General features: G+C 42.6%; 2 protein-coding genes across 7 annotated transcripts; one reads left to right on the forward strand and one right to left on the reverse strand.

The window, feature by feature from the left end:
- The first annotated feature begins 62,541 nt into the window (after nt 1-62,541).
- SMAD5 (SMAD family member 5) lies at nt 62,542-101,047 on the forward strand. 6 transcript variants are annotated; one of them, XM_045027911.1, is made up of 8 exons: nt 62,562-62,637; nt 81,118-81,183; nt 89,316-89,866; nt 91,140-91,391; nt 92,072-92,191; nt 92,988-93,209; nt 95,885-96,141; nt 98,618-101,047. In XM_045027911.1, exons 3-8 carry the CDS (start codon nt 89,464-89,466, stop codon nt 98,759-98,761), a joined length of 1,398 nt encoding a protein of 465 aa, XP_044883846.1. In that variant the 5' UTR covers nt 62,562-62,637; nt 81,118-81,183; nt 89,316-89,463; the 3' UTR covers nt 98,762-101,047. The 6 variants fall into 6 exon arrangements, with proteins under 6 accessions (XP_044883848.1, XP_044883846.1, XP_044883842.1 ...); XM_045027907.1 differs by lacking the exon at nt 62,562-62,637 and adding an exon at nt 75,307-75,447; XM_045027908.1 differs by lacking the exon at nt 62,562-62,637 and adding an exon at nt 76,066-76,302.
- Nucleotides 101,048-119,897: 18,850 nt separating this feature from the next.
- On the reverse strand, nt 119,898-121,168 carry SMIM32 (small integral membrane protein 32). Its single transcript, XM_045028119.1, has one exon. The coding sequence runs from the start codon at nt 120,322-120,324 to the stop codon at nt 120,004-120,006; it is 321 nt and encodes a 106-aa protein (XP_044884054.1). The 5' UTR covers nt 120,325-121,168; the 3' UTR covers nt 119,898-120,003.
- Nucleotides 121,169-121,896: the final 728 nt, after the last annotated feature.

Genomic DNA, 121,896 nt, shown 5'->3' on the forward strand with positions numbered 1-121,896 from the left:
CCACCCCCCAAGGAAAAACTACAAACCAGAGTCCCTACACACTGGGGATCTGGGAATAGATATGGTTAAGCTACGAGGGTGACTTGGGGTTAGTGGAGGGTCAGCACTGGTTCTGGGGGGCTCTGGCAGCTGGGCTGTGAGGTCCCACTTCCATTAAGGGGTAATGGACAGAAAGTCTGTGCCTGGGAAGTGTGCCAGAGAGGCTGGAGCCCATTCACACCAAGGGAAGTTTAAAACGGTTCAGGACTGGGATACTAACCTAGCAGCCAGTGAGTATCCAGCAGGGGGAGCTTGACCAGGGCTGTGACAGGCCCAGTGTCTTGAAATGCAGGGTGTTGTGTTTTGTTTTGTTTTTTTTAAAGCGTATCACTAGGTGCTCCACAAGGCAGTCACATGTCATTGGACAGTCCAAAGGAACAGAATCCTGATCGGGAGCTCCTGGGCTAAATCAAAGTTGCGAACCTAATTAGCCTTATCCTTGCCATGTTGCAGGTGAAAGCTGTTGCGGCCAGTGAGAACAATGTCCCTTGCAGGGTATTGTAAACAGGGCCGGCTCCAGACCCCAGCGCGGCAAGCACGCGCGTGGGGCGGCCCTTTCCCGGGGGGGCGGCAGGCTGGGCCGGCGGACCTGCCGCAGTCATGCCTGCGGGAGGTCCACCGGAGCCCCGGGATGACCGGACCTGCCGCAGGCATGACTGCGGAGGGGGCGCTCGTCCCGCGGCTCGGCTGGACCTCCCGCAGGCATGCCTGCGGCAGCTCAAGCAGAGCCGCCGGACCTGCGAACCGTCCGCAGCTGCGGGAGGTCCAGCCGAGCCGCGCGACCAGCGGACCCTCCGCAGTCATGCCCGCGGGAGGTCCGCTGCTCCCGCGGCTCCGGGGCGCCTCCTGCGCATGACTGCTTGGGGCGGCCAAAAAGGTAGAGCCACCCCTGATTGTAAATGTGCCAGTCAATGGTCTCACAGCAAAAGGAGTGGGCTTCCATCCCTGATCTTACAAAAGGGATCTGCCCACCTGGAGTCCTGTTTATCTGTGGGTTTTAGGTGGAGCATCAATGTGTCATTCTGTCGTCTCCTCCTCTCCTGTTTTCTGCGTTTTTATTTTTAAAAGGGGGGAAATAAATAAGCAACTTGTAATTTGATGGTAGTGGGGCCACATACCTTCTCAAGATCACTCAAATAACAGGACTCTCCCCTTGTATGCAGTGTCGTTTGTAGCCATGTTGATCTCAGGATATTAGAGAGACAAGGCAGGTGAGCTAATATCTTTTATTGGACCAACTTCGGTTGGTGAGAGGGACTAGCTTTCGAGCCACACTCTTTCCCTGTAACTTGCATACGCACAAGAGCCAGTTCTGCTCTTCTATTACTGGAGTGTTATTTTTGGAGGTAGCATTGTAGTCAATGGGAGTTTTACTGCTGATGTCAGCAGAATTGACTCCTTGTGCTATTTTAACTGAGAGGCGAGTGGCTCATATATAAAGGTAAAAATGACTTAGCTGATGCTGTCAGCATCCAAATTTCTGTCCATTAAAGGAAGCTGCCTTTAAAAAAAAAACAACTCTGCAAATACTGCACACAAGCAATAACCAACGGTCCTATAAACATCTAACAGTTCTAGCCCTATGCAATCTGTAAATGCATGTCTAATTTAATGTAAATTTTAAAACCACCATGTAAGCGTAATTCCGTGAATGACTGTTTGGGCTAAAACGTGCTTCCTGTTATAACATGCATGTGGGATGCAAATTCTGCCAAGTTTTGATCACTTTTATCCCCATACATCTAAAGCCTATTGTTCTAGTTTACCATTTGTTTTTGTTTTTGTCTCCACTTCATCGTACAGCCTTCACGTAATGTTGTATTACGTTTTTATGAGTCCTCAGAGGATATACACCACCACTGGCGCACATTAATTATGTCCTTTCTTTGCAATAAACTCAATCCACATTGTTCTGTTCCTAACCATCTGTTGTTGGAGCCCAGGGCTTCACTATTCTACCAGTCCAGTACATCATGGCTGTAGAACTTCATGCCGTAAGTTGTGATTGCATCATTTAATTACACTAGAAAGCTGAACTGTTGTTACTTAAAAACAAGCCTGCATCTCTGCTAGCGTAGGACAAATATAATTAGAACAGCCTGCATAATGTTAAACCCAAGGGGCCTTTTTTTTGGCCTTAGCTGGTTTTGGTAAGCACTTTTATACAACTGCTTATCTGGACTAATCATAAAGGGTCTTTTCCATTGTCTTTGTATTAATCATTCCCAGCATGCTACATGGAAGCCAGGAGGGAATGTCAGAAGTAAACATGAGGTTTTGATAAGTTTAGGGGATACTTAGGTATCTTCCTCCTCCTTCTGTATACATGAAATATTAGGCAAAAAGAGGTAAAGAATGCTTAAATATGAAGTGTATTAAAAAAGGAAAATGATACGTTGCACTGAAAACTAGGGCACCCAGCAGCTATGTAAAGAGTACACGTACCTTTTGTTAAAAGTCCTGGAGGGGACCATTCTGCCTGCCCTAACATCATACAGGCCCAGCTCCCTTCCACTGTGTTAGTTTCTCTCCTGTTTGTGTAGCAGATGGATGCTGGAAAAAGTCCAAGCCACCTCTGACTTTTTGCGCTTTCCGTTTTGACATCTCTTAACCACAGAACCTTTCCTGTGGAGCAATCCTACAGTGGATGAACCCCAGTTATCCTAAGGTCTGTGGGATACCTGGAACTTTTGGGTAACTGGGGGAGTCAGGCCAGCAGGGTCCCCTGGCCACAGACGTCAAAGCCTGCTGGCGGCATCTCAGATTATAGAGTCATCTGGCTTCCGCAGCAGAATTCCAGGGAAAGAATTAGAACTGAGATCCAGCACTGAAGCCGAGGCCCTTCTGAGTCATGCCAAGTCTGCTATGCCAGTAATCAAAGCTTCACACACATGAAAACACCTTATAATGAAAATAGGCTCCCGTCCCTAACTGTACTAGGAGCATGGCCCTGTTTTGGATAAGAGTTTCATGTATGGTCAGTGAGGTTAGGCTAACTGAGATTGCCCTGTACCAACTTAATTAACTCTACAACTAACAAACTTTTCCTCTCCCTTTGATTAACTTCCCCATCCTCTTTCCTTCTCCTTTGTCCCTGGCTTTCTCTTTAGATCAGAGGTGGGCAAACTACGACCTGCGGGCCACATCCGGCCCACGGGACCATCCTGCCTGGGCCCTTGAGCTCCTGGCCCCTCCCCTGCTGTCCCCCTTCCCCTGCAGCCACGCCGCCGCGCGGGCAGCACTCTGGGTGGCGGGGTTGCGTGCTCCTGCTGAGCAGAGCGACCGCGTGTCTAGTTCCGGCCAGGCGGCGCAGCTGCCAGACATGCTGCTCTGAGCAGCATGGTAAGGGGGCTGGGGGGTTGGTTAAGGGGCAGGGGGTTCTGTGGGGGCAGTCAGGGGACAGGGAGCGGTTGGATGGGGCAGATGTTCTGGGGGGCGGTCAGGGGATGGGGAACATTGGATGAGCATTGGAGTCTCAGGGGGTGGGGGGTGGATAGGGGTCAGGGGATGGGGAACAGGGGGGGTTGGATAGGCATGGGGTCCTGGGGGGCCTGTCAGGGAGTAGGGGTGTGGATAGGGGTTGGGGAAGTTGGGGGATTGAGAGCAGGGAAGCTGGATAGGAGTGGTGTCTCAGGGGGTGGTTGGGGGGGTCCCGGGAGAGGGCAGTCAGGGGACAAGGAGCAGGGGGGGTTGGATGGGTCAGGGGTTCTGGGGGGCGCAGTCAGGGGGCAGGAAGTGGGAGGGGTCGGATAGGAGGTGGGGGCCAGGCTGTTTGGGGAGTCACAGCCTTCCCTACCCGGCCCTCCATACAGTTTTTCAACCCCAATGTGGCCCTTGGGCCAAAAAGTTTGCCCACCTCTGCTTTAGATGATCTTGCTTCACTGGTTAATTCTATAATAACTATTATTAATGCCTTGAATTCTACTCCTTCACTTCGCTATGCCCATCCCTTTCACAGCCTCTTTCTACTGCTTCATTGCCTACCTTTTTCCTTCCTTTTCCACCGGACACCAATAGATTTCCTACTTCTTCATTCCTTAAACATAAGAACGGCCATACCGGGTCAGACCAAAGGTCCATCTAGCCCAGTATCCTCTCTACCGACCAGTGATTTCCCTACACCCCCCCTGAATTTTCCCAACACCCCCCCAAGTTTTGTGAGCGAGTTACATACCAATTTAGTGTCTGTTTGGAAATCTGAATTTAAACTGAAACATTAATACACACTTTAAAAGCTTATACAGTGTATGGTAAAATATGTCAAGTATCAGAGGGGTAGCCGTGTTAATCTGGATCTGTAAAAGCAGCAAAGAATCCTGTGGCACCTTATAGACTAACAGACGTTTTGCAGCATGAGCTTTCGTGGGTGAATACCCACTTCTTCGGATGAAAGTAGTGGAAATTTCCAGGGGCAGGTATATATATGCAAGCAAGAAGCAAGCTAGAGATAACGAGGTTAGTTCAATCAGGGAGGATGAGGCCCTGTTCTACCAGTAGAGGTGTGAAAACCAAGGGAGGAGAAACTGGTTCTGTAGTTGGCGAGCCATTCACAGCCTCATCCTCCCTGATTGAACTAACCTTGTTATCTCTAGCTTGCTTCTTGCTTGCATATATGTACCTGCCCCTGGAAATTTCCACTACTTGCATCCGAAGAAGTGGGTATTCACCCACGAAAGCTCATGCTGCAAAACGTCTGTTAGTCTGTAAGGTGCCACAGGATTCTTTGCTGATAAAATATGTGTATCTGAAAAAGTATAATATATTTGAAAAGTATGAACATAGACTAGCTTCCTTATACAGCTGTTTTTTATGATGTCAGTGCATTCATTTAGTTGATGTTGGCCATCCTAATAATTTCAAATGATGATTTGTAAGCAAAGTCTAAATGAGTTCTCCCTGACAGCTAGTGATGAGCTGGGGGCTAAGGCTTCAGGGCCAGATTATATTTACATTCACACCTAATCTACCTAGGTATCCAGCAAACAGAACTGTGTTGTCCAAGTGATAGATTTTGGCTGGGGTTGGGTTACAAACCACTTGAATGTCGGGGAAGGGGGGATGAAATGTTGTTCTTATTGTATGAGTAAAGGGCAGTAGAACTGTACTTAGCCTGTGATGATTTGAAGGCATCAAGAGAGAGGGTGGGGACCTGTCCCTCTCCACTGTTTAAAGACAGAGCTGATTAGGCTCTATAGATAGTCTTTTGTTCTGTTAAGTGACCACTGCAGCTGAAATCACTGACAATCTGCTTAGTCCTGTTGTGGGGACAGTGTTCCTGTGGGTACAGTGTTTTTGTGTAAGAGACAGCCCAGACTGCACTAGCAGCAAGGTTCCTGCACTGAGAGCTCAGCTGAAATCACTGAGGGTATGGCTACACTTACGGTTTGCAGCGCTGGTAGTTTGCAGCGCTGGTCATCCAGCTGTGCAGGGCCAGAGCTGGTGTTTGGCCACACTCACAGCTACCAGCGTTGGTGTGTGGCCACATTTGCAGTATTTGCAGCGCTGTTGGGAGTGATGCATTATGGGCAGCTATCCCAGCGTTCAAGTGGCCGCAACGTGCTTTTCAAAAGAGGGGGGTGGAGTGGGGTCTAGTGTGACAGGGAGCGGGGGGAAAGAGAGAGGGGATTTTTGGAGCCAATACTGTGTGTTTAGCTTCCTGCATTGAAAAATCAGAACATGTTTCCAACCCCTTAGTCTTAACTCTTAATTGCAAACAGCCTGCAGCCAACACGACTCCCCGCTGTTTCACTCCCTCCCTGCCTCTCATTGTTTACAAAGATTGTTTGATTGTTTACAGCCAGGTACAGATGATCACAGCAAACAGGAGCTCTGTTTGTTTTTTAGATAAGCAACGGAGCTCCGATCGGAGCTCGTTCACAACAAAACAAAGAGAGGCTGCATAACAAAACAAAGAGAGTAATTTATAAAAGCATTCTGGGATACAGTCGAACCCATTTATCTCGACCTCGGTTAACTTGCCAATCCTATTAAGTCGAGGTTTTACAAGTGGAACCGCCAAACTCCCTCTTTGTCTTATGGGTTTCTCATCCGTTATGTCGATTCGCCGAACCCTAATATCTCGAGCCCGGCTCCCCGCGTCCCCGACCCACCGTGACCCCAGCCGCCCGCTCCCTGGCTCTCCAGCCGCGCGGTTCCCCAGCCGCCCGCTCCCCGCGTCCCCAGCCGCCCGGCCGCCCCTGCATACCCGGTCCCTGCCCATCCCCGCCTGGCCCCGCATACCTGGTCCCCGCTTCGCCTGCCGCCCGCCCGCCCGGCTCCGCTTCGCCGGTCCCCGCTTCGCCGCCTGCCCGCCCGGCCCCGCATACCCGGTCCCTGCCCGGCCCCGCCCGCCCGACCCCGCATACCTGGTCCCCGCTTTGCCTGCCGCCTGCCCGCCCGGCTCCGCTTCGCCAGTCCCCGCTTCGTCGCCCGCCCGCCCGGCCCCGCATACCCGGACCCTGCCCGTCCCCGCCCGGCTCCGCTTCGCCGCCCACCCGGCCCCGCATACCCGGACCCTGCCCGTCCCCGCCCGCCCACCCACCGTCCCCGCAGACCGGCTCCCTGCCCGTCCCCGCCCGCCCGGCCCCGCATACCTGGTCCCCGCCCGGCTCCGCTTCGCCGCCCGGCCCCGCATACCCGGTCCCTGCCCGGCCCCGCCCGCCCGGCCCCGCATACCTGGTCCCCGCCCGGCTCCGCTTCGCCGCCCGGCCCCGCATACCCGGTCCCTGCCCGGCCCAGCCCGCCCGACCCCGCATACCTGGTCCCCGCTTGTCCAGCCGCCTGCCCGCCCGGCTCCACTTCGCCGGTCCCCGCTTCGTCGCCCGCCCGCCCGGCCCCGCATACCCGGACCCTGCCCGTCCCCGCCCGGCTCCGCTTCGCCGCCCGCCCGGCCCCGCATACCCGGACCCTGCCCGTCCCCGCCCGCCCACCCACCCGTCCCCGCATACCTGGTCCCTGCCCGTCCCCGCCCGCCCGGCCCCGCATTCCTGGTCCCCGCCCGGCTCCGCTTCGCCGCCCGGCCCCGCATACCCGGTCCCTGCCCGGCCCCGCCCGCCCGGCCCCGCATACCTGGTCCCCGCCCGGCTCCGCTTCGCCGCCCGGCCCCGCATACCCGGTCCCTGCCCGTCCCCGCCCGCCCGCCCGGCCCCGCATACCTGGTCCCCGCCCGGCTCCGCTTCGCCGCCCGGCCCCGCATACCAGGTCCCTGCCCGTCCCCGCCCGCCCGCCCGCCCGGCCCCGCATACCCGGACCCTGCCCGCCCCCGCCCGCCCGGCCCCGCATACCCGCACCCTGCCCGTCCCCGCCCGCCCGTCCCCGCATACCTGGTCCCCGCTTCGCCTGCCGCCCACCCGCCCGGCTCCGCTTCGCCGGTCCCCGCTTCGCCGCCCGCCCGTCTGCCCGGCCCCGCTTCGCCGCCCGCCCGCCCGGCCCCGCATACCCGGTCCCTGCCCGCCCCCGCATACCTGGTCCCCGCTTCGCCTGCCACCCGCCCGCCCGGCCCCGCTGACCCAGTCCCCGCTTCGCCTGCCGCCCGGCCGCCCGGCCCCGCTTACCCGGTCCCCGCTTCGCCGTCCGCCCGGCTCCGCTTCGCCGGTCCCCGCTTCGCCGCCCGCCTGGCCCGCATACCCGGTCCCTGCCCGTCCCCGCATACCTGGTCCCCGCTTCGCCTGCCGCCCGCCCGCCCGGCTCCGTTTACCCGTCCCCGCTTCACCTGCCGCCCGGCCCCGCTTACCGGGTCCCGCTTCTTTGGCTGCCCGGCTCCGGGTCCCCGTCCACGGCCGCCCGGCCTGCTTCCCCCTCCTGCTTCGCCGGATCCAGCCACGTGCAGGCAGCGCGGTAAGGGGGCAGGGAGGGGGTGGGGGGGTGGATAGGGGTTTATCTCGATCATTGGTTATCTCGACGCTGTTTGGCAAACCCCTAGGCCAGCGACATAACAGGGTTCAACTGTACATCCTTATACCCTGGAGGCCAATCACAGCGCTGGTGTGTGGCCACACTTGATGACCAGCACTGCAGCACCAGCGCTGGAATCCTTATTCCCCATGCTGAGTGAGGTGTACGGCCAGCGCTGCAGCCAGGGAGTTGCAGCGCTGGAAGTGCCCTGCAGGTGTGGCCACCTACTAATTGCAGCGCTGGTGGAGGCTTTCCAGCGCTGCAAATCGCCAGTGTAGCCATACCCTGAGAGCTGGTGGAACCTCAAGAGACCAACTCGCAGAGGTCACAGTGGTAGGTGACAGCAGAAGGTGACTGTGCAGGGCCATTGGCAACAGAGTGGTAAAGTGAACCATGGCACAACGAACAGCCGTGGCCAGAGCAAACTGTGCCTTTTTGTCCCCCACCTGGAAGGTGTACTCACGTGAAAGCACCTCTGAACTCTGAGTCTCCACTGACCAAGGACAACACCGGTGAGTGGAGTGCGGTGGAGGGAAAAGTGAGGGGCACGTTAAATAAACATTTTTTTGTTGGACTATATTTTAGTCACTTTGCTCCATTATGCTAGATTTGTGACTGGGAATGGAAACTTATATAAATATGTTTCCCAGTAGGCCAAGATTTTTAAAATGCAGTATTTGCCAAGGTTGTTATCTCACATTGTTGCTATCTTGAGAGGTCATTATGTTGGGGAGTTTCTGTACTAAACATTTTTATTATAATTAATTTTTACATAAGAATGGTCGTACTGGGTCAGACCCATGGTCCATATAGCCCAGTACCCTGTCTTACAACAGTGGTCAAGGCCAGGTGCTTCAGAGGGAATTAATAGAACAGGGAATCATCAAGTGATCCATCCCCTGTTGCCCATTCCCAGCTTCTGGAAAACAGGCTAGGGACACTCAGAGCATGGCGTTGCATCCTTCTCATCCTGGCTAATAGCCACAGATGGACCTGTTCTCCAGGAATTTATCTAGTTCTTTTTAAAATCCTGTTATAGTTTTGGTCTTCACAGCATCCCCTGGCAAAGAGTTCCCTGGGTTGACTTTATATTGTCTGAAGAAATACTTCCTTTTGTTTTTTTAAAATCTGCTGCCTATTAATTTCATTGGGTGACTGCTAGTTCTTGTGTTATGTGAAGGATTAAATAAAATTTCCTTATTCACTTTCTTCACACCAGTCAAGATTTTGTCGACCTCTATCATATCCCCATTAGTCATCTCTTTTCTAAGCTGAAAATTCCCAGTCACTTTAATCTCTCCTCCTGTTTCATACCCCTCATCATTTTAGTTGCCCATCTCTGTACCTTTTCCAATTCCAATATATATATTTTAGGATATGTGACCAGATCTACACACACTATTCAAGGTGTGCACGTACCATGGATTTATATAGAGGCAATATGATATTTTCTGTCTTATTATCTATCCCTTTCTTAATGATTCCCAACATTGTTTGCTTTTGTGACTGTTGCTGCACATGGAGTGGATGTTTTCAGAGATCTATCCACAATGACTCCAAGATCTCTTCCTTGAGAGTTAACAGCTAATTCAGATGCCATCATTTTGTATGTATAGTTGAGATTGCTTTCCAATGTGCATTACTTTGCATTTATCAACATTGACTTTAATTTGCCATTTTGTTGCCCAGTCACCCAGTTTTGTGAGACCCCTTTGTAGATCTTCGCAGTTTGCCTGGGACTTAACTATCTTGAATAATTTTGTATCATCTGCAAATTTTGCCACCTCACTGTTTACCCATTTTTCCAGATGAATATGTTGAATAGGACTGGTCCCAGTACTGACCCCTCAAGGATACCACTATTTATCTCTCTCCATTCTGAAAACTGATAATTTATTCCTACCCTTTGTTTCCCATCTTTTAACCAGTTACTGATCCATGAGAGGATCTTCCCTCTTACCCCATGATGGCTTACTTTTCAAAAGTCAATTTAAATTAAATACATTTTTTTTTAATTTTTTTTTTTTAGAAATCTAGATCTGTTATGTGTTTTGGTGTAACTTGCATTTTCCTTATGTTAAATTTGGATTATCCTAACAAAACATTTACTTTATTCACTTTCTTCACATCAGTCAAGATTTTATAGACCTTTAGCATATCCCCCCTTAGTTGTCTCTTTTCTAAGCTGAAAATTCCCAGTCATTTTAATTTCTTCTCCTGTTTCATACCCCTAATCATTTTAGTTGCCCATCTCTATACTTTTTGCATTTCCAGTATGTCTTTTTTGGGATAGGGTAACCAGATCTGCACACAGTATTCAAGGTGTACATGTGCCATGGATTTATATAGAGGCAATATGATATTTTCTGTCTTATTATCTATCCCTTTCTTAAAAAAGCAAAGGTTTCAGAGGAGCAGCCGTGTTAGTCTGTATTGCAAAAAGAACATAAGCTTTTGTGGGCTACATCCGTTGAAGTGGACTGTAGCCCACGAAAGCTTATGCTCAAATAAATTTGTTAGTCTCTAAGGTGCCACAAGTGCTCCTGTTCTTTTTAAAGAAGCAAACAGAATGTTGGGAATCACTGACTGCTGCTGCACACTGAGTGGATGTTTTCAGAGAACTATCCACAATGATTGCAAGATCTTTCTTGAGTGTTAACAGCTAATTCAGACTCCTTCATTTTGTATGTATAGTTGAGATTGTTTTCCAATGTACATTACTTTGCATTTATCAACATTAAATTTCATCTGCCATTTTTGTTGCCCAGTCACCCAGTTTTATGAGATCCCTTTGTAATTCTTCGCAGTCTGCCTGGGACTTACCTATCTTGAATAGTTTTGTATCATCTGCAAATTTTGCCACCTCACTGTTTACCCATTTTTCCAGATCATTTATGAATATGTTGAACAGCACTGGTCCCAGTACCGACCCCTCAGGGATACCACTATTTATCTCTCTCCATTCTGAAAACTGATAATTTATTCCTACCCTTTGTTTCCCATCTTTTAACCAGTTACTGATCCATGAGAGGATCTTCCCTCTTACCCTATGATGGCTTACTTTTCAAAAGTCAATTTAAATTAAATACTTTTTTTTTAAATGTATATATTTTTTAGAAATCTAGACGTGTTATGTGTTTTGGTGTAACTTGCATTATTCTTATGTTAAATTTGCATAATCCTAACAAAACATTTACTTTATTCATATCTCTTTTCATATCTCATTGGTCCTGACACCCCCCCTGTAAATTCGAACACCCCCTCCTAATTTCAATTCCTGGGGAAACCACTGCTACCGACAGTGGCCAATGCCAGGTGCCCCAGAGGGAGTGAACCTAACGGGCAATGATCAAGTGATCTCTCTCCTGCCATCCATCTCCACCCTCTGACAAACAGAGGCTAGGGACACCATTCCTTACCCATCCTGGCTAATAGCCATTTATGGACTTAACCACCATGAATTTATCCAGTTCTCTTTTAAACGCTGTTATAGTCCTAGCCTTCACAACCTCCTCAGGTAAGGAGTTCCACAAGTTGACTGTGCGTTGCGTGAAGAAGAACTTCCTTTTATTTGTTTTAAACCTGCTGCCTATTAATTTCATTTGGTGAACCCTAGTTCTTGTATTATGGGAATAAGTAAATAACTTTTCCTTATCCACTTTCTCCACATCACTCATGATTTTATATACCTCTATCATATCCCCCTTTAATCTCCTCTTTTCCAAGCTGAAGAGTCCTAGCCTCTTTAATCTTTCCTTATATGGGACCCTCTCCAAACCCCTAATAATTTTAGTTGCCCTTTTCTGAACCTTTTCTAGTGCCAGTATATCTTTTTTGAGATGAGGAGCCACATCTGTATGCAGTATTCGAGATGTGGGCGTACCATTGATTTATATAAGGGCATGTGCACCCCTTGTCCTCGTACTTGTTTCTTGCTTTAGACCCAGAGTTTCAAATGTTTAAAACGTGATCTCTATATGCACAACTTCTGCATGTGAAACACCTGAGTGTGCTGTTTTGGGGGACTGTCAGACTTGTGCACAAGATACAGAATTCACACATCTGTTTGAGCAAGTAGGTTTCACATATGGAGGCTGAGATTTTCAGAGGGGATTGGGCTCCCAATATCTGTTAAAATGAATGGGAATTGGGAAGCCAAATCACCTATGTAGTTTTGAAAAGCTCAGCTATAAATCCTGTTTTCACTGGAGGTGCAGGCAATAGCATTTAAGATTTGCAGAAGCAAAGCTGTCCATGTACAGAGGCTGAGGTAAGACTTTTTTTTAAAAAATTTTTGCTTCCATATGTCAGGTTTCAAGTAGCAATCTGGGGTTACATCCTTCTGTAGTCCAGTCTAAAATGGCATTTACTCTGGATGACCTTTGGCTATTAGCAAAACCACATTCCTTTCCAAATGCCAGTTTCCGCTAGCTAATGCTCTTTCCTGGCCCTAGATATTCCTAGGTCCTTTTTAAGATTTAAGTGGCTTTCCCCTCCCCTTACACTAATGTTCTTGAACATCGTCTTTATAATGGGTCTTTGACATGTTAATGGTTCCTTCCAGATAAATGTCTCCTGCTAATAGCAAGAAATTTTTTGGACAAAGGATATCCAGTCAAAATTCTTTTGAGAAGAGATTGGGTATATTTTGGAATAGGACAGGTTCATAGATTTATCACACCACTATAGATCAGACATCTAGATACACAAGGTAAAATTAATATTGAACAGGACGGCCACTTTCCATGATAAAGGCATGTCATGCTTCTGGACAGCATGGGCAACTCGGATCTAGCTTTGACTGTAATTTTCACCTTTGATATTAAAACTCAGGCTTTTCTTTCTCTTCTAGCCCCTATTCCTTCCATAATCTTTCTGTCTGCTATTTCACTAGGAGGCCAACTACTTTCTTAAATTAATCTAGACAAAACAGACTTTCTTTATATTTTCCTTCTTGTCTCTCTCCCACCACATCTTTCTCTGGCTTCCTGCCTGTCAATATCAAAACAGATTCCTTTAAACTGATTCCTGTAACTTCTGCCTGAAATCTTTGGCCTCTCACTATATTTACTACCAGTGCATCTCATCTTGTCAGTTTCAACTTCTTAATATTTGCAGAATTCACCCTCCTTCTTTCTCTCCAATAAGGACCTTGTCATCTCCCATCTCTGGCTGTCTCCTGTCTGGACTTGTATAATTCTCCTGGCTGTTCTCTTTGCTTCTTCTCTTAAATCATCCCAGCATGTTCAGAATAAGGATGGAGTACTTATTTATCAAACTGCTCATCTCTGCAAAGTGTTCCCTCCACCCCCACCCCACACACACTTCTAAATCAGCCTCACTGACTCCCAGGTGATGTTTGAATTGTTTAAGATCTTAGTTCTGTCCTCCACTTCACTGATCTGATATGGTTTCCTATCACAAATGTATTTATCTGTTTTCCTCTCATGCTCTCCATTCTTAAACTAGCGTTGCCTTTGGTATATTCCCATTCCCTGCTCTCTTTGTGTCTTTTCTACTCTTTTGCTCATCAATGGACCTGCGGCTTCTAAGCCACCTTCATGCAACTATCTTCCTTCAAATCTCTCCTAAAAACTCTTTAACAAATATTTTCTATCCATTTCTTATTTCTCATGAAGCTCTCCCCTGTGCAAATCCAGTGCTGAGCACTCTTATGAGATGCTTGGTTTCCCCAGCCCCCTAAAACTCCCACTGGAGTCACAATCCCTGAATCTCTTACTTTATAGTGTCTCTTCTTACCTATTCCCTTTCTTTTCCTATTCCCCCCTCTTTTTTTTTTAAACAAAGAACTATTTATTTTAACACTTTTTAATTGTAAAAGCACCCTAATGAAAGGCATTCTTGTTAAATAAAACAGCAATAAAATAAGATTCTGCTATGTAAAGTTTCTTGTCCATTATTTCAAGTGAGCTCGTTCCACAACTGTTTTAAGAGGTTCAGACTGGATTCAGACAGTCTAGGGATTTCAGAAATCATTTCCTTGCATTTACTGCCTTTCTAAGCTTCCAGTCTGTCTGTAGGTTTCTGCCCTGGGTTTTCCTTTGCGGCCTACTCTCATCTGCAGAGTTATTTAAATGTGGCTACTATGCCTTACCCCATTTCCTCAATAAAGAATGTTTTGTATTAAGTAGAAAAAGTGCCTTGACCAAGCCCTATAGAACCAGAACTGATTTTCACCGGGCCTTGATCCAAGAGCTTTCAATCCCAAGCCACCCTGCCCTTTAGAGAGCTCTGGCTGTCATTTAAAATATTTTCACCTTACATGAAGGAAGTAGCCAGACCAGCTCTTATGACCCGGCAAGTTTCTACAGGAGTCTTCTCAGATGCAACACGTACATGATGCGCCAGTGGCTGAAGGCTTGGTTTGCTTTACTATTAAAGGGACGTTAGGGTAGCTTGTGGACTGCTTGTCCTGACTCAGCCATGGTTTGTGTGGCTTTGGGCAAGTCCTTTAACTTCTCTGCACAATGGGGATCGTTGTAGTCCTACACAATACTTGCCTCTTGGGGGTGTGTTTTGAGGATTAATTAGCTAATGTTTGTACATGTCTTTGAAGAAATAATTATGCATGGCGCTGTACAGTAAGTGAGCCGGGCCAAACAAACTATTCCCTTTCCTCAAGCGTCTACGACCTAAGGCTCTGAACCTGCAAAGTCTGCATTCTTGCTCTTCCCTATCCTCTCATGGGGTCACCCAGCTCTGCTAGCCAGCACATAAGGGAGCTTGAAGCCATGACTCCACTTACTTTCCGTCTCCTCATCCTCTTTGGGATGCTACGTGCCCTGTGGGAATCAGCTTGGTAACATCCCTGTACTCCCCCGTAAGGAATTCCTTACTCCTTCCCCTGACCACTGAGAGGCCCGTGAGGACTGGCCAGAATCTCCCCTTAAGTGACTGAGAGCTCCATGTGAACGCAAGCTTGTGGGATTGGACCCTCTGAGCACAATACAGAAATCAGTCAAACCATGTTGTGTGGTCATTATCATTTCCTCCATCATACCTACAAACTACAGTAGAGTGCAGTGTTGGGAGGGCGGGGGGAGGAATTCTTGCATCGCTTTTGCAATGTTTATAACTTTATTTTCCAGTTTAATTGGGAAAAAAAATCTAAAACTTTATTTTGAGCCCAAAAGTGATTGTTGAATAATCAAGTCAGTAAAATCCCAACTGTTAAGGTCCTAAACTACAGATATTCCTTCCAGCTGATGAAGACCATGTGCTTATAACTCTTGGTGGTAGTCAAAATGTTTACATTCTTCAGAGAACTAGATCAGGTCTTAAATCTACCTGTCTCTGTTTTTACCTGCATAACTTTCTGTTTTTGTTGCCTGCTGGGTCTCTCTTTAGGAACTGCAGTGGCCCCAGGAAGTAAAATGCTGTTCCGTCTTAGTACCATAGACTCAATTCCAGCTTCAGATGTGCTGCAAAGAATGTTAATCCTGTATATAAGAAACATCCATGACTATGTGTGTATGCAGAGCCACATTAGTGTCTATTTCAACATTTCTAGAAATGCATGCCCTTGATTGTAAGGTTTGAATCGCATCTCGTATATGCTACAGCATACGCATCTTTGAACTTGCAGTCTTCATGCTTGAAATTCCTCTTCCCTATGGTCAGGATCTATGTCTTAGTTATGAACTTTTCTACAATGACTCCAAATAACCTTCTATCAGTTGTTAAACATCACTGTTAATACGCTTGTCCTTTACCATGTCATTAGTTTGATTTGTTTGTTTAATGCTGTCAGGAAGTAGTAGATATCCTGCTAACTAGCTGAAAAGTGGAAGAAAGTGGCCTTTCCCCCTCCCCCCCATTGTCAACAAATCTAAAAAACTTTTTAATTTTATTTCCTCTAGGAGAAGCCAATTCCATAGCACTTCACAAACACCAGGGGACAAACTGAGTTCTGGTATGAATGGATGCAGCTCCACTGACTTCCATGGAGTTGTTCCTATTTACACCAAGGCTGACTTGGACCCCTGGAGATTACCCCTGAGGTGGGTCTCTCAGGTTGTCCTGTACGTATGGCTGAGAAAATTGCTCCTGAGAAGTGTGTATTGGTAAAAATGAATGGGTGAATAAAAACTCACAGTTGTATTGCACACTGCAGAGAACATGCAGTAATCAAGATTGGAATGATAATAATTAGTTTCACACATCTGGCCTGACTCTGTACAGTAATTGTAAAGGTGAGATAAATGATTTTTGCTAGGTCAACGCAAACTACAGTGTGTTCTGCTCTGACACAGAACCTGTCCCACACACACACACACACACACACACACACACACACACACCACACGCATGAGACTCAATAGACTCGCTAGAGTTGACAACATTGCAGATGCTGCGCAAAAGTGTTGGAGTACACCAGCAAATCTGGACCGCTGTCACTAAGGCTGCTTTTCTGTTGCTCGGGTCTTTAATAGCCGCTTCATCAGCACGGCAGGCCTCCTTGCAGAACTGCTTTGCATAGTAAAGGCCTGCTTCTACTGAAACACGGGGAGGGTTTGGCATTGATTTCAGTCTGAATGAGACTGAAATCCTGGCCTATCTCTGCATGTTGGGCCTGATCCAAAGCTAACAGACGTCAGTGGAAAGATGCTCTTTGACTTAAGTGGACTTAGAGAGACTGGGTCTGGTTCAAACTTTCGGCAGTTTACTCCTATGCCTTGTTTTGTGGGATTGTAGCTTCTAAGTGCCTGGGAGACCAAGACACCCTCTCCCCAACCCTTTCTTTCCTAGTAACATGATTCCAGATTTTATAATGCGCTTGAATTGTCCAAATTCTTTCAGAACTTCTCTCTATGATGTGAAAAACACACTGACAGCAATGAAATCTGCTTAGTTTCTAGAGGAGTTATTACTTCAGCCGTGTGCCATAGTACATTCTGGCATGCTCTTGAGGTGAAAGTGTCTGGAGTTCGGTTTATAGAACAAAAATAACACTGACTATAAGTGACTGATAAGAAAGGCTCTGCTTTCTTCAGATCCAAACAAATGGAAGGGAAAAAAATCCTCTTAAATGAAAGGAAATTTCCCTAGTCACCTAGAATCTATTTTATAGCATTATAAAACCACCTGTTTGATTAGAAAGAAGCAATAAGAAGAGAGGATTAAAATATAACTCTAAATCAGGTATTTTAAAAAAAATCCACCGCTGTTGGCCAAGTAGATTATTTTTAGACAGAATGCTGCAGAAGTGTTTAGATTTTAATCTCTATTCCTACAAACTTCAGGGGCCAGAAATCTGCTTTCCCTCCCCCTGCTCCCTCCTTATATACCCTTATCAATAAACATTCCCTAGTGGGATTTTCAAAAGCACCTATCTGCAACTTTAGGCACCTAAATACCTTTACAAATCTGGTGCTCAGTTCTTATCAACTTCATAGAGTTGTATTGATGGTTTCATGCTGGGCACCTTTCTGGGCTCTGAGCTTTCTGGGTGCTAAGCGTCTTCCAGAATTAGGCCCTGAAGTTCTGACCCAAAGCCTCCTGAAGACAATATGAGTCTGTTTGTTTCAATGGGCTTTATCTCTGTTTAACACAATAGCGACCTGTTTCCCCCATTCCTGAATGTTCATTTTTCTTTCACACTTAATTTATCCTTGATTAAAACGCAACTCTCAGAGCAGTTTTTACAAATGCTGTGGTAAACACACCTCTTTCCAGCCGTAACAATCCAGCTTTAAAAGTTCATTGGTGAAGGTCTAAGGTTGCTATGGCAAGAGGAGGGGAGTTACCCTCTCAGTGATAAGACAAGTAGATAGCCAGTGAGGTCTCAGCTGCCAGGACCTGAACTACCGAGAGTGAGGTTTACTTCTCAGGCCAGCCCCGTATGGGACAGAATGCAGGTTACTTAAGTTCTTTGGGTAACAGTTCCATCTCGGGAACCAGTTGGGGTCTTGAACCCCTTGAGCCAGTGTAAAAAGTCTGTGAGGAATGAAGTGCAGTGGTCTGGGCTAGTAGGGTGGACTGATCTTCAACCAGAGGGTAGTTTAGTTAACCACATATCTCCAGGTACCTCTGCCATCCATGTAGCCACCTCAGGCCATGAGGATCTCATGCCCTCAAGGAAACCTCCCAGAAAGCTGAGGAAGTCTGTGGGGAAAACGTATTCCACAATCCAGGGATATCATTGGGAGCAGGCATCTCCTTACTGAGGGAGGCATGACCTTGTAGACTCAGCTGCTGTGAAGGCTATTTCTGAGAGAAGATCTCTTCCTGGGACAGAGCCACATGGCTTTGGGTCCATTACTGGAAGCGAGCTCCTGAAAGGTGGCGGGGAGGAGAGTTCAAAATGTTGGCACCAAAGATCCTTTGCTCTTTAAAGGCACAAAGGAATTGTCCACGTCTAGGTAAATAACATGGCATTATTCCCTAACGTACTGAAAAAATCAGCACAGGCTTTCAGCTTAGCAAGACTCCCTAAAAACAGGTACTCAGGAAAGATCTGAAAGAGCCTTGCTTCTAGCAGAACATCTCCATTTGTTTATATATAAAACCAGCTTAGTAAGGCACCAAGTGGTTGCTTGTGCCTAAGACCGCTCAGTACATTTATTTTAACTGGATAATTGTTGGCTTTGGAAATGTCTCCTTCCTCGCCCTAGTAATTACAGCTTTTCTCTCACACACGTTTTGAATTGTATTATGTCTAAAGTCAGAAATAGGGGTGGTTTCCTGCTACTCAAAGTCCTTTCTTCTATATCATCTTGCTACTTTTCTTCTAGATGTCCATGTTTCTAGCAATCCCCTTTAAAATAAATAAATAAAATACCCATAAATGCTGTGTAGAACTACTCCATACTGTCCATGTCTGTAAAATCGCTCTCTCAAATATAGGAGGTCATGTGACCAAATGAATAAGTGCCAGGACTGTACTTGAGAGACCTGGGCGGGCTGGCTTCCCAGCTTTCCCACTGTCGTGCTGGGTGACTTTGGGCAACTGGCTTTGCCTCTCTGCCTATGTTTCCCCATCTGTGAAATGGGGAATAACCATAAGTAGTAACTTCCTTTGTAAAGTACTTTGAGACCTATGGCTGCAAAGTACTACATGAGAGTCATTTGGTAACGATGACTCTTATGTCCAATTCTGTCTAAGGAGATGTGGTAGATTAACATCATTGTGTGGTACATGCTGATTTTTGTTTTAATGGCAGCTACAGTGTTATTACTCTTACAAGCATCTTTAATGTGCCATGAGATCTGCATTCCCTTTCCCATCTTCTCTGTCCTCTTTGTCATATGTCGGACATAAATCTAGCCATGAGTTTAGGGTGACCAATGGACAGGTTGGAGCTGGAGCAGGAAAAAGCAGCAGATATTTGGCAGGAAGCATATCAACATTTCCCTTCAGAAACGATGGTTATGATCTTAAAAAGGTGACTGTTGTAGTAGGAAACACGGTGATGCACAAGCTTCTCCATTGCAGATCATGAAGCACAAGTGCCACTCAAGGTCTTCAAACAGTAGCTGTCCTCTGCGGGGAATAGATTGATTTAGCCATAAGATCATAAGAATGAGACACTCTGAGTAAACGTGAGAAGTCTTGAGTTTCTCAGGTGAACTACAGTGCCGGTAACATGGACACACAAAGCAGTTGAGCAGAGCGGCATTCTGGATCACCAAACAGTTGAACAAGAAAAAGGCCACATGCTGTTCTTGCTTATGCTGCTCCAGTCCCATTGATGTCAATGAGAGTGGACCACTGTAATGACACACGCATACTGGTTATTTTGGGAATTAATTTGCTCACTGTGGAGGCCATTGCCTCTCCCCACGATGAACATGGGTACGTAACTGCTGTTCTGGCTAAAAGGTGTTGCATTGCGTGAATACATAGTGAGCATATACTAGTGAATATCAGACCTTTAAAGATGTAGCATACTTGGCCCTTATGGGTAATGTGATGGCAGATTATTTTCACAGATATCTTTTAACTCATCTACTGACAGGGATTTAACAATGTGCCTATGCAGATTGGTATAATTTAGGCACTGCTTCCTGTACTGAATTCTATTCATTTCTGTACATTGCGGAGTCACTCCCCAAATGTTCAGATGACTTTGTTGTTGGAAGCAATATTATGCACATGAGTGAGGAAGAGAGAGATGCAGATCCAATTAACTTAAGCATGGTGGGCATGATTCCAGGTGCTTAGATACCATAGTGGTGAGGCCATAGAGAGTTCTTTACATAAACATCAATGGCAAGATAAAAGACTTGCAGGAAAGAAGAAATTAAACCTGGCTATATGCGAAAATGACTCAGGCAGAAATTACGTTCATTCGTCATCGTCTGGATAGCATAGCCTTGTCTTCCTTGAAGGCCTGATATACTTCCCACTGCAGTCAATGGAAAGAGGTTCACTGATTTCAGTGGGAACTGGGTTTGGCACTAAGGGAATAATATTTTTCACTTCTATAATTTAGACTTCTATATATTCCTTTCATCCAAGGCCACTGAGCATTAATCAGTGACGGCTCATGGTGACCACCATTGTGAGGAAGACAAATATTATTGTTTATATCATCTTTGTCCTTAATAAGGATTGATGATTCATGAGAAAATCCTAGTTATGAGAAAATCATGTGTTTGGAAATGCGAATGGAGGGTTCTGAAGCAGATGTGAACAGCCTGCTGCGTCTAGGCCTCATTTCAATGTCCCATTGCTTAATAGCCAATTGACACAGCATCCGCGTGTTGCACGGCTATGTGAAAACTCTGGAGTCTGAGAGGAACCGGGAGACTTTAATCTGCCTGATCAGCAGTGAGGGGAAAGGGGTCAGGAAGAAAATAAGCAACAAGTGGCAGCTCAAGAAGGGAGAGGTCACAGAGGGACACATCTGACTTTGAGGGCTGTGAGGAAGTGGGGCGGGGGGGGGGGTCTCCTTTGCCAGAAAGTGGAAAAACGAAATAAACAGTTTAGCACCAGGGCTGCCAATTAGTGGGGAGGCAGGCTAGCTTTGTCTCCCTTCCAGAAGAACAGTGGAGTGACTCCTTCCAGGTTTGTGCTGGGCTATGTACTCAACGCTGTATGAGCAATGACCATTCTGGAACCAGGATGAACTGAATTCAGGAAAATCTTTGGGGGTGCTCATTGTTTTTCAGATTGTGCAGTGCGGAGAGGAGAAGGTGGCCTGTTTATTCCAGAGGTAAAAGTAAGCTGGTATGCCCCGGTATGGCGTACCGAGGTGGATCGGCTTCCCCTGGCGGCAATTTAAAGGGCCTGGGACTCCCAGCAGCGGGTGGAGACCCGAACACTTTAAACTGCCACCAGAGCCCTGCTGCCGGAGCCCTGGGGAAGTGGCGGCGGGGCTCAGACAGCGATTTAAAGGGCCTGGGGCTTGGCCACAGCTACTGCCCCAGCCCTTAAAATAGCCACCGCTACCCCAGGGCTCTGGCAGTGGGGCTCCGGGGATGATTTAAAAGTCCTGGGGCTCCCACTGCCACTACCCTCTGGGGCCCTTTAAATCACCACCCGAGCCCCACTGCTGGAGCCCTGGGGTAGCAGCCACGGGGCTCTGGCAGTGATTTAAAGGGCCAGGGGCTCCAGGCTGCCACTACTGCAGTGGAGCCATGGGCCCTGCCAGATGCCTGGGCCCCCTCCGATGGTGATTTAAAGGGCCCGGGGGTTCCACTGCAGTAGTGGCAGCTGGAGCCCCAGGCCCTTGAAATCACCCCCGGGGCTCCCAGCCGCCTCTGCAACTGGTAGCTCCAGGGGTGATTGAAAGGGCCCGGGGCTCCCAGCTGCTGCTACCACAGCCCCAGCCCCGGGCTCTTTAAATCCTGATTTAAAGTGCCCGGGGATTTAAAGGCCCCGCCTCTTCTGGTTGAGGCCCCACCCCTCCTAAGGACTCCGGAGTACCTGTAAATCCTTTAAGTTACTTTCACCCCTGGTTTATTCCCATAAATGACTCATGCTACTGATGTATTCCATTATTGAGTTATACGTGCCTGCCCACTTATAACTTGGAGACGGAATAAGTTTTTAGAACAAGAAGGCATATTAGGAACTGCACATGCAGCTGTCTGTAAACATGAACATATAAACAGTAAATGCAAGCACTGACTGCACACGGCCACAATGGCAAAGGGTAAGGCTCACTTCCAAGTTCAGCAGTTAAAGGAAATGATCATATCGCCAAAGGAAAACTCCCAGCATCAATATAAAAATTCATCTGCACATAATTTAGAACATTCATGATTCTTAACTCTGACATTGTTTCCTGTTAATGCAAAAGCTACTTGCTTTATGTTTGGTCTGATTACACAACGGCATTAATACCAGCTACAACGCACATAGGATGGTTTTAATCTCTGGATTCTATGACACAATTACTGAGGATTTTTAATTGCCATCACAGCCAGTTAGAAAAAAAAATTGTATTGACTCACCTAAGGGGGTGACTCTGATTTTTGGATTTTAAATTGAACGTGAAGCACCCAGATGTCACAGCAATGGGCTCCATATGGTCACTGACTAAAATACCAGTGCTCCATGTTCAACCACAGGAGTGCTTTACCAAACTAGTACATAGCATATTCAGGGCACAAAGCGAAGCCCATATCTCAGGGAAGGTGTCCCCCGAAATAATGGAGTAGGCGCCACAAGTAGCTGTCCTCTGGAAAATGAACAAGGGAAAGGTTGAGGAGTTTGGTCCTACTTTGAACAGCACTCACTGAGTCCTGTACAAGGGGTGAACTTTGCCCCTATGCAAAAGGCCAGCATGTGGCCTATGCATTACTTCAGTCCCCCTTAAGCACTAGGTGGGACGTAGGTCTGGTGTTGGCCCTCTACAATGAGGTAGTTTTCACCTACAGTGCACAGAGCCAGACCCTGCAAAGTGCTGAGCACCCCACTGAAGTCAATGGGTGTTGAGGGCACTCAGCACTTTGCAGAATCAGCCCCCTAGATATTCTAGTAATGGGTGCTTTGGAAAAACCGGTTAGACTGATAGTGGTGGAAATTAGGTCTTCATCGTACGAGGCTGCAGGCTCAACACAAACCTGTTTCAGCTACAGGTTTGGTTTGGTTTCCTGCTGCAGTTTGTCATTTGGTGCCATTAGCAGACAGATGGGAAGGAATAATTTCCCCAAGCACAACAGTGTCATCTGATTAAAGATTTCTAAAGCTACCATTATGGATGTGTTATTAATAGAGAGGGAACAGGTGCAGAAATGTACTGGATAATGAATAAAGCGTGTGTGAGAGAGAGAGTGTATGCAAAATAGTACAGCATATTGTCAGGGCTGTAGTCCTGAGGAGAATCAGAGTCCGAATTCCAGTGTTCGTGTCTTGTCATGTTCACTTGTGTTCGTGGTGAGAACTCAGAATTGCAAAGTCAAGAGAAAATGAAAAGTCCTTTCTGAAATGGAGGCAGGGAACAGCCAAAGTACGTCAAACCTCAAACCAAAGTTCACTTTGAGTCTCTGGCAAAGGTCCTAGAGTGTGAGGTAGAGTTTACAGAGCCAGTTCACCCCTCTCGCATTGTTTGGTGTTGTAACACAGTGCTGGCCCCGAGCGGTCTGGTGCTCCCCTCGCAGTGCAGCTCCAGCATCATGGGTATGTGTTCTATCATGGGCATGTGAAACTTACCTGCTTCAGGTACTCTGTGCAATGGAGATCTCACTTTGTTTCCTATAGAGCTGGCCGAAAAATGGGAGGAACTTTTCATTAAAAAGTGTCTCTTCTTTTTCCTGCCCCCACCCACTCTTGAATTTCTACATATTTTCAACCAGCTAATTATCTCCCCACAAAGCAAACTGTGCTGCAGGAAAGCTGCGAAAGAAGGCCCGAAAGGGTTGGGGAAGACCAACGCAGAAAGACAGCCTTCACAGAACAGGTAGTGGAATGGAAAGAATCGAGACAGAAGCGGAGGCGGAAAAGGAGGAGAAAGCACAGGAGAGAGTGATAATTTGGAGGCATTTGCAGTCGTGCTGTTCCGTTTCTTTCTCAATAGCTTCAATGGTCCTCTGCTTCTCACGTCATCAGCAGGATAGAAGAAGCAGCTGAGAAACCAATGGGGAGGAAAAATAAAACAAAGATATACAGGTGGAATTTTAACTCCTGATAACAACATCGAGGGCAAATTCCAGCTCAGGTTTCTGCCGGTGCCACAACGAGCAATAAAATACCTGGTTCCAAACATCGGCAAAAGAACCCACAATATTTTGAAGTGCCCTAAAGCGATGGGACAAGGATCTCTGCAACGTGAAGAGATTTTTCTCACAATTACAAGATTGGCATTGCCGTAAAAGTATCAGAAAGTACTCAAGAAATCAGTCCTGCTGTTATCAACTCCGCCTCTAAGGGAAAAGTGCTTGCCTCTGGCTGGTTTTTTCCTCATCCTTTTTTATGGTATATTCTTGTTGGTGAAATAAACGAAGACCCCAAAAAAACTTGAAAACAAATCCTTAGGACTACACTGCCCCTTTAAGTAGTAATATTGTCAAACTACAAATCGGTATCAGACCTAGAATGCCATCTATTTTGTGCCAAATAAGCTGACTTTTAACCAAGCCAGTTATTCCCCAATGGAAGAAATGCCTCAAGAAACACCAGAGAATGGGCTTCCTGGCATAAATTAAAAGTTACTAACGCTCTAAGGTTTTCCTATGTAACGCCCTTTGCAGACTGGAGTTGGCTCCCATGCTGCTCAGTGGAATCCAGAGATGGGCCATTAAATAAGTAGCGAGTCGTCTTTTGGGGTTAACGCTATGCTGCACCTCCTGAGAGACATGGCTCAGGCGGCACAGCCAGGGGGTGGCTTTACACCATACTTGCACCCCCTGAATTCTGGGCGGTTACATTTGGGTTGTTTTGGCTCTTGTAAGACCACGTCTCCCCAGAGTGTTCTGCAGGTATATCTACATTGGTGTGCTAGACCAGCAACGCGCTCTTGGTGTGGACACAGCTTATGCTGTGCTTTTACTGGTATAGCTTATTCCATCACCCCCAAACAAGACAAGCTATGTTGGTAAAAGCACAGTTTTGCCAGTATAATTGCATCTACAGCTTCTGCCAGCACAGCTGTGTCGAACAGGGTTCACACCTCTGCATACTCCTGGTGGCGCAGGTATGTTGGTCAGAAGTCTGTAGTGGAGACGCTGCCTAACTTAGAGCAGTCCTGGAGATGCTACAACATTTGATTATCTCTCTACACCTTGTCTTACAAGGAGGGGCAGCCTGGAGTTCCGCTCTGCTCTTGTGCCAGGGGAATTTTCCTCTGACCTACAGTAGAATATAGGGTCTGGAATGAGGGTCCGACTAGGGCCCATTTGTTAGCACCCACAAACAAACAATTCTGCACAGAAAAGTATGTATCCCCCAAGGCAAAAATCTGAGGGAGAATATCAAATGGACAGAAAATACGGTATCACTTTTGTTTGAGATGAACCAAAGAAATGTTACAAAAGTTTGCAGTTAAAACATTGTTAGCACTGCCACCTGCAGGTGAAGTGTGTGTGAGAGAGAGATTGAATTTGATGTTACAAAGAGGAGACAATAACGAATACTTTCTGTTCTGCTGATCTCTATAAATACTATTTCTAGCTGAAATTCAGTCCACTTTTCAAATCATTCTTTATATTTGCCATTATGTAAGAGAGATTTTATTGTATTCTTATTGGTAAGGGGATTGTAAAGATGACTTGGCAGCAGTTCTCATTGTGGATTGGAGTTCAGATGTAGACTGAAGGTGATGCCTGGCCCTGAGAACCAACGCTGAAAGCTGAGGAGACATTTCAGCTTCAATTTTAGTGAGCTCCATCAAAAGACCCAGCATGAGAGAGTTAGAGTTGGAGTCTCAAAATCACAAGATCCCATGCCTTTCGGGCCAGGAAATAAATCATTTATTGCTACCCTAATGATTGCAAAATATGGGCCTGAATCCAGCAGCGAGACTACTCAGGTGAGTAACCCTCAGAGGGGCTTCTGGGAGGCTTGGGGGCACGTGCTACAGAACAGCTCCTCCCTCCCATCCCCTGGCCTCGGTCTTCTAGCATTTGGTCCCCTCTGGCACGTGCTGGGGCAGGCCTCAGGCTGATCATCAAAGGGAGGAGGTTGGTTTTGAACATTTGCTGATTTGTACGCAGCCCTCTCTGTGGCCCTGATCCTGCAGGCCCTTCCACACGTGAGTGGCCCTTGTTTCTGCCATCAGCCCATTGGAATTCAGGGGGTCGGTTGATCAGAGTGAGGGGTTGTGAGCCCTGTTGCGACAACTAGGCCTCTAACGTTTTACCTGCTTGGGAATTAACTGTGAAAAGTAGGTCAAGTTATTTTTAATAAATAAATGTTATAAACAGGTACAAGAAAACCCAACAAAACAACTGAATTAGCCTGAACAAAAAGGCCTATTAATATAACTCAATGACTGTTAAAATCATGCTTGGAGAACAAGAAATGTTGTTAACATGAAAACCTTACTTAATACATTTCAAATGCTTTAATGGTTTCCCCTTCTTTCTTGTATCTTTACAAACCATTCTGAACTTTTATTAATGGTGTGTTTGCCCTGGTGCTCAGCAGGCAGAGGTCTCTATATACCCAGCCCAGACCGTGTCCAACTCTGTTCAATGTTGGACAGGACAGTGACTGGGTTATGTTAACACCTTTTGACCCATTTATTTAATCTAAATGAATACAAGAGCCTGTCTGAGTTACTCAGTGAAATCCACTTAATCAACTTCCTGGAATGCCTCTGCCATCGAACTGGAATGAATGCCCGGCAGAGGCTGAGTGAGCTGCATTGCAGTAGCTCTAAAGAATGAGCGAATGGTGCGCCAGGCTGTGATGCGAGACATGATTAATGTTGTTTACAAGTCTTTCAGAGTGGCTTGCAGGTGTGTGCTGGCACAAATTGCCCACCGGGCAATTCTCTATCCCCTTCCTACTGCTTCACTGCTCTAGTTGTTCGAATGGTTTGTACGATTCTTATTTATACAGCAGCGCACGGGATAGAAATGATTGTCTCCCTGCACGTACTCCACAAATCAGAATAACGACTCCCTTGGCAGGTTTCCTCTTCCTCCGGGGTCTGTGCCAGTTAAGATTCTATTAGACGTGTGACTAGGAAATTGCTCAGACCTAGATAACAAACTGCTGCGATAAAGCCCCCTCGCTCTGTACAGCCTAGTCCTGCTGCTGCAGGACCTGCTGGTGGTCAGCCTCTGTACAGGCCAGCCCCAAGTTCATTCCTGAGCACACAGGGCTGCTGGCCCTGCACTAGCCAGCCCAAAGAGGTTGGAAGGGACATGGCCCAACCCAGTCCCCAGTGGCTGATGACACAGAGGAGCATGTGTTATTTCCCCTCAGAAGGGAGAGTAATGCATCTGCCCCACCTAGCTCCCCTGGGAACTCCAAGGAGGGCCAGTGCCTTAAGGCACAAGGATTCAGTGACTTATCTCAGATAATGAACTGCAAGCAGCCCAACCAGAAAACAGGTGAAATTCATGGAGCAAGTGACTTGGTACCAGTTCTTTGCTCAGTTACAGTTTCCAGCCACCCAATACATTTAGCCACTTTGCAAGCAAGCAGTGACAACGCCTCAGTTGCACACGTGGTGTAAATTGGGAAGCTGGGATGAGCTGAGAGAGAAAGGTACGTCCCCAAACGTGTGCCTGTATTGAATGCATGCATGTCATAGCCGCCTGATTTTTCACAGCTCTAAACAAGAGGTCCATCTAGTGGTGAATCGTTTTAGAGCATTCATGTAATGGTAAACTTCATTGGATTCAGAGTGGTAGCCGTGTTAGTCTGTATCAGCAAAAACAACGAGGAGTCCCTGTGGCACCTTAGAGACTAACAAATTTATTTGGGCATAAGCTTTCATGGGTTAGAACCCACTTCATCTGATGCATGAAGTGAAAAATAGAGGAGCAGGTATAAATACATGAAAGGATGGGGGTTGCTTTACCAAGTGTTAGGTCAGTCTAACGATTTAAATCAATTAACAGCAGGATACCAAGGGAGGAAAAATAACTTTTGAAGTGGTAAGAGAGTGGCCCATTACAGACAGTTGACAAGAAGGTGTGAGTAACAGTAGGGGGAAATTAGTATTGGGGAAATTAAGTTTAGGTTTTGTAATGACCCAACCCACTCCCAGTCTTTATTCAGGCCTAATCTGATGGTATCTAGTTTGCAAATGAATTCCAGTTCTGCAGCTTCACGTTGGAGTTTTTTTGTTAGTCTCTAAGGTGCCACAAGGACTTCTTGTGGTTTTTTTTCCATTGGCTTGCTATTCATTTGCATGCACCTCCTACCCTGCTATTCATTTGTATGCACCTCCCTCCCTCTGGGCTCTATGTTAAGGTTCTTTCTTCAAAGCATCCTCCAATACTGCCTACAAAACCCTGCTCCCGGGGATGGGGGAGTGGGAAAGGCTGGGCACACCAGTGCTTTATTTCTGCTACTGTTGCACAGTTGTTTCTCAGCTCTGTACCTCTGACCTACTGCTTTGGGAACCCTATTCTTGATGTTGGATGACCCTGTATTCCTTGGAGGTTTAAGTTCGTGGTTCACCCATTTCATGGAGCGTAAGCCTTTGGAAAGGAATTTGCAGAACAGGCAGTCCTTCGTAGTTAGCTCTATACTGCATTGCTACCGCCACCAAACCCTGCCTTTCTAAGCATGACATCCCCTAGGCTTGGCAGTTCCTAGCCCCGACACCTCTGGGCGTGCTGCATCCACCATGAATGTAAAAAAATTGCTTGAGCCCCGGCATCTCTTTCGTTACAAACTGAGCACTGATGACAACAGTAAAGCCAAACATTAGGCAGCAGCCTTCACTTTATCACACGATTGCACACTGCATTTGCAAACACGATGGGAACCCAACAAAGAAGCTTTCAAGGAGGTAACCAAGCAGTTCTCCCTGATGGAGCCAGCGATCAGTGGAGAGATAAGAAAGCACGCAACCGAATACGGGCAGGGTTTTCAAAAGCAAGCTGCACTGGACTGACTTGGCTCCCACTGAACCCCGGGGTAATACTCTCAATAAGGCAGATCCTCAGCTGGTATAAGTTGTCATGGCTCTGTTGACTGTGGAAGTGATGGCAATTTGCACCGGCAGAGGAATACTGCCCAGGGACTTCGAAAGGAGCAGAATTAGGCCACTACTGGAATGCTCCCACCCAATGTGTCTTTCAGTCCACTTGCTGAAAATATAACATGTAATGCCTGCTACAGGGGAAGGGACAAAACCAGCAGGGAAAGGTCATTTGCTTTCCTGCTTCTTAGAAGCAATTACAGACCCCAGGAAAAATAGGTAGGCAAAAGAGTAATTTACAGTAATAGAGGATGGTGACGTTTTCTTTACACTTTGTGCTGGGGAGAAAACCCATCTCTGCTTGTCTTAGAAACACAGCATCACACGAGCCCTGGACTGTCTTAAATTCACTGACTTTATTTATATTTTCCTGTGCTGTCCCCACCCTTGATTCAGTGGCTTGGCAGCACTGGCAAGGGAAGGCAGCCCTGGGCGTTTGGGTGGGAATACTCAAGGACAATGAAAACACAGGGGTATCCAAATGTTCGTAGGAGTCCAAGGTCAGCTATTGTTTCAAGTGTATATAAATAGCCACACGCTCGTAGTAAAGAAAATGAAGACTTACTTTTTAATTAGAGCTCCTTTTCCTTTTTAGGTCTGAGGTCAGGCAAGCGAATTAAACTGTAATATGGTACAAAAGTAGGAATGATACCAAAACCTTGGCTCCAGGCAAACCTGGATTTATCTATTTAACAAAAAAAAAAAAGTTCTGTACTTTGTGTCTTGTGCCCAATAGGCAGAACCCAAATTGCTAGACCTGACCTGAGAGATCTGTCAAATGTACAAAATGTAAATGTTGCATATCTTGAATGATCCATGTGCTTTTTTAAGCATACACATGAGATGGAGAATTATTCTCCAAAGTGTAACGACTTTGTAAATTCAGTTTTAAAAAATCCAGTGAGAGATCCAAGTAACTGAATTTAGAAGAGTTTCAAGGTACAGTAGAATCTCAGAGTTATGAACACCGCGGGAATGGAGGTTGTTCTGAACTCTGAAATGTTTGTAACTCTGAACAAAATGTTATGGTGGTTCTTTCAAAAGTTTACCACTGAATATTGACTTAATACAGCTTTGGAACTTTACTATGCAGAAGAAAAAAGCTGCTTTCCCTTTAGTTTTTTAGTCGTTTATGTTTAACACAGCACTGTATTGTATTTGTGTTATATGTTTTTGTCTTTGCTGCTGCCTGATTATGTACTTCTGGTTCCAAATGAGGTGTGTGATTGACTGGTCACTTTGTAACTCTCGTAACTCTGAGGCTCTGCCATCTAATAATAGGTGGTGACTGTCTCAATGATGTATTCAAAATCGTAAAGGGCAGTCAACAGTGTATTCGTACCTTTTAGTTCGTTTTTTAAATGTTCCTGTTATGTCTGTTCCAAGACACCTGTAATGAGGGCTGGATGACTCAGGGTTTTAGTAATATAATATAGAGCTACTGCCTTCTAGGATACAAGTTGGAATCCAGCTCAGGTTGTTAATAATAACTGGTTTTGCTACTATCTGGTGGCTTTTTGGTGATGCCTTACTGCACATTCATTACTGCAAATGACTTGTGGTTGCAACCCAGTTCCCGCTGACCAAACCACTACTTTCACTGGCTGGGTATCTTTCTTGACCGCCTAGGCCCAGATAGCATCAACCAGGGTTAATCCTTCGCTTCCTCGCCTTGTGAAACACTACAGTAATAATCGCTCCTACCATTGCATACAGCAAGCTTACTATTGAGCCAGATGTGGTGGCGCAGGGCCATTACTCTCACACCTCTTTTATGAAGACAGACTGTGCCTGCCAGACACACAGTGAGGGCAGTTCCACTACCTATGCCAGGCCTCTTCTGCGGCAGCTGAGGAGAACTCCATGAAAGATTGTGAGGGGCTCACATACTGTAATAACGGGGACCAAATAAGTACCTAAGAGACTTCAAAGGGAACAGGATTTTGCCCATTTAAATTCACATGAGGCATCCACACATTAAGGCTATGGGCAGTATGGCCCACATCCTCAAAGATATTTAGATCCCTAAATACCTTTGGGGCTCTGGGCCCGGGTATTAATCGGTACCTATTTAGGTCAATTAAATAAATCGGGCACCTTGCATCAGCATTCATTTGGCTAAGAAAAAACATATTTCAGCAAAACTGCCTCCGAATGCTGGGTAAAACTAATATCCCAGCTGTAATGTTGTTATGCAAAGAGATTACTCCTCACTAGCACATCTTCTCCAACTCCTACATTCAGAACCTTTATCCACAACCAGGGCAAATTTTATTTCTTTCCTACGAAAATATTTGTTTCCAGTAATTGATTTGTGGAACCAGGTTTGCATCCTAATTTCTTTTTTGTTTTAATGAACTAGAAACCGAGCTGAATATTTAATTACCCTTGTCTATGTGAAATGATTGTGGGGACTGTTACATGCCATTTGATGACTACACTGCTGTGATCAGGTGTTACAAAATATAACTGTGTGTATTTAGCTTTCAGACTTCAAATTACAGTGAAAATGCCTTAAAAACATGGATGGCATTCATTAGATATTATCTGCCATTATATCTTCGGTGTACACTTTAGTTTAAGTCTTGCCTTTCACAATCCTATAAACTCAAAAGAGATATACTTACCGCACATCTTTCCTTTTTTAAGCTTCCCGACGAGATCGTTTCTGCACGAAATCAATGCCTGCCAGTGTGGCCTGTGAAATTTCCTGAGGAAGTAGTAAAAATGAGACAGATTTAGCAAGTAAGCGAAGTCCAACATTGTTTTCAGAGATGCCTGACATCAAAAGAAATGGAGGGTTGGGAAGTTCATGCAAATAGGCTTCTCCTCCTCTCACCCCCACCCCCGCCCCTTTAGCAGATCTGGGCCCCAGCATCTCAACTCAGAGTCATTGGAGAGGCTCTGGCAGCACTGCTGTGCAGCAACCCACAAGGAGAACACCACAGGGTGGAGACAGAGAGACCCCTGGGTGTCAAGTGCAAAGCTAGAGTCTCTCTCTTCTAACACTGACCAAGGAATTCTGTTGGGGTAAAGGGACCAGTGCTATCCCCTAACGCCGCTCTGCTTCTGTGTCATTGTAGCGCCTCTACTTTGAACCCCAGTCGGCCACCAGTCCTGCCTGGCCACCTGCTACATGCTCTGTGACGGAAGCCACTGGAGGCAGTGAATCCTGACCCTCGCTAGGTGACCGAGAGATTCCTGGCACGCCTGTGTGTTGCCCGTCTCCTCCCCTTCTGGGATGCATCTAGGACAGGCTCCATGGAGGTTAGGGGTCTTAGTGTCTGCATGGAGCTCCTGTCAGAGGACAGTACGTACTGGGATGATTTGCAGAACTCAGGGCTGCTGCGACTGCCCCACAGCAGCAGGGTGAGGGATATTGTCTTTGGATGTGCCTCTCTTTCCAGGGCAATGTGGGAGTGCTGCACCCGCCTCCTGTGGTTCCCAGCGGGCTTCTCTTCCACACAGAGGGAGTCGGCTAGCTTCACTTGCTCCCCATTTGTGCCAGATTGAATTTTCAGGGAGAAAGATACCGCGGAGGCAGCACTCCTTCCCTTCCACCTGGTGAGAGAGTGTCCCATCCATGGAAGGCATGTTTGAGCCTAGGGAGCCAAATCCTGCAGTCCTGATTTAGACCAAGCTCCCATTTAATATCAATGAGACTTGGCCATTTGCAATGTGTGCGATGCTACAGAGGCAGGAGTAGAAATAAGGGGCTGAATAGGTCACACTTCCTCTCCAGTTATACCAGCTAAGGATCTGTCTCCCCATCTTGTACGTGGAGTGTTAAACTGCTCCTTTCACTGTCCTTTCATTTCCACAGAAAAATGCTGTAAATGTTCATCTGAAACATTCCCTTTCATAACCCTCTTTTCAGTTTCCTACGTAGCTCTGCTACAGGAGGCCACGTTATGGACTAATCAGTTACTGAAAGTAGATTTTAACTGGATTCTGGCAACTCTATCATTTATGAATATTTACTGAAAATGCAGGACATAAATAAGCATCTATATTTAGGAAGTGGTGCATGAGAGGAAGTATTCTGTATTGAATGGGACATTTGAATTGCAGTGAAGTATGAAGCAATTGGAGAATAAACGTTGGCGTAAGGGGTGGAAAAGAATCAGAACACTGGAACTTACTGAGTGACAGCTACAGTGGAAAAGGCTGTTGTGTCTTTGCCTGCAGAAAACTCTAGGAGAGAAGAAAAGGTATTTTTCTCCTCAAACTGTTTCAATCCAGTTCTAGAAAGGAACAGGCTGACTGATTGCATGCAATCTTATGGTAGTCTCTTGTGCATTTCTCTTAACGCACATGCCGATTCCTCAGAATAATATACATTAAATAAGGTGCTTAAAAACTTGCATTTCATTGTCGTGAATTTCTGGGAGCTCAGTAATTCTGTTTTGGCAGATTAATTTGGCAGTGCCACATAATGATTTCTCGAGAGGATCATTAGAGACTATTCATTACCTTTTTTTACTTAAGAAGTAGAAGCCTAAAGAAAATAAAATGATTTCTCAGAATAAAAAAATTAAGATTTAATAAAAGCGCTTTTATTAAATGGTGAGATGCCTGCTTCAGGAATAATCTGTGGAAATTTGTCAATTTCTCTCCCCGCACCACAATACAGTCTTTGCAAAGGCTCGATGAGTGACTGAGGCAAGGAATTTGGTATTTAATTGTCTCCTGCTTCCTCTGTTAATTAAACTATTCCCAGAAACTCCATTCTTCAAGGCTTTTTTTTTTAAATCCATTGGAAGTAAGTTCATATTATTAATATTTGATTTTAATTTGCTTAACATTGAAAACTTAATGTCATGGGCCAAACCCTGCCCAGCTCACAAGGAGTGGCTCATTGAAGTCATTGGCACTTTCAAAGGTGAGCTGGATTTGGGTCCTTATTTCTTGGCCTATGAGTTGTATACTATTTAACATATGACACTATGGGGGGCAAGGGGAAGCAGCAGAGATGGGGCCCATACCAAAACCCAGATACAATTTTAAGCTTTTGACCTCAGACCCATCTCTGCAATAGAGAGGCTGATTTTCAACGAATTTTATTATGAGCTTTTCAAAACAATACTAAGCCAATCACTTGAGTGCTAGCCCACTGCCATTATAACCTAGCCTCCTGATATTTACAATACTATCAATTCTGCTGGGTAAATATCTCTTAATAAGAGATTTGTTGGCCAACCTCTTCCACTACTTACTGAATAACTCAACAGGCACTTTTGTTTCTAGCACTAGGGAATGCTTAGCGAGGGCCAGGTTTTGAATCACATCTTTGGTGAAGGTCCGCACACGGATGGCCCCACTTGAGTCAATGGGATTACATGTGTAAGTAACTTTGGAGTAAGGGCTCCATGATCTGGCCTGGAATGACTTGGAAGCTTTTTTAGTTGTGAAGTATTTACTGGTGGTAAAGGTCTCTTCTGGTTCATGAACTGCAGATACCTGTAGGTAGGTGAAGATGAAATAAATACTGGCAAAGGCGCTACAGAGAGAGAGAGAGAGAGTTGCAGTATGTGGGGGAAAGTGCAAGATAGTCATGGTTTGTTGCGTGTATGATAATTGGTTAATTTTTCTAATGGCTATGTAGCTATTTTTAAAAAGAGACCAATAGATCTGAGAGCAGAGTCTTCTCCAGAGAAATCATTCCAAACACACAGATTTGAAAATGGAAAAAATCTTTTGTTCAAAAGTGGCCGCCTTGCATCTCTACTAACCCTGCCGAGTTTGTGCCTGAGGCCAGGCTCTGTATTTAATGTCTTCCCTGAGCGATGCTTTGTCACTGTGCTGGCACCATCTTGGTGAGGAGTAGAGTGGCTTTCTCTGTGCATGTTGAAGTAGTTCCACTTGGCTTAACAATTTGTTAAGAAAAAGTCATTTCCACTGCAAAGACCATAGCCCCATTTTTTTGTCATTTATGATCCAAATCAAGGGCGGTCCAAATGCAGGCCAGAAACCAAATGCAGCCCATTGAGGCTTGGTTGTGTCTGACCAGCTTCCCTGAGCTTTATTACAAGGGGGAGGTTACAGCAGACTACATGTCCCAGTATGCATTTGCCTCACCATGATCCAAGAAGGTTGCACCTCTGTGTAAAAATGCATCATTTGCAGTCTGCTCCTTTTCTGCATCTTACATGCAACCTTTGAACTCCTCACAAGCTACCAGTGCTACCTTTGGCTGGGCAGTTTCCACCCTTTAGCAATATTACCCTCGTTCGGTGGCCTTTCTTTTCTAATAGATGACTGTCCCTTAAGCACAGCTATTGTCACTTCTGCTTCATGATGGTAAACTACAGACCTGACCCTGTTCAAACACTGGGGCTGTGCATAGAAGTAATTTGGACTACTGGCGCAATTGGCAACTAGAGTCCACCAGAGGGAGCAAGGCAAATGATTTGTTACACCTGTGGTGCAATTGCTTACCTATGTGTAATCTACTGGTGTCTGGTGACGATGGAGCATGGAGGGTTCAAACAGTTTAATTTTCAGTGTGTTAAGGCATGATTTACAAACACCCTGGAATTGTGGGTCTGATATACCCTGAGAAGCACTACCTGGTGTCTTCACTGCACAATTCGCCTGGGTGATTGACACCTGGGTGTGAGTGTCGCCACTAAAGCCCTATTCACATTACTGTGTCCTCACTAGTTCTGCTCTTGGCTGTGCCCATCTTGGGGCATATCCCATGCTGCTTTGTGCTGAGACAGTCAATTGTGTCAATTATAGTAGAACTTGTCCCTTCTTCGGTGGGCGGAGAGTGGATTGTGGGAAAGGCATTGGAGGACTAGCTGCACTTGAGTGACAATTTTTTTTGTTTGTTTGTTGTCTCTGTCCCAATAGTAAAGTGGGTGGGTTCCAGCCCAAATTAAATCAGTGCCTGGCTTAAACCTGTACACCCAAACCAACTATGTGAAATATATTGGTTGTAATTCTGAGGAAGTGAAGGAAGCACTAACAATTAGTTTTTACACTGGGTCTCATGGACACCGTATGCATTGTGTGAGCTTCTCTAAGATTTCAAGGAATGAAGGCAACAATTGAGGCATATAGTCCTTGCTATAAATAATGGTGATTGTTAAGAACAGCATTATAGCATTTCCTCGTGTGTTTTCAGTAGACCGTGATCTTGAGAAAGATCCAAGTTTTGTAGCTGGCGTTTGCCTCTGTGAATAGTTGAATCAAAGCACCAGATCCAAGGTGAAGAGTGTGAACTTACTGATCCTGTTCTGAACTTTGCATCTTGAGCCCATCTCTCATTTATATTCACTTGTGTTGCCACAAATGAGCTTGAAATAAGGCTGGCTTGAGCTTTTCCCAACTCATGCCAAACACTACGATTTCCTGCATGTTAAACTTCTCTGGCATATTTATTCTTTTGGGGAGGATTTTTTTTTCCCCAGCCTTGGTCATGATGCAGCCTTGGTATTGTTTTAAAGGAATTGAAAGGCCATGTGTGTTTGTCTTTTCTGTGGATCCTGTCATTTCTGTTAAGAACCACAGCCTGTTTGTTTTGATCATTTTTCCATGTGTCTGGGGTCATCCTCGCTGCAAGCTGCGGAACACGTACAGTGCAGTAAAAATTTATTTTCCTGATTTTATAGGGAACATGTAGCCTATAACAGTGTTTCTAAATAATAACTTCCGGGAGGGGGGGCGGGAGGGGCAGGAAGTGTTTTAATAGACAAACTTCTAGCACAAATTAACAATTTGTAACACAACTTCATTATTATGGACGTGCATGAGCCCTCATCCTTCACCATTAAAACCAGTGGAACCTCTGCAATTGGTTTCAGATGGCATGGAACCAGGCCCTTGGTGGACAGTGGACTTCCAAAATGTGTTGCAGTTAGAGGGGCAAATTCTTGCTCACCCTCCACATCCCACTGAAGTCATTGGGACTCCTGCGGTGGATCGGTGAGCAGGATTTGGTCCCTAACACTCTATTCACATTCCTGAAGATTCACCCTGGTGGGTAATAATTGTGCAGTAATGGTTGCAATCTCCCACTGGTTGCTCCCGAGTTTACTAGCTTTTTTCCTCTGGTGTGACTTCACCTCCCAATACATGCGAGGAACTAGTGAATGGCAAAGGAGCTCTATCTGACAGAGCTCACCGGGTCTTGATCAAGGCAGAACTGAGCCCCATAAAAACAGCTCCCCTTCTCCCTCATCTCACTTTCTCTGGTTAGATTCTATGAGGGTCTGAGTGGATATCTGTGAAACATTATGGCTGGGATCCCAAAGAAATCATGACAGGTGTAGAATGGAAATATTCGTGTATTCCACAGAGGAACCAGGCTTCTGACCCAAGCACTCTGAACTTTGGAGAAGTTTGGATTCATTTATTATCTCAAACCGATCATAGTGCAGTGGTCTCTCAAACCCAGGCAGCAGTTATATACTCCTAACTTCACATGCTAAAGAATGTTTTAGAACTGTTGAAGACTGCCTGTGTGGATTTGATCTGTACTCAACTCTTGTGTGTCTTTAATACATGTACGGCTTGCAAATAATTCATCAGCTCCAGTGCTGGTTTTTTTTTTCCTTCCTGATTTGTTACTGGCCATTACTTTCCATCCATTTCTGGCTCATAAATGTTAAGCACCACAGAAACAGTCACACGTGACAAAAACTTTATGGTTCAGCACTTTGGTGGGAAGACAGGAATGTTTGGTTTGCTTACACCGACGCTGTACCTCTCTTGAGGATACACAGGAAGAGGGCTTTCTCTCTCCAGGGCTGTCAGTCTAGAAACTTTCATCAGCTCTATGTTCACTGAAAATAATTGGTGGGATTTTTTTCACAAGCCCTCAGTATTGGCCTTATTCTGCTGCCATTGAAGTGAATGGTAAAATTCCCACTGAATTCGAAGGGAGCAGAGCTAAGCCAACACGGAGCGCGTGCTGAAATCCCACTCCATAGCAGTAATAATTGAGAGAGTCAGGGCTGTCCCTAGCAGGGTGCGGGGCCTGGGACAAACTATCCCCCACCAGCTTGAGGACTCTGGGCATGGGGCTGGCAGCCGGGAGCCCAGAGGTGCTGCAGCACCCCCCGGACCTCTAGTTCCTGCACCCACGTCTTCTGGGACTGACCATGCCAGCCAATCACACTGGCCCACAGGGACCCCCAAAGCGCGGGCCCAGAGTGGTCACCCCAATTCGCCGTACCTAAGGGGCGGCTCTGGAGAGAGTCACTGGGTAACATTTTCAGTAGCATCTGGGCTGCTAAGTCTTACTTTGATTTAAGTCCCATTAAAGTGAATGGGGCTTAGTAGCGAATGGCCCTGATTTGTAAAGGTATGTAGGCGTTGCTTTGCTCAGTGGCACAATGCCTAACTGCTTTAGGACTGAAAATCTCATTTTCAAAAGTGATTTAGGCACTTAATAGCCAAAATCCATTTGAGAGTCGATGAAATTTACTCTTAGGTTCCTAAACCCCTTTTGAAAATGATATATAGGCTCCTAAATCGGTTAGGCCTTGCAACGCTGAATGCAGCAATGCCTAAATACCATTAAAAATCTGAGTCTAGGCACCTATGTCACTTGAAAATGGGCTCCTGTCTCTCTCAGGCACTTTTTGAAAATTTTACCCATTATCTATCTGTGTGTGTGTGTAAGTCAGATCTTTGTTTTTGCATTCCTTCATTCACTGACGTTTCTATGGACTCCTCTCCCAAGTATCTGCTTGGAGTTGCAGTGACTTTCCTTTGCTATACAAACTTTCAAAGATTTGGGTTTTTGGCGAGTGCCCCTCAGCACTGAGACCACATGTGACAGCTTAAGGAAAGAACTCCTGGTGACCATCTGTTTAGGGTCAGATCTTTAGCTGGTGTCATTTGGCATAGCTCAATATTGTTGTGCCAAGTTACACCAGCTGAGGCTCTGTCCTTTAATTTGGAAAATGTATGAACTTTCCATCTGACTAATAGCATCTTCATCAGGGAGTTTCCTGAGGAAACTGCTTGTGGTGACTTCCTTTGAATGCTGAACAAAACATGTGGGGAGGGGATCCCGTGGCTTGGATTTTCAAAAGCACCTAAGTGAGCTGGGCCAAGATTTTTAGAGATATTTAGGCACTTGCAGATGCAGATAGGCACTTCTGAAAACCCCACTAGGCTCTTAAGTGCCTTTAAAATCTGGTCCTTGGAGCCAGCTCCCACTGACATTCAAACTCCCTTGGAGGCCTTAGAAAATCTACCCCAGTGTCTTCCATTAAAACACTCCAGCTGAGCACTCCTCAGTAAAGGTTTATGTCAGTGGAACTGGAAAGAATTTCAGGTATTGCTGAACAGACAACACTACAGTGTAGCCGCAGTTCTGACAACTCCCACCTTATACACTGCACATGGCTATGGTTTAATACCAAGAATGGCATGTTAGTAACTCAAAGCACTAGCTTAGTCACCTCTATATTGTTCTCTCTTGAACGGTAATCCAGCAAGATATCTTGAAGAATTTCACTAGATATGATGTTCTCCTCCAAACAAGGCACTGAAAGAGTAGCTAAAGCAACTGGGTATTCAATGCATACCTTAATTTAAGCATGTACTAAGCATCCTAGCATTGTTACCATGACAACCATCTCCATATTTCAAGAACAATCCCTTTAGCTATTAAACTATCAAGTATGTACTCATCATAAGAACATAAGAACGGCCTTACTGGGTCAGACCAAAGGTCCACCTAGCCCAGTATACTGTCTTCCAACAGTGGCCAATGCCAGGTGCCCCAGAGAGAATGAACAGAATAGGTAATCATCAAGTGATCCATCCCTGTTGCCCATTCCCAGCTTCTGGCAAACAGCCAGGCTAATAGCCATCTATCTAGTTCTTATCTAGTTCTTTTTTAAACCCTGTGATAGTCTTGGCCTTCACAACATCCTCTGGCAAGGAGTTCCACAGGTTGACTGTGCATTATGTGAAAAATACTTCCTTTTGTTTGTTTTAAACCTGATGCCTATTCATTTCATTTGGTGACCCCTAGTTCTTGTGTTATGAGAAGGAGTAAATAACACTTCCTTATTTACTTTCTCCACACCACTCATGATTTTATAGACCTCTATCATATTGTCTCTTTTCCAACCTGAAAAGTCCAAGTCTTTTTAATCTTTCCTCATATGGCAGCAATTCCATACCCCTAATCATTTTTGTTGCCCTTTTCTGAACCTTTTCCACGTCCAATATATCTTTTTTGAGATGGGGTGACCACATCTGCACACAGTATTCAATACGTGGACATACCATGGCTTTATATACAGGCAATATGATATTTTCTGTCTTATTATCTATCCCTTTCTTAATGATTCCCATCATTCTGTTTGCTTTTTTGACTGCCTCTGCACATTGAGTGGATGTTTTCAGAGAACTATCCACAATGACTCCAACATCTCTTCCTTGAGTGGTAACAGCTAATTTAGACCCCATCATTTTATATGTATAGTTGGGATTATGTTTTCCAATGTGCAGTACTTTGCATTTGTCAACATTTAATTTAATCTCTCATTTTGTTGCCCAGTCACTCAATTTTGTGAGATCCTTTTATAGCTCTTCGCAGTCTTCTTAGGACTTAACTATCTTGAGTAGTTTTGTATCATCTGCAAATTTTGCCACCTCATTGTTTACCCCTTTTTCCAGATCATTTATGAATATGTTGAATAGGACTTGTCCCAGCAGAAGACCCCTGGGAGACACCACTATTTACCTCTCTCCATTCTGAAAACTGACCAGTTACCAATCCATGAGAGAACCTTCCCTCTTATCCCATGACAGCTTACTTTGCTTAAGAGCCTTTGATGAGGGACCTTGTCAAAGGCATTCTGAAAATCTAAGTACACCAGGGGTCCTCAAACTGGGGGTTGGGACCCCTCAGGGGGTCACAAGGTTATTACATGGGGGGTCGTGAGCTGTCAGCTGTCAGCCCCAAACCCCACTTTGCCTCCAGCATTTATAATGGTGTTAAATATATTTAAAAGGGTATTTAATTTATTGGGGGGGGGAATGCACAGAGAGGCTTGCTGTATGAAAAGAATCACCAGTACAAAAGTTTAAGAACCACTGTAGTACACTATATCCACTGGATCCTCCTTGTCCACATACTTGTTGACCCCCTCAATGAATGCTAGTAGATTGGCGAGGCATGGTTTCCCTTTTCAAAAAACATGTTGACTCTTCCCCAACAAATTATGTTCACCTATTTGTCTGATAATTTTGTTAATTACTATAGTTTCAACCAGTTTGCCTGCTACTGATGTCAGGCTGACTCGCCTGTAACTGCCAGGATCACCTCTAGAGCCCTTTTTAAAAATTGGCATCATATTAGCTATCCTCCAGTCATTTGATACAGAAGTTGATTTAATTGATAGGTTACAAACTACAGTTAGTCGTCCTGCAATTTCACATTTGAGTTCCTTCAGAACTCTTGAGGGACTATCATCTCGTCCTGGTGACTTATTACTATTTAGTTTATCAATTTGTTCCAAAACGTCCTCTAATGACACCTCAATCTGGGACAGTTCCTCAGATTTGTCATGTAAAAAGAATGGCTCAGGTTTGGGACTCTCCATCACATCCTCATTTAGTTTCTCCACAATGGCCTTATCGTCCTTGAGTGCTCCTTTAGCATCTCGATCATCCAGTGGTCCCACTGGTTGTTCAGCAGGCTTTTTGCTTCTGATGTACATAACATTTTTTTTGCTATTACTTTTTAAGTCTTTGGCTAGCTGTTCTTCACATTCTTTTTTGGCCTTCCTAATTATATTTTTACACTTCATTTGTCAGAGTTTCTCCTCCTTTCTATTTTCCTCACTAGGATTTAACTTTCACTTTTTAAAGGATGCTTTTTTGCCTCTCACTGCTTCTTTTACTTTGTTTAGCCACGGTGCCACTTTTTTGGTTCTCTTACTATGTTTTTTTTAATTTGGGGTATACATTTAAGTTGAGCCTTTATTATGGTGTCTTAAAAAAGTTTTCATGCAGCTTGCAGGGATTTTACTTTTGGCGCTGTACCTTTTAATTTCTGTTTAGCTAACTTCCTCATTTTTGTGTAGTTCCCCTTTCTGAAATTAAATGCAACGGTGTTGGGCCGCTGTGGTGTTTTCCACACCACAGGGATATTAATTTTAATTATATTATGGTCACTATTACCAAGCAGTCCTCTTGGACCTGATCCTGTGCTCCATTTAGGACTAAATCAAGAATTGCCTCTCTTCTTGTGGGTTCCAGATCTAACTGCTCCAAGAAGCAGTTATTTAAGATGTCAAGAAACTTTATCTCTGCATCCCGTCCTGACGTGACATATGCCCAGTCAATATGGGGATAGTTGAAATCCCTCATTATTATTGAGATTTTTATTGTTATAGCCTCTCTAATTTCCCTGAGCATTTCATAGTCACTATCACCATCCAGGGTAGGTGGTTAGTAATAAATCCCTACTGCTATATTCCTATTACAGCATGGCATTACTATCCATAGAGATTCTATGCTTCATTTAAGATTTTTACTTCATTTGATTCTATGCTTTCTTTCACATATAGAGCCCCTCCCGCACCAGCATGACCTGTTCTGTCCTTCCGATATATTTTGTACCCTGGTATTACTGTATCCCACTGATTATCCTCATTCCACCAAGTTTCTGTGATGCCTATTATATCAATATCCTCATTTAATACGAGGCACTCTCGTTCACCCATCTTCTTATTTAGACTTCTACAATTTGTATATAAGCACTTTAAAAACTTGTCACTTTTTAGCTATCTGCCATTACACGATGTAATTGAATGAGACTCTTTTTCAGTTGACTGTTTCTCATCAGCTCCTATCTGTATTTTATCATCTTCCATCCTCTCCTTCTTACTAAGACATAGGGAATCTCCATTAATAGATCCTCCCCAAGGGATGTCTCTGTCTTAACCACGTGCGTCTCCACACCTGTCTGCTTTCCTCCAGCCCTTAGTTTAAAAAACTGCTCTGCGACCTTTTTAATTTTAAGTGGTTTAGATGGAGCCCATCCTTCCTGTATAGGCTCCCCCTTTCCCAAAAGCTTTCCCAGTTCCTAATAAATCTACCCCCGCTCCTCCCTACACCATCCATGCATTGAGACCCTGCCGTTCTGCCTGTCTAAATGGCCCTGCCCGTGGAACTTGAAGCATTTCAGAGAATGCTACCATGGAGGTCATGGACTTAAATCTCTTACCTAGCAGCCTAAATTTAGCCTCCAGGACCTCTCACCTATCCTTCCCTATGTCATTGGTACCTATGTGTATCATAACAAAATAATTCATAATCCAATGGACCAATGTGAAGAATGTTTGAGAAAACAGTTAGCTAATGTTTGAATGTTGCTGAAATGTGGCATGAAAGGAAAAGCTACATGGGATCCCGCTGGATTTGATGGTATGATAAAACCAGGGGCAGCTCTGTGTTTTTTGCTGCCCCAAGCATGGCAGGCAGGCAGCTTTCGGTGGCGCGCCTGCGGGCGGTCCGCTGGTCATGCAATTCGGTGGCATACCTGCGGGAGGTCCACCAGTGCTGCGCCATCTGCATCCCCGCTGCCGAATTGCTGCCGAAGCCGCGGGACCAGAGGACCACCCACAGGCGCGCCGCTGAAAGCCTCCTGCCTGCCACCCTCACAGCGACCAGTAGGCCGCCCCCCCGCGGCTTGCCGCCCCAGGCATGCGCTTGCTGTGCCGGTGCCTGGAGCCACCCCTGGATAAAACCCATGTGTCTCCAACCGTCCTATCAATTGCTGAGAATTCAAAAGATACTCAGCCATTGGGCTGGGTCTAGGGAAGTGTGGGATTTATTCCCCTGTAACCGGTACCACCTCCTCTAGCTTTCTGTATTGCAGTGACCTTGGGCCAGGCAGCAAATGGCAAAACAACAATCCTATCACTATCACAGCAAGAAGAAGCAAAAGCACTGCCTGTGAATTTACATTTGCAAACTCCATTGGCAAACACAAATCGAGTTCACAAAGGCTTCATGCATTTAAATTCCAACACTTGCTTCCATGGCTGATAAGCAAAAACCCGCACGTGTACAGAGGTCAAGTCGAGGCCCCATTAGAAAAGTTACCCTTGTAATTTTTTCATGCTCCATGTGCCAAATAATGATCCACTTAAAATTTCAGGTTCCTCTGACCCACAACAATTACTATGAAACAAGGTGGTGGCAAAAACCACTGAGAACCCAGCATGTTGTGATGACTAAGAACTTAGGGCCAAATTCGCCACCACAGCAATGGGAAATCAGCCATAACACTGGCTTAACTAATACACTGGGGTTATGGCTGTTTTGCATTGCTAGAATAGAGCAAAGCAGGTAAAGCACACCAGTTAATCTGGCCTTTACTTTTTAAATATTTCAAAAGAATTAATCTGACATGATAGATTTTTGGAGATATTTTCTGATCATTTTATTTATAGTCTTAGACCAAACCTAAAATCTCCATAATTTTGCTTGTAAAAGTATGGACAAATTCCCCTCCACCCCAATTAATAATAAAAACCAATGCAAAATACCCTCTCTCTGTATTTGTTTACTCGCTGGGAGTTTGATTATGTAAAGTTTGCCAATTCTGGGCTGTCACTGCTGCAGCCTCCTTGAAGAAAGATTTCATGCTGTCAGGCATGCTTCTGAGTCCACAAGAACCATCAGCCGTGCCTGCCATTGAGACAACATAACCATGAATCCAAGCTCCACCTCCCTCTGCAACCTCTTACTTTGGACTGCAATGAGGAATCTCATGAACAACCAGATGTCTGACCATTTCACCCTATTGACAACGCTAAGTGTTCTTTCCTGTAAAGCCCTATTGTTTTTTGTTTCCAGTCTATCTGCTCCTGGTTATCATTTAGTAACTTTAAATGCCTTTCATACTCATCAGGGCAAATATGAATCTCACATGAATGAGATGTAACAACCGTGAAACATTTGCACGGTCGCATTATCGCATGTTATAGCTCTATGCACTAAAGGCAAACTGAATGCAAAATGTTATTTCCATTTCCATTAGGGGATAAAAATAACTGGATGTGATTGCAGATTACTGTTACAGGCATGTACGTATTGAAAAGCCTCAAAGAGCATCCTGTTACAGTTAATGGGCTGCATTCATACCACTTATTGCTGTGATGCCATCATATCTCGCAAATTACGCAGGATTGAGGCAGATCATTACCTGGAAAGACGATCTCAGAAAAAATGCACAGGTGTTGGTAATACTCTTTGCTCGGAATTGGTATTAAACCAGTACCCCAGTGAAGTGTTAGGGGACCAGTTAGTGTCTGTAAAATGCTGTGAGACCCTCAGGTAAAAAGAAGTACACAGTATTATATTATATTATAAATAAAACAGTGGAGTATAGGTTTGCTAACTCGACAGGATTGTCCTGGAGTCTCCAGGAATTAAAGATTAATCTTTAATTAAAGAAAATGTCATGTGATGAAACCTTGTGAAATTTGTCCAACCAAAATTGGTAACCCTAATGGAGGAGTGCATTTTTTAAGAGGCTGCTGTCTGGGAAAGTACATCCCATGGTTCTGAAGGAATTAAAAAATATAGCACTTGAATGAAGCGAGACCAAACAAAGACCCCCAGATCTGAATGCCTCTGAACATTGACGAAGTTCAGATCCAGAATTTGTGACTCAGGCCTGCCATGATAAGTGTGCATACAACTTTGGTGGCCTGCCTACATTTGCTGAAAATCAGAGTACCAGTGTGTATTTTCCCACTTCAATAGCATTCTGCAGAAGTATATACTGAAACTCTCTGGCCATGTTTAATACCTTTAAAATGTTTGAACGTTACAGCTATTAAACAAGATTTCCCCCCTTCCTTTTGTTGAATTTAAAATGAAAGCTAGATAGATTCTTTTTTTATGGTCTCTTAGACTTGGCTCATTTACTGCCAATGCCACAAATGATGTCATTTGTTTAGCGAGAGCCTGACTCTCAGAAATGCCAAATGTAATTAGAATCTTTATTTTCAATTGCCTGTCACAAACACTCATGGTGAGAAACGTTTTTTTTTAATCTTTTGAACTTTTAGACTGCGGGGCCGAGCAAATTGGAGTTTTCCCTTAGAGGGACATTGTCAGAAGTTTCAACCTGCCCTGACAGAAATACTTCACACTTTATTAGTAATTGTTCTCTGGATTCTGAAAGTTTATAAACTCTGAGAAAGGAAAGTGGTGACATCATTAAACATAACTTCTCTGTTGGGTAAGAAAAAAAAATAATCCCCTCAAACTGCAGAGGTTGAGCCAGATTCTTTAGCCTGCTCCAGAATGTTTATGCCACACTGGTGGAACAAAGAGGGTAGGTCAAATCCTGCCAACTGAGAATGCCTCCGCTGGTTTAGAGCCATCAGAGCTGGCTCCTATGCTATCCATGACATTTAGGCTGTTTCTACGCTGGAGATGTAATTTCCAGCTTGCATAGACATACCCATGCTAGCTCTGATTAATCTAGTGCACTCAAAATAGCAGTGTAGCTGCAGCTTTGTGGGTGGTGGGATGGGCTAGCTGCCCATGTACAATCACATCTGAAACCCTAGGTATGTACTCAGCAGGGCTCGCCCTCCCGCTGTGACTACACTGCAACTTTTAGCATGCTGGCTTGATCAAACTGGGTGTGGCAACCATCTCATTTAAGCACTGGAATGGGTTACGTAGGGAGGTGGTGGAATCTCTTTCCTTAGAGGTTTTTAAGGTCAGGCTTGACAAAGTCCTGGCTGGGATGCTTTAGTTGGGGACTGGTCCTGCTTTGAGCAGGGGGTTGGACTAGATACCTCCTGAGGTCCCTTCCAACCCTGATATTCTATGATTCTATGATTTGCAGACACCCCTTCACCTCTCCTGCACTGGTTGCTGCATCAAGTGAAAATTGGACACCACAGAAAATCTGGACCTCTGAACCCAGTGCTGAAATCCATACTCTGACAAAACTCCCATTCACAACAGTAGGAATCTTGTCAGAATGAGGACAAATTTGAGCACATTGGGCCTCAGTTCAGAAAAGCATCCAAAATAGGTGGATGCTTATTTAAAATGTCTTGGTTCTATTTTGGCCCAGTTTCTGTAATTTGCATTCTCCAATTCCTCTGCTGAATCCGTCTGGAGCCTCACTGCAGTCAGTCTGGCCAGGATGAAAATACTGTAGTGGTGGTCTGCCTCTTTAACGGCAGGGGGCCTTGGGGCCAGCCAGGCCTGTTCAATTATCAGATCCATCTGGGAAGAGGTCAGGTCATTCCTATAAAGGGCTGAGAGAAGTCAGCTGAAGAGGGGATCTGTGGCTGGCTCTTGCATGAGGGGAGGGAAGAGGTGCAAGGGGAAAGGCCTCTGGGTCACTGCAGCCTGCTTTGGTCAGGAGAATAGCATAGCTTTTGTTCAGGTGTCATCCTGGGGATTTTATGTTTGAAGAATAAAATCCTGCCCTGAAGGAGGGGCCTGAAATGAATTTGGGTGTGAGGTTAGTTCTGCCTGGGCTGGGAGAGACAGGCCAGCAGCCCTACTAATACCATGATAAGCACCTTTCTTAGGATATTTGTCTCATTCCAGTCAAAACCAGCTAGGACAAAGTTGCACCATAGATAGCTCAGAAATAAGCAGTAGAACCTCCAGTGAAGCAATGGAAGTGGTGTGAGTGGTTAGATTTGGCTCAATGTTTCTTAAAACTTACCCAACGTTTTCAGACATCATAAAAAAGGCTCCAATTTTATTCATGTTAATGTTTGTTCCTACTGAATATTGCCTATGCATAGGCCCAAGAAGATAAGTGTGGGGCCCTGGTAAACCATACTGGCCGGGGCTCCACCCCCTCCTATTTCACCTTATGTATGCAGATGTTAAAGATGTTTCGGGGGGCACCCTGAGCTTGGGGATGGGGGTACAGTTATCCCCCATTTTTCCCCATCTTCCCCACCCTGCTTGTGCAGAAGCGAAAGTGAATGGAATACAGGTTGATGCAGTGACTTGTTTAATGTTCTTACCTGCTATGGGTGACTCTTATCTGGACTGGCCAGGACTACTGAGGAGGTAGGATTAAGCCCATTAAGAGCTAAAGGACCATTAAAAAATCAGGCAGACTTTTGACACACAGAGAACATTTACTTTATGGACAAGAGTAGCAGCTGTAATAACAGTGACTAGCTGTGATGATTTTGCAAATGTGGTGTGACATGGTGGCAGGACAAAATATTGTGGGGTACAAAGTGCTGAACTCAAGAGATCAGGTTTATGGAAACCTCCTGACCCCTACATGAGTGTATTAAAAAAAATGTGAGGAAAACCAGATTTTTAAACTGAAACAAAAATCTTCTTTTATTGAGTCCCTTTAAAATACAATTTAGGAGGCCAAATGCTTTTTAATTCTAGCTGCTAAGCAGTAAAACAAAGAGGGCTGCTCCCCCTGCTTTCACCATCCCGTGTTTGACCCACTGAGGTGAGCATGTAAGCTTTGGTTCCTTTAGCAATAGCTACTTCAGGTACATTGAGGCCTGCTTTCCTAAGTCACCATGGCTACTGTCAGTAAATGGGGACACTACCTGGGAGAAGAACCCATTTGGAGGGAATCAGAGAATATGTCAGAAAGTAAGATGGTGCTTGAACAACGTGCTCTGAGTAATACCACTGCTGAGCTGGCATGAAAAAAGCCCTCTTATTTTTTTTCATTATTATTATTATTATTTTATTTTTGCCCATTCCCCAAATTAATGCTGAGCAAAACAGTGTTTGAAATGTTCTCTGTTTGGTTTTTTGCTCTGTCCTCTTCCTGCTTCATAGGATACCCTGACTGAAGAGAAGGGAGGGAGCCTGACTAAATCTGCCAGCACTGAGCTCTCTTGGCGTGACTGATTTTCTTGGACTGTTCCACAAAAGAAAAATCTCAACGCCTATAAGCCATGTTCAGGAAAGTACTTAAGCCCATGCCTAAAGGTAAATGTGGTCTAAGTGCTTTCTTGAATGGGAATGCTTACCTGAATTGGGGTCTTAGTCAGCAGGTGAAGAAGTTTTGGGCCCAAGTTAGTAAGCTGTTGAAATGTCAGTCTTTCTCTTCATGGCTAGAGGAGAGGCAGTATTGCCCAATGGATAGGGCACTAGGCTGGGACTCAGAAGACTTGGGTTCTATTCCTAGCTCTGGAACTGGCCTACTGAGTGACCTGGGGAAAGATCACCTCTTTGTGTCTTTTCCCCAATCTGTAAAATGGAGATAATATTTGCTCCTTTGTAAAGCTCTTTGAGAGCGCTGGGTGAGAAGTGCTATATAAAAGTTGAGTATGCTATGGCCACTACTAAAAATTGCCAAATGGGTCATTAAATACTTCATTTAAATCACTCCTTTAAGGATGGAAAAGTCATTGTGTAAAGAGACAATTTAGAATAATAAATTAGAACCATGCGCTAAAATCAGAGAGAAAATATCAGAAATTCTGTAAATCCATTAAAATGCCTGAGGGAAAGGAAGCCAGAATGATTACAGAGGCTGATGAACTCAAATGCCTTAGAATATATGAAAAAAATAAGTATGGAGAATGCAGTTAAATCTTGGGACCTGAGAATCCTGTGATCTCACAAATATAATAAAGAGCCTCTGATGACTTTAGAGAAGCACTCCTCTGATAGACTGGGTTTATTTTTGCTGAATACATTGAAAGCAGCATTTTCTATAACACATGGAGAAAGTAGCAATGTTTCAATCCCTGGCCAAGTCACACTGTTAATAACTTTTGTCTTCACGGCTCACAGATACTGAATTGTAATACATTCGTATCAAACAGAAATAAACAGTTTTGCAGCAAAATACTCCTAATGTTCCCAGTTATTGTGAGGTCTAGACAAACCCAATGCCATTGCCTTCCTCTTTACAGCAGGAACTGCTTGATTTCAATGTAAATTTCCTCTGCTTTTACCTGGCAAATAGAGGGAGGATTAGAAGCAAATACCTACATCATCTTTAATTCTGATCAGCTTCCTGCCCTCTTTCATGTAATCTAATCTGATGCAATTTGCTATTTAATATATGTTGGGTGGGAAATGTGGAATCTAAGATGGATTATTGCTGATGTTTTTGTCTGCATGGAATCCTAAATTGAATCATTTTGTACATTTAAAAAGGTGGCTTTGGGTTGTTTTTTTTATTCTTCAGCAAGGATTGCATCCACACTTCCAGCTCCTAGCTGTACCTCTTTTTATTTGGGCAGAGTTCAGACTAACGCTCATAATTAGGGCCCTACCAAATTCACAGCCATGAAAACGCATCACAGACCGTGAAATCTGGTCTGTTGTGTGCTTTTAGTCTATACTATACCAGTTTCACAGGGGAGATCAGCATTTCTCTAATTGGCGGTTCTGACCCAAAAAGGAGTAGTGGGGGCTGTGTCAAGATTATTTTAGGGGGGATTGTGGTATTGCCACTCTTACTTTTGTGCTGCCTTCAGAGCTGGGTGGCTAGAGAGTGGCGGTGGCTGACTGAGGGCCCTGCTCTGCAGGCAGCAGCCCAGAAGTAAGAGTGACAATACCATATCATGCCATCTTTCTGCACTGCTGCTGGTGGTAGCTCTTCCTTCAGAGCTGGGCTCCCAGCCAGCAGCCGCCGCTTTCCAGCTGCCCGGCTCTGAAGGCAGTGCTGCCGCCAGGAGCAGCGCAGAAGTAAGGGTAGCAGTACCGCAACCCCCACTACAACAACCTTGCAACGCCCCACACCTCCTTTTTGGGTCTGGACCCCTAGAGTTACAACACCGTGAAATTTCATATTTAAATGGTTGAAATCATGAAATTTGCTATTTAAAAAATCTTATGACTGTGACATTGACCAAAATGGATCCTGAATTTGGTAGGGCCGTACTTGTAATCAATCTTACACTATTGGAGTACAGTTACATCGAGGCTAGGTCTGTGCCTACGAATAATTTTGAAATATGGCCTGCCTATGTCTTAGATCCAAAGCCTGTGTTCTTTCTTCATTCTGAAAGCCTCCCTGAAACTGAGAGCTGACCCTTTAAGTTGTAAGTTATTGAAAGGAAAAGTGAGGTCTATAGAAAGCTTTTGGACACATTTCCTGGGTAAAATTAACCTGCACAGGGAATGAGGGCACCTCCTTACTCCCTGGTGCAAGCTACCGGTACCAGATATAGCAGCAAGGAGAAGGGAGCAACCTTGGCAGGGTCACAGCGTCCGTCTCTTTCCCCCCCCCGGGTTTAGGCAGGAAGTGCCAGGGACCGGGTGGAGCTTTGACTCTGTTCCCATACAACACTCCAGCCACTGCTCTTTAGCTGGCAGGATGGGGCCATACAATGTTCCAGTCATGGGCCCCCCCAGCCCAGCGCAGGGGAAAACCAAGAGGAAGAGAGTGACTCAGGCTGCGTCACAGTGTGATTTCCAGTCTGCTCCTGGGGCAGCATGTTGTTGTGTAAGAGGCCTCGCAGGGGTTGTGGCAAAGCCACAACATACACCTATGGTGGGAGGAACCTCAGCCCCTAGATTAGAAAGGAAAGGGGTCAGGATAACCCTGTTCTTTAGAGCAGAACTGAGGAATATTGGAGAAGAAATGTGGGGAAGCTACTCTAGCACTCGTGACTTCTGTGGGCTTTGCTCTGTGGATACAAAGAAGCCTTCAATCAGTGATGCAATCGCATTAAAATGCTGAGGAGGAAGCCCCAGTGAAAAATGCATTAGTGCTAGAACCGCACTGAGGGCAACCCTGGGCTAGAAAAATGTTGTCCCCTCTAAGACCCCTCCGATGGTTGCATCTTTGATTTCAATCACTGATGCTGTCAAACCAGCACCACTCATTATCTTTGCTTCTTAAAAGACAACTTAGGGGCAAACATATGTAAATGAATCCCTCTGACCGGCAACTTGGTACTGTTATTCCACTGAAGGTGGGAATGAGACATGTTGTACAGTAACCAAATGGGTGAACACACAATTTTATATTATCAAAACAATGGGGTTTGGCAGTGTGTGTGTGTGTGTTAACAAGCCAGACTTCTGACAACACAAATTGTCCAGAAAAGGAAAAACAATGAGCCTTTCGACACTGAGGTGCCCAGTGCTCCACCCCTGAAATTCACAGCAGATATGATTTAACAGAGAGGTCAGCCACAGCTAGCATGGAATCCGATTGCTTAGTGTCAAGTAGAAATCAACATCCCTGTGAAAACAATGGCAACTTCTTAAGATAAGGGCAGCTATGAGTTGAATGAAGGCAAATGCTGTTCTCTGCTTACATTTCCCATTTGAGTTGAGGCCATTATGTGTATAATGAGGCTGAAAAACCATGAATGTTAATCAGGTTTTGATAACTTAATATAGAGGTTTTTCCCTGCAATCATTCACGGCCATTTGCAGATGAAAACATTGTCCTTTTTTAATCAGTGTTGTACAATGAGAACAGTTTATTGTAGAATGTTAACAACTTCCAGCAAATAAAGATATGTAGAATGAAAAAGGAGCTATTCAAGCTGCATCGCTCCTCTGACAAGCTATGAAGCTATTTCATCCTTGAGCACAAGAGCTAAAACATAATGGAATCCCTACTGTGTGTTTTCATGCCTGCCAGGACATAAAGAAGCATAACAAAATGTCCAGTGTGCCCCTAACTATTAACTTGGATGACTAAGGAGGCCAATAGAAAACAAAGGCACCATGGGAAATATTTGTGATGGGGGAGGGGGGAAAATGAAAAGGATAAGAGATGAAAAATTGAAGATTCTCCCGCAGACATGCCACTGCCAGTGACATAACATTGTGCCCTTTGTAATGGAAGGCAATCTGGAAATAGCGCATCAGCACAGACGAGTTTATTTGTCTCTGCTACACGAAAGAACTTAAAGGCAGGATTCACAAAGAGACTAATGATTTCTTGTCAGAGGAACAGATACAGTATTTTAAACAAATAACTGGTGAAACTACTTTGAGTCATGTTATTGGCCCTTTTGCGTGGAGGGGAAACGGGGGTTAATGTTGACTTGGAGCCAAATTCTGATCTTACATGCACAACTCCCTCTGAAATCAGTGCTGGCATCCACAGGCAGAATTTTACCCTACGTCAGCATGATCTTGCACAAAATCAGTGGGGTTAATGATACAGAGAGTGGCCATCTCCCTCCTGTGCATGGATAAGAATCCCAATGAAGTGTCTGCAGAGAGGGTTCTGTGGGATCAAGAGATGGGAACAGCATGCAGCGGAGAACTCAGGTAGTTCTCCACATCTCCATGCATCCTCCAGTCAGGATCTATGAGAAGGAATCCACAGCCCACTTACATGAATATGGAGGTTAACACTCCCTCGAGCTATTTTTTTCCAGGCTGTCCACAGATTCAGACAGATGAACATTGCATCATTTTACATTCTGTTCCCAAGAGGAAGGTTCTCTTTGCAGTCATAAAGGCCAGAGACCCGAAATTATTTTTTAAACAAATACTTAGATTTTGGAGCACAACCGGGCAGCTTGCTGAGCCATGCTGAGCTGACTCAATTCGCCTCCCTGTATGATGATATGCTTCCACGAGGATACTGGTCGGAATAATAAAGTTCTACAGAGAGGTACCACGAGGATAAGATGTTCTATGACCAGCACCTTGGTAAGGAGACAGTTTTCAGAGGAAAAATTCCTAGAGCCAGATTGTGTGGTTTTAAGACAGGGTCTGCATTGTGGGCAATGCAAAGGGGCTGGGCCACAGTGGGAGTCCCCGGAGGAATTCATGTTGATTCAGCTAGAACACCTCACGGGCCTCACCTTTGGAAAGAATGCAACATGCTTTCCCAGCTGTTCTGGTTGAGCTCCACTTGTTGGCAGTGTGGGTGTGACCAGGAGCGCCGCCAGCTTTTTTGCAGCCCTAGGGCGGCGGAAGGTCCCGCCCCCGAAATGCCGCCCCCAACAGAGGCGACGGAAGGTCCCGCCCCTGAAATACCAAAGACAACTGGGGTGGCCAAAGATCCGGCTGCCGTAGTCGCCTAATGGGTTGCGCCGGCCTTGGGTGTGGCTCAGTCCTCTCACCCCAGTTCCTTGGTGGTGGTTAGTGATGCTAGCCTAGAACAATCCTTGCTCTCAGGGAGCATCAGAAGTGCATTGTCACTTGCCCCCATTTAGGGAAGCAAATGCCTGGTGGCCTCTTCCCCAGACTCCAATGCACTTGTGCACAGCCAGCTACATAGCAAGTTATTTAATAGTTTCAGTCTACCGCAAAGAGAATAACTTTTCCAAGATAATCCCCTCCTTTCCTCGGGGATTAAGAATTCTACTGGGAAGGCTCAGGTGCCTGACCACACTGTGATCTGTCTTTTGAAAGAGATGCCCTGTGTCTCCAAACACTCTTGCTTCTCTAATGCAGGTGTTTATGTGGTGGCATTCTGCCATGATGGCACAGCAAAGTTCACTGTCCTGAAGCTTTCCTTTTGCTATAAAAGAACGCCCCAGACCCCAAACATTAGCACTCTAGCATTATGCAACATGGCATCAGACCAAATGGCAAGCATGTCATTAAAAAACACACGTGCCAAAGCCGTGTCTAGAAGTTGTTTGGAATACAGTGGGCTCCCTATAATCCACTCCACCACATCTGAACTCCACTCTATGCAGCATTTTAACATACTTCTTCACTGCTAACTTATTCTGACCTTGTTAAGTGGACACAGATTTAGTACTGCAGTGTGCAAATGTTGTGCATTAAAATGTTGTATTAACATAAGGCTAAATCCTGCAGCCATTAATCAACCCTTATTCAGGAAGAAGCCAAGAGGACCTTTGCCTACATAAAAATTGTATGACTTGGCCTATAATAGATAATCATCTCAATTACACCACATAACCCTATTGAACTCATTAAATTTTACGGACTCAAAATGGTTGCACAGGTATAAATTTATGAAGGAATTGGCTGTCAATATTCAACATATTTCTTTGGAGCAAATTTATCAATGGAATCAGCCATCATCCCTTATTGGCTTTTCAGCTCTGATCCGTGGGAGGAGGCAGAAGGCACTGCTGAGGCCCATGTTCATAGTGTAAATAATAAAAATAAAAATTAAGAAGTCTGAGTCTATAGCCACCCCCAACAAGAAACTAGCCCATTGCAGAAGTCCAAACGCTTCCTGTACTCAGGAGCTAGGATGGTACTTCTGGATTTGCAAAACAACAGAAAAACAACAACAGTTTTCAATGCCTAATGTGCACATGGGGCCTGACTTCCCTCTCATTTTATACCAGTGTAAATTAAGAATCATTCAGCTGGAGGCAATAGAAGGATACTGTTGCAAAACTGGTACAAGTGAAAGGTGAATCAGGCCCGTTATTTTCAAAGTACTAACCCTCATCTAAATGATCAGCATCCAGCTCCTGAGGGATTCAAGAAAAAACAAGACCACCTGTGTGCACAGCCCTGCATGTCAGAAACAGCAAAACTCAGGAAGTGCTAAAATCGTTATAGTTTACAGTGATTCAGGATGTGAAGTTGGCATCTTTGGCTTAAACTCATGGATTTGAAATGCAATCTCATTCCAGGGTGTTTGACAATGACTTATCTATCCTGAATGCACCCTTGCTTCAAACTACCTTTTGTTTCATAATACAGGGCCAAATAACGCAGTCCTTACTGAAAGCCCTATGCTCCCCTTGATACAAGGCACAGAGGAAACATGGGATGATATCTCTGCACATGGCAGATTCAGAATGTGTGTGTTTGGGGGTGGAAGGGAGCAGTCATTGCACAGCATTACCTCCCCTGTATGGGCCGAAGGAGGACTTTCTGCAGATCTTTGCATGATCATTTTCTTCAGGTAAGTGTCAAGCAGGTAGTGGGGATAGGACCAGGGAAAAGCCACCCTACTCAACATTTTTCGCTGTCTAATAAATGGTATTTCCAATAGATTTTTGAGGCGGCAGTGGCTAACACCAGCATGAATATTTTGTGCTTATGAGGAAAATCTGAATGTTCTTTGCAAGCTCCTTATGTCTCTTAGGCTCTTGCTCTAATAATAATTTTTTTCTGTCTTTTAAAAAATAATTGTTAATGTTCATAAGATAATAGAAGCACATCACGCACGTTAAAGGCAGTTTTCACATTCAGTTTGTAGTAGTGTCAGTATAAATGAAAATAGTTGTGCAGAGAATGGGCATTCCATTTTGCAGAGGATTTCAAAAATTTTTCGTGTTCCAGTTTCATAAACTTTGAAATTTTCCAAAGGAAAATTTGAATTCCAATTTATTTATTTATTTGTTCAGAGTGATTAAAATCTTTCAGTATGGCATAACTGAAATATTCTCTTTTTGACTTTAAAAAAACAATTGAAATAAGCCATTTCAACAGGAAAAATCAAAATGTTTTGTTCCAATAATGTCAAAAAGTCCATTTTTTAAAATTCGAAATGAAATTTTGGCAAAATTGACATGATTTTGCAAAATGTTTCAATTTCAACAGAACTGCATTTTCCAAGAGGAAAAACTTTGATGGAACAATTTTCTAACAGCTCTATAAAGGAATTTGTATTCAGTGACTTCCAATGACTGTTTTAGCTCTGATCACTACATTGGTGAATCAATGTAAGCGTATTAATGGTTTTAAATTTATCGTTTTTAATGGAAAAAAATGGTTTGCAAGTCATTTATTTGAGTAACACAATCTTGCATACAACATTTTATAACAATGTTTAATTTCTTTCTTTCCTTTTTGTTTTGTTTGTTTTAATTAAAAACCTACGGATGACTGGAACTTGTGTTGGCTAGCCTTCAGACTTGATTCATTCATTCTTCTTGAGATAAACAACTAGTCCCACTAAATTACCTAATCCAACTGTATTTAGAAAAACAGATGCAACCAAACATTCCCAGACATCAGTGTTTTATGTCAGAATAGGGTGACCAGACAGCAACTGTGAAAAATCAGGATGGGGGTAATAGGAGCCTATATAAGAAAAAGACCCCAAAATCGGGACTGTCCCTATAAAATCGGGACATCTGGCCACCCTATGTCAGAACGTGAAACACTTGCAAATAATGGTTTCACCCCTGGATGTAGAACCAATTCATTTGAGTTCATACATGACATGGGAATTCATAAAGACAGATTCTCAGCTGATGTAAATTGGTGTAACTCCATTGAAGTCAGTGGAGCCAATTTAAGCCAGCTGCAGCTCTGGCTCAGAGTCTCTTAACAACACAAGCTTTTGTCTATGTTTGAAGTAAAAGCAATTGAACATAAAAAGCCAGAACATGCTCTAGTTTAATTAAAAATGATGACCACTAAGACTAGTGTATAGAACTAGAGAAAAGATAGGGATACACACTCATTCATTCATTCATTCACTGCTTATAAGACAGCCTCTCATTAATAGATAGTAACAGTGTGATAGCATCAAGGAAATCCACAACACATTCTGTGGATGTGTGTTTTCCCTAAGGGACAGTATGATGATTCGGTTTATCATTTTCTTCAGAGAGGCAAAAACTTAATTCTTATTTGCTTGCTTGTCAGTTTGTTGGTCTTGAAAGTAAAAGACATTTTGCCAAAACAAGCTCATTGAGACAGATGCAATGCCACCAGCCTTAGGAGCCTGATACAGCAAAGTACTTAATGTCAATGGGACATGTACTTAAGCATGTACTTAAAGTAAAGCATGGACAGAAGCACTTTACTGAATAGAAATGAGATTTCTCACATCTAAGCACTTGCTTAAATATTTTGCTGAATTAGGGTTTCCAAACCTAACAGCTCTGAAAAGAAGACTATCCCACTAGTGAAAGTTGGGCTTTTCTAGTTAAATTTGTCTGACAAAGGGTGCAAGTCACTTACTTGTTTAAGTGGATATGTTGGAATAACAAAACCATTACTAATACTAAAGTCTGAGTGTGATGTGCTGTGCTTCAAGAAATACATCTGCGAGGCTTATTGCATTGCAATTGCTGCTAATTCCTTTTTTTCTTTAACAAAATGCAAGATCTTTAGATAATAGCTCTGAAGGCTGGAGGCACTCAACACCAGGCAGGTTAGGCACACGACAAAGTAGTGATAGCTTCTGTGATGAGAACCTAGATTTAAACCTCCAATGCATTTCACATTGAATAGATTATGAGATAACCTTCCTGTGGCTATAATATCCACACAGGATCTCCATGAGGGACTTAGAGGTAAACACCTTCATAGTCCCTGAGCCATCCAGTCCTCCATAGCCTGTAAATTCTGCTTTCTTAATGGACACTAAACCAGTGGAGGATTGACGTAGGAAAAATCTGTTCCATCACTACTTCTCCCACAACATGCCTTTCACACGGGGAGTGCGGAGAATGAGAAGGGGACAGAGGCACGGGCCTGCCTACAATTCAGTTATTCCTAACAGGGAATTTCTCCATGCTGGGGATATTCTCTGCTTGGAATTTGTTGCCAGATTGCATACCCTTTATAATACTTGAGTGTTGTAAAGGAGCCATAATGCACTGGACAACCTGGCCCCTTATGCTTACAAATAGTGGAACAAATTTAGGCCTGAGCTGCATATATGTACTGCAGAGGCCCCAAACACCACAGAGCACAGGGGAGCATGGGGGGAGGATCTGATTCTCGCTCCTCACTGAAACAATGGAGATGCTATCCTACAGTCCCACGTCATTGGAACCATGGAAAGGCATTCTGGGATGGGGCATAGAAGTCAGCCACACATTTTAGCACACAACATGCACGCTGATGCAGCTTCATCTTCCTCCATCCTGTGCAAATGAATCCCCCTACTCCAGGATTAATCTGCATGAAGGATTGCAGGGAGGGGTTCAATTTAACACTGTTTTTGCAAGATTAATGTGTCCTGTTTACAGGAAGAGAGGGGTAAACTACTTGGTCTAGACCCAGATTTTGACCCAAATTGTTTAAATACCCAAAACTGTTTACATTGATGAATTTAAATAATCTGCGCTGCTTGCAGACAAGAATGTCTGATGAGTGACACCAGGTAGAAGTTGTCTTCAAATGCATCTGCCTAATTAGTATTGTACAAGCTAATATATATTATTAATTATAATTTTTGTCTCCTTTATTTACCAATAATCTTCAAAATATGGCAATCAGAGAGTACAGAATTGGAATAATAATACTACCTTTACTTGCATAGTAGATAGGTGACAATAGTATGTGGTTATGTTTGCTGCACCATATTATTAAACACTGAGGACCAATGTGCTGTTATGCTCATTCAACCCCCATTCACTTAAAGGCTTTGTGCAGGGTGATTGAATAGAAATCTTAATATGTATCTTGCATATCATTTTGTGCCTGCTTATTAATGCACAATCAAACTGGGCTGCAGAAAGGCAAGCAAGGATTGATTTTAAATTGTTTTATTGTGGCCTTTCCAGGAATATCACTTTGGGTTACCCAGACTGTAATATCTAGTTCCTTCTACTGATTCTAGAAAAAGAAAAATGGCAGAGTTCATGATGTGACTGGAACACTTCAGTGGAACTACATCTGCTTTATGCATATGTAAGCCACACACCTCCTGGGTGTGGTGCTCTGCCCCTTTAATGGCACCGAGACCACTTAGAAAGAGAGTTAAATGAGTCTGCGCTACACCCTTAGCTGAGAGTCAGTTGGCTTTTAGCTCATACTGTAGAGCAGTGGTTCTCAAATAATAACAACCCGTGAACCCTTTTCACTAAAATGTGATATCTCTTGAATCTCCTCCTAAAAATGAATATTTCCAGGGATTTAATTTTAAATCTCCTCAGTGTGAGGCTAACAACCAACAAACTAGAAAATGGGAAGATTCACTCACCTCTCATTGAAGCAAAACAGCACTCCAGAGAGAATGACTTAGTATCGAATTACTGAGGCACCTTAACATTGACTACAGTGTGATTCCGGCTGGTTTGGGGCACAAACACCTTTTCTTCTGCCACCAGGTCCATCCCTAGGGGGGTGCCTCATGAGGGACAAATTAGCCTGGACAGCGTGGCCTCTTGCTCACTCTGCCCCTCATGCCACCCAACTTCCCCTGTCTGCCAAGGACCGGGGTCCAAGCTGCCTCCCTGCTCGCAAGGAGGCTCAGGCTTCTGGCCCCACACTGGGGTCTGGGCTGCCGGCTCTGCACGCCGCGGGGCTTGTACTGCTGACCCCTGCTGACTGCTGGGGCTCGTGCTGCCAGCCCCAACTGCCGCGGGCTCAGGCTGCCGGCCCCGCGCTGACCGGGGCTCAGCTGCTGCCTCCGCAACCGGGTCCCACCTGCTGCCTCCAATGCTCAGAGTCCTCTGGCCGCCATTAAGGAATTTTTTGGCGAACGCCCTGTAACATTGTGCCAACCCCAGTTCGCAAACCCCAGTTTGGGAACCACTGCTGTAGAGGCTCATGTACTAAGCTCCAGAGGTCCCTGGTTCAATCCCACCCGCCGACAATGGCGTTACACTTACATACAAGTACGTTGTTAGAGAAGCAATGCAATCCAGTGGTTAGAGTGCAGAACTGGGAATATGGGACAAGATTATAGTTTCTACTATCTCCAGCTCTGCCACAGACTTGCTGCATGACCCTTGGGCAGGTCACCTTCGCCATCTGTGTTTCATTTTCCCTATCTTTAAAATGCAAATAATAATACCTTTCTTGCCAGAGAAATGAATTAGTAAATGTTTGTCAAGGGGTTTAATATCCTTGGAGGAAAGATGTGCTGGAAGTGTCCATTTCAAAGCATACTGTTCTCCATTGTATAAAATGAAAATTGAAGGGCTGAAGGAAGAAAATCTAGTACGTTTAGCTGTATTAATATTATTTGCACAGAAACATTACACAATGTGACTGGTTTAACATAATGAAGATTAATTAAACTGAGGCATCTCTTCAAACAACCTTTAATGTGCCACTGTTAGTAATAGTTTCTTAGTGTAGATTATAATAATTAATGAATATTTGTATAACAGTGTAAACTCATTATAGACTTGTGGAATCTCTCGCACCTGAAACTCATTGTTCTTATCTGACAGTGAAAGCCCTGCTGGTGTAAACAAAAATCATTTCACATAATCCTGGCTCTGAACAGGTCTTATCCCTGTTAATAGCTTTGGTTGTTTGTTATTTGTGTAATTTACAAGTTTACACTGATTTTGTAGCGTAACAGAGATACTCTAGTTGCTGCACTAACAATTTAAACAACATGCAGTTAGAAACATACAAGATATTATATAATAAAATATAAATACAGTAAAATAGTAGCCAGTAAGGTCAGTCATAGCAGTCCTAATTACCCAGTGAGCATGGAGGACCAATATGCGTGATAAGTGCTTAAGCACTAGACTGAAAAGAGCCTTATTGCAGTGTTTCTCAAACTGGGGTCGCCGCTTGTATAGGGAAAGCCCCTGGCGGGCTGGGCCGGTTTGTTTACCTGCCTCGTCCACAGGTTCAGCCGATTGCGGCTCCCACAGGCCGCGGTTCGCTGCTCCAGGCCAATGGGAGCTGCTGGAAGCAGCGCGGGCCAAGGGACTTACTGGCCGCCGCTTCCAGCCGCTCCCATTAGCCTGCAGCGGCGAACTGCGGCCCATGGGAGCCGCAATCGGCCGAACCTGCGGACGAGGCAGGTAAACAAACCGGCCCAGCCCACCAGGGGCTTTCCCTACACAAGCGGTGACCCCAGTTTGAGAAACACACTGCCTTATTGTAATTGTTAAGGTCTTGCCCTCCATTCACTTAGTCCCGTGAATGATTTTACTTACTGGTGTAGGCGTTTGCAGCTGTACAAGTTGGCCTGGGACCCTGGGTACGTATTTAGGTGGCTAGCCCCTGCTGAAGTCCATGCTGCCACACCTTCACTGCTATTGGTACACTAGCTTGCTAGATTAAAGCTAGTTCCAGCGTTTCTACATGTGCTGCCATCACACATCTGACTGCAGTGCAGATATACCCAAAGTGTGAATATAGCTATATAAGTACACTGCACCTGGAAATCGCCAAAGACTCTGTTGTAAGCAGGATAGGCAGCCATTTCGTGTTCAATACATTTCCCGAGAGAGAGCATATACTTTGCTCTCTCCTAGAGACTTACCTTTTGTTCTTTGTTCTGTTGTCCTTTTAATCTAAAATAAGGGTTGTTTAGCCCAAAAGTATCTATTTACAGGGAAACAGAAAACAAATAGTCAATACATTTGAGAATATCACCTTCGGTTCACAGTTTGCAAACAGGAAAAAAAATGCACTGAACAAATAATTCATTGGGAAAAAAATCAATAATTTCTAGTAACAATATGATTTAATCATTTTTATGTGGATTGTATGAAAGACGCCGAACAAAATATGGCTACATTGTACTGGAATTAAGGATATTATTTCAAGATGGAAGAAGGAAACAAAAATAAAATTGAGGGATAACTTTTCCACAAAGTTTCTAAAGTGGGAATTTGAACTCTTTCTCTCTTACACATAAACACAGATCTCCCAGCTTAACTGCCTCTGCTCCTTTGCTGTGGAGTATGTGTTATCTGATACCTCAGTTCTCCCAGCAGGCAGGGGGATACTTTGCTTAGGGCTCCACCCCTAGCCTCTCTGTCGCCAGTATGAGAGAAGAGGACAGAGAAATAGAAATCACTTGGAAAGGAACTAGAGAGAAAAAAATAAGTGCAGAGAAAATGGAACGGCAATAACATTTTCCAAGGTAAAACTGACTTTTGTTCATGTGGTTATTTTTTCTACAACAGTGCTTCTATCCCTTAATTTGTTAAACTCTGAACTGTATTCTGGAGAAAGGGGAAGGAGATCTTCTGACATGGCATAAGTTCCTAAAAGTTTGCAGAGTTTACTGTTTAAACTGTGATTTGTACTCTTTTTAGGCACCTCAACAATGCAGCTGAGGTCTAAATATGTGCCTGTGAAAGTGGAATCCCAGAGATAGTATATGTTAGCAAGGTCATTTCTGTTAACTTCTAGGATTCCAGTTAAAGCATGAAGTGATAAAGATTTATTTAATAACAAAACTGTAGTTGTGTAAAATTCCTGACATCCAGAGTGGGTTTGGAATAATGCGGAATCTAAATATAGAGACGCTGGAGTCTTGTGCTGAAGCATAGCTTTTGAAAACGGATACGAAAAGATTCTCAACTAAAAAAGATTTTGTTTTATCGGTTTTAGGAGTTCTATACCAGCCGGCTTAACAAATTGTATAATATTTTATTCTTCAACATCTTTTAGCCTAATCCAAACACACCATGCTGTATTTACTACAATGGGAAGCAATTAATGTAGAAAATATATTACATAATAACACATGCTTACAACAAATGAAGTAGTTTGTGTATTTTAAATCTGATCTAAAAGTGCCTCGAGAACCCAAAATGTCATTCTGTAGAAGATGTGTGCACTGTAATTAGGGTTGTGAACTATTTTGGTGACACAGCTTTCCATGGGGCCCATCTAAGCATGTGAAGCAAAAAAGTTTATGAACTTTTAGCTTTCCCTCTCCAATGCCAAATGTAGAGGAGTTTAAACATCAGTACGTCCAAACAGAGAAATATTTTCACCTAATTTCTTGCAGCATTGTAAAAAGCATCTTAAATTTAAAAGCTGTTTTTCCCCATGTAGCTCTTTTTTTAAATACTTGCGTAATAGAGCTGTTTCAAAAGGGGAGGGGCGGGGAAGGGGGTGCCACAGGAGAAATGATGAGAAGACCAATTTTTGGCTACTTTCTATGAAAACTGGATTATTACCTTCACCGTTTTTCTTTGCTTGTTTGTCAGGCAACATTTCATTTTCATCTCAGTAAATGTCCCACTTCCATTTTTGACTACATAAAAAGCTATTTTTGTTGCTGAAAATAGCTCCAGTGAAAAAGAAAGCACAATGAAAGTAATTTGTAAAATTTGTGCCTAAAAGATGCAAAGGTTATGTTCCGTTTTTACTTTCACTATTACACAAAATTCGATACTAAAGGAAATAGCATTTGTTTTTTATTCTAAAAGTATTTGCTTATATTTGAGCAAAACAGAAAAGGCCAATAACATTTTTGCTCTTTTTCAGCAGTTTCATTTCCTGAGACAGACATTAGTGTACTTATATTTGCAGATTTTGATACTGGAGAGAAATTTATTAAAGCAAACCACAATCTTTGCTTAAGGGTTAGAAAAAATACAGTTGTGTCACTTTTTGTGCAAAGATACATTTAAACTCAAAGGGGCCTAATTCTTGATCCTTATCCTGGTTTTTCACCTGTGTATCTCTAGGGACATCAGAGGAGATACTCTACATTATTTAAATCAGGATGAGAGGAGACTTTTGGTTCCTGGGAATATTGACATCACTAATTGTACCACTGTCCTGATGAGTGGCATATCATAGTAATGGCACTGGAATATTTTGTCTTGCTGAATCATTTGGGTTGATAACTAAAAAGAATTGCGTATGCATGTTTATGGATGGAAGGTTGGTTTGGTCCTCTTTAGCACTGTTTATCTTTAACGTTACTCATTTGCTCGTAAGATAAATATATAGATATATCCATGTGCTTTCTACTTGCTCTCGATTGTTTAGTCATAAAAGCCCACCATAAAATGTAAGTAGTCTTGACAGTTGCACTCCCTGAGAGCCAGAAGTATCTGTGTATTAAATGGATTGAGAGTTTAGCTGTAAGCATCATGTCTGCACATATATACTGTGGGGTGCATTTACTTTATTGGAACAGATATGACAGACCACCATAAATACAGCTATAAAGTGTATATTTTTGTGGGAAATATTCCTTTGTTTTAAAGAATGAAATAAGTTGGTTTCACATATTAAAAAGAGGAAAACTTTTTGATCTCCGCCGCAGTGTAAATCTGCTCAGTTACATCCAAGCATCTCCAGAAGGGTGGCTGTAACCCTTGCAATGTGCTGTATTTCCTATGTTTCCACTATTTAAGGCTCAAAATAGTTTTCCCGTGGCTGTGGCTGGGCAGCCACAAAGACAACTTTCAGTGCATAGCTATTGTCAGACGTTAGCCCTAACTCCACAGCAGAAAGTGGAAAAGTGGACATCCAACTCAGCGTTTTGTCAACAGATTGCTGTAATTAGTATGATGCGGCACGTTAGACCTCCCCACCATCCCATATATGGAATGTGTCCCACCCAGATGTCAGACACTTTCAAAATTGAGCATGCTCAGGAGAGTATATTGACATTTGGGGGTGACAACCTTTCAGAAACAGACAACATCCCTGTAGCCAATGACCTTGGAAGTTATACACACTGGGTTCTGTGCCAGACACACAATGTACTACACATTTAGAGGAGCCATAAGGTATGCAAGTTGCTACTTTCACTGTGAGGTTGATAATGCGACATCCAGTGGCCAGTTGCTGACGTTGGTATATTAGTGAATTTGCACAAAGCACAAAAAACCACCCACACTTAGCAGGAGCACCATGTGAAGGTTGTTGTCTTGCTCCCGGTATGCAAGTGAGTAAATCTGTAGTGACTTAAAAATCTGTCAGCAGAGCTTAAACCTTAAAGAAAGAAAGAAAAAAACGTGATAATGAGCTACCTGAGTATAATAATAGGGTAGGAGTTTATAGTGATGTGAGATTAATTTCCCTTGTATATTACAGTTTTGTAGAACTTCCGTTTCATGATCCAGCATTTCTGTTCTCAGTGCTTTGGAGCACAGGTTCACAACCTGGTGGACACAAACAGCTCCAGGTGCACTTGTAACCACCCTCCTATTCCTGTATAGAAAGAACCGCTGATTTAGAGTTAATAAAAGTAAGAGTACACGGTTCTCTCCATGAAAGCTAAAAGGAGTGTAAAATGAAGGATGATCCATGCAGTGAACAACATTGGATAGATATTCCAAGGAATCAAGCAATTTTAAATTCCTTTCTCTGATATTTCCTCTATGAGAGTGTTTTATTTTGAGTTAAGTAAATGAGACATGTTGTCTGCACTTCCAGGAAGTTTTTCTCCTCTTCAAGGACCACATCCAATTAACAGTGTTTTGCTCCAGCAAGATTCTTTCTTTAATGGCAGTTAGATCATGCTGTAATACAGAAACTTGAAACAGTATTCAAACAAAGGGTCCGCTTGTTGGTAGCTTCTTCTGTGACCTACTCTGTCCTTGGTCCTCTCCACATTTCACTTCCCATGGCTTTGATTAGTATTTTTATGCTTATGACTCCCAGTCTACTTTTCTACCTCTATCTCTGTTCAATCTTGCACTTTCACCACCTTTCAGATGTATCAACATGGATAGCTCATCGACAGCTCATGCACTTCCTCTGTGTTCTTTTCAGTGCGGAGAAGACCATTGATGCTCAACTGAGAATAGTCATATTAATCTTGCCATAATGTTCCCTGTTTATAACATCTTCATTAATATATCAGTGTTTGATCGCGTGCTTGGGCCAAGTCATTTTTCCAATCAATTAATAATAAAAAGTTTGTGGCTTTAACTTTATTCATAAATATAACATTAGCTTTCCCTCCACTGATCTGCAACCTCATTTTAATACCTAGCATCACACATCTGTAGCATCAGCACACAAGGACATCCTTTCCCTTACTGTTCAGTGAGCTGTGTCATTTGGCATTCAACATCAGATCATCGGCAGGGGGGCAATGATAGCACCAGTAATGTGGAAATGCTGTCTAGTACTGCAGGCAAAACTATTTCCTGTCTTTTTTTTCTCCACATGTGGATAGGTCACAGGGACATAACAGGACTTTTCATATTGCTCCAACTAACTTTAAAAGGAGTTTGTTATACTCTGTGATTCTGTTCTGCAAGAGCATCCACACTGACCATTCTAGAACTCAGGGGCCATGTGCTTGATAAGATAATATCTCATAGTAGCCCCTAATTCACCACAGATCAGTGGTTAAATGTTTTACTCCATATTTTGAAAACACTTGTACGTGTGGGGGGAAAAGAAAGTCTAAGACATACTAAACCTCTGTATTTACTTTCTTGCTAAGAAGTAGCTACTCATCATGTATTTTGCTTGTTTTCATCAAGCAGTGAATCGTGGGGTTACCTGAAAAGATGAAATGGATAAAAAGAGGAACAGCAGCTCCCTCCCTACTCCTTAAGCTCTCCTCAAAAGATGGTCCTATTCCTCTGCACAGATACCTAAAAAGTGACAGTTCCTCCTCCCCACCATAACATTTGTAGATATAAGTGATATGTTTGCCCTGCCCATCTTGGTATACTATTCCCCTCAGCCAAAACAGAGGGTACGTCTTCACTACCCGCCGTATTGGCGGGTAGCAATCGATTTCTCGGGGATCGATATATCACATCTCATCTAGACGCGATATATCGATCCCCGAATGAGCTCCTGTTGACTCCGGAACTCCACCAACCCGAACGGTGGTAGTGGAGTCGACATGGGGAGCCGCGGACATCGATCCCGCACAGTGAGGACGGTAGGTAATTCAGTTTAAGATACTTCGACTTCAGCTACGTTATTCACGTAGCTGAAGTTGCATATCTTAGATCGATTTCCCCCCGTAGTGTAGACCAGCCCAGAGATGGATTGTTTCAAATTCCTCTCCACTCCCTCTTTTTACGAACCCCCTCCCTCGCTCCTATTCCCCAAATAGGCAGCAGTGAGAGGGAGTCTGCTTGTAGATTCATAGATTCCAGGGCCTGAAGGGGGCATTGGGATCATCTAGTCCAGTGGTTCTTAACCTGGGGTGCACGCACCCCCTGGGGGTGCGAGATGCCCTTTCTGGGGGTGTGAGACATGCCAGATTTTATTAGAAGGTAAATCATTGAAAACACAAATTAAGCACAGGCACATAAGTACAACTACTTTGTTTCATCAAACCGATGTATTTATTAACATTCTACATTTTTTAATGATTACTGTAATATACAAACAAAAATATATCTAAGTTTAAGGGGTGCGAGAACCAGTTTTTTAGGTTTAACGGGTGCGAGACCATATTTTGATTTTTGATAAGGGGTGCGAGAACATATTTTGAGAACCAAAGGTGTGCAGGCTGCAGTAAAGGTTAAGAACCACTAATCTACTCTGACCTCCTGTATAACACAGGGCAGAGAACTCCCTCAAAGTAATTCCTAGGGCAGATCTTTTAGAAAAAACATGCAATCTTGATTTAAAAATTGTCAGTGGTGGAGAATCCACTATGACCCTTGGTAAATTGTTCCAATGGCTAATTACTCTCACTGTTAAAATGTATGGCTTATTTCCGGTCTGAATTTGTCTAGCTTCAACTTCCAGCCATTGGGTCATATTATACCTTTCTTTGCTAGGTTTAAGGCCTATTATTCAATATTTGTTTCCAATGTAGATATTGGTAGACTGCAATTAAGTCACCCCTTAACCATCTCTTTGTTAACAGATGATTGAGCTCCTTGAATCTGTCACTGTAAGGCATGTTTTCTATTCCTTGAGTCATTCTTGTGGCTCTTCTCTGAACCCTCTCCAATTTATCAGCATCCTCCTTAAAGTGTAGGCAGCAGAACTGAACACAGTATTCCAACAGCAGTCACACGAGTGCCAAATACAGAGGTAAAATAACCTCTCTACTTGAGAGTTCCAGTTAGGCATCCCAGGATTGCATTTTGGTCACAGTGTCGCATTGGGAGCTCTTGTTCAGCTGATTATACACCTTGACCCCCAAATCTTTTTCAGAGTCACTGCTTCCCAGAATAGAGTCCCGCATCCTGTAAGCGGGGCCTACATTCTTTTTCCCCTGATGTATATCTTTACACTTAGCCATATTAAAACCCATATTGCTTGCTTGCGGTCAATTTACCAAGAGATCGTTCTGAATCAATGAGCTGGCCTCTTCTTTATCTACCACTCTCCCAATTTTTGTGTCATCTGACAACTTTATCAGTGATGATTTGATGTTTTCTTTCAACTCATTGATAAAAATGTTAAGTAGCATAGGGCCAAGAACCAGTCCCTGTGGAAACACCTGTTTGATGATGATTCCCCATTTACAATTATATTTTAAATCCATTTAATGTGTGCCATGTTAACTGTATATTCTAGTTTTTTAATCAAAATGTTGTGTGGTACCTAGGCAAATGCCTTATAGAAGACTCAAGTATATTCCATCATCAGTATTACCTTTAGCAACCAAACTTGTAATCTCACCCAAAAAAAATCAAGTTAGTTTGAAAGAGTCTATTTTCCATAAACCCATGTCAATTTGCATTAATTACATTACCCTCCTTTAATCCACTGTTAACAGAGTCCCAAAACAGATGCTCCATTGTCTTGCTGGTATTGATGTCAGGCTAACAGGCCTCTCCTTACCCAGCTCATCCCATTTACCCTTTTTTAAAATTGGCACATTAGCTTTCTTCTAGTCTTCTGGACCTTCTCCCAGTGCTCCAAGACTTGTTGAAAATCAACATTAATGGTCCAGCAAACTCCTCGGACAGCTCTTTAAAAACTCTTGGATGCAAGTTATCTGGGCCTGCTGATTTAAAAATATCTAACTTTAATAGCTTCTGTTTAACATCCTTCAGACCATACTACTGAAATGGAAAGAGTGTTTTCATCAGCATATGATGAAACTATATTTTCCCCCAAATACAGATCAGTAATATTTATTGAGCACATCTACCTTTTATGCATTGTTATTGATAATTCTACCACTTCCATCTAGTAATGGACCAATACCATTGTCAGAATTCTTTTTGTTCCTAACATATTTTAAAAGTTCCTTCATATTGTCCTTAACTCTGCTGGTCATAGGGTTCTTCTTGTGCCCCTTAGCAATTTTCTACAATTCCTAACTTCTGATTCATATTCATTGCTATCAACTTCCTCTTTCTTCCATATGTTTATATATATATAGTTGCTTTCACCTACCCTCTAAACCAGGTCATTTTTTTTAACCAGTATGGCCTTCTTTCTCAGTTGGCTGATTGCGGCTTTTGGGGCCTCTAGTAAGGTGTTCTTAAATTATTCCCAATTATCATTCACATTTTCTGATTAAATTCTTCCTCCCAGCTGATTTAGCTCATAATTGTTTTCAGCATTATGAAACTGGCTCTGTTAAAGTAACAGGTATATATATTATTGGTATGAACTTTATTCTGCTTGCACAGTATAAATGTGATCAAGTCATGATCACTTGTACCTAAGGTTCTGTGATCAGTTCTTCTTTATCAGTTAGGCCAAGACCTAATAAAAAAGTCTCTTGTGTTGACTGCAACCCTTTTTGAGTCAGGAAATTGTCATCTATAACCTGTAGAAAATCAAGGATGTTTTAGTACTGGAAGCATGAGACCTCCAGCATATGTCACGCAGATTGAAGTCCCCCATGATTACATAGTTTTTTCCCCCTACACAGTATATATAGGCATGTAAGGAGGCAGTCATTCAGTTCCCATTTGTGATTTGGTGGTCTGTAGCAGACATCAACTTTAATACCCCATCTTGTTCTCCCTGATGACTCAGAAACAGGTAATGCCATTTTTGATAGCGTGCCACACCCCCTCCCCTTTTGTCCACTCGATCCATCCTAAATAGTATATAGCCATTGATTTTTACAATCCTATCATGTGTATCCTCCCACCAGATTTCAACTAAATTGAATTTATGCTCATAAATGAGATTCCAATCTCCCCTATGCTATCCTATCCAGGGGCGGCTCTACAAATTTGGCCGCCCCAAGCAGTCATGCCCGGGAGGCGCCCCCGAGCCGCGGGAGCAGCGGACCTCCCGCGGGCATGACTGCGGAGGGTCCGCTGGTCGCACGGCTCGGCTGGACCTCCCGCAGCTGCGGGCGGTTCGCTGGTCCGGCGGCTCCGGTTGAGCTGCCGCAGTCATGCCTGCGGGAGGTCCACTGGAGCCGCCGGCCGAGCGTCCCCTCCGCAGTCATGCCTGCGGCAGGTCCGGTCCTCCCGGGGCTCCGGTGGACCTCCCGCAGGCATGACTGCGGCAGGTCCGCCGGCCCAGCCTGCCGCCCCCCCGGGAAAGGGCCGCCCCAGGCGGGTGCTTGCCCCGCTGGGCTCTGGAGCCGGCCCTGATCCTATCCTCCCCACATCCTTCTGATTCTAAGCTGAAGTGAGGAATACCCCATCCTGACCTTGCAAGAATCAACCTGTTATTTAACATGGTTGTAAAATGGTTTAGAAGATGTGTAATGAAAACACGTTACCTATTTTTGAACTCCCCCTGCCGTTTAAAAGTTCAATGTAAACAATGCAGTCATTTTAGGAGTCACAGGAAGGCCAAGTTTTTATAATACCTTTTTGTAGACAGTTTCCTTGCAATTCAAACATCATATTTAGTTATCAAACTGCTAGTTTCCAGCCAAACAAAAAGAAATGCAACGTTCATATTCAAAATACGAAGAGAAGATCAGAATAATATAATTTGAGATGTACATGTTGCTTCTAATAATTTGGGGCCTGATTTTATCATTGATTTCAATGGGCTTTGGATCAGGCCTTGTGGCATTGTATTAATAATAAATATTAATAATATTTTTTCTTACTGTAGCACCTAGTAGCCCTAGTCATGGACCAGGACCCCATTTGTGCTAGGTGCTGTACAAACATAACAAAAAGACGGTCCCCGAGTTAGTCCCAGTGTGAAGGGGGCATAAACTGTATTATATGACTGACAGATGATTTTAAGAGACAGCTGTCACAGTAATCTGTCCTCTTTACTAAGACTGGAGGAATTTATTAGCAAATGGAGCTGAGATCATCAGAAAACATTTGCCTGAGTTTAGGAAGCAAGAACAAGTTTTTTATAATTGTGCATTTGCAATTGCCTCTGCATAACCTGGACTCTTAATTACCGATTAAATGTTCGTATGACTAGATGTTTAAGTAGTGATTTCCATGCAAATTACTACAATTGCATGCCTGTATTTCTAAAAGTCTGGGCCAGTAAGTATGAAAAATAATAGATCAACTTCTTTTTGGAATTCAGATGGTTTCTGTCAACAATACATTCAGGGTGACTTGAGCCCACTTGTTGCATGTTTTATATTAACCTAGTTATATTATTCATGATGGAAGTTCTGAGACATAGGCGGGAAGAAAACATATTAAGTACTGCACTACAGATCAGCCCATCTGATCTAAATTGATACATACTATGTCTGAGGTGGTCTACTATTTTTTGTGGCAGTGCTTTTGTAAGGGCCTTAAGAATATACAAAACTTGAATTAATGTTTATAAAATGTCATTTCTATCTCCCTGTTGACTGGAAGGAGGTAGTCCAGATTCCTATCATTTGGTCTTTGGACATTTTTCTCATTGAATAATTCTTTGCCTCTACTGCAAAACAAGGAGAGAAACTTTCCTCTCACCTGCTGGAATATATTCACCATTGGCTTGCTCCAAAATATTGAGGATACTCTTTGAAATAATACTTTGCCTTCAGAGATGCTATGTGGTTCAAGCACTGTGCCCAAGGCAACTTTCTCTGTAGGTTTAAATTAAGAATTGCCTACTTCTTTATGTTTTGTCTCTGCCTCTCACTCCCCAACTGAGAGTGCTTTAACCTTCTCCATTAGTAACAGGACTCTGGCATTTTTGTACAACATATATATAGTAATTCTATTGTATCTTTCATCAGACTATGTAAGACTGTGTTAAGTGACTCTCCAATACGAGTACATTTTGTTTCATGGAGACATGGCTGGCACATGAACAGTACCTAAAATGCCTGCTGCCTATTTGTTATTCGCTTTATTAATTAAGCTAAACAAAAGGGTTGGAAAAGGCCCAGCTTTTTTGTTGTTGTTGTTCCATTTTCAGAGGGGTTGGCCAAGACAGAACAATTGTTATCCTAATGGCTACAAAGAAGGTGATGATGCAGCTCCCTTCAAAGAGCTATTCTGCAAAAATAAGACATTTTATTTTTTTAATTCATACTTCTAGCAATGATAAAGTACCTCCATAGTAAGTATTTTGTATTTTATAGTTTAATTTCTGCAAAAATAAATATTAGCATATTATTTTTCCAGCTCTGTCATTGGTGCAGAGATGTTGTATCAAAAGGTGGTTGACTAAATTCACTGGCTAAACTACCTCTAGCCTTTTTCTCCACACTTACTAAATTGCAATAGAAACATATGCCTGGGGAATTACTTGAGTCCTCTGTGGGTGTGTCTACACTGCAATTAAACACCCCTGGCTGGCCCATGTCAGCTGACTTGCTCCTGAGGCTTGTGCTGCAGAGCTGTAAAATTGTGGTCTAGGTACTGTGCAAGCGGGGAGGGACCCAGAGCCTTAGCTCCAGACAGAGCCCAAACATTGACATTGCAGTTTTATAGCCTCGCAGGCTGAGCCCCACAAGCCCAAGTCAGCTAACATGCGCTAGCAGTGGGTGTTTATTTGCAGTGTAGACATAGCCTGTGTCTGTCTAGTCACAACATGCTGGGGGAAATCATTCTGCTGAATGACTTCTGTTTACACTAGACATAATCCTGAGCCACAGAATTTGGATCTGGATCCAAATTTTTCCAAAGTTCAGGTGTTTGAATCTAAAGCATAAGTTTGGCACACTGCAGAGGCAGCAGAATGACATAAAATTTAGTTTGGTTGCGTTTTTGATTTAGTTCAATTTCTAATTTACACAAATAAAATGTGTGGGTCTTTTTGGCTTACTGGTACATACTGTAATGCTCATATTTTCTGTCTCTCTAACTCTATTTTCTAATGAATATATAGTACTGTTCTATGAATGTCTACCTTCTTGTGTTTCCCTGCAATACTCTAGCAGCTATTGCGTTGCTATAGTTCTTCAAGAAAGGTGTCTGTCCACTTACATTTCAAGGAAACGAGAAAAAGAAAAGTACAGGACACAATTTAATTTTATGGGACACCATCCCACAGTTGTTTTGTTTGTGGTACAATAATTACATAATGTATGATTCTTTATAGGATTATTGCTTGGCAACATCCTTTTTTTAAAACGCTACCAAACATTTCTTAGTAGCTCCTTATTAGATTACAGGTAGGGCATTCAGTAATTTAAGAGAAGTCCTTCATCCTCCGCAGTTTTACAATACTGAGCTTGCCACCAAAAAAACACAACACAAACTCCTGAGCAAGCGGGGCAGGGAAGTTATGGTCAAGCCCTGCTGGCTACCCATTTGCACTGAGTAGTGTTTCATCCATGATGGGAGTCAGTGCAAACTCTCAGAACCAGGATTTTCCAAGCTCTTTGGGGTAAATATAGTCCCTGCTTTTGGGCTTGGAAGGGGAAAGCATCAAGCACGCTGTGGGCTCCACCAGAGTCACAGCCTGAGACTGGGTGTCTGAATAGCGGGGCAGTATGAAACACTGAGAGGCTGAGGTAGGAGAGTTTAAAGTAGAGTAGGTGGAAAAGGTGTCTTCCCCCGACCCTGGCAAATAACTGAAATAGGTAATTTTATGGCCAAACTTCATTTTGGAAATACAACCACGATGCCTCCTGCAAGTTGTAGTTTGGTTGCTGCATGCCCCATGATCACACTACATCTCCCAGCATGTGCTATGGGCTCCCCTCTTGCTGAGCCACAGTGGTGCTTCATGGGAGTCCCTGGCCCCACGGGATGCATATTGTAGCCAAGCTGGGGAAAACATCCCATTGAGGAGGGAATGAGGCAGCTGAACAACATCACCCCTGGGGCACCAGTGCAGCATCTTGAAATTGAAATGTTCTGTTTTCATGCCACCCCTCCCCTGTTTTGTCAAAAATCCAATTTTCTGTTGGAAAAAAAAAAGTTTTGGTGGAAAATATCCACCCTGCCATAGTATAAAGACTTTTGCCCTTCCCCATCCCCCTTCAGCTCCCCGCTTGTCACCCTCCCTGCTCTCCACACTGACCCCAGCTCCTCTTCAACACTTCCCGCATCCCCACTTCCTCCCAACCCCCACCCTGACCCTAGCTCCTCTCCAACACTCCCTACATCCCCACCTCCTCCCTCAGCCCCCCTCTGGCCCCCAACCTGCTCTCCACCCTGACCCTAGATCCTCTTCAACTCTCCCCCATCCCCACCTCCTCCCACAGCCTCCCTGCCCCCTAACCTCCCTGGTCTCCACCCTGAACCCAGCTCCTCTCCAACACTCCCCCATCCCCACCTCCTCCCACGTCCCCTGAACCCCCACCCTGACCCTAGCTCCTCCCACAGCCGGCCTGTCCCCCACCCTGACCCTAGCTCCTCCTACACTTCCCACATCCCCACCTCCTCCCACAGCCCCCCAACCCGCTCTCCACCCTCACTTCAAATCCCCACTTCCTCCCCCCGCCCCCTCTCCCCTGTAGCTGGGATTGGCTCAGAGCCCTCCGTGCCCAGCCGGCGCCTGCGCAGTGCTGGAGGAATCTGTCTGCGCGCGCTCGCTCTCTCCTCCCTCGCCCCGGCCCAGGTTCACATCCGGGGCTCTGGGCCCGGCTCTGCCCGAGCGGAGGCGCCGTGTGTGTCCCGCCGTCCGGCGCGGTCTGAATACCGTTCTGCCGAGAGCGAGGCTGGGGCCCAGCGCTCAAGGGCCGGTCGCTGCGCGTCCGGTAAGTGCGAGCGGCGGCGGCGGCCTGTTCGCGGGGGCGGGATGTCCCCCGGGGCCGGGGCTTGTGCAGCGGGTCCCTGACCCCCCCGGGGGCTCTAGGGCCGGGCCCTGGAGAACGGGGTGCCCCCCCCGGAGCGGGCTGGGCTGGCGTGTCCCGTTGAGGGGAGAAGGGGGGCGAGGCGGGAGGTGGCTGGCTGGCGGCGGGGCGGGGTGAGCGCGCCTGGGCTCGGCCGGGGGTCGGTGGACGTTGAGGGAGGGGGGGAGTTGTGGCCTCCTCGTGGAGAGTTTAAGTGAAAGTCCCGCTAGCCCTGTATATTGGGGTGACCGAGTAGCAAGTGTGAAACAAGGGGGGGAGGGGGGCGATACTTGGCACCTATATAGGAAAAAGCCCCAAATATTGGGGCTGTCCCTATACAGCTGGGACATCTGGTCACCCCACCATAGATTTCCTCTAGCAGCCGGTGTAGAGAGGGAGTGTCCCTGCCCCTGCCCGGCAGGTTTGGTCAAGGCTTAGCAGTGACTGGGGAGCTGCAATGTGACTTCACACACCGGGGTGGGGGGGCAGAAACAGAAGGGGATCCGAGAGCAATAAGAAAGATGACACGTCTCGGAGGGGTAGCCGGGTTAGTCTGTATCCATAAAAACAACACGGAGTCCGGTGGCAATTTACACACTAATTAATTTGGGCATAAGCTTTTGTGAGTTAAAAAAAACCCACTTCTGATGCATCTAAAGAAATGGATGTTTTCCCATGAAAGCTTATGTCCAAGAAAAATGACCGATACTTCCCTGTGAGGGGAGTGGAAAGAGTGGGACTGTTTAGTTTAGTGAGGAGGCTTCAGATAGGGTATGAGAGGTGAGTAAAGTACTGATCAGTTGCGCCTGTTTATACTTTCTTGTAATACAAATATAAGGGGGTGGGACATTCAGTGAAATTGCAGATAAGCTCACATAACGCTGATCACTGGAAATAAGTTTTGTGTGTTCATATTTGTGGAACTTCTTGCCTCAAATTGTTAAAGGTTAGGATTTAATAGGATTTTAAAAAGATGAGGCACTAATAAGATGAGGAACAATCATAGTTACGTTACCTACAATGTAAACCAAAGGCTGTAAACCCTCATGGTTTGTGGCATACATCAGCCACTGAATGGGACATTTGTGGACAGGTGGTTATTCCGTAATTGTAAGGATTCTGTAATAATTCACTATGGCAGCGGTTCTCAACCTGTGGTGTCCATGGACTATGTCTAAGGCAGTGGTCGTCCCCAAAATTTTCAGGGTTGTGTCCTCCCTTCTGTTTGCAATCCCTCCCCCCAGGCTGGGAGCAGGACCACAGGTGGTGTGGATGGGGGCATTAGGGCCGGTGCTACCATTAAGGCGAACTAGGTGATTGCCTAGGGTGCCAAGATTTGGGGGCACCAAAAAGCGGTGCCCCCATTTTTTTTTTTTTTACAGTGGTTCCTCCCCGAGCGCGCGGTCGCTGCTCCACTTCTCCCGCCTCTCAGGCTTGCAGCGCCAATCAGCTGTTTGGCGCTGCAAGGAGAATTAGAGTGGGGGCGGCGTGCTCAAGGAGGACGTGGAGCAGAGGTGAGCTGGGGTGGGGAGGCACCGCACGGCTCGCCGGGGTGGGGAGCTGCCGCGGGGGTACCTCAGGGCGGGGGGGGGAACTGCCACAGGGCTCCCCACCCCAGCTCACCTCTGCTCCGCCTCCTCTCCGAGCACGCTGCCCCCACTCTAATTCTCCTGCCTCCCAGGCTTGTGGCACCAAACAGCTGTTTGGCACTGCAAGCCTGGGAGGGGAGGAGAATTAGAGCGGGGGCGGCGTGCTCAGAGAGGAGGCGGAGCAGAGGTGAGCTGGGGTGGGGAGGTGCTGCATGGCTCCCTGTGGGGAGCACCTCAGGCTTGGGGGGGAGCTGCCACAGGGCTGGGGGGGGGGCGGGCGCAAGGTGGAAGTTTCGCCTAGGGCGCAAAACTTCCTTGCACCGGCCCTGGGGGGCAGGGGTAAGGGTGCCGAGGCCAGGAGCGGAGCCCCGGTGGGGGCACTGCCCCTCCTCTGCCCCCACCTCCTGTGGGGCTGGCCCAGGCCTCAGCCATGCTGCCCTGGCCTCATCTGCAGCCCTGTGAACATTCCTCCATGCCCCACAGTTTGGGGACCTCTGATCTAAAGGGTCCATGAAAGACTTAGATTGAAAACTATTTGAACAGAATTCTACTATATATACAGACAATAGATTTCCAAAGGGGTCCACACCTTCAATGGAAAATTTTTAGGGGTCTGCAAATAAAAAAAAGGTTGAGAACCACTGCGCTATGGGATTTCTTGGCCTGATACAGGGTATTCAATTATATCAGGGGTGGCCAACCTGTGGCTCCTGAGCCACATGCGGCTCTTCAAAGGTTAATATGCGGCTCCTTGTATAGGTGCTGACTCCGAGGATGTAGCTATAGATGCTGACTTTCAAATGTCCTGTGGGATGCTCACTGTTCAACCCCCTGCTCTGCCCCAGGTCCTGCCACCACTCCACCCCATGCCCCAAGAGCCCTGCCCTTTCTCCCAAACCTGCCATGCCCTTGCTCCTTCCCCCTCCCCACCAGAGCCTTTTGCACACTGCAAAACAGCTGATTGTGGTGGGCAGGAGGCATGGGGAGGCACTGACTGGCGGGGCTGCCAGTGGGTGGGAGGCACTGGAGGTTGAAGCGGGGAGCGGATGGGTGACTGCTGACCTATTACTGTGGCTCTTTGACAATGTTCATTGGTAAATTCTGGCTCCTTTTCAGGCTCAGGTTGGCCACCCTGGATTAGATGGACTGCTTCTCTGATCCATTAAGGCAATTTCTGTGTTTCCATGGCTTGTGGATCTGATTCGGGGGACATAATAGAGGAAGCACGGTCTTGTGGTTAAAACACAAGACTGGAAGTCAAGTGACCTGTGGGTTTTTTCCATTTCTGTGACTTCCTGTGTGAACTTGGGCAAACTATTTAACCTCTTTATATTTGATTTTCCTCTTCTGTAAATCGGGGGTAGTACTTCCATGCCTCCCAGAGACATAATTCACCAATGTTTGTATAGTGCATTGTGGTTCTTTAATGGAAGGCTCTATGAAATTGTAAAGATTATACCTAATGAATAACTTGAAGGTCAGATCCAATATAATGAGATATCCATGGATAACTTTCAAAGTTTGTATTATTGTGCTATATTTCCATGTTGTCTTGTTTATAGCTGCAATATTCTGTTGTAGATACCATGTCATGCTGCTTTCCTCTCACTGTAATAGAGCCACTTACTTTAAACCCCAAATATTCAGCTACTGTGGTGGCCTTTTAACCAGGGCTTTGGAGCGGAGCTGGAGCGTGGAGCAGCTCTCGAGCAGTGGAGCTGCAGATTTTTGCCTGGAGCTGGAGCGGAGCCAGAGCACAGCTCCAAAGCCCTGCTTTTATCACAAATAAATAAAAGTAATGAAAAAGTAAGGATTATTCAGTGCACACTTTTCCCAGCTGCAGTAATGCTTAGGAAGCCTGCTGTTCATGAGTACCATAACTTTGTCAGATTCTGAATCCTGTTTTTGGTTGTGTTCATCCTCATTCCCCCCCAGACCCCCCGTTTCCTCTATCTACATTTTGCTGCCATATTCTTCAAAAGCTGCAATATTTCTCACTAGTCAGCAAACAATGGTGATGCAAGGTGATGGAAAAGCTAGTAACTTCACTAAAGGAGTTTTAGTTAGTATAATTTTTGAAAACATTGGAACGTAGGTCTTAGATTAAAATAAACTTTACGTGGTTGAATCAAATGTGCTGCTTGATTTCATAAACTAATCCCCACAGGAAGATAGTAGTGGTTCCGTGTTTACCTCACTTGAATCAAACTTTGCTGACTAAGCCTTGAAATTACTGTTAATCGCCTCAAGACATTTATTTTTCAAAAAACATCTGCCCAGTGGTTTACCTAACTTGGTGAAACCAGCATATTTTGCTGCCAGATATGGAGGATATATTATAGAGGGGTGAGGAAATTTTGAAAGAAAACTTTTTCAATGAAAGCAAAGGAGACACAAGACAGATAAATATGATTAAAAATGAATGGGGGAAGGAGAAGGAAAGTATAAAAAGTTACTCTCTTCTCAGGGGAGTTTTAGAACTATGAGGAATGCAAAGGAGGGATGGGATATTGACATCTGTGGGACTTGGATTGAATTGTTTCTCTGATATTTTTAGTTACTGAAGTTAGTACATTTGAAGACTACACACTACAGCGTTGAATAGCTTCCTTGCCCTCCTGAATTATAACCCATGGCTGAACTTGAAGGAGCTCAAGCCTACGGACCATATTTTTCTTTGTTTTCTTATTTTTGCTATGAAGTCAGACTTTAAATACTTGTTTTGACGACCTGCTTTATAATCTTCATATTGATAGAGTACTTATCTTAATGCCTAGTATTGTTCTCATCTCTCTCCATGTAGAATGCTAATAACGGTTTGTTAAATGCATGATATGCATTTCAAGGGTTGCTTGAACAGTCTTTACAGAGGTTTACGGTAAATCTTTAATATCAAGAAGCAGTTATTTGTAACTGGTCCATTTTTAGATTCTGCTGTTTAGGGAGGTGTTAAGTGAAAGTGCCTATCTGTTCTTTGCTTTTAAAATAGAGTTAAACCATTGCATGGAGACGTTCTTTGTGACAATTATATAGTGTTCTCCAAAGACCTTTACTCTTTTCCATTCTTGAAAGGTGGAGTGGGAGGAGCATGGGTGATCTGATATTTAAAATGCAAATAAATGAAAATCTCGTCTAACAAATCAGTATAGCTGTTAAAAGACTGTAAAAGACTTTAAAACTGATTTTCTATTGTATATAAAATATTACATCAACAAACTGAAGCTCCTGCAGTAAGGGAACAATCTCATGCAAATTAATGGTATTTATGACATGGAATGTTTGTGCATTTCATGGCTCACATTGATAACTCATTTAAAATTACTTTCATATTTAATTTTAATATTTAATACATTATCTCTCACATCCTTGGCCTTGTAAATTCTTATACTGTTCTCTGATGGAAACCTCTTCAGCAATGTTCCTGGATGCATGCAAAAGAGTTTGGCTGGCACTTCAACATGCTTCTCCAGTGCAGATTGGCAAGGTGTAGAGCAGTGTCTGCCAAGTCTGTATCCCTGCTGACCTACTACCAAGGTTGAGCCTGCCTATGACTGTCATCCTTGACATAGAGGATCTTTGTCAGACTAGTTGACACTGATCCACCAATTATGAGGTAGTGTCTCTGAATTCTGGGTCAGTGGATGTCACAAACTGACAAATCCAGAATATTTTGCCATTAACTCACAGTGCAAGGGTAAGAAGTACATTAGTGAATTACTATTGTCAGTCTTCCCTCTAAATTCTGGGGCTTTTGTAAGCTTGTCACAGCTTTAACATAGTGGTATCTTTTGTATATATTTCCTCTTTTTTAAAAGAAAAAAATTCATGGAAGTTTGTAAAATTTCTCCTTTCTGGTGAAACTAGGACTGTCTTTGTGTCCAATTCATTTTCTCATGGATAGTGTTTAGCATCTTGTACTGTATTTAGGCTCTTTCACGTGAACAGCTAAACTTTTGGAAGGGTTCATGCAGCTTCTTAAATGTCTTTTTATTTTAATGTGTTGTAGGGCTTTTGAAAAGTGCTGTCTTGATAGACCTGGAGAAAGAATGTCTTCCATTTTTCCACAGAACAGGTATAGTATGGGCTGCAGCTGTGTAAATTTTCACCATACTTTTTTGGAGAGAGTGCCTTTAGTGATGAGTGTAGTTCATTTGAAATGACCATATAGTCCTTGGTATCTATCTGCTAAAACTGCCCACATAGGCATCACTTTGTGTCCTTGTTTTGGTAACTTCCTCATGTGAATAGTTGTTAATTGCGAGTTGTCTACTTATATAGGCATGTACCACAGTTTACCTAGTTAAAGTGTTAGACATGTATATCATATAAGAATATACTGATTAGAATGACAAATTTATATTGGTTGGTAAGCTTCATTTAAAAAAAATCTGTTTCAACTGATGTGGGACTATGGAAATAAAAAGAACAAGTATTAAATTGGAAAGCAGTATTTGAAGTACTTCATAGCTTTTGTTGTTAAATCATTCAGTTGTGGATATTAAAGCTTGGTGTTCTTTTTGTTAGCTTGATCTTAAAAAAAACAAACAATTTTTCTATTTCTAATATCTATATTTTTACCAAAATTTTTTTTTCCTTACTTTGGATGTCTGAACAGAAGCAAGTGACTTTAATGGTAATATGAAATCAATTGTCACCAAGGTTTATATGGAAATCCAATTGGCTGAAAGTTAAAACCATTTTTCTAAAAACTGCCCAACTTCCAATTTAGTAGTCTGTAAGTAGTTTATTTTTTAAATTTATAGGGTTGTATAGTGTTTGTGAAAAAAGCTGAATTCTTAGTTATGAAGGGGAGACTTGATTTTTACAGAACAAGTATGGCACAAACAGTGGCAATGCAGACTTCCTTTTAACCACCCCATGGAAGTTCATCATGCATTACTTGAAATGAAACTGGTTCAGCATGGGAAAGTAACTTGTTCTCAGGCCAGTTCGACACTACAGACCTACGGTATAACTACGTCGCTCAGGGGTGTGGATTTTTCACACCATGTAGGCAGCATTATGTTGAAGGGAGAGCTTTTCCTGTGATTAACTATGCTGATGGGAGAAACTCTCCCTTTGACATAGTAGCGTCTTCACAAAAGCACTACAGTGGCACAGCTGCAGCTCTGTATGTGCAGACAAACCTTCAATGACCATTCAAACCTTCATATATGAGGTAGAATTACATGGACAACTATACTATCGTAACCATCGCTTCCTAGAAACAAGCAAGGAATTATTTGTCCTTAGGAAAAGACTGTAATGAATCCTGTGACATCGGTGCATAGACAGGGGCTACAGTGTAAACTACCAGTGAATATGAAATGAGTTAGCTCACTAGGGACCCTTGTGAGTTGGCAAAGTGATGCCAGAAAATATATCTGCACAGAGGGCAAACATCAACAGAAGGAAGGGACTCTAAACAAAATCAGGTGCAGTGGAAGAACAGGATAGTTGCCTCATAGTTTCAAAGATCTTGTTAATCAAATGATTTAGTTTCCATCATAGGAAGAGATGTTATAAAGGGTTCATGTGTTATAGATCAGTATATATGCAAATGTATGTATATAATTAATATAAAGAATAAATATGGGCCACAGCTGGTTGTGTTAATAAATTTGTGGAACCAATAAAGTTGTTGTGAACTGCAAATGGCTTCTATAGTACACACCTTGTAACAGACACGACTGGAGATTCTAACCAAACTTCCAGTTGTGTAGATAATTCTAGTGGGCAGCTTGTTTATATTATGTAACTGGGTCATTATAAGCCGCCACTTTACTGACAAATACATTCATTGTTTCAGTTTGGACATGGTGTTCAGGAATCCTTATGTTTCTGTCTCTTGCATTTTTAAAACTAGTAAGTAGACTAATTTATCAGGAAGAGGCTAGTTCTTCTGCTCCTTCAGTGTAATCTATTATGCAACTCTTGTCCATTTCATTCTTTATCTAACAGTTCAGATGGAGAAATGGAGGGTTTATCTCATATCATTATATACAACCACGTGTCATCTTTTGTTGATATGTTCTGGCATGATTCTTGTTCAGGTCCTATTAATCCAGAAGCTTGGTTGCCATATTAGGCCAGCAGTGTTTGTAATGAAAGTTGTTGGTAAAAAATTTTTCACATATAAGTAAGTGTGAGGGGAAGAGAAATGTGTAAAATCAGAGCTTTGAATTGTTTAATTTTGGTGACAGGGCAGTTGTTCGGCAACCAGTCTCAGTTGTTTCGTTCAATAGCTGAAAGACTTACAAATAAAATATTTCCTTGACAAATGAAACTTAATCTGCCATTTCTACTGATAACCAGCTTTGTTTATATGCAGCTCGCCTGATATGGTACTAAGAAGGGGTTCAAACAATGGACTTGTTCACACAGATTGTTTCCTTCCATTTGCTGCAACTATTAGAACCCTAGATCTATAAATCAAGTCTGCCCCAAAGTCTAGTTTGATATAGAGATTACTTCCTCTTGTGTTCAGTAACGAAGCACACACCATGCCACCTACCGAGTTACATTATGTTTTTATACCACAAATAAAGAGCCACGTGTATTACTTGGGCATATTAAAGTACTTTTGTATAGTTTAGGCTATCAAAATATTGTGCAAACAACCTGACATTCCAAATACTTAAATAGCTGAGTAGGATAGATGTTTGTGAAATGTATTGTGGATTCTCTAGATTTCAAGGGATTTTATTTGATCTGTTAAAACCGTTCATGACTGTTTTTTTATTTTATTTGTGAAAAGGAAACTAGACACAATGAACACTCTTTGTCTGAGATGAGCTCTTGGGTAACATATGTATACCTTTCTGAAAAAGCACCTGAGCTTAAAGTTCATTTTTGAACAGATGATCCTCTTGCTGAGACAGAATGTTGTTCTGCAGTCACAACTAATTATAACAACTATGTCCTTGCTTAAAAGTATCAGGAATGCTGACTTCTGAACATGGATGTTCCATTGAAGTATTTCAAGCAGCAAGTCACTGCGGTACCTCAGAACCTTTTTTATAAATGACTTTTGACCCCATATTATCTGCATAAAACACAAGTGAGGGATCTAAATGTAGGATATGTATGTAGCTTATAAATTTTACCCCCCTTTAAAGACTGCAGCTTTTAGGATAAAAACATTTTTTTTTTTTTTTTAGACAAATAGCTTAAAAGATTTTTATGGCACTAATAAAGATCCAAAGAAATAATCAGGATTTTAATCTACCAATAAATATAACTTCTGTTTTTGTATTAAAATAAGGCTTTAACCTTTATCAATGTTGCTCTCTCTAAATGCCGTCTCCCAAGGGCTTATAATGAAAGCAAAATTCACAGTACCATTTAACCTGCTGGAAACATTATTGATTTTACACTGCTCTTAAATGAAAAGTGGAAATGAATTTCTCTTAAAGATGACCAGGAAGTCTGATCATGTTGTCAGGTAGCCAAAATTGATTTATGGTATATGAAGTTGAGTGTTTTATGGTGTACAAATTATATAGTTCTGCTCAGTTAACAGAATCTTCTTAGTTTTAGTTTATCTAGTTGAAATTCTTAGATCCTCATCTTCTGTGAAGTTAAGAGGGCTCTTACAAGCCAATCTAGTACAATAACACCTATAAATTGACAATGGGTACTTGTCAGTTTTACTACTATTTGTTTAAGACATTGTTTCAAGTACATGTATTGGGTAAAGTTAGGTGTACTTGAAATTTCTGTGTGTAAACGAATCTTTATTCTGCACTTCACAAGCTGTTCATTGTTCTCTTCCATTTGAGAGAATAAGGGCATGTCTTCACTAGCAACGTTAACGTGGCTGTGTAGTCGCGGCACCAGCGCTTTGGCAAAACCCACCTCCACAAGGGGAATATCTACCAGCTCTGGTGCACTGACTACACTGGCACTTTACAGCACTGAAACTTGCAGTGCTCGGCGGGTGTTTTTTCCACACTCCTGAGCGTGAAAGTTGCAGCGCTGTAAGGTGCCACTGTAGACAAGCCCTTAATATAAGGACACTTGCCACTCAATATCTATGAGCCAAATAGTGAAAAAGGAACTTTCTCATTTTAAATCTTTCCCTTTAGATGGTGTATACATCCCAAAATGCTGTGCAAAGCATGGACCAGTGTCTTAACAGGCTCTTTTGGTGCATTCCAGTACTGAGAGATGGGAAAAGATAAGACCCGTTTGAAATGGTTTGAACACCACGGTCTCAGACTCCAATATGAGTTTTGTTCCTCTTTGCATCACAATGTGCTATGCAAAGGGAGGAGATGATCTTTCCATTACTCCTATTCTCTTCAGCTGTTTTAAAATATTTAAAATAAAATGCTTTCCCAAATGATATCCTTCAACAATTCATAACAACCTGGCCTTTGTAGACAAGTTCTTAGTATGTTATCCCTTGTAGTCTTTGTATTCTCCTGGAAAAATGGGAATGGATATGGTCATTTTTCTCAAAGATGCACAAGAACCCCCAAAGCCTCAACCTTCTGTTGTTAGATCTCAGGAACACAGCACCTCTTAGTTTTGCAGTCTGATTATTGAGCGCTCAGAGCAGGAAAGCAGACGATATCTACCCCCAACGTTTTTTCCTAAAATCATGTGTATTGAAGACAGAAATCTAACAAAATTCTGTTGACACTTGCTTCCTTCCAACTGATTCTCGCTTCCCTAAAATTGAGAATGCTAAAGCACTTCTAACAGGAAAGCAGCTTTCTTGGTGCTTAGGTTGGTTGTTATAAAGGACCTCTTTGCCTTTAATTACCTTTTTTTTCTAACTTTCATTATGGTTTTAAATGCCGCTTGCTTACTGTATCTGTAGCAAATGTTTCACACGGAATACAAAATTGGTAAAATTTCAAATATATATTGCATGTTATCATGGCACATACCAAATAAAATACTATTGATTGGTACATGTTCTGCACTTCTAGTGCATAAAACATGGGACAGCCATATCAGAACGGTTTAGAAGAAAATATCTAGAAATGTCCTAAAATCAGTTAAATGCTAAGGGATCTCTAGGGTATGCATTTGCAGTAATAATCCATTATAAGTGTTTCCTATGGCTGTGCTCTGCCACTTGGTAGTATTTGATGTGTTTGGGACAGAAAGATTGCTCTAATTTAAAATAATATAACTAGCAAAACTTATAATTTGTTTTTTTTCTCTCTCACAAGGCTACATTAAGCTTGTGAAAACATGTCAAAAATAGAACACGTATTTGGGAATTCTTTTTGTTCCTTTCCCTGATATTCTATGTGGACACACATAGTGGTTTTGTCATTTATTTATTAGCAGTGGAGTGAGCAAGGGCTAAGATCTCAAAACTCCTGAAAGTTTATTTTGTGGGGTTTTGGTCTGGTTTTGCCACTGGGTTGCTTCTTAGCTTTGGGTAAAAATGAGCACGATTCTTATTTACCGTACGGAGTGAATTAATGTTTATAAGGAAGCTTGAATGTGGAGAGTATTAATAAGAGCTAGCAAATGAGTGGTACTCATACCTGGAAAGTAAATTACTTATGACTGAGCAGCTTTTACTTGTCTTTTACTACACGTGCATGCTTTTTAAGGTGATAATCTCAGACTGTTCTTTTGGCTAAACTTTGTTCCTTTTCTGTGTTTCCTCTTGCTTGTAACGATGCACGTAGGTAGAGGCTTTCTGTATGCATGATCGTTCAGGCAGAAAACAAACTTCTCACTGAAATAACAACATGACAGACATTTGTCACATTTCTCTATTTTGCCTGGAAACTAATTATGAGTAATTGCTGTTTAAAAAATAGCACCTGTAATGTAAAGATGGTTATGGAGCACAGAATAAGTGCTTATCAGTGCAATGTAACATCTGTCGTCTTTCTTTTTTCTTGTTAGTATGGTGTGTGTTTAGGAGCAAGTAAGAAGTATTTTTAATAGAGTTTCTACTAATGCTTTTCCCAGTTTTGAATTCCTTATTACTTAGGCACACCTTCCAGAGCTTTCATAGAAATGGTTGCTGGATTGAGAGGTAGGCTATCTAGGATAGTTTTTCTTCCTGCAGAAAGTCTGTCCAAAGTGTGTTAACCTCTTTTATCTTTATCATGGCAAAGTGTGTGTTCCTTTATTTACAAAGCAAAAAAAAAAAAAAAAAAGAGCTGAATGTGGATAGAGTATTGATGTTCTGGTTCCGAATTACTTACACTTTTACCCTTGGCTGATATTCAGAATGGTTGCTTGATGTAGGCTTAAGTTAATGCTTTAGTTGCAGTCATAAAGTGTAATAACCTGTGCCGTAAACTGGGACTTAAACAGTTTTTCTGGTGGGTAAATGTTAAATGTTAGGAAGGTACCCATTGTTATCTCTAGATATTTTTAAAACTGTCTGACAGGATGGGGTCTGAAGTTAAAAAAAACACCACCAATTATTTTAGGTAATCTTATTTTACTTTTATGGGTTGTAAGAAAAGTAACTAAAGTTCTGATGATCAGAGACAGTAGTATGAGAATAGTGACATCTTGAAAGTGAATAATTTTATCTTGTTTAGTACTGAAATACTTAGATGGATTTTTTTTCTCTCGTATGCAGATTCAGTGTTCCAGAGTGTGTTAGATGTTCTCATTCACCAGAGTTTATCAAAAGCTGAGAGACAATATTGTTTGGCAGTCTCTGTAGCAAGAAAGGAAGCATCTTTTGTTATTGACATCCTTTCTCTTAGCTCCGCTCTTGCTTTTTGCCAGCTGCTCATTGTCTGTACTTGCTTGTGTAGTAATCACAAGGGATTTCATGAGCTCTTATCAGCTAGTTGCCACAGCACATCATTTCCTCATGTCATCTTTACTCCCTGTTTTTTTTTTTAAAAACCAATCTGGTGGGCAGTGTGTGAACACTGTTTCTTTATGACATTGTGTACAGAACAGTACTGTTCAAATCAACTCCCTCAAACATTTTATGGTAAAGGTCTTATTTCTGGCACTTATTCTGCAGTCTCTTCACCTTTTTAGGAAGAACACGTATTGCAAAAGCTTGAAAATCCACTGCTTATAATCCCTATCCCAGCAGCCAGGAGACTGGGGGAAGTGGCCAAGCGTATCAGTGAGGTGGCCAAGTGATTGACTGTGTCTAAAATCTTTTTTTATTAGCTATCCTCAGTTATTCCCCCAATCTCATCATTATTAGCAGCTACAAAAAATGGAATACCCAAGCAGAGTCCAAGAACAGCACCCTGGTAGAAGCTTCAGCAAACCTTCTCGGCAGTTAAGGTGATGTCAGGATAGGGTTCTCCAGAGCAGTGGCTCTCATCCTTTCCAGATTACTGTACCCTTTTCAGGAGTCTCATTTGTCTTGCGTACCCCCAAGTTTCACCTCACTTAAAAACTACTTGCTTACAAAATCAGACATAAAAATGTCACAGCACAGTATTAGTGAAATATTGTTTTTGTTCTCATTTGACCACATAATTATAAAATAAATCAGTTGGAACATAAGTATTGTACTTACATTTCAGTATATAGAACAGTATAAACAAATCACTGTCTGTATAAAATTTTAGTTTGTACTGAGTTCGCTAGTCCTTTTTATGTAGCATGTTGTAAAACTAGGCAAATATCTAGATGAGTTGATGTACCCTCTGGAAAACCTGTGCATCCCTGATTGAGAACCACTGCTCCAGAGTATTGCCCTTGGAACTTGCTGGTTACTCATATCCCTCAATTTGTCTGTATCCTACCTTTTGGTGAGTAGAATTAGTTTGTCTGTCTGTAGTCTAGTAAACTTTTTAGCTATTAAGCAAATAAGGTTTGTACATGTTTTTTACCTACGCCATATCTACACTAAACTGCATACTGTATAAAGCTAACTTGGAAAGCTTTGCATTCAAGTCCCATTCAACCAATCAATGTCAGGAAATCCAAAGTTACGGGAGATGGAGAGGAGTACCTTGCATCTCATGGAAACCACCCTGGCCTCCCCTGACCTAGCACTGATAGTGTGAAAGGAGTCATACAAAATTGTCTTTCAGGTAGAAGAATGGTAGTTGTGATGTGGGACTTCAGTGGTTGTGTTTTTTTTTTTAAAATTAGATAAAGGGTGGAAATAATCACTCTTCCTATTTAATATCTGAATTGTATTCAGCTCTGCCTTCCTCTTCCTTCCCACCAAAAGACCCAAAACAAAATATAGTGGCTAACTACTTGCTATTTTTTGTTTTTTGTTTTAAACAGGACTAAATTAGAAGAATCGTCCCTTTTGCTTTATAAGTGACATCTATTCAATCAGGTGTTGTCTTCCAAGAAATAATACAGTTGGTCAGTTGCTTCTTGTAGACATTGACATTTATTTATAGAAAGGTTTTCTGAAGACTTGTGTCAAATGACGTCAATGGCCAGTTTGTTCTCTTTTACTAGCCCAGCTGTAAAGCGTTTATTGGGCTGGAAACAAGGAGATGAAGAAGAAAAATGGGCGGAAAAGGCAGTTGATGCTTTAGTAAAAAAGTTGAAAAAGAAAAAGGGTGCTATGGAAGAATTAGAAAAAGCCTTGAGCAGTCCTGGACAACCCAGCAAGTGTGTTACTATTCCTCGTTCTTTAGATGGGAGACTTCAAGTTTCTCACAGAAAAGGCCTGCCCCATGTTATATACTGTCGTGTCTGGCGTTGGCCTGATCTACAGAGTCATCATGAGTTGAAGCCTTTGGATATTTGTGAATTTCCATTTGGATCTAAACAGAAGGAAGTTTGTATTAATCCATACCACTACAAAAGGGTGGAGAGCCCAGGTAAGTTTGAGCATCTCTGTCTATAAAACTGAACAAATTGCCCATAGACAGTGTTGCTTTGCCAATTAAATTGTCAGGGGTAGGGGTGGGGTGGGGTGGAATATAACATTCTGGTTAGAATAGATGCAGTTTTCCAGGTAAAAACCTCACAGTAAACTGTAGCTGTATAGCATATGATCTATGGAGGGGATTTCTAAATCCTAGTTCCGATAGTTAATAACAAAATTGTCATTGACTTTGTCACCAGCATTCGGCTCTAAATACAAAAGTAGTCAACTGAAGACTTCGTATTCTTTGAGAAATTTAGCTATAAACCTCAGAATTCTTATTAGGTCAGGTTTATTTTAAATCACTGGGTGTTCTATCAGTCACAGTGGGCATGAGACAGGAAGAAGAGATGTGGAGAGACTGTGGTGCTCCCCAGTCAAGTTCTAGACAACTGGTGATTGGGGGAGGGCAGACTAGGAATGATAGATACAGCCATGTTCCTTGTACAATGTTCCCAAAGGTAAGCATGGTGGTATGTAAAAGCATGTGTCCCTGGGAGACATTGGGGAAAGTAGAGTTGTAGCTAGGAAAGGGAAAAGGCAGTCTTGTAATTTCTGGGAGGTATGTTTAGCAGGGGTATCTGCTTTCCACTAGAGTGGGCATAAGAAGATTTAATGCAAGGTTAAAATGGAGAATTTGCACACATGAGTCAGGAAGTTGTAATTTGCTGTTCTTACCTGCACCATTTCTGAGATAGTGTTGTGAGAAGGTGTATATTTGAAAGCGTCTGTACGCAATCCAAAATAACATGTATCAGATGTGTGCTTAGATTGCTAATGCTGTTGTGGAAACATTGACTTTTGAATTTCCTTACATTAATACATTGAACTCTAAACTCAGGTATCTTTTTTGCACTTAATTGTATGTTAGGAGGACACTAATCCTTTAAAATCATTAGTACTTTCCACTTAGTATGCACACACTATACAAAAGGCTCACTAAACTGGTAACAAACAACTATTTTTCATGCTGTTAAGTATAAATTAAGTCTGGCAAGAAACAGAGCAGAAGTGTAAAATAGTTTTACAAAGTATATATTTTTTTAAAAATCCACAAATTTGTAAGAAGCACTTAAATCTTGTAACCCCTTGTTCTTACTTCTGAGCTGGTAATGGGAATTTTTGTGTGTGTGGTTAGTGAATAGTTAGTGCATTATTTTATGCTGTTTGTTCTAGCTATATTTTTAATAATTTTGTTTTGTCTGATTTGTTTTGTTTTTTTTTAGTTCTACCTCCAGTGTTAGTGCCTAGACATAGTGAATTCAATCCACAGCACAGCCTTCTAGTTCAGTTCAGGAACTTAAGCCACAATGAACCGCACATGCCACAAAATGCTACATTTCCAGATTCTTTCCAGCAACCCAACAGCACTCCATTTTCCATTTCACCAAACAGCCCCTACCCACCTTCTCCAGTGAGCAGCACTTACCCGAGTTCCCCTGCCAGTTCTGGACCATCTAGTCCATTTCAGCTACCAGGTGAGAACAGTCTGTATGCGAACTCTGCTGAGAAATTAGAACATGCTTGTATAGCAATACCAAAAGCTATTGCAATTCCATTTTGCCTCTCTGCTTGTTTCTGGTATCAGTTGATATTGTCTTATTGTCAACCAATTCTAGTACTATGTTAATCATTCATTACTACTTTTCCTTGGTCTTTGATATGGGTCTGAAAGAGCTCTTGTGAATTATTTGTTATGGATTTTATTTTCCAAATAGCCACATGTCAGAGGGTAGGATATGGAAAAATGGGGATACTAAATGAATTCAGTGTTTTTAAATATGAGGTGCAAAGCAGAGAGGAAATATCTTAATATGTAACAGTCCTCTTTTAAAACAGAAGGAATTTGACATGAACAAATTCTGAGTTCACAGAGGGCATAGCTTATATTAAACATCATCCAGTAGTACAGAATGGTAGTTTCTTATGAGACCTCAAATACTGCAGCAATGAGTTGTGCTGAAGAGTATTGACTTGGAACTCTTAATAAATGCATGCATCTAAGCATGAGTATATACTCATCACTCTAACCAAGCACCTGATAACATTTAAGTGTGGCCTAGCTGAGTGAGCAAAGCAGGGCCTTATGCTCCACTTGATGGCATCTGTCAGTCTTCATTTATAGTTTTAACTTGTGCATTTTTTTCCTTATTTGAAGCTGATACTCCACCTCCTGCATATATGCCCCCTGAAGATCAGATGGGGCAGGATAATTCACAGTCTATGGACACAAGCAACACTATGATTCCTCAAATTATGCCAAATATATCCAGCAGAGGTAAGAGAGTATGGTATATAAGTAATTTTTGGTTGGCTTATTTAATGCTGAGAGCCAGATTCAGTGGTGACTTAATTGGAGTAATTTATGTGCTGTTAAGTAGATATAACTTGCAAATGAAAACTGAAGAAGTCCAGGGTTGTACCAGGAGGAGCAGCCACCAGGAAGAGAATGCAAGATGAAACAACCTAGTTCATTTTTACACCGTTTTGTTGTTTGACTTATTTTTAAACCAGTTAGAAGAAAACAACAAAAACCTTATTTTTGAATTGAGCTTCTTTTAATAACTAGGGGTCTGATTATTTTTTTTTCAGAATTGTTCAGACCCTATCTTTTACCTTTGATTGCACATGGAGTTGTGCTTGCTCGGCATCCCTGAAGATCAGGCCTCAAAACGTCAATTATAAATAAGTTTATACAGAAAATCTTTCTCTTGTTTGTTTGTTTTGCAGCACTTATTGTATAATTTTCCCCTTTGTTTGCATGAGTCTCTTACATAAGCCTAAGCCAAGAGGGAAAGGCACCAAAATAAGAAAATGATTGTGAAATAAAACTTTCAGAGTAACTTGGGGCAGGTGTAGTACCTGAAGGTGCTCTTACCTTTTTTTTTAAACTGACTAGGTTTCAACAAATTGGTAGTGGCCTTTTTAACCATATCATACTGCCTTTCAAGTCTGAGCATAAGATACAGATGTGAGATTGCGGGAGCAATTTTTTTACTGCTATGTGAAAAGAATTGTTAAATGCTTCTAAATTGAAATACAGATTGACCTATTTTAATTTCATTTTATTATAGATGTTCAACCTGTTGCTTATGAAGAGCCAAAGCACTGGTGTTCAATTGTGTACTATGAATTAAACAATCGCGTTGGAGAGGCTTTTCACGCATCTTCTACCAGTGTTTTAGTGGATGGATTTACAGATCCTTCTAACAATAAAAACAGGTTCTGCTTAGGTTTGCTGTCCAATGTTAATCGCAACTCAACTATTGAGAACACTAGGCGACATATTGGAAAAGGTAATTCATAAGTGTACTTTATGCCTCCTTTATGATTAATAGCAATGGGTTGACAAGCAAAGACTTCATTGAAAACAGGCATATTGTAATGTGCAAAAATTGAAATTACATATGGTGGTTGCAGTGGCACATAATAAGCCCGGAGAAAAGGTTTATTTAAACATATACAAATATGTATAAATCACAATTTGTGATACACGTTGAAGAATGCTGATCACAGAATCCATCCAACTAACCTAAATGATGTACAATATAAAAATCCCCTTCTTCTAGAGTAGATAGAAAACTGTTAGCAAACAAGCCTGCTGTGACTATATTGTATTCAATGCCAGCACTTCAGCACAGTTGTAGGTCTTGGGAGTATCTGTCAAGTTCCATATATACAACTATCGTTTTAGATTTTTTCCTCAGAAAAAGTTCTTGCTGCTGCTTAATAATATTTCAGAGTTTTTTGTTCTCAGTTTATATGGGGTATTTGAGTGCTGTCTAGTATGTTTTAAATATTCTGCATAGGTTGAAAGTAAAACTAAAATAATGCTAGAAGGATCTGTTTTGTCGGAGTGAATCCAAGATGGGTGAGGGATGGGGGTAGTCCTGGATTTGACAGGTCTTGCAGGATCTTGCAGCTTTCCCTTGGGTCTGCCGTACTTTTCAGCTGATAGCACTATTTGGACACACAATTTTCACACAGATGAAGCCTGCTCAATCTCTTAAAGTATTTTAGTGAATTTTTAAAATGTCCCTTCATGTGCCTTTCCTAATTCATGTCTTGAGAAGAGAACCCTTTTCTTACTGCCCTGCTTTATAAAGATCCCTTTAGTACTTAAAATTGTTTAGATTATTCTCAAAATTGCATTACCATTGGTCAAACTGAAACAGTTGAATAGTGCCTTAGAAAAGCCAAAGATACTATAATAAGGAGTATAACCTTTTTCTTTTGGGCTACTTCTGATGTGGACTAATGGAACCATCAATAGATTAGAAATGGAGACAATATTACAGAGCTTTGCTAATGACTGTGTTACTCCTGAGGGCATTCTGTGCCAAAACATTTACAAGTTCTGCAAATGTTATTTGTCAAATAAATGTGGATGCTCCTGCAGGGCATTGGAGAGCACAGGCCACTGAATGCACAGAAGTGGGACTCTGAAGGCGGGGGTCTGACTTGGTGCAGAATTCCCCCAGGAGTACTAGGTAGATAGGCTTGCATAGATTAAAACTTACAGTGAAAATCTTGTAATCTTAGTAATGGAATTTTAACTCTGGGATAAGTGTACAATCACTGTTCCTGGGGCTGTTGCATTTTCTAGGATGATTTCTGTTAACTTCACAAGGGATTTTACCTACTTATTAAATTTACCCTGAATATCTCTCCTTTCTTGCCCTCACTATAACAAGACAGCCACCAAAAATGCCAGACTTCTCACATTTTTGTAAAAGCACTGCCAAGGGTCACTTTTGAAATTTCAGAATTAAATAGCTTAAAAGTTATTTCTTCATCTTGAGTTTTATTTTCCCCAGGAGAAGCAGACATTTCTGCCGCACCTCTGTTCTCCAACTCAACACAGCCTACCTCTCCAATTCAACTCCTCTGAGATCCCCAATCAATCCTGGGAAGGCCAACTGAGTAGTGTGGCAGGAAAGAAGCAGAATAGAACAGAATTACATGGGAGAGAGGCCTGACCCCAAATCCACTGTGAGCCACTTGCAGTTGATCAGCTGACCAAGCAATCTGCTTCCAAGTTCCTTTTCCCCAAACTTCATCCCACCCCAGACTCCAAGTGGACCTGATGAGTTCACCAATAGCTGTCAGTCTGAAAGATCGGTTCAGGTCTTCCTTTATTATATGCAGTGTTGTAGCTGTGTCCGTCTCAGGATACTAAAGCGACAAGATGGGTGAGGTAATATATTTTATTGGACCAACTTCTGTTGGTGAGAGCGACAAGCTTTTGTCCCAGTCATAGGGAAGAAAGGAAGGGGGAGAGGGAAATCAGCTGGGAGGTGGAGGGGGTGGTTAGAGGGTTATAGATTGTTGTAATAAGCCATAAATCCAGTCTCTCTTCAGTCAATGATTTTTAGTGTCTAGCAAAGCTATTAATTTAAGCTCCCAGGTTCATCTTTTGAAAGTGTGCAGGTTTCCTTTGAGGATTAGGGCTGATAGGTCAGATGCAGAATGATTGCTTTGTGAAAAATATTCACCCACAGAAGCTGTGGTGTTTCTTCTCTTTTATCATTTTCCTATGTGAGCTCATTCGAGAGTGTAGTGATTGTTTATCTGGTTTCACTCACACAGTTGCTATTGGGACATTTAGCACACTGAGGTACACCACATATTGTGATAGGTGTGTAGGACCCATGGATCTTGAAAGGTGTGGGGGAGGGGGGAGAAATGCATCTGTTGTTCTGGGAGAGTAGTGCTGCTTTAAGCTCGACACTAGGCATTCTGTCCTATAATTGATGAGAGAAGGCCATCTAGTGGCTGATATAAAATGAAGTAGTTTGAAATGAAAAAGTGTGTTGAACTGCTTATGTGCATATGACTTGAAAAATTGGGAAAATATCTTTTCAGGAAAGTTCTTCAAATGGAAGTCTGACTCAAGGGAGTTTTTTGTAGTAATATAGCTTGATTATAACTTGAAACAATTTTTAATCTGATTTTTCCTTTTGTTTTTAAGGAGTTCATCTCTACTATGTTGGTGGAGAAGTCTATGCTGAGTGCTTAAGTGACAGCAGCATATTTGTACAGAGCAGGAACTGCAACTACCATCATGGCTTTCACCCTACAACTGTGTGCAAGATTCCCAGTGGCTGCAGCCTTAAAATTTTTAACAATCAGGAGTTTGCTCAGCTTTTAGCTCAGTCTGTCAACCATGGATTTGAGGCCGTGTATGAGCTCACCAAAATGTGCACCATTCGAATGAGTTTTGTAAAGGTAAATAAATTCTTTATCTAAGCATTTAAATTTACTGTGGAATGAGAGAGGTTCAAGCAAAGTATTCAGATTGGCATTGATACTATACTGCAGAAAGTTATTTGCAATGTAACATTTTTACATTTTAATCTGATACCTTGTGTTGCAGTATCATTGCTGTTTTAGGTGTGATACTTGCCAGGTGAGTGTGTTGGCCATAGTAGTTTAGTAGGTCCCCTGTTCCATCTAGTCCAGTTAAATCAGGGGTCTCAAACTCATTTTACCTTAGGGCCAGTGCCAGCCCTCAAATCCTTCCAGAAGGCCAATCATGTCACTGAAAGAAAGAAAGAAAATGTTTATATTGTATTTTTTATTTCAAATTTCTTAGAAATAATAAAACTGTCATACAACTTTATACAATTCTTTGCCTGCCAGAGAGTTTTTTAGTGTTTGCCAGACACCTGGCAATGCTTCAGTTCTGTAAGTTTGTTGATGTTTGGCCTCAGTGGCTGAGCAGTTGAAACCTTCAGGATTGCAGCAAGGTGTGCATCAGATAGCTGTGTTCAGTATTTTGACTTGTTTATATTAATTGTGGAAAAAAGTGACGCTGCCTCCATGGCTGACTCTCTGCCTGGCAACTAGTCATGGTATCTCTGGCCCTCTCCCCCAAGCCAATGGGAGCTGTGAGAGGGCGGCGCCTGCAGCAGACATTGCTGGCAGCGTGGTGGCATGCGTCTCTCCTCCACAGGCCACAGTGGGGTTGTTCTCAGGCCGCAGATGGCCCACGGTATGGGACTTTGAGACCCCTGAGTTAAATGCTTCCGTTCTTAGATCCAAAGCATGCTATAACTCTTGTAAACTTCCATTTCTAAAGGAGACTTGTAGTGTGCACTCACACTTCAATTGAATGATGGAGCAAGAATAAAGTGACCTGCTGGACCACTAACATGGCTGTGATCCATATGGTAAAACTGAACGAATAACATATATAACAATTTGACTCCTCCTTGTACCTTCCTCAATTCCTCTTCCCCAAAAAAGTTTTAGTTCTTACACAAATGAATGTCATCAATCTCTTGGGCCTTCAGTATACTTTTTTGTAGAATGAAGGGAGACTTATTTTTTACTTGTATGCAGCCAAATTGTATTCTCAATGTGCCTTTAAAAAAAAAAAGAATTCCGCAATATCTGTAGTTTTCAAAACACCTGATTTTCTATTAGTGAGTGGTCTGACTTTCTTTTACTGTAGTAAAAGAGATGAATTGTGCCACTAAGCTCTTCTGTATCTGGTCTTTGAAAGGATGTTCAATATTGGGTATTCATGGTTGAAACAAAATGTATTTTGAACATTTGTATAGCCCCATAGTAGTGCATGGCTCGTTACAGAAATAGAATAAGACACAGATGTGTTGGGTTATAGTTCTCAGTCTGCACAGTTAAAGAAAGGAAATGTGTCTAGAGATCACTAAGGCGGTCAGTGGAGGAAGAATTTTTGAAAAGTGGGTTTTATAGGAGGGAGAGGGGGTGTGATGAGTAATTAATAAACACAGTTGACTTAACACGTTTGTAAAGTAATTTATTTTGTTAAAGTGCCATGGAGCAATGATGCTGTTAGGTTTTATTGCTTGTGGAGGCCACTCTTCCAACCCGTCTGTGTAGTTCTTGCACAGTATCCTGTGGAGTGTTTCTGTACTCACCGAGAACTGACTTTTTAAAAATACACTTGGTGTTAATCATGGTAAAAAAGCATCCGTTTTTTGTTTTGTTTTTTTCCGATACTCTGAAGTAAAAGGCATGGATCTAATTTACTCCTGGAATTCTTTTTTTTTTACAAAGAACTCTTCTGAGCCTCTAGAGTTAATTCATCAATTTTTAAGGCCAGAAGGGACCATTGATCACCTAGTCTGACCACCTGCGTTGCACAAGCCATAGGACTTCCCTGAATTAATACAAGCGTCAAGTCCAATAACTTGTGGAATTGCAGCCTCTATCACTTGGAATCCATCAATGATCTTACACAATGTTAGTGTTAGCACTTTTTCTGTTAGGTACTTGTTTTATGGTAACCCCTAGGGGCCCCAAATTAGATTGGAACCCTATCATGTTGTGTACTCTACAAACTCATACTGAGAGAGTCTTTTTCCCGAAGAGCTTAAACAAGGCAGACAGAAGTTAGGAGAAAGGAAGCATTATACCCATTTTATAAATGGAGAAATGAGACACAGGGATTAATCTTGGCTAAGGTTACACAAGAAGTCTGTGTTAGAATCCAGAGCTCCTGAATTGTAGTCCAGTGACAACCTCAACACCATCCTTCCTCTTTTTTTCCTTTTTCCTCTTCTTCCCCTTTAGATTACAATTGTTCTTGCTTATTTGGGGCCTCTAATAGCTTTAAATGTCCTACAGCCTAACTTTGTATTTCCTGTTGCTAAAATTAGTTTGGATTAAGAGTATACACCCATAATGTCAAAGGTATAACATATGTTCATTTTTATAGGGTTGGGGAGCGGAATATCACCGGCAAGATGTCACAAGCACCCCATGCTGGATAGAAATTCATCTTCATGGGCCCCTTCAGTGGCTGGATAAAGTACTTACACAAATGGGCTCACCACTGAATCCCATCTCTTCAGTTTCATAGTGCTGCGATATTACCTTCAACTCTACTTTTAGTGAACTTATTTTAATTCTAGAGAAACTTCCAGTGTGGATACTGTGAGTTAGATGGAGAACAGACATGGTTTAACTTTTTACCCCCTTTGTGACCAATTCCATTACATATTGTTGATTTATTTTTACATTTCAGTTTGTTCTTGTGATACTAAAGTGACAATTGAGCCCTATTGGGAGAAGGTGGGGGGCGAAGTCTCTTGAAAAACTTGCAACACTTTTTCCCCCCCCTCTTCATATGAAACTTAAACAGGTATATGTCTAACTGGAACATATTTTCTTCACTGTCACATAGGGACAAGAATTTTGAAGACAAATTTTAGGAGTAAATACAGATCATAGATTTTTAGTGTTAATAAAATTGTACATTCTGTTTGCTGAACATGTGCGGCTCCAGATTACAATCAGTATTTTATGTGTAGCTGTGTAACATCTTATGGAAGACTTCTGTCATAAAAAAAAGTTTCTCAATTTGAACAATGTGATTTAAATGTACACACTTCTTTTTTTAAAAGAGATTTTAATAGATATGGACGGTGTAAAGACATTTGCATTAACTTTTGGAAAGTGCAGTCACAAACCCATTATATATGTTGCAGAATATAAATTATTAGCCTTGTCCCATTCCAATTTTATAACATCGCTTTTAACAACCATTTTAAAGAGTAATTGATACAAGGTCAACTTTTCACACTGCTGTGGTCTAGTCAGTTCTTGTTTTGCCTTGATATATACACCCTTGCTGTTTTGGATGTAATTGCCAGCACCTGGCTTTTTAGGTATCCTTTTGTATTTTAGCATACACACCACTTTTTATAAATGGCAGTACTTGCATAGCAAAGGAGCTAAGTTCTCTAGCTGTCTGTTTTTTACCTATCCAGAATTGGCATGTTTTAGGCCTCTTAAACCACTTAGCAGTTGTTATGCAGTATTAGTGATACCCTATACTTCACTTCCAATACAGATTTGATTAATCTCTCTTTCTCTCCTACTGTTTGAAGACTGGCCTAGCAAATTGGTAATTGAGTGGAGAACCTTTTATTTCTAGATCAAATGCAGATGTGGCAGATAATTCTCAAAAATCATTATTGTAAAGACTTGCGTCTGTGTGAAATGGTGGTCTTCATCCTAATCCTGATGAATGGGTTTCTCCTCATGTCGTCTAGGCCTGCAGTTGGCATTCTTAGCAGAGAAGCTAGCAATTGAATGCAGATCGAGATTAAGTTGCCCTTTCTCCCACATAGGAAATCCTTCAGGGTCAGGGTTGATGCACACTGGTGTAAGGCTGTGAGAAAGCTCGTACTGCAGCTGCCTGCTGTATTTGTTGTCACTAATTGGAGGACTTCAGTGCCCAGGCTGTCAATACAAACACTAAATAAAAAAAGGGGGGAATCTATGGGTAATTCCTTTTCCTAAGAAAATGAGGGAAAGAAATGTATTGTGGAGAATACTAGGTGCAGTGAATTATGGCCTGACTCTTCTAATTCTAAAGTTCTTATGTGCAGAGCGCAAGGCCTGTTGTGTATAATACTATTCACCTTCCCCTTTCCCTATCGCAAACGCATGTTATTTACCCAGCCATATGAAATATTTGGGAGGTAGGCTGAAAACTCTAAAACTTGTGTACTTATTAAAGGATGCTTTGTAGTTAGCTACTGCAGTCCCAGGGTTTTGATCACTTAAGTTCTTCTTGTGTCCTTTTATTGAATGACAAAGTTTGTACTTAAATGTGGTAATCCCTGTATCACCGAGTACATAAGTAAATCATCTTTTTAAAGGAACAAAATTGTTTACATATCATGATAAATTCTGTTTCTTATGAAATGCCTTAAAGGAATAAAGCTAAACTGATCATGTTCACAGATCTATAATGCTGTCTTATACAGGAATAAGTATTTGTACTTGATTTTAAACACTTTCTCCAGCATTTTAAAATAAAACATGTTCAGGAAAAAGGGGAGTAACATTACTTTGTCACTTATCTTCTGGACCACTATTTATTTATTCCTTTGAACTACAGGCAACAATGGTTTCATTGAAAGAGCTACAAATTCAGCTGTTGCCCACAAGATCAGGCCTTCCATTGTCAAAATGAACATTTTCCTACACCCATATTTGAGTTCTCTTCATAAGTTTCTGAATCTTCATATATTTGACACTATGGTATCTTTCCTAGAATAATTTTTATGATTAATGGCATGACACATCAGGTTAAAAGAATAAAATCTCAGTTTCAGGGCCTCTACTAAAATTAAAAGATTTCACTGCATCCATGCTTGACTTTTTTTTTAATTGGCTTCATCTATGCTCATGTATATGCCTAGCTGAAGCTAAGTGAGTGATTCAGGAATGGGTGCATGGGTGTGCACGAACCAGAACTAGTGCTTAATATGGGCAGTCTGGCTACATGTGCATCAGTACTATAATCCTAGCAATACAGTAGAACCTCAAAGTTACAAAGTGACCGGTCAACCAGACACCTCATTTGGAACTGGAAGTACGCAGTCAGGCAGCAGCAGAGACGCACCAAAAAAAGCAAGTACAGTATAGTACATTGCATTAAACGTTAACCATAGGTTCAACCTTTCTAGTCTGGCACCCTCGTGACCTGACTGGTGCCGAACCATGGGAAGTCAATGCAGAGTGCCAGCGGGTCTCCATGGGTGCAGGAAGTAGGAGTGCAGGGGGTGCTACAGCACCCCCAGGCTTTGTGCCCAGTGTGGCCCCCTGCCTGGGGGCCCTGCTGCCACCCAGAGTCCTGGCTGATGGCACCCCACCTGGGGGCTCCAAAGCCAGCCCGGGGTCCCAGCCGTTGGCCCCAGGTCCTCCCACTCCCTCCTGGAGTTTGAATGCTGCAAATCAGCTGTTTGCTGCACTCTGGAGGCGCTGGGAGGGAGGAGGAGTTGGTAAATGTAGGGCTGCCAGCACACGGGGGTAGGGGGCCAAAGGGGGGTGCTTGGTGCTGGTGGATGCTCTGCACCCACCAATTTTTCCCCGTGTCTGGAGCACCCACAGAGTCGGCACCTATGCCGGACCACGGATGTTGCCGGACCAGAGAGTGCCTGATTAGAAAAGTTCAACCTGTACTTAAAAAAAGGGAAAGCAGCATTTTTCTTCATAGTAGAGTTTCAAACCTGGGTTAAGTCAGTGTTCAGTTGTAAACTTTTGAAAGAATAACCATAATGTTTTGTTCAGAGTTATGAACATTTCAGCGTTCGGAACAACCTCTGTTCCTGAGATGTTCATGTCTTAGTGCCTTGCTCCTACATTTTCTTTCGCAGAGGCAGGCTTGCTAAGTGCTGCGCTTGCAATTTTTAAGTGGTGCTTATCATAAATACTAGGACACTGCAAGAGCTTTCTAGTTTTGTGTGGTGCAGAGCCATGATATATTTAGTTCTGTTTAGTTTTATATGTGTCGGAGTATCACAGTTCACACATCTATGCAAGGATAGGCTGGCTGAGAACTGTTTGACACTAAATATGTTTAAATTCTATGATGGCAAAGATGGCGGCACTGATCACACTATACCTGTGAGTGCAGTTGCTGTTTGATTACATTGCTAACAGGTACAGAGAAACTGGATGGCTCAGGGTCTTGGAAATAGAAGATCAAACCTAGCCCTGTCGGACTCAATGTTACCATTGCATGAAAGCTATTTTGCCCTATGTAAAATAAAGTTACACTTCAATCTTTGTTTGGTGGGCATGTTTCTATATCTCACTAGCCACCAGCAATTAATTGTGAGCCTTGTTGGTAATACCAGCACAGAGCCTAAAGATAGAACAGGTATATACTGAACTACTGTTTTAGCCAGCTCATCAAGTTGTCATGGCATCACAGAAGTGAAAGTTTGGACAGAGGACTTTAGCCTTACAAGCTGTCAATCCAGAACTTTTCATGAGTATTAACTTCATTTAACTGTACATGAAGGGGCAACATTGGGTTATGAGAGATCCTGTGGAACCAATATGTAACTTTTTGGTATGACTGAACGGATAAAAATGGCTGGATAGTCAAAATAATTGAGCAGCTTACATGTTATGATTGGTATGGGATTTCTTAAAGGAAACCTTGGAATTCTTGATGTTTTGCCTGAAGCTATTGATTTTTTTCCCCACAGTATTACAATGTAAAAGTTGCACAGTATACCTGTCAGGCAAATACTCTTGTAGTCTAGGGGGGTTGAAAACCCATATAAAAATGTCAAGAATTTCCTAGCTTGAAATACTCTGAAAACTAATATTTTAGTTTCCCAAACAGTTGTTAGGTAGCAGTTTTCAATAAATAAAACCCATTTTAAAAATGTTTGCCTCAAAGAAAAGTTATTTTTTTTATTTTTTTTTTCTAGTCATGCAGTCTTTCCTTATGGAGGAAACCCATTTTGAATTCATACTGATAAAGCAAACCATTGTGTTACAATGTACTGCTGCCCATATTTGGCTAAACATGAAAAATCCCCTTTCAGAATGGCTCTTTCCTGTTTTGCTCTAAATATAATTCAGTGGATGCCTCCAGTACTTATAAATGTATGTCTATATAGGTATGTTTTTAAAAGTATAATTTGAATGTCCTACAAGGTATAATTATTCTTGTAATTGTCACTACTGGTGTGTTTAGTTATATAGGTATTGCTCCTTATTGAAGTGAGAATAGGGAATTTCATTCCAAAGGCAGTTTGCCTGGAACATTTGAGGCTATAATGTAAGGTTCTTGAAAAAAAATTTTTTTTAATTAAGCTTAATGTATTTGAGAATTCTTTTGTCAGCTGCATTGTGAGGTAAGTTGATTAAAACATATTAAGGTACATCACAATAACAATATTGGCTTATATGTACAATGTATTTTTATATCACTCAACATACGTGGGTAATGGATACCAGCAATTTGACAGCAGTTCGCCATATGTAAAATCTTAGCTGTAACACTTATTTAATAAGATTCTTCTGGCTAGTAATTTTTTGAACATACCCATGGCTAGCATAACCGCCTTAAGCAACCAAGCATCCTGCCTAAGCCTGTAGAACTTGAAACTAATGACTGACAGCTTCCTCATGCAAAGAAGAAAACTAAGAATATTCCTTTTGAAACTGTTTTCTTAAATGTTTCAGTAAAACTTAATGATCAGAGTAACTGCCTTCATTATGGTTTGACCTGTTTTAACAGACTTTTTTTTAAAGGGAGAGAGAAGTTAACATTCTTGTCCTAACTTCCACATTATCTTGGTAACTAGAGCAAAGAGTAATTAGAGTTTATGGTTTTAGGGTAACACTTGGAGTGGTGAGGGGAGGACAAGTTAAGGGAAAACTTGAAGCTTTTATAGAATATACACCAAATATACTTGAAACATAACCTTTTTTTGTGTTATTAATTTGGTTGTAGAGGAGACAGCTGGACTATAAAGGCCCTGAATGCTTCCTGTGAGCAATATTCAACAAATGCAAAGGGGTGGGGGATGGTGGGATAACTTGAATAAAGTCAAAGAAACAAATTTTCAAAATGTTTGATTTTTTTTTTAAAGCCAGTTTATACTAGAACCAAACTTTACCTAGAAATAAATGCTAATACGGGGAAATTGAATCTAGAATATATCTGAAACATGCGTCCTTCAGCACAGTGGTTTTCAACCTCTGGTCTGTGGACCCGTGGGGATCTACAGACGATGTCTAAGATTTCCAACAGGGTCTGTATCTCTATTTGAAATTTTTTAAGAGTCTGCAAATGAAAAAAGATTGAAAACCAGTGCTATAGCACAACATAGACTAATGAGTCTTTCATAGAGTAAAACCTGATTAGCATTTTCCTCTCTGAATTTATGCAGTTCCAATCATATTCAAGGATGCCCAATATTTTACAGGAAATAATAAATTGAGAACAGAGAAGATAATGTATAGAATTACATGCTATGCCAGTCCACATAAAAGCAACAGGAGGGACCAGTTCTTTAGTTAATACAAAGCTGAAACGGTGATGGCACTGCTTGATCTTGTGAATGCTTCCTGCTTAAGGACTTGCTATGGGCAGGTACCAACCTTCTGATAGTAATGCTGCCTATGATTTTCAAAGGTTTTCTCAATCGAAAAAAAATTATTGGAAAACAAATACAAAACCAAGTGGGTAGCTGTGAAAGTGTAAGCCCTGTTATAGAAAAAGGCTTGGGCATTTTTATGACCTTCCCACAGCTTTCAAACCTGATAATACAATAAAATGACATTTGCTCCTGTTTCTCTCAGCTATCAGAAGTCAGTATCTGATGTTACTATATACAAAGCCAATAACAGTGCAGTTTTCTCTTCAGAAATTTTGGAGGCGTAGACCTGGTGGAGAATTTTTTAACCAAATATGTTTGTTTGGAAAATTGCAGTGTTTCCCGGGAACATACTGTTTTTCAACAAAACGTGTCTGGATGCTTTCTCGGGTGCAAGATACAATTTTAGTCAAAATGAAACCCCCCTCATCCCAGAAGCGCCAGTAGCCCAGTAATTAATGCACTCCCTTGGGATGTACCCTTCCCTGTCTCAACCTGCGTCTCCCATGTCTGGTGAGTGCCCTAACTGCTGGGCTATTGGCTATTCCCATTTTTTGCAAAACTTTTTGGAACATCTTGGTTTTGCCCTGCTCTGGAATAAAAACAAAATGTTTAAAAATTTTCACCAACTAGAATTCTTGTTTTCTAGCAAGCCCTACCGAGGAGGCTATTAAAAGGCAGTTTGAACAACATCTTTTTTGGACAATGTACAGAAATATCAAACATCAGGGTTAAATTAAAAACAACTTTTAAAAATGTCCACCTGTAATAGAGTGTGGTCTTGCCATAGCTATAGCTGAGACTTGCTGTGACAGGATCCCTGCGGTGCAGCCTGGGATTGTGGGACCACAGTGCCCCATGAACTCTCTCCAGTTTGGGCTGTCTCACAATGCCTTGCTAGTGATCAGCAGGAAAACCCTCCCCGTGCTGTGATCACTCAGTGCACAACGGCATGGGGCGACCCCCATCTAGCTAAATTGCATGAATGCTCCCAGAGCCACTCATGAATCACACAGGGAAAAGCACCAGAGCCCAGTCCCTCTCCTCCCAGCACTGTACCCCAGGAATATAACATCTTGCACTGCTCAAGATGAGCACTGCAAATTTATGAATTGGTTCACCGCTTCGTCAATGGAAAGCGGACATACCCCAGCCTTTGCAAACCTGAGCAGATTTGCCACACACTTCAGGCAAACTCACTGGTAAAGATAAACAGTTAAGCAAATTTATTGATTACAAAAGATAGATTTTAAATGATAGGCAAAAAGCCAGATTAGTTACCAAAAGAAAATATAAGCATGCAGTCTAACCTCTCAACCCTATTAGACTAAGCAGTGTTCTTGCTTGCAGTATAGGGTGGGAGGCGGGGGGGGGGGGGCAGTAGAAAAGGTCCAGCATGAGCCCCCTCTGTTCTGTTTTATACCTGCAGTCCCATATCCTTGGAAAATACAAGTCCAGGCATGTCTGGTGAGCATTGCTGAGTCCCCAGGCAAGTTGAGCAATTCCCCTGGTGTGGCCTCATGCAGGTGAGTTATTGAATTGTAGCTCCCTTGTTGGACAATGGCTGGTGATGTCTGTTCAGCAGCACCCACCCAGGTGTCGGTGACCTCTCTTGTGATTGTCTCTGTAAAGCTAGTATTTGGGCACCTCCCAAACCCACAGCATATTTTAGTGAAAACCATATAACACACTCTTATTTCATATGCATTGATACACATATTTAGGTAGAAGAGTGACTTTCAGCCAATCATAACCTTTCCCCTGATACCTTACCAGGCATGATGCTTTATATGCAATATCACAATTATATAAAAATGAGGAATATGGGGGTTACAGGATGCTCCCCTGAGAGCACTTGCTTTTGTCCCACTTCCTCCTAAAATCCTCAAAGGTCATTTCCAACTTCACATTTTGCATGTGCAGCTGGTGAGTAGATTTCTTTGCCCAAATGCTTGTCATTTGTGAGAGACAGGAGTTTGGGGTGAGAGAAGAAGCAGTTGCTGGTTCATGTTTTTCACTTTCTTCTAATAACGTCTTCTCACCTTCTCCTCTCACCTCCTTCCAAAAAATGTCCTAGAAAGTTCAAATAAAATTTAATTAGATCCTACTGCACAGAACCATTTCTGACCCAGGGGCAGTTATTTTTTGCAAGTGAATAGCTAGCTTTCCAAAACAGCAATGTCAAAATGGCCTCTTGGGCTCTAGTGTACTTTAAAGGGTGTCAAACGAATGAAAACTTAAGCTTTCGTTTAAAAATAAAATAAAGCCTCTAGCCCTCTTCCTGGTGGAGACAGCAGTTAGATTAGAAACCTTGCGAAGTAATTTGTTGGAAGTCTTTATTTTTAAAGGATCAGAACCCATTTCCTCCATGGTAGTTGCTTTCTTGAATGATAAGCCATCACCATAACTTCAGAACTTTGGGTTACTTTTAAACTTAACCCTAACTTTAAAGCTTCAGAGATTCTGATATTAGTATTTGTAATAATTACCACCTCCTTGTAAGGCTTTTTACCCTTGATTGGCTATGTTTTTCTCGAATTGCAGCTGAATAAGCTTTTGTATGGAAATTTAGTATTGTATTAACAGCTTTCTACAGCTGATATTACTCTCAGTTGAAAGGTATATATTAGAACAAAATGTAAAAGCTTTATTAGTCCTGTCTGTTTTTTCCTGTGAGGGAATTTAAAAGTATTATCACAATGGATACATTTCATGCCTGCTCATTAATAACTATCCAAACTAAACGTTGCTCAGGTAATAGTTTTACTCTGAAGAGAGAGCTTTAAACAAAAATACTCCATGTTCTGGGTAAAGTGCCATAGTTCCTACTCTCAGTCCTAATAGAAGACGACAGCCAAATTTCCAATTGGCATATAAAATAAAAACTGAGCACTTCTGAAACCAAGCTTTTAAATGTGTCTGAAGTCTTGCTTGTTTTGTCTAATCCCTGTAACTTCAGCTCTCACTTGTCAACTATATGAACACAGGATCTCTTGAAATTTAGCTAAAACTGTCACTTATGCCTGTAGCATTTCATATGGTACAGCTTACAATTTTCTATTTAGTATAAATATAAGTGACATTTAGAGGCTATTTTCTATAGCGATTTCTCTAGTTAACCCATTGCGTGAGATATTGAAACAAAGAACACGTGCTCAACAGCATTCTCAAATTCAGTAGTGAAGGTAGAACTATCAGCTTTCGCTAAAAGAGGTTTAATTACTAGAGATTTTTAAAAAGTAAAATCTATAGAATCGAAGCTTTTAGGCTATTACTAGATAGTTATTTTTTGTTTGCATTGTTGAATATTTAAATTTCTTACTCGGCTTTGAAAATTTCTGCCACACTGTGCATGTTGTCAAGGAGAATAGCAGCTTCAAATACTAATAGAAAAGAACTTTGCAGAAAGTGAAACTAGTACAAAGCCGCCCGTTTCTCGAGTGCTGCATGCAATAGGACTACAGCCAGACATGAATCTCACCAATAGGAAGCTGTGAACACTCTGGGTACCAAAGTGGAAGAAGACTTGGCAATAAATTGAAAATAGGATTCTGTGTGTGAGAGAGAGAATGGGAGGACCCTTGAAAACATTTCTGTCTCTGACCCCTACCCGTCTGCAGTTCTCGAGATGTCACTTCTCCTATGTTCTCCTTGGGTTGACTGCATTCTATGAGGCAGCAGCATTAGGAAGAACTGCCTGTCTGAAATTTCCCTTGTAACATGCTAAAGTAACCAGAGCTGAGCACTATGACATTTATAAAGGGGGGGGGCCCTGCTGTCAGTCCTATACCCATGCTCCTGTTTGCACCCCAAGGATCATGCCCTCTAAGTTTTCCCAGAGGTACCCAAGACCTCTGGGCTACCCTGTCTCTAGAGCAGTGGTTCTCAAACTCTTGTACTGGTGACCTCTTTCACATAGCAGGCCTCTGAGTGTGACCCCCCCTTATAAATTAAAAACATATTTTTATATATTTAACACCATTATAAATGCTGGAGGAAAAGCAGGGTTTGGGGTGGAGGCTGACAGCTCACGACCCCCCCCATGTAATAACCTCGTGACCCACAGAGGGGTCCCAACCCCCAGTTTCAGAACTCCTGCTCTAGAAACAGAAGAGAAGATTCACTCTGTTTTCTTCTCAAGGGGGCTAAGGCTGCAGCTCCCTGTTCCCTGAGGCTTTGTCTTCACTCCTAAAAAGAGGAGGGTTCATATTGCGGTGATGTGTTAGCCATCCTGAGGTAAAAACCAGGAGCGGCGCCAGGGTTTCTGGCGCCCTAGGCAGAATTCGGGGGGCGGCATTTTGTGCGCTCTCCACGGGGGCGCGCGGGAGCTTCCAGTTCCACTCCCATCGCGCCGCCAAAGAAGAGACCCTCCGCCGAAATGCCGCGGGTGACAGCGGCAGTCATTGAGCTGCTCAATTGCCTGCCGCTGTTTTCCGCAGCATGTTGGCAGAAGGTCCTTCGGCGGCACGACGGGAGCGGAACCAGAAGCTCCCGTGTGCCCCGTGGGGAGCGCACAAAATGCGCTCTAGGCAACTGCCTACGGTAGCCTAATGGAAGCGCCGGCCCTGGTAAAAACACAGCGAGGACGGGGCACGCTAGTTTTAATGCAAGGACAGCGCCAGCCACTCCTCCGATGCAAAGCGTGTGTGTGCCACAGCTGCTGCCTCTCTAGAACTGCAGTAGCTGACCCAGCAGCCACTGAAGCAACCTTTGCTTGTGCCTCCTGGCTTGTCCCTGCCAAACTTGCCTTTCTTGCAATGGTTTGTGCACTTGTTTAATTTTAAGCACGTGCGTAATCCTATTTAGTTCAAGTCGACTCACAGTTTGTCTCTGCAGGACTGGGGGCTTGGATGGCCTAAGCTGTCTCAGTGAGGCGGTGCCTGCCTGTCTTTGACATGCCCGCTGCCTATCCCATTTTCACATGCCCATCCTTCAGTGCCAGCGCCAGATGCTGGCAGCGCTCAGAAAACTGTTAGAGACTCATATTAAAAGGGATCCTAGGCACGTGTTCCTGCTTGAGCCCCAGGGAGCAACATAGGTTGGTTTCTGTGCCCACACAGGTTTTTGAAAATTTAGCCCTTTAGGGAAAAAAAGTAGAAATAACCGATCAATACTGTAACACATTAAGACACTCCAGACACGTCTTACTGAGACATTAATCTGTTGCTTGGCTTTATGCCTTAAAGCATACCTGAGGCTTGTCCTAGTAAAATATATCCTGCTTTCTCTTAATATTGTATTCAAAGATCCCACTCACCTAGAGAAAACAATCTTAAAAAAGCTATTCAGTAGCTATACAGCTATTGCTTCTGCCCTTGAGTAATGGTACCATTCATATGTGGATCCATTCAGCAGGTTGCATCTGCATCAGTCAAGAATATTGAGTCAGTGCATTAATTTGGGCGTTTTAAAATTTGCTTTCACGAAGAAAGCACTTTGTGTTACAGAAATACTGATTTTTCCATTTAACTTGTCATCTTCAGTATCTCAGCCTATAAGATTTAGTATTCCATTGACAAAATATTTACAGAGCTTTATATTCATCAGGCAAAAGGTTTATGTAGAGCTAAATAATACATGCAGTCAATGAGTTTTGTCCAGAAAATGAATAAACTTAATTGCATACTTAAATCACTGAACGTCTCATTTACACAAGACTCTTCTGAGCTGAGGGACATGGTTACATTTTGCAAATTTGTATGAAAAAGCAGCTGCTAAGGCTCTACAGGGTCAAGAAATGTGATCACTGACAAGTAAATGCAGAACCTGACCCACTGGTTCTAATTTATTCTATCTTCTGCTAATATGTAGCTGAGGTCAGTCAGCTTGGCCCAGAAATCAGGTATTTTGTTTTTGTTCAAAAAGAAAAACATGTTTTTAGTCATCAGCCCACACTCTGTGACGTTGTTTTAAGATTTTAAAAGGGAAACTGGAGACAATGTTAATCTTCTGATTTGGGATGCAAAGCAAGCTGTCTGCCGTTTTATTCTGCTAAAATGGATTCCTGAAAAAATCCCCAAGCAATGTAAATTCTAATCCATTTGATTAAGCTTTGGTGTATTTAAATCCTTGGTGTTACTATAATTCTAGATGAGTATTAGTAAATTAATGGATTTATTGTGTGGGTATCTTTCTGCAGTAGACAACTAATCGTGGTTTTGAATGAGAACATTTACAATGTAACATTTAACACAAAGCATGCCAACTATTTCATGGGTACGGATATGTACTTAGCTATCATCTTGCTGAGTAGTTAACACATAGAGGAAATATACTTTTCTATTAATTCTACACTAGGAATCCCCACTCCAGTTGTTTCAGATTTTTAGAGGGAGAACAAATCTTGAAGAGGAATGGATCACCAAGAAGAGTAGAGAGCGGGTGGCAAAAGACTTCTGAAATCTGTGATTTAATCCATCCCTGGCTTTGCTTTGGGTCTCAAGGATCAGGTGAAGCCATAACTGAAGTGAAACTTATGGGGGTGTAAATCTCTACAATGCAAAACCGCCAGAAAAGTTAACTGCAATCCCACGTGAATCGCCTTTTTATATAGCCTCACTACTGCCTCAGTCCCTTTTTTAGCCAAACCACAACTCTGTACTTTTCTGGTGGTGGGCTGTTGATTTTTTTCCCCCCTCTGCCATCCAAGCCACTCAACCCAAGTGCGGATCTTTGGCACCCTTTGTGTTCTGGTAAGTCCCATATTGTTCACTGTCTTCCGAGTCAGCCTCCCTGGTTCATAATCAGTTGCCAGCATTTACTGAAAGGAAAACGTTTCTGGCCTGATGCAAAGCCCAGTGGAAAGACTCCCACTGCTTTGAGTAGGCTTTGGATCAGATCTTCTCAGAGGCCATTTTTCTAGGAGGCCATATGTAGGGAGAGTTTTAAGTATCTGAATACAAATGCCAAAAGACAGAGTGCAAATTTCAGTGCTTGTGCGTTAAGTAAGTCGGTGGCTTGTACCAACGAAAAAGATCTGGCCCAAGCATTACCAACCAACACATAAAATTCCAAGAAATTATGTCGTTCAGCACTTGACTACTCGCCCCCTTTCCAGGCAGAGTGCACCCACTAGCCAAGTCTCGCTGAATAGACCATCCATTTGTGAAGTGCTCTACAGGGTCTCCGGTCTGAAAGTTGCTACACAGCTATTGAAGAACTATAGCAACACATGCACTCTCGCTGATGAAAAATACCACAGGAAACTGGTTAGCGCCATCTGTCTAGCCTTGTATCCTGCCTCTGAATGGCCTGTATCGGACGGGTCAGGAGAAGGTGCAAGAAACTCTGCAGTAGGCAGCTATGGAATAGCCTGCTCCCAGGAACAGTGTCCTCCTAACACAAGCCAGTGAGAGGCTGCCTTATGCCCTGAAGCATAAGAGTGAAAGTCTAACCCTATTGACACGAATGGGAGTTTTTCCATTAACGACGATGGGACCAGGATTTTATCTTGAGGGTTTATATCCCTTGCAGAACCCTTGGATTTTAATTTTCTTTTTAGGGATTTTTAAAAAAAAATCTTTACTGGATGTATCTGTGGATGTTTTTAGTCAGATCAATCTCCTGTCTTTTTTGAATCCCGGTATTGTAGCATCAACCTTACTTTTGCTTAATATTTTTATTATTTGTACCATGGGAATGCCTAGGAACCCTGGTCATAGACCAAGACCCCATTGTTCTAGGTGCTGGTACAAACAGAACAAAAGAACATTCACCCTCCCAAAGCACTTATGGTATTTTTATTTAAAGATATTTTAAAATGTAACTTTTTAAGAAAAAACTGTACCAGGTTTATTTTCACCAGGTTATTTTTCCTATGCCTAGGTAACCTGACATACATTAAGAAAATATGAGAGTGGGGGGGGGAGGATTTTCTTTCCTCATTTTTAAAAGCTGAATTTCGAATGTGAAAAGAACATGCTTTATTTCCAAGACTGAATTTTTACAGCCCATTGAAACTCATTTGCACAAATTATACACGATACTTTTTGTAAGATGCTCCATTTCCTCTTCTGCTAAGGAGCTGATTTAAAAAATGAAGCTACTAAATGATGAAAATAGCTTTACGTTGTGTGTTGGGCACTGCTGAATCACCCGTTTGCAGGAAAACAGATCTGGACCTTCAATCCTGTGTGTATGTGTAGAAAATACTACAAAATGCCCAAATCTTGCATGCAATGTATTTCATACTTTCAAACAGAAACTTGCTTAAAAGCATCCATTAGTGTAGAATGCTTAAGAATGCCAGCTTCTTTTTACTTGATTGAAAATGGTGCTTATGAAGATGCAGTGAAAATAGTGAGAATCAAATAAAACACTTTGAATATATCACAAATTTCAGAGTTATGTGCCATAATCTTTTAGTTAGCTAGTTAATTCTCTACTGAAGAATACACAGTCTTGGTGATGGTGGTGAGGTAGGAACCCTGTTCTAATACATGTAAAATAATTAAGGTCAATTTACTGCAAAATGAGGAGAGAGATTCCTAGTGCGATGGGAAGGGGGACATGGTAAATTATCCTGAATCCAGAATTCTGCTGTGCAAAGCCCAGTCCTTGTGCAGTTTTTTATTAAATGTAACTATGTGCTGACAAATAAGACAGTACATTTGGCAGGTGTGGCGCTGCTCTGTAATAATATATGAACACTGTTGAGCTGGTTATTGGGAAGTTCACTGTATGAATATACTGGTTAATTTAATTAAGCAGGATGGAAGAAGATTAGTTCAAGATAGGCCACCCCTCTGCACACATTTGAGACTTGTTGCAGGACAATGGCAGAGCCAGAGGCCCTGAGAAGTCTTTTTGTAGGAAATATTTCAAAAATAAGTTTTCATTCCAATTCAGAACAAAAGCTAGAAAATTCAAAATTTCCTGTATCGAGGAAATTCTGAAAAAATGTTGTTTTGGAAAAATCCAAACCTTTGTTTGATTTCTCTGAAACAAAATGGAGCATCTGGCTGCCCTGACTCCCAGAGACTCCTTGAGTTGCCCCGACACCCAGAAACTCACTGGGCTTCCCCTGATATGCTATGCCTCTGTAAGGTCCGTAGCATAGACACAGTTGCACTCCCAAGACTGTATCTTCACTAGGAAAAAGAGGTGTTCTTAGCTTGGCTAATTAGCTCGATACAATCCTAGTGAAGACAATGCAGTTTGTAGTTTTCACAAGCCAGGGAAACCCCTAAGCTGCCCCATAGTCCTTATTGTGACCTGCTAACTCATGTGAAAACTACAAACTACCTTGTCTTCACTAGGATATGATCTTGAGTTAGTTAACTCAAGTTAAGAACACACGTTTTCCCCCCTAGTGAAGACAAGGCTATTCCTGCGACGAGGTAGAGATTTGAAGGAATTTGGAAAAGAGGGGTGTATGATGTTTGGTTCTAATCCCAAATAATATTTAATTCAGAGCAACTGAGGGTTATTATAGTCATCCTGTATTTCTGTTCCCTCTGTGAAACTGCCTTCATGATATCTGGAGCAGCTACTATTTTGGGTATATTGAGAATGTGAAAAGTTTCTTACCTGGCAGGTCTTGATTTTAGGGTTTTTCCCTCTAACACTCATTGGCATCACTAATACTTAAATTGGAGTAGGCAGTTTTATTCTTTGTCATGCTTTCATTAAGGCTGTTACTAGTGTGGCATGGAAAATGAATATCATACTCTCACTTTTCAGGAGCTAAGGAAAAAGAATGCTGACTCTTTAAAAAGTATGTATGTATCATTTTATGTCAACAGATATATTGTCCTAAGGGGTTAAAAATAACTATTTTCCATTCACCTTTTGAAGGTGCAAGCCTCTTGTTGTAAACAACACAGTTATTTTGGAGACTAAATTGAAATGCTCTATATAATCCAATCATTCGCATGAAATCTTTCTTCCTAAAGTCTCTCCAAACCCAAGACCTATTCTCAGGAAAACCATGAACCTCTCAAGAAAGCACTGGAGTGGGAAGATTAGTTGGATATAGCTTCGGAGTAGAGATTTTAAAGTTACTGCAAGGTAAAATGAAGCAGATATTATAGCCTCTAAAAGCCAAATAGAGGATTAAGTCTTGGGACTTTTTTTGGTAGATTTCAAATCTCTGGTGAACAGTTCATTGCTGCTCTAAAAATGATCTTATTATGAAGACAATGGGGAAAAACATCTCCTTAAGCTTCCAATAACAGATGCAGTTCCAACAAACACTAAGAGAAATGTAACCCTAGGAATGAACAGACCATGTGTTCAGAGAATGTTTGCTAATGGTTGCTAACGCCACTTCCTGTTCCTGCACTGAGAAACACAGATAGAGAAATTCCTGCTGTTGCAACGAAGATAGAAATGGAAAACGAACCAGTTGCAAGGAAAGGGTAAAGGTGATGATAACCTTCTCCCTAAGATGTTTTGTAGGGTGCACTCTGTGTGTGTACTTATGCATGTTAAACCAACTTCCCATAAGTTTCTTTGCCTAAACCTGCAGCTTGTAAGTTACTTTGTAATGTGCAGTAATTCATTTCAGAAAGGGGGAGGGGGGGAGAATGAAGCCCCCAGAGCATTCACAATCCAATCAGGTCTCCCTTGCACCTTTTCAGACTGATTTATTTGGCGATGTTTCTAGGTTGAATGTGCTTCCAAATATCAAACCTTTAAAGCTATAGGTTTTCTAAAGGTTCATGGAAAAAAAAGGCTTTCATCAAAACAGCATCTCCCCTCAACACTTCAATTGTGTTTAGATCAATTCACCCACTCCTATATAAATATGGAGTCCCACTGTACAATACGTCGCTGCAGGAAATCAGGGCTCTTCATCCTATTCAGCCTCTCCAGCTGCTATTCATTGAAACCTGCTTTTGTAAACATGGAAGCCCAGAAACAACTCCTCAGTGACATAATTCACAAGTGACTAAACTTGACTATTTTCAATAGTCTCAGACTCTACATTATTTACAAAAGTCAGGAAAATTAAACCGTGGAAAAGCCTAGATCTCTATGGTTCCCATTTTGAAGTGGTGGTTGGGGACCTGGCATTTCCTTTCCTTAGAATACACTAAAAGATGAAATCCCAGAAGAAGCGGTGCAATTACAAATTGCTGTGGCGCTGGAGATTTAACATCCATTCCAAATGTATGATATCACAACTCAGTTTAGCCCTTGGATTTATAGACACAGGCCCCACATTTAACAGCCTTCTCGCATGTAACTGAAATACTGAGCTGTTGTCTTTTATCCCTAGCCTGCTGCCTGGCTACGTATTTTATTTTAATGACAGGTTTATGAGTCCTATGGAAGAATCTTTTCTTCCAGGTGTAAATCACAATGGCTCTTTCACACAATTATCCCATCATTAGGCAAATACTCTGCATATTTTCTTAAAAATAAATAAATAAGGGTGGGGGAGGGTGGTCTTTGAAGGTAAACACCAAACTGCTCCTAGGCTGGTTGCGAATTCAGCGCTAATTAGAAGGGCAAACGGGTATTTATTTTAAATTCCTAACTATAGATGCCCATCCTGCGCTGTAGGCACAGATCCCATTAATCAAAATCATACACCAATGCAGAAGAAGTGACTCCACATATGCCCACCTCAGATCAGCCACTCCTCAACGGCCTTAGAAAGAGAGAAGAAAAATGGGAATTGCTTAGAATGCTAACGACCTTGGGCTCTGATAGACCAAGCTCCAAAACAAAAGGCCTCCTGCAAGGATCATACTGGCGGCAGCTCCATCTTGACTATCTAGCCCGAGCACAGTCGCCGATCTGAGCTGTGTCACAGGGCAAGAGCCAGTTGGTCAGGTAAGGAGGTTCCAAGCTGTAGAGGTTAAAACCAACAGCTGGAAATTAACCCAGAAGCTTTTTGGAAGCAAGTGTAGAGATCAGGGAGTGCAGGTCCAATGTGCTGCCAATATGTAACTCCACTTAAAATGCAGACTGCAGCATTCTGCATTTCCAATGGTCCCATTGTGTAGACCCCTCAAGAGCGCATGCCAGCAACCTAATCTCGCCGTGACAAAGGCCAGGCTAATTGTAGCAAGAGTGGCATCAAAGGGAAAAGGTCACAGTCATCTTGCCGTGGCAAGGTAGGAATAATGGATCATGTCCCTAGCTTTATATTAAAAAGTAATCCAACCCTTTCCAGCACATAGGCTCTGAGTTGGCAGGGCATATTGGGATGTACTTAATTTAAGCACAAGTAGCTGTACTGGAGTTAATATTCACATACTTAAAGTTAAGCATCTGCTTAAGTGCCCCTCTGAATCAGGGCCCTCTTCATTATTACAGAATTTGTGTCAGACTTCAGATGGTTATTAAGTACAGAAAGTCATGTCCTTTTTACAGTAGTACACCGCTCTTTGATGCAAAGTATAATCTCCTTTGCAGAGAAGTTGAAATTGTGTTGCCACCATTCAGCAATTCGATAGGAGGCCATAGTACATACACAAATACTACACATATGCTTTTTTTAGTGAGGTAAGTGCGAAAAAACTTGCACAAGGAATATTTACTATCAGGCTTAACAGGAGTCATGGGCTGACATAAGAAAAGTGAATTCATGGTCAAGAATGCTTCTAAATAATCCTTTGTTGTCCCCTGTCTTGTCAACATTTTGGGTTTAGTAAAAGAGACTATATCTGATCTCTCCCCCCTCTTTTGTTAAAATTGCATTAACACACCTGAGATGTGTAGCATCTTTGGGGACTGGTAAGAAAAATTCAGACGTTCAGTAAACTGTTGTTGCTACCAAGTGCCATTGTAAATATCATTGTAAGCGTGCCATATTCTTCTGATGACCCTCCTCTTGTCATTAACCCTTTAAAAATAGGATTCTGCTGTGGTTTTTCTTGTGTGATGGAATATTTTAATACAAATTAATTACAGTACAATGCAAAACACACTTTAAAAGGTCGTAATTGTTGTGCCAATGGAAATTCTTAGACCAAACTTGTTATTTGTGATCATTTAAAACACACTGTCATTGTTTAAAAGCCATTTATTGCCTAGTTTGATTACTTAATCTTCTAACTCTTACATTTAGATGTGTTGAGCTAAATGCAGCTCCCATATAAACGCTGCATTTATACTCGAATGAGTCCTTGGAGTTACACCAGTGTTAAACTGGTTTACGTGAGATCAGAATTGCTCCTGGTGAAAAAAGTCAGACCTAGTTATATGGTAGTTTTGTTCTTCTCTCTAATAAAAGCATAAAGTGTTCACTACTATGAGAGCATCAAAGGAGAGTTGATTTGTCAATGGTAACATTTCTTGTAAGGTAAGAGAGCTTAAAAACAGGTTACAAACACACACACACACACACGTGGTTGTGTCTATATCAGCTCACTGTGTGTGTGTATGTGATCTGTTTGTAAACTTTTTCCAGTTGGCTTTAAAAGAAGTTACATACACACAACATTCCCACTATGTTAATGAACTGAAACACAGGTACAACGTTTGCTCTTAGTGACACCAACTGAATCCCATTTGTTTCACTTGGATTGTGCCAGTGTCACTGAGAGTAGAATCTGGCCTTCTGTGTATGTGTCTATATACATACACCTGTATACCTACAGCCTCGACCTTGGTGAACCACTGGGTATGGGACATTCTTTGACTATTAAATAGAATGACAATGCATACCAGTCACTGTGCAGTTCTTCCTCTGCAAAACTGGGATTACAGAATAGAAGTATGCAGCTCTGTAGTAAATCACATTTTTGTACACGTAAAGAATCAAGTCAATTAGTAAGTTTAAACAGATATTTTCATGCAGCTCTTATAACAGCGCCTCATTGCTAATTAATTGCAATTTAAATTTGTCACCAGTGACCACTGCTGAGTAAATGGCACCATCCTCCATCCATGCTTCTAATTTTTCCAGCAGTATGCCAAAAGCATGGGATGAAAATAATTGTGAGCATTAAAGAAACCATTCTTATAAAATTGTGATTCCTGCTTTTCAATTTGTTACTCATTTTTTTTGCACTGACATGGGACTGATGTTATCCTCTCATAATTAGTTTCCATGCAACAGTGGCATTTTTCCACCCTAATGATCCTTTTGGGTTGCTACTTTTGTTAATGCAGCATTTGTTGTTGTTGTTGTTGTTTCTCAAGAAAGTTTTAACCAAGTTACCTCATTCTTAAGTGGTCCATTTGGCAGAACTGGGGCCTGAAAATCTGACCAAGATACACTAGAACAGTGATACTCAGACTGTGGCTCGCGAGCCACAAGAGGCTCTTTAAGGTGTCTCCTGCAGCTCTTAGCAGCACATGATATTAAAACACTGTGATTGAATTATTAACCAATCTACGTTATTTAGCAGTCCGGATGTTTCACTATGTTATTAACCAATTAAGTTATGAACTTCCACCAAGTTAATAACTTATTTGCTGTGAGAATAATATATAAAAACTAAGTATTTCCCTTCCCATGCTATTTAAATATGAATAGTACTATAGTAAATGAAACAATGAATTCACAGTACGGTGGAGCTTTTGGATAATGTTGATCACTAATTTGGCTCCTGAGCCACTGAGGTCAGAGTATCACTGCACTAGAACGTCAAGAATGCTGGTTAACAGAATCACAGAAGAGATGCTAAATAAAACTAGAAGCATGTTTGGCTTACGGTCTTTACCAGAAATATCTTCCATTACGTTGCCACATGTTTCTAGTAACAATAAAGCAAAATCGGTCTGTAAAGTAAATTGATTTCCTCATTGTGGCCCTCAAGTAAATATATTAACATTTCTACATTTCATGCCATGATTTCCCAAATACAGGCTACAGTTCCACCAGATGTACAAATTAGAGATTATTGTCAAGGCAAATGCCATTGTACCTTGATTGAATGGGTCAGTGATGAAATTTGCATACATATAGAGTTAAACAGAGGTTTCTACTATCTGCAATGCATTTCTTTTGTATGTATCTCTGTACAGAAATTAAACATAATAATGCTTTATCTTTTTAATTCATAAAAGGACTTTTTATTTACATCTACTCTAATATACATTCAGCAATTTTTTTTCCCTGCATGGATTTTTTTTCTCTTAATACTGAGACTCCAAATATTATTTAAAAGGGGATTGGCTCCACCTAACAGTGCAAGGAAATAACATTTTATTGCACAAGTTTTCTGGCTCATGCTACTGCTATATATCAAAGCAAAACTGTATTAAACAAGGCTTCCACTTTCTGGCTTTAGACAGCTTGTGTCCTCCATGTACTCCTGGTTTCTCGGAGTGATCTGTCATAAGGTAGAGTAGCAAAAAAAGAATTTTTCAACTGACAGTTAATAAAGAGCACAATTATTATCACAGTCAAAAGCAGGAAGAAAAACAGAACAACGTAAGTCACCAGATCTGGCTTATTTATTTCCCCTTCTTTTAACACCCTGGCTGTTGACATATAAAACGCGGAGGAGCTTACTGGTCTCTGTGTGCTGTTCAGGTAGGGTGTGTTGGTCTGAATGATTAGGTGAGCTTCAGTGGCACTGGTTGAATTTAACAATTCACTATACATGTTCTTGCTTAAATTGTCTTCCCCTGTAGGTGTATCAGAACAGAGTAAAAGTGTCAGTCTTTGGTGTGGAAAAGGACCGTTCCCATTTGTAATGGGCTGAAATCCAGCCACATACTGTATAAACGTAAATGCAGCAATTCAGTTCACTTACATGGCTCAGTGAGTTTGCTTCCTTCTGTCTCCCTGGATCACATTTACATCATTAATCCTCAGATAGTAACCAGAAAAAAATGTGTATATATATATATATTTATATATATGCCTCTTGTTCGGGCACTTGCTCCCTCAGACAAAACCAGGGCTTATGCCAAATGGACCGGGTCTTCTGTGTGAACTGAACTGGTTATCTAGGATGAGTTGACAGGATCTTCTTAATTTTCCTGGGAGTGGAATGTGGCAGCCTCCCGTGCATAGGAAAAAAAGACTCTCCTTTTTAACAAAACCCTGTACTGTAAGCCAAAGAGAGAAGAAGAAATGCTTTGTATAGCAGCACTTGCTTGTTTTGAAGGGAAGGCACAACAGATTTCCAGGTGATTATCTGAAGAGCGATGCACACAAATCCAGTGTTAAATAAGATCCACGTCCACCAAAAGAAGCAGCTTCCTCTTTGACATCTAGTTGAATTCTCAGTTGCAATTCCCTCCCTCAGGGGACTCCTCACTGCTGGAATGCTGGTTTTGTGTATCATTAGTTGACTTTCTTGATCTGTTAACTGTGCACTGTGCAGCTAGCACTGAGAAGCTTTCGCTTTCTGGATCAGCTTTTTCAGTTGCTTTCATGAAAAAAAAAAGCCTCCTTTGTTTAAAACAAAAATAAGTTCTTAGTTCTTTTGATGCCTCTTCCTCACCCCTGCTCCCGCTAAGCTGTTAGCTGGAACTGGGATCTGGGCATAAATATGTGAAACGTGACTTTTCCCTTTAAACAGACACTCCACCACAGCGTCACTTGCTACTATGTGAAGGGAAGAATTACACAGTGGTGCTGAATGCTTCTGGAGCCTGTGATATCTTGCAGTGACTTGATGCTAAAAGGGAAGAGATCTCATGATAGATCCTCATGAGTTTCAAGGCTCTGGGTGTAAAGCTAGAGATAAGGAGAAAACAAAGCAAACGTAAATTGCATCAGAGTCTCTCTCTCTCTCTCTCGCTCTTTTCCTTGGATTTTGTTATTAAAATGGGGATTTCTAGGGTAAATAAGAAAATGTCTCTTTTTTTCTACATAGTCCCCAGCACCCTCTACAGCCTGACAATTAGCATGTTAATTCTTTTTCATCAAATTACTTATATACTGCCATTAGCTGCTGGCTGGCAGCCAGCTCCCCTTAGCAATCCCTCACTTCAATACATCAGATAAACATGGTTAATTCTGTATTGTAACCATCAGAACTCAAAAATGGGAGGAGGGGCAACCCAGGGGGAAGAGGGAGCATTTGGTAGCTTGAGAGAGGAAACTACGAACCACTCTCTTCACCCTCAGGACAGGGATACAAGCAAACCTTAGAACGGCTTGTGGAGATTATCACATCCCAATTCTGGATGGTTAAGCATTTGAATTACCATAATAAAATGATTC

This window comes from Mauremys mutica, chromosome 8 (assembly GCF_020497125.1).
Source record: "Mauremys mutica isolate MM-2020 ecotype Southern chromosome 8, ASM2049712v1, whole genome shotgun sequence".
Lineage (NCBI taxonomy): Eukaryota > Metazoa > Chordata > Testudines > Geoemydidae > Mauremys > Mauremys mutica.

Excerpts from the sequence above, each read along its gene's own strand:
- SMAD5 (XM_045027913.1), top strand. The coding sequence starts at position 89,464 with ATGACGTCAATGGCCAGTTTGTTCTCTTTTACTAGCCCAGCTGTAAAG. Across the intron at positions 89,867-91,139 it reads CAAAAGGGTGGAGAGCCCAG|TTCTACCTCCAGTGTTAGTG; the intron begins GTAAGTTTGAGC and ends GTTTTTTTTTAG. Across the intron at positions 92,192-92,987 it reads GCCAAATATATCCAGCAGAG|ATGTTCAACCTGTTGCTTAT; the intron begins GTAAGAGAGTAT and ends ATTTTATTATAG.
- SMIM32 (XM_045028119.1), bottom strand. The coding sequence starts at position 120,324 with ATGTATAGTGAATTGTTAAATTCAACCAGTGCCACTGAAGCTCACCTA.